General features: G+C 43.6%; 2 protein-coding genes across 2 annotated transcripts; both read left to right on the top strand.

Annotated features, from left to right (window-relative positions):
- The first annotated feature begins 20875 nt into the window (after positions 1–20875).
- Positions 20876–25458, top strand: LOC308459238 (uncharacterized protein). Its single transcript, XM_080974344.1, has 3 exons — positions 20876–21371; positions 21684–21731; positions 23706–25458. The coding sequence occupies exons 1-3, from the start codon at positions 21317–21319 to the stop codon at positions 24029–24031; spliced, it is 429 nt and encodes a 142-aa protein (XP_080830470.1). The 5' UTR covers positions 20876–21316; the 3' UTR covers positions 24032–25458.
- A 740-nt stretch (positions 25459–26198) lies between these two features.
- TMC2 (transmembrane channel like 2) lies at positions 26199–82883 on the top strand (the record flags this gene model as incomplete). The annotated part of the gene is made up of 19 exons (XM_080976115.1): positions 26199–26252; positions 26449–26669; positions 28361–28451; positions 30120–30201; positions 32727–32833; positions 35846–35944; positions 39601–39746; positions 44661–44808; positions 46121–46309; positions 51870–52049; positions 53325–53477; positions 63805–63933; positions 69522–69589; positions 72777–73016; positions 75117–75242; positions 75959–76037; positions 77403–77523; positions 79893–80757; positions 81897–82883. 18 exons carry the CDS (start codon positions 26199–26201, stop codon positions 80126–80128), a joined length of 2469 nt encoding a protein of 822 aa, XP_080832241.1. The 3' UTR covers positions 80129–80757; positions 81897–82883.
- Positions 82884–143241: the final 60358 nt, after the last annotated feature.

A 143241-nucleotide genomic window follows, 5' to 3' on the forward strand; every position in this document is an offset into this window, starting at 1 on the left:
CGGAAATTGCACAGTGGTGGCACAGCGGCAGTGGGAGGCCCCATTAGCGAAAGCACACCTCAGGTTAAGAACGATTTCGGGTTAAAACAGACCTCTGGAACAAAGGTTGTAACCTGAGGTACCACTGTATTTGATATCCAAGTCCCAGATCTCATTAATTCTATTCAAAATGTACTCCCACAGGACTTATTTCCACTCTTACTTACTTACTTCTAGGTAAATAGGTTTAAAATTGGGGCCTTCCGTCTATGAATAAAACCAGACTTCCCAGAAATGCTAATGTAAGTTACATTGTATCATGCAAACTTAGGGTCATTGTCTTTTTATAACATATGAACCTGCTGCTAAGACATAATCACATTTTCTTTATCTAAAAATAATAAAAACGCACAATTAACCATTCTATTTGGAAAGTGTTATAATCTAGGGGAAATCATGTGGCCCCGAAATTTCAAAAATGTATTATTTATTGCTCTCCTATACAGCACTTGAACCTATATTTAAAATAGGAGGCATCTCACTAGATTAAAACTCAAAAACCTAAAACAGCTTTTAGCAGGTTTTAGGCAATTATTGATTTTGCTATTGAAGTAGAAAGGATTGTTACCATAGCAACTAGCTCAGGACTCGGTATGTACAGCACTGCTTGCTCTAAAAGGCTTAGTCCTCATTTTTGAAGAAATATGCAGTCACTCTCAAAGCAAGGCCATGAAGAAATGAAAGGATGCGAGTTCCTTTCACTGCCCACTGACTGCAGCCCAGTTCAGAGATGTACACGGCACACACATCTAATACAAAGTTGCGCCCTTATTAAAAAGCATTTCAAGTTCACTCTGTGCATACAAAACTTATCCATAAGGAAAATGGCTACAGAGCATCAGATTCCTGGTTCGGATTATATGTTATTTCTAATTTTTCAGCTTTTCATACAGCAAATGCTGTCACTATCAGAGAACAAAAGGTTAAGTCACTAGCAAGCTGCCAAGATGGGACGAGGAAGACATCTGAGAACTCCTTTCACAATTCAAGGAGGCTCCCGGCTCACCCATAGAGGTTTTCTATTCTGGTTCAGTAATTCTTATATAACCCTGCCACAAAAAAATTAATTCTGGTGCAGCAGAACTCTTCTGAGAGTCAAACCCAGACCAGATCTGGCCACCAGAGCTACAGTACTAAATGTAATTGGTTTTAAATGCATCACAGCTACTCCCGTGGAAGCTGGAATACATTTTTTAAATTGCAAAACACATGGGAATATTAAAGGGCCACAACAAAATACAATTTTCTACCATCCCTCTTGTACATGAATGCTTATACTGTATCCGCATTTCCACCAGTTACGCAGTAAATAATGTTCTAAGCTACAGCATCACATATTCCATTCCGAACCTGTTGTGGTATATTAGTGGGCTCCAACTATTTCAAATTTCTCTAGATTTACTTTGATTGTTTAACATCACAATTAATTTAATGAATCCTAAATATTCCTATATTTTCCTAACACTAACCCCACTTACTAACCCTATTTACCTCACAAAAATCCTGCTGAATTCAATAGGACTTAATTGGTCAGGATCACAGAGTAATTCTATTTTACTAGGCTTCTCATCATATTACATCTGCTTCTGGGCAAACACTGAAATATAATACCATATTTTTCGCTCCATGGGGCGCACCAGACCATAGGGTGCACCTAGTTTTTAGGGGGGGTAATAAAGGGGGGAATTATTTCCCCCCCCCAGCCCCAAAGAGCAAAGAAGCCAAGACAGCGAGCGGGATCCATCCCGCTGGCTGTCTTGGCTTCCTCTTTAGCCACGCGCAACCTCTCCAGCTGGGAGAGGCTGCGCGCAGCTTTGGCAGAAGCCAAGACATAGCTTCTGCGGATATGTCCGCAGATTGTGGATAGCTGCCTGAAGCCCGGGGAGCGCAGCGTGAGTTTGCGCTGCGCTCCCCGGGCTGCAGGCTTTGGGCTGCTATCCGCAAGCCTTCGGAGCCCAGCGGGCACTCCCGCCGGGCTCTGAAGGCTTGCGGATAGCTGCCCAAAGCCTGGAGAGCGAGAGGAGTCGGTGCGCACTGACCCCTCTCGCTCTCCAGGCTTCAGTGAAAGCCGGCATTCGCTCCATAGGACGCACACACATTTCCCCTTCATTTTTGGAGGGGAAAAAGTGCGTTCTATAGAGCGGGGGGGGGGGGAATACAGTAGTTTAGTAAACCTAAATCTGTCGAAACCCTACCTCTTTGCTCAGTCATTTCCTCATTGTTAATATTGAGTTGCATAGCCTATTTTTTCTAATATTTTGATACCTGTTTTCTTTTGATGTATGCCTGATTATCGTCTTCCAAAGCAACTACTCTATTCCGAACTTAAAAATGGAAAGCGTAATGCTGGTGGTCAACAAAAGAGGTTTAAAGACTCTCTGAAGAAAAATCTTTTAAAAAATGTAGTATAAACACCAACAACTGGGAAACACCGGCCTGCGAGTGCTCCAGTTGGACAACAGCCTTTACCAAAGGTGTCATGGAATTTGAAGATGCTCAAACTCAGGACAAAAGGAAGAAACGTGCTAAGAGGAAGGCAAGCTTGGCAAACCCTCACCGTGATCAACTCCCACCCAGAAACCTATGTCCCCACTGTGGAAGGATGTGTGGATCCAGAACTGGCCTCCACAGTCACTTACGGACTCATTATTAAAACTGTGTTTATGGAAGACAATCTTACTCGGCTACGAGTGATCGCCAAAGAAGAAGAAGAATTTTAAGTATTATAATTTTTGTTCCTATAAACCACTACTTCCAGGGTTCCTTGGTGGCAAAAACATTAGAAACATGTGTCTCTTTTCTACAGGGCATCATGGTACACCTTGCTGCAATAAAATTGCAGTCATGTTGAAAAGTGGCAGTTTCTCTTACACCACCAAGTACAGAAGATATCTTTACCATATCCTTGATTCCCTAGATTCCACTGGTTAGCCAAGACTGTTATTGAAAGATTCGCTGTTCTTGGATTGTGGAAAACACCTTTGGAGAGGTGACTGAGAGAAATTATTTTGAGACAGTTGTAGTTCTTGTTGTTCTCTTTCTTTCCTCATTATTACTCCTGTTGATAGATAATATATCTATAGATACATATTTGGGGAGTCAATGTTTTTCAGCTCCATGTTCCTTTCACTATTCTGATGCCACAATTTTAAGGAACTCCCAGGGCGGAGATTAAAACAAATGCTTATTAGCATGGAGATTACCAGATGCACCTAGGGTACGTATGTTCAACTCTCAAAGGCACAACACATTTGGTTTGCCGTCGTTTGTGAAGGAATGCCACAACCCACATCACAGCTGACACACTGCATTTGAGATACAGCTTTATCTCCACCCAGAGGCCTGTGACGTTCCAAAAATGATATGCTACAGGCCACACAGAACAGTGTGGTGATATGTGCACCTGCTGATAAGCAGTATCAGCAGCCTTCTGATAATGCCGTAGGAGGATCAAAGATCCAGCAGAACAAATGACAAGCGAACATATTTTCATAGTCAAATAAGAAGGATAAAAACCAGTCTTGCCAAAATGAGCTTAACTCTGGCCCCGAAACAAACACAGATATTTTCAACATAAGATGTATTTGTGAGAGAATTTAATATAGCAACAATTCTTGGCAGTTAAACATGCGAAGGAAAGCTAAGAGTTCGTGAGCTTATTCAATGCTTTTAGGGAATAGAGCTTCAAAGCATTTGATTCCAGTTACTATTATGCAGTTCCCTAAAATCTATCAATGCTAATGAACTGATGGATATTTACAAATGTTCCTGTTCACTTTGGTCCCTTAATAAGAACTAAATGTCTTTGGAAAACCCTCACCGAATTTTAAATAAAGGGAAGTTACCAGAATCTCACCAATTTTCAGATAAAGAGAAGTTACAAATAATGTCATCATAGTGTTAGTTTCTAGAGCAGGGATGACCAGCAGGTCTATGAAGCAATTTTATCTTGCCATCTTGTGGTTCTGTCTAATTTTATCTAAACTATGGCTAAAAAGTGTCACCCATCAGTTCACTTATGATGAAAATAATATTGCTTTCACAAGTTGCACATCTGAAAAAGAATCCAAACATTAATGTTTCTTCTCTGCCTGGGTTTTTGATATAATGCCCTGGCTATATGGAAGCTTGTATACTTTAAAACTTAATGCAATGAAGTACCACCTTTATTATAAATCCTGATCACATATGAACAGTGATGTGCTATGCAATAAAATCCACTTCTGGCTTCTGGAATGTTGTCTGTTCAATAAAGTTTTCCCCTCCCCAACTGCTGAAGTGGCCCCTCTCTCTGCTACATGGGCAGAAGGTTTCTAAGTGCATAATATACAGGTATATAGAAGACAAAGAAATTTATAGACAAACCCAGATCAGAAATTGAAAAGTCAGTGGAGGTAACAGAGTCATAAATTCAGTAATGAGAGCCAAGGCAAATGTTCTAACAGATGAAATCCGAGCTAACAGCAAATAGCAAAGCTATTGCTGGGTAGAAGCCAAAACAAGAAACCTAAAAGGCAAAAGAAAAGATTGATACTAAGAAAGGTGGAACAGCAGACAAACCAAGATCCAAAAACCCCAATTGTATATCCTTACTGTTGCTTGTTCAGCCCATGGAACTTTTTGTAGTGGGCAGCTCTGGTTAAATCAAGAATTGTGTTGGGTGGGGTGCTATAGTTTTCACTTACTTTTGCAGCACTGTGGACAGCTCCCTGGTTACATAATAGTCATTAGCTCTTAGTACTTCTAAAGAGTGTTTTAAAAAGTAGTGTGGGCTTGGCTTGTTTACCATCCATAGAGCAGGCTTGGGAGTGATCCTGAAGTTTGCCTGTCCTGCTTCACTGTTCTTAAAGCCTTTGCTATGAACTAAACCCTATGAATTATGCCTCACTCATCTTTGTTCACTCAATTTTTTAAAAAAATGCAGTGCACAGGTTGTTCCAGCAGGGCTGACTCGCACAGCATTTACATGTGAGTTCTAGTTCATTTTAAAGGTTTCCTCTACATTGGGCAGGATGCATGAATCCAGGGCTTATTCTTGGATGTACACATGCCACACACCGGGGCTGTGTGTGGGCCAGCTGTCGTTTCGTAATTCTGAAGCTCTGCAAAACCCACAGGCATGCAATTCCACCCCATGTAAAAGCAGTCTATGAGCTGTAATCTGGCATGTTTTCCATGGAGTATATCCATCAGGTTCCAGAGAGTCACATGTGGTTTTCACATGTGCACATGGACTTTTCCAGTTCCCATATTCCCATGGCAACCCTGCCTCCAAAAGCTGTTCCTAAAGGCTGGAGGGGTGACATTCAACACAGCTGGAGGTGGGGGAATAGAAGCTCCTCCTTACAGACTTTTTTGCTTTTGCAAGGAATTCCTTGGGTCCTGTCTTCTGAGAATAAATCCTGCATTTCCCTAAAACAGTATTTAGTGGTAGGAGAGCCTACCTGATTATAAAGGAGAAGTCATATTCCTGGCTTCTTTGAACCCCCTGCTAACTCTTCAAACACCTCCTATTTCATTGAAATTGGAATGGATGTACAATTAATATAGTTCTCTAGGAATGCATTTATAAAGTAAGAGTGCTTGAGCCAACAGGGATGGGGAACCTGTTTAGGATCTTAATCAGAACACAGCCTTCTGCTGGCTAGTGTCATGGAAACAAAGCTGTGCAAGACATCCACTTGCTAGAATGTTGTCATAAATTTGATGCAGGAACTTTCATGTGGCTAATACAAATTCTCTGCCTTGGAATATGATTGCTATATTGTTTACAGAAGAATAGCTTCAGAGGAGAGCTTTATTTTTAACTTCATCAATGAATAAAAGTCAAATGCAATAAAAGCAATGGCCCGATGGGCAAGCACGTACAAGGCAATATCATCTATGGAAACTCTCTTGCTTGGAGAGCCCATCAGTTTGCTCCTTCTTCCTCAGTGGAGGAGCAAGAAACATTTTTAACTTATTCATCCATCTTGCGCTACTGTAAAACCCCCACAATGATGGGTGGAAGAAATTAACTAGAAGTTGCTGGAGGTTGTTATAAAAAATAAATAAAGGCAGAGGGAGACAAAATGCCCATTTAGCTAACATGTTATTTATTTGTGGGCTTATTTAATTGATGACCCTGGGGTCGTAGCACATAGCTCGACAAAGATGTCGACCCGGTGTGCAGCAGCTGTGAAAAAGGCGAATTCCATGCTAGGGACAATTAGGAAAAGAAGTGAAAATAAAACTGCTGGTATCCTAATGCCATTACAGTGGTACCTCGGGTTAAGAACTTAATTTGTTCTGGAGGTCCGTTCTTAACCTGAAACTGTTCTTAACCCGAAGTACCACTTTAGCTAATGGGGCTTCCTGATACTGCCGCGCCGCCGGAGCTAGATTTCTGTTCTCATCCTGAAGCAAAGTTCTTAACCCGAGGTACTATTTCTGGGTTAGCAGAGTCTGTAACCTGAAGCGTATGTAACCTGAAGCATCTGTAACCCGAGGTACCACTGTATACAAATCTATGGTGTGGCCATATTTGAACTACTATGTACAGCTCTGGTCATCTAAACTCAAAAAGGATATTGTAGAGTTGGAAAACCCAAGCAATCAAGGGAGTGCCTTGTGAGGAAAGATGGCAGTATTGGGGAGTTTTTATTTTAAGGGGGGACGACGACAAGTAAGAAGTGGCATGATAAAAGTTTATAAAATAATACATGGCACGGAGAAAGTGGAAATAGAAAAACTTTTCTCCCTCTCTCACAGCAGTAGAATTCACGGATATGCCAAGAAGCTTAATGATGAAAATTCAGGACAGATAAAAGAAAGTACATCTTCACACAGTTAAACTATGGAACTCACTGCCACAAGAGGCAGTGATGGCCACCAATCTGGATGGCTTTAAAAGAGACTAAGACAAATTCATGGAGGATAAGGCTAACACTGTCTGTTAGCTATGGTGGCTATGCTCTGCCTTCATGGTCAGAGGCAGTAATGTTGCTGAATATCTGTTGTTGAAGAAGAAGAAGAAGAAGACGAGGAGGAGGAGGAGGAGGAGTTTGGATTTGATATCCCGCTTTACCTGAAGGAGTCTCAAGGCAGCTAACATTCTCCTTTCCCTTCCTCCCCCACAACAAACACTCTGTGAGGTGAGTGAGGCTGAGAGACTTCAAAGAAGTGTAACTAGCCCAAGGTCACCCAGCAGCTGCATGTGGAGGAGCAGGGAAGCGAACCCGGTTCACCAGATTACGAGTATCGCTCTTAACCACTACACCACGCTGGCTCTCCAGCATGTTGAAAACCAGCTCTCCAGCGTGTTGGAAACCGCAGGAGGGGAGTGTGCTGTCATGCTCAGGTCCCGCTTACGAGTTTCCCGCAGGTGTCTGGGTGTGAAAACAGGGTGCTGAATAAATTTACAGCCTGTAATGCTTTGAAAGAGAATATGATGAAAATGATGTCTAGATGGTATATTACACCAGTGAAATTAGCTAAAACGTATAAAATAATAAATGTTGGAAATGTAAAGAAAAAGAAGGAACATTTTCTCATATGTGGTGGGAATGTAAGAAAGTAAAGAACTTCTAGGAAATGATATATAATGAGATGAAAAAGATGTTGAAATATACATTCTTAAAAAAAAACCAGAAGCATTTTTACTTGGTATTATAGGCCAAAACATTAATAGGCAAAATGTTAAATGGTTCTTATGTGCAACAACAGCGGCAAGAGTACTGTTAGCCCAGAAATGGAAGCTATTGACTACGCAGCATTGGACAAAATGACAGGAAGGATTCGAAACCTGAGGAACCAGAGATTTACAGAAGATTGGAAGAAGTATATGAATTATTTGAAGAGCAACTGTAATCAACAAATTACGCTAGTAGGACTACAAGAAGTTTTGTAAGGAGAAATATACAAAGTGTTACAAAGTAGAAAAAGATAGAGATATTGGTTATGAGTTTGAAATGTAATAGGGAAGCTAAGAAATGCATACTAAGAGATTAGATTAGAAAATTTTCAGACAGGACTGATGGAAGTCCAAAAAAATTGAATAAGATGTACAAGTATGTTTAATTACTGTTGAAAATGGTATGTTAAAAAACTAATAAAATTTATATATATATAAATAAATAAAAGAAAATAGGTTGCTGATCCAGCAGGCTCTTTTTATGTTCTTACCTTCCTAATAACTTTAGACATTTCTATACCACGGCTGATTTCTATACCACTCTTCAGTCAATGGATGAAGTTAAAAACAATGTTGTTGCTTGTTAACATGCTCTTATGTCACCCACATAATTGCAGGCAAGTCCTTAAAAATGGATTCGTTTCCAGCACTTCTACTATGGCCGTTTGAGGCCCTGGAAGGCCACACTGTCACTTGCATCTTTGGATTCGGATGGGAGAAGTGGAGACAGGTTGCTTTGGGCATTGTATTCCAACAGGAATTCTCCCTCTGCTTCCAAAATGCCTCCCATTATTTCCCTCCACACCTTGTGCTGCCCATTTCTTTCACCAGTCCATCTTTTTAAATACACAGCCTACCCTTTCCCTATCGGTAACACACATAATTCACTCTCTATGGCAGCCAGCTACCCTCCCTTCTTGTGGTATGGGCCTGTCTGGGGTCTGTTTTCCTGAAGAACATCAATGCACAATCTCAAAGAGTATGTGCATTTCCCTTCTAGTGTATCTCCTTTGCTTCCTACGTCTGAAAGCTGTTGATTTTTTAAATCAAAATTGGCAACTGTACAGCTGGAAGGTGGGGGAGGAGAAAAAGTTAAAAACTGGAATGGTTATCTGCTCTCGGAATATGAAGTATGTTATGTGAAAAAGTAATTGGACTTGCTGCCACCTAATGGCTTTGACTTAGCAGTGCTGATACATGCAGGGACTTGCTCTAAACTCATAGTGGAGAATCCCTTTGCGCCCTCAAGACCTCTCCTTTCCAAGAATGTCTTTCCGCAAGGGCCAACATTGATGCCGAAATCCAGCATCGCCTGAGCTCTGCGAGTGAGGCTTTCTCCCAATTGAAGTGCAGAGTGTTTGAGGACCAGGACATTCACAGGGAAACCAAAATGCTTGTTTACAAAGCTATTGTACTACCAACCTTACTGTATACTTGTGAAACATGGACCACTTATAAACACCATCTCCAACTCCTCGAAAGATTCCATCAACGGTGTCTCCAAAAAATTTTACACATCACTTGGGAAGACAGGCAAACTAATACCAGTGTACTGGAAGAAGCAAAGATCACAGGTGTTGAAGCAATGATTCTTCAACATCAACTTTGCTGGACTGGTCATGTTGTGCAGATGCCTGATGATCATCTTCCGAAGCAACTACTCTACTCCGAACTTAAAAATGGAAAGCGTAATGCTGGTGGTCAACAAAAAGAGGTTTAAAGACTCTCTCAAGGAAAATCTTTAAAAATGTAGTATAAACACCAACAATTGGGAAACACTTGCCTGCAAGCACTCCAATTGGAGAACAGCCTTTACCAAAGGTGTCATGGGCTTTGAAGACACTCGAAACTCAGGACGCAAGGAAGAAAAGTGCTAAGAGGACGTCATGCTTGGCAAATCCATACCATGATCAACTCCCACCCAGAAACCAATGTCCACACTGTGGAATGACGTGTGGATCCAGAATTGGCCTCCACAGTCACTTACGGACTCATTGTTAAAACCATGTTTATGGAAGACAATCTTACTCAGCTACGAGTGATCGACAAAGAAGAGAAAGCAGAAGAAGCTGCTCTTTGGAGGAGGCAACTGTTAGAATCACAGCTGTTGTAAATGCATGAATTGGCCACTTTGCTTCTGTGTAAGGCCTCTGCATACTTTTCTGGATAAGCAGCTTTTATATATTTACCCTGGCTTGATGAATGAAAATACTTCAATTTTGGACTACAGTGCTTGCAGTTGTAACCTTCTTGGTTGCTTTTACGTGCATAGGGGCATGCGATAGGGTGGAACAGGGCTCACAGCAATGATGTTCACTTGGGAAGAAAAAAAGCAAAATCCAGAAAGAAAGAAAAATTGAGTCATTAAGGGATTAATAGCTGCCACCCATGCATATTCTTTTTTTGCTGAAGAAGTACAAAATGAGTTCCAGTCCTGGAGATCTCATCCTGTATTGTTTGGAGGTTTTTTTAATTTTAAATTTTAAATTTTATTTTGTATACATGTGCTATATTGTTTGTGAAGTTGCAGTTTTGTTCATACAGTGAGTGAGCATAACCAGTTTGCCAGTCCCCGTGTGCAGGTCAAGTACAAATCAGAGTTTGTACAACAAACCTTTGTGTGCCACAAATCAGGAAATGACGAGGAATTGTCGTGCACAAGAGAAGAAGTCTGTGCCTGCGAGTCTTTCAAGGTTTATTTGCAAAATATTAAAAATGTGGCTTGCCAATACATCTAAACCACCACACACATTTATCAAGATGAGGGGGTAACATAAAAGCAAATTTCTTTGGTAACAGAGAGAGATGAAATATATGTCAATAGAATAAAAGAACTATCCTTATTTTTTTTAATTATTCCCCCCGCCCCCGTGCTGTTATTGAGCCTCTGAATGGGCAACAGATAAATTCGCTTGCATAGACCTGGGGCAAGAGCCCAAATCTGAAGTGGAGGGGCAGTCCATATGCATAAAAATCAATGAAAGGTTTTATTTACCATTTGACTTCAATAGGATGTAGCTCATTCATCAGAATGACTATGAATGGGAAATGATTACATGGAATAATTCTAAGTATTCTCTAAAGTTTGCTTAGCACAGCTGCTGCTGCTGCTTCTCAGATGATTGCAGGAACTCTAAATTATATCCTTACAATTGTCCGTAATGAGCCTGTTGCCCTGGTTCATGATAAATACAGAACAGGTTTTTGGGCTGCCTCTTAATGTAAAACTATGAATCAGTAGATAGTCGTTGCCATATCAGTTCCAAAGCATAGGAGATGCAAAGCAGTTGGAAATGTATATCTCATTCATTGACCCAAGGATATGCCAGCTTTCATCGGGACGTGAGTGGCGCTGTGGGTAAAAGCCTCAGCGCCTAGGGCTTGCCGATCGAAAGGTTGGCGGTTCGAATCCCCGCGGCGGGGTGCGCTCCCGTTGCTCGGTCCCAGCGCCTGCCAACCTAGCAGTTCGAAAGCACCCCCGGGTGCAAGTAGATAAATAGGGACCGCTTACTAGCGGGAAGGTAAACGGCGTTTCCGTGTGCTGCGCTGGCTCGCCAGATGCAGCTTATCATGCTGGCCACATGACCCGGAAGTGTCTCCGGACAGCGCTGGCCCCCGGCCTCTTGAGTGAGATGGGCGCACAACCCTAGAGTCTGTCAAGACTGGCCCGTACGGGTAGGGGTACCTTTACCTTTATGCCAGCTTTCAAGTTTCACCAACATCCTCACCAAGCAGTATTGCCTTATATTGGAATCAATTTGAAATATCAATCAAGATGGAAGGCAGATCGGTGAGGCTTCCAACCTCAGATAGGCTTCCAACTTCTAACTATGAACTAATTCTATATGATCCTTACTCAGCCTCCAAATCGACATCTGCATTTATAACTCCAAACACGGAGCCCAAAGGAAATTGCATCATTTTATTCTTTGTAATCATAACCCAGAAACTAGCGGGTAGTATTATCTGCATTTGCTGAGAGCAGTGGAGAGAACACTTGCATAAGTACAAGTAGCAGGGATATTATTATTATTATTATTATAATTATTATTATTATTATTATTATTTTGTAAAATAGTGCTATTTCCTGATGTCCAGGAGATGCTTTATTCCTTATTTACTTCCTTGCTACACTAAGCTAAGCCAAGGTTCCCTATACCTGCCTCAGAGCTTGTAATATCCTGAAAGAGGACTTGGCTGGCTGGCTGGAACCCTGAACAGGAGCATTCCTTTTGGAGAATGAGGATGCACTGCAACACTGGTTTTTCCCCTCAAGTTCTATATTTCAAGGTACTATTTTTGTTGGGTAGAAATGCAAAATTTCCCTGGTGCTGTTTGTTCAGATACGTCGTTTAATACATTTTTAAGAAGGCAGTTTCCAATGTCAGGGTAAAGATAAAAATAGGCCAAAGCTGCGGTCTACAAAAGGGATAAACGGGGACTGTGAAGCCGATAAGCAATTCCTTTCGGCATTCCATTGTGTGTAAGCAGACGCTGAAATGCCTATTTTTGCACATGAAATACTGAAAGTCCCCTCCTAGTACAGCTTGGCAGAGTATCAAATTTGATTTCTTTGTCTGATGATTGACTGGAATCTGATTGCTAACATGTCATTTTGTTTTTTGTCTGCGGCAAAAAGCCTTTTCCTCTTGGTTTCCATTTTCAGTCTGCATCTTTTAATTCAGTGTAACCCCCATTTCCACAAGTTCTGAATGGGTGCAAGGAAGGCTGTGATTACTGGGGGTAGGGTTCACTTTTATTTATGCATTGGAGTCTGTACTCCTCCAAACACAAAATCTGGTAAGACTGGTGACGCAAAGATGCCCTTTGGTTAACCCAAGTCCTCTCCTGTCTCTCTAATAACCTGATATAAGATGGTGACAAAGCAGTCCTTATTGATGGGCACGAGTATCTGCTCCAAGCTTTGGGGAATGTAATGCAGATTTTGATATGCAAAACACATGTCTCCTGACATAGATACAAAAATGGGCTATAGTTAGAAGGTTCATGGGTAGCCTCATTACGGAATCTTCCTTGTGATGAGAATGTACTATGGCGTCTTTTACCTTTTTGTGATATATATATATATATATATATATATATATATATATATTTCCAACATATCATTTTCAACATTGTAAAACATACTTTTATATCTTATACAATTTTTTTTTTACTTCCATCAGTCACATCTGAAAATTTTCTAATTTTTTCCACTTTATTTACATTTCTTACTTCACTATTACTTTTAAATATCATAACTAATGTCTCTCTTCTTTATCTTCTTTGCAATATTTCATATATTCCTCCTTACAAAACATCTTGTAGTCCTACTAGCGTAATTTGTTGATTACAATTGTTCTTCAAATAGTTCGCATATTTATTCCAATCTTCTGTGAATCTCTGGTACCGCAGGTTTCGAATCCTTCCTATCATCTTATCCAATTCTGCGTCTTTATCTTTTTCTTCACACACACACACACACACACACACACACACACACACGCGCGCGCACACACACACACACACACACACACAAAATGAATGATTTTGGAAGCAAGCAGACTCCTAAAGAAAACAGCATAACCACTAATCATCATTAGATTGCTGGGGCAACTGTGTCAGGTGGATGGGGAACAAATAATACATTATTATTATTATTATTATTATTATTAATTTTCAATTAAGCCAAGCCCAACTAGACTCTCCTATCTCCTCCTCTTTCTTCTGGACTCTGTCTGCAGTCAAACTTCAAGTGCTATTTTTCTGCCCCGCCCAGTAGCTGAAGACTGAGAAAAGATTTCCAGTCAATAAAAAAATTAAGCCCCTTTGTTAAGCCCCTGATCACCCATCCATTGCCAGATGGTACACAATTATAACAATTAGTCAAAATTAAATACATATATATGCCTCCTAAATACATATATATGCCTCCTACTGAATGCATTTAGAAAGCAGAGAATGTTTTCTTATTCAGGGACAATAATCTATCTTTATATTTGTTTGTTTCTCCGTTTACAATACATAGTGATCTAACAACTTTTTTTTTTACTAGATCTTTGAGAGTGGAATCCTTGATTATTTCATCAGTTCTTCTGTCACTCTCCACAGGAACCTGTGGGTAATTTGCTTAGTAAATTCTTCTCTACCCAGGAGGCCTAGTAAATCTTCCTCTGTATATGATTTTGAAGTTTCTACACAAAAGATGTTAATCCCAAGGTATTATTAATAACATTGTGGTGTTCTAATTATATATATATATGAAGAAGGAGTGAAGGGCAATGAGCACATTTTAAGATAATTCTGGGTTTTGTATGTGGAGAACAGGGGAGGATTTTGATAATCCAGTCACATCGGCGATACTCTGCAGGCCATGCAAAAACTCATACTGCTTATATCACAACATCTCCACAGGCATTTCTGGCTCATATATTCACAGAATGAAAAGTCTTCTTTTAAAAAAAAAAAAAACCAAACGGGAGTATGCTTTACTTGGTAAGAAACGCTTTCTCATCCTGTCATTTCATACATATTTGATTGGCTGGTAAAAAGAAAGCAACATTTCCCTCAGTGAATTGGATTAACTACAGAGGGGAAGAGATTCTGATGCTTCTCTCAATGAGATTAGCAATAAGAGCACTCGGTTGGGCTGGTCAGTTTGAGAACTGCGTAACTCAATAAAGCAATAAACAAATGGCAGAGGGAGAATGAAATGCAAGAACAGAAACATTCCCAGTTGTAAGTGCTTTGGAGGAAATGAACCCTGGGTAGAACACCATGACAAAACATTTCAACCAGTCTCATTGCAACTTTTCATAATATCAGAGTTATTTTTGTTTATCGAGATTCACCTTAATTACAGATTTAGGGTTTAATTTGTGTCTACCTCTTGAGTCACATATGGGACAAAGGTGGTGCTGTGGGTTAAACCACAGAGCCTAGGACTTGCCAATCAGAAGGTCGGCGGTTCGAATCCCCGCGACGGGGTGAGCTCCTGTTGCTCGGTCCCTGCTCCTGCCCACCTAGCAGTTCGAAAGCAAGTCAAAGTGCAAGTAGATAAATAGGTACCGCTCCAGCGGGAAGGTAAACGGCATTTCCGTGCACTGCTCTAGTTCGCCAGAAGCGGCTTACTCATGCTGGCCACATGACCTGGAAGCTGTACACCGGCTCCCTCGGCCAGTAAAGCGAGATGAGCACCGCAACCCCAGAGTCGGCCACGACTGGACCTAATGGTCAGGGGTCCCTTTACCTTTACCAGTCAAAGCAACGGGGACGTGGGTGGCGCTGTGGGTTAAACCACAGAGCCTAGGACTTGCCGATCAGAAGGTCGGCGGTTCGAATCCCCACGACGGGGTGAGCTCCCGTTGCTCGGTCTCTGCTCCTGCCAACCTAGCAGTTCGAAAGCAAGTCAAAGTGCAAGTAGATAAATAGGTACCGCTCCAGCGGGAAGTTAAATGGCATTTCCGTGCACTGCTCTGGTTCGCCAGAAGCGGTTTAGTCATGCTGGCCACATGACCCGGAAGCTGTACGCCGGCTCCCACGGCCAATAAAGCGAGATGAGCGCCGCAACCCCAGAGTCAGCCACAACTGGACCTAATGGTCAGGGGTCCCTTTACCTTTACCGTTACCTTGAGTCACATATCCAAGAATTGACTTCTATATACAATAGGCAAATTTCCCTTCTAATGAAGGGATGTGGCTCAGTAATACATCACATGCTTAGCCAGAAAGTGGTCCCCAGTAAGCATCTCTAGCATTCCCAGTTGGAAAGACCAGGTGGCAAGTGATGTGAGAGCTCTTTACTTGAGATTTTGGGGAGCCACTGCAAGTCAAAGCAGGCAATACTGCCCTTATATATATAATTGTGTCTGAGCAAAGATGCTAACTCTGGAGTGGCGAAGAGAAATTGACTAGGGCAGCTTACCTGTGATTAATGTGTAGAATGGATAGTAAAACTACTGGGTAAAATTACATGACCTTGGACTTAAGCATCACAAAAACATGATCCATGCGCAGAATTCAGAATCTAGCTAAGCATCGGATTATGGTCAGGACGACAATATATAACATATTTTTAGACCTCACAGTATTTGTAGCAGTTATTGGAAGAAAAAACTCTTGTGGGACCCTAAGTTGTGAGGTTTTCTTTATTTGTTATTTGAGATATATACAGTGGTACATCGGGTTAAGAACTTAATTCGTTCTGGAGGTCTGTTCTTAACCTGAAACTGTTCTGAACCTGAGGTACCACTTTAGGTAATGGGGCCTCCTGCTGCCTCTGCGCTGCCGCCATGTGATTTCTGTTCTCATCCTGAAGCAAAGTTCTTAACCCGAGGTACTGTTTCTGGGTTAGAGGAGTCTGTAACCTGAAGTGTATGTAACCTGAAGCGTATGTAACCCGAGGTACCACTGTAATTTAAAACCTCCAAGTGAGGTTATATTACACACACACACACACACACAGCATTATTACAGATCCATACTTGTGCTTGGAGAAATAAGAAAATACTAGAGTCTCTGTTTCCGTGTAAAAAAATAGAATTCTCTCTCTCCTTAAGATAGGGAATGAATGCTTGAAGGCACATACTGAATATATGGCCAGGAAGTGACATCTGTCTCAGTCTGTGATCAAAATTCCCAGCTCTTGAAGTTTCTATTTATATTGGGAGAAAAATAAGACAGCTTGCCTAACTCTTCCCTTCAAACACATAATCCAGAATTTTTAAACCTGTTAACTGTAAATTCTGAGACTATAAACAACTGAAAAGTCCCCATCTATTTTCTTCTTTCTCCTCCCCTCCCCCCAGATTCTAACTTCACTTCCATTACGGATTCCCACCTCAAATATGTTAATTCATAAAATGGGTCCACACTGTGAAAAGGGCAGTGGAGTCAAAGAGTTGGCCATACCTTTAAGGTTACATGGGTCCGGTGTGGACGGTTGAACTGGGGGGGGGGGGGGGGCTGTCTACACACGGGCTTCCAGTGAGCTGAACCCCAATTCATGGAGAAGTCTATGTATGCAAACTTTTCTAGCTCAGATATCAACGCTCGACATGTGGATGTTCGAAACTGAGGCAGGTGAGCTCTGCCAGCAGCTTTCAATGCATGAATAGGGCTTAACTGATTCTCCCAGCTGCTCAAAACACTTTCTCCCCTAGGCTGTCCCGCTGTCAATCACCTAAAGAGCCCCACCAACTTTCTAACATACCCAGTAGGTGTCCTGATAGGAGAGTAACACCTTGCTCTGCAAGAAGAGGGGGCAAATCCAGGATTATCATCGCAGAACACAGGGTTCTTTGCAAGCAGGTCTTTGCTATGTAAATTTGCCATCACAAGAGGGAGCTCTTAATTGCTTTCTTAGTGAAGTCATTCTATTCAGTGCCTGAATCACAGAATCATAGAAGTGTAGAGCTGGAATGGACCACAAGGACCATCTAGTCCAGTGTTTCTCAACCTTGGGTCCCCAGACGTTATTGGACTACAACTCCCATCATCCCTGAGCTCTGGCCTTGATAGGTAGGGATGATGGGAGTTGTAGTTCAACAACATCTGGGGACCCAAGATTGAGAAAGGCTGATCTAGTCCAATCCCCTGCAATGCAGGATTTTTTTTGCCCAGTGTGGGTGATTTAGATCATATGGAAAGTTTTCTAAGGGCCCCCAAAATTCTGGGGACTGTAGTTTAAAGCTGTTGAGTGTTGTTAGGGAACACCCCCCAAAATTCACTTTACAGAGTGGGCATATGTTCAGTGTGTGCCTTCAAGTATTCCTTCCCTATGTTAAGGAGGGGAAATGTTTTGTTTTTTACATAGAAACTGATACTCTAGTGTTCTCTCATTTCTCCAGCTGAACATAAGTATGGGTCTATAACAATGGTATAGCCATATTCTGTCTTTCTGGGGGGGGGGGGGGGAGACATGCACCTGAATGCCTTTGTATTTAAGTCAGAAAAAGCTACCTCTGAAGATACAAGCTACATGTCCAGCACCTATCCTCCAACATTTCTCTGATGAAAATAGGGACATCCTATTCCGGGGACGCGGGTGGCGCTGTGGGTTAAACCACAGAGCCTAGGACTTGCTGATCAGAAGGTCAGCAGTTCGAACCCCGCGACAGGGTGAGCTCCCGTTGCTCAGTCCCTGCTCCTGCCAACCTAAATCAATTTAAAGATTTATGGACAGTCAGGCAAAGCTTCCAGGATGATCGATCAAAGCAAGCTTTTTACCGTAAATATGTGTGTGTGTGTGTGTGTGTGTGTGTAATATTTATTGAAAAGGTAGCAATGGTGGTGCCACAAAGGTGCCTCTAGGGAGGAAATTCAAAAATGAGGTGCCACCACTGAGAAGGCTCTCTGTCTCAAATTACCTCAGGGACGTAGAAGACAACCTCCCACTCTAACCTCTGGTACATAGCTCTTAAGCCTTGTAGGGCTTTCAAGGCAAACACCTACACTTCAGATTGCGTACTTGGAACACATAACCACCATCAACCACTGAAAGTCTAATGAGCGAAAGGGAAAAAAAGGAGCTGCATATTTCTGTGAATATGCAGGAACCAAGTATTAGCACTGGGAAACCTGCTCAGCTAGGGATTATTTATAGACAAGCTGAATGTTGAATAAACGTAACCCAAGGATTAATTAGCTAAAGCCTTATGTTAACCAAAAACGAAGAAAGAAAGGCAACACTATCTGGTTAAATATTAAGGAGTCTGTTGTGTGTGCTTTCAGGATCCAGTTGCAGTTTCTCTGCTAACACAACGTAAAGGGGAGGGGGTACAAAGTTGTCAGAAAACCCTTATGTCTGAAGTTTATTAAAAATCATAAGGTAACTTGGAAAGTGCTGGTGTCCACTAAAAAAGAGAGGTGGTTTCTTGCCACCCTCCGATCCACCCACTGTGTAATCCAGTCCAGTCATCCCCAATGCCTTGCTACAGCCCTGCAAATTGTTCATGCTCTGCGCACTAGTCTGACATTTACATAAGTAATTGTTTAGGTTCGCAGTTGCACATTACTAATTTATATCTTGCACAGAGCAAGCTCTGGAGGCAAAAAAAGCAATCTGTTAAGTTATCAGCCCATAACTCTGAGGAAGAAAGAAAGGCAGCAAGACATTTTATCCTCCTAGGAAAACTAATCCCATATGCTGAGTGGAAAAAACAGAAGATGTAAATGCTCGCCGCTTAACAAACGGGTGAGTAAAATTATGAGCCACACTGAAGGCATAAATCTGTACCAACTATCTGTGGAAGGTTTCGGGCAGGGTCTCCTTCTGAGCAGGGGAATAAATGGGGAACCGTTTCACAAAGCCACGTTCAGCTTTGGACGGTGTGTGAGGCAATAAAAACAAAGGTGAGAGACCTCATGGACACCTGTGGTTTAGGAGATCGATCTTCTAGGTCTCCTTTGACAAACAACCACTAGTCCTCACTACTGCAGACATGGCCTCTTCTCTGTCATGTGGGTCTGCATAGACCCCAAGGTCTGTACTTGATGAGGGGAGAGGGAGAAAAAATTGTTCATTGAATTCTAATTAAGCAATCCCTAGCGTGTATGTCCCATCTTCTAATGCAGATTCTCTGTCTTGCCTTATTTTTTGCTTCAGTGGCCCCTGGCTAAATCATGCCCCTTTCTTTCTCCTGCTCTCACGCACCATCATGTCTTCTATCGTGCCTGGACAGATTCTACAGAATATTTACATTCCCATTTATCTGTGCCATGGAGGAAGGACTACCATACAAAGGGGGCATCATTTAAAGCATGGGTAGGCAACCTAAGGCCCGGGGGTGGGATCTGGCCCAATCGCCTTCTAAATCTGGCCTGCAGATGGTCCAGGAATCAGCGTGTTTTTACATGAGTAGAATGTGTGCTTTTATTTAAAATGCATCTCTGGCTTATTTGTGGGACATAGGAATTCATTCATTTTATTTATTTTTTTCAAAATACAGTCCGGCTCCCCACAAGGTCTGAGGGATAGTGGACCGGCCCCCTGCTGAAGAGAGCCAGTGTGGTGTAGTGGTTAAGAGCGGTAGTCTTGTAATCTGGGGAACCGGGTTCGCGTCTCCGCTCCTCCACATGCAGCTGCTGGGTGACCTTGGGCCAGTCACACTTCTTTGAAGTCTCTCAGCCCCACTCACCTCACAGAGTGTTTGTTGTGGGGGAGGAAGGGAAAGGAGAATGTTAGCCACTTTGAGACTCCTGAAGGGGAGTGAAAGGCGGGATATCAAATCCAAACTCCTCTTCTTCTTCTTCTTCTGAAAAAGTTTGCTGTCCTGATTTAAAGGATATAAGAAGATTCCTGCCTGCTCCATCAGTTCAAAAATCCATCTGCCTCACAGCAATATGTTTCCAATAGAGGCCAGCCAGAGCCAGTTGCTTCCAGAAGGCCACACAAGGATGGTGTAACAGAGGGTGGTCCAACCCACAGCCTTTGGGCCGCACGAGGCCTGTTTTTTAGCAGTCCTCAGCAACAACGTAAACTATTAGAAAAAATGTAAGTATGGTCATCTTTGGGTACCTTGAGTACGGTATCAGAAGCAATAGCTTTCAGTGCCAACAGATGGCACTGAAACATGGCATGACTACCAGGGATGCCAACTTCAATAAAATATGGGGGGGCAGGTAAGCCCCATCCCACATAATTGCTCCCAAGATGTGGTGCACACACACCATTTGAATGGCAATGCCCATCAACTTGGGGGGCAGCCCCCTCAAATATTTTATTGGGGGAGCCAAAGGGACCTCAGCAGCTAGGAGGTGGCTCCTATGATGGCTACATATGCGTATGACATCACTTGAGTCTTCACCTGCTTTCATATTTTGTAATTAATTATATATATTCAATTAAATATATTGTGTATATTCAGTATTAACTATATTACAAAAACTTTAATTTATGATACAGAAATTTAATTCAGTGTGTGGGCCAAGGGTTCTGTGTTGAAGTACTCTTGCGGTCCACTAAGTTCTTCTTTTAATCTGAATGCCACCCAGATCACCCCAAATCTGTTCATTTGCTCCCAATTTTCCAACAGATTCTGCTCTGGAACAATTCCATTATGCTCATTTAATACCCTCCATATGCTCTGTTTCTTCATAATTCACCCAGGAATATTGGAAACCCTTAGATAAAAAGATCTGGGGCCTGTGCATCATGGGCCCGGCCCCTCCAGGAACACCTCAAGTTTCGCAAAGGGTTTGGCAAACATTTCTGCCATGAATGAGAACCTCAAGCCATCACAGTGCTGTGTACACTAGAATTTGCATTGCTCTCCAAAGACATCGCAGAGCATTCTCCAAAGGGCTTTCCTTCATGTTTAAGTAATGTTGTGCAATGTAATGCCAACAGGTGCTTTCCGTGTCGAAAAAAGATCAGAGCTGAAAGTGGCTGGATAGGATTGGTACCGCGAATCTCCTCTCAGCCGGCAGTCTGTAAGCTGAAGCGGCTGTGTAACAGAAGAACAATGTCTGGGAGAACTAGTAGTTGCAAGTTGACTTGACGGCAGTGCTTTGTGAACAGCAGTAGGTAGCCGAAGAAGGCAGCCTAGCGCGCAACTGCATATATATAACTGGTGGCCATAATATCCTCGAGCAAGAGAGAAAAAGATGCCGAAGAAGAAGAAGAAGGAGAAATGTGAATTAGAGGTCATTATGGAAGATGGTTTGTATGGAATCACCTGTATTTGGTCACCATTTCTTGGACCTTGTGGGAAATAACTTGGCTTTAAATTCTTACCCAATGCTCAATGAATATGTATTTGAGATTCCTTTGCAAGAAAAAGCAAATCAGTAATTTGCACACTGTTAAGAATAGCAAAGCAGGAAAAAATAGAATTGTGCATGGTTTTAAACTTACTTTTCTCTGGCCCAAAGTTAGGAGATGTTTTCCCCACCCCATTTTATGAGTTATCTACTGTTATGCTGAAGTACCAACAATAAACATGATCATTCTACTGTATTTGCTGTTTTGCAGTCGGGATGGAGATAGATGGCCAACTGGAGAGTGACTCAGAAAGTGAAGGTAAATGATAGATTAATAGCAGCTGCCTTTAATGGTGTTAAAGAATTTATTTTCCCAATAATTACATGCAGTGTGTATAAACTGATGCATACAGGCAGTGACATAAGCAATTGTTCAGTGATTGCCGGCCGTCGGGGTGTGTGTGTGTGTGTATGTGTGTGTGTGTGTGTGTGTGTGCTTGCCTTAAAATGGGTGGCTAATCCTTTTCAGGCTGACGGTTTGGGCCAAAAGAGAGACCAAAAGAAACTGGGGGTGGCGGTGGGGTGCGTCCAAAAATGCTCTGGTTTCTCTTCAGATCGTATAAATCTTTCGCCTTCCATGAAAATGTTTTGGCGTCACACAATTGCAGCTGGGAACTCATGGGGTGGTCAGTATATGTTATCAGGGGGCAAATAAGAATTGTAAAATATGGACAAATTTGGGGGTTCCTTGGGAGCCCACAAAACAATTTTTTGGCATCATGGCATGATAATGGAAGACCCATAGGAGCAATCATACATACATACATACAGGTTTTTTTGTTTTTTGTCTAAATGGAAATGGTTTTTAAACTAAAAACTGGGGTGCAGGGTTCTTGGAAGGCTACAAAAAACGCACCCTTTTGACAAAGCACCGTTGTGTGCAGGTGCATTTCGCAGCACCATGTTTCTGCGCATGTGCAGACAACGGCAGCCGCTTCTGCGTGTGCACAAACAGCAGAAGCCGCTTATGCACGTGCGCAAATCGCAGCAAACCCGGTATTTACTTTCGGGTTTGCCGTGGTCACAACTTGGATCAGGCCCAAGTAGAGGCGGCCATAAGTAGAGGGTCTACTGTACTTCATCCCAAAAGAAGAATCAAAGTGTGCTGGACCTGAAGCATCCTATCAGATGCATGCCTACCCATCCACCTGAGAGCAAGGAGATTCCATCACCACTCAAAGGCAGCTGATTCCAATGAACTCCACTTACAGTTAGGGAGTTCTTTGTAATGCTGCATCGAAACTTTTGTGCTGTGGCACTGGTGAACTACTAAATCCATACTGGTGAGCTAAGCATGGAAGTGGAGCTGCAATGGAGTACTAAATTCACAAATTTATAGTTTTGGCAAGACTTACGGCAGTGATAAGAGTATAAACAGACCAAAAAGTGATAGAGTGGGATTGTGTAAAGGAGTATATGAAAAAATATGGATGTGAGGGCGATCTGGCTGAGACATCTGTCACCCCATTGATCGCCATGGTTGATTCAGCTGATCTGGCTGGCTAGATCCCCTTCCTCCCTCACCGCTCCATGTGCGTCCCTCCCGAAGCTCCATGCTCGGTGGAAGAGGATGACCATCCCAGATAGAAGGAGTGTACCGTTCTTCGGTCAAGGGTATACGATATGAATATTGTTCTGGTATAAATATATTGATATGCAATGAATGAAGTTTGCAGGGTAAAGATAAGGAGGAATTGGTTATAAGAGGTATAAAGGTAAAATAATATTAATAACACAACAATCAAACTTAAAATGAGAGAAGAAAGTCATATACGGGTGGAGGGAAGTCAAGATTATATGTAATTTTGTTTGGACTTTTATATTATGGATTGATATTTTTCCTTTTTCATTTGTGGCTGTTTTTTTATTTGTTTGTTTTGTTGATGTTGTCTATTCTATCTGTTTTCAGTTATTGTAATTAGCAATTTAAAAAAATAATCCACAAATTTCCTATAAGGGACTCACCCATGGTATTGCCTACTATGTGAATGTCTTAAAAGTCTCTCCTAACATACTTGAAATAATAGTATTATTAACCTTTAGGGCACTTGACTGACTGTTACGATAGATACACAAGTTTGTTATAGTGGTGTGATACAAAAACCAGGCTGATCCAGAGACCACGACAGTCATTGAGGATGTATATTCGTGTATCTGATTACTTGTCTGTACTAGTAGGCTATTCCGTATTAACTGATGGGAGTTTTATTGAAAACAAGCATTTCTCCCTTAGATACAGATGAGGAAGAGGATGAAACGATAGTCAGAAGGAGGAATACAAAGGAAACTGCTAAGGCAACAAAAAAAGAAAATGAGAGGGATGCTGATGATGAAAGTGATGAGGATGATGGAGAGAGTTCCAGGAGGAAGAAAACAAATAAAAAGAAAAATCAGAAAGCGGGGGGTGATGTTGATGGAGATGAAGAAAGTGAAATGGAAGAAACAGCAAAAGGCAAGAATAAGGGAGGAAAAACTGTTTCCAGCAAAGAGCAAAAAGATGCTGCAAACAAGAAAACAAAAGGGAAGAAGAAGAAAAAGAAAAATGCAGATGAGAGGTAAAGATCACAAAATATGCTTAAGGACTTTGATATTTGGGCCTTGGGTACAGATAACTATTTACAAAATGTCTATGCTTTTCTATCAGTTCTGAGTGGCACACAAACATTTAAATCACTGCTTTTCTTAGCAAAATAAACATCTGTGGAGTCCATTGCTTTCCCAGCACCACTTCTGTGTACTCCACGAAGATAAATTGAGATTTAATGATGTGTGCCTTTCAGGAGTAATGCAAATACAGTGGTACCTTGGTTCTCAAACTTAATCTGTTCTGGAATTCCATTCCAAAACCAAAGCATTTCAAAACGAAGGTGTGCTTTTCCATAGAAAGTAATGCAAAACGGATTAATCCGTTCCAGACTTTTAAAAACAACCCCTAAAACAGCAATTTAACATGAATTTTACTATCTAACGAGACCATTGGTCCATAAAATGAATGCAATAATCAATGTACTGTACTATAAAATAAATAAGACAGTATTGTAGATGATTAAAAAAAAAATTAAAAAATTCTTACCTGCACTGATGATAGTCATTGCTTGGATGGGGGGGCTTTTATCCATTTCCGCAGTCACACAATCAATCAATCAATCAATCAATCAATCAATCAGTAGCTGAACTGGGTTCCACACAATCACAAAAACAAATTAACCGGAAAAGCCTCAAAGACTAAAACGCAAAATAAATAGCAAAAACAAAAGTGCCAAACTTAATCCGTTCCGGAAATCTGTTTGACTTCTGAAATGTTCAAAAACCAAGGCGCGGCTTCTGATTGGCACTGGGGCCCCTGAAACGATAGCCGATAACTGCATTGGATGGTGCCCTTCAGCTCTCTATATTGGACAAACAGGCCAAACCCTACATCAAAGGATAAATGGACATAAATCTGACATCAGGAATCACAAGACAGAGAAACCAGTAGGAGAACACTTCAGTCCCCCAGGACATTCTATACAAGATCTCAAAGTAGCTGTCTTATTACAAAAGAATTTCAGAAATAGACTGGAAAGAGAAGTTGCTGGATTGCAACTTATTACCAAACTTAAAACCATGGAGAGACCTGGTCTGAATAGAGACATTGGATTCTTATCTCATTATTGAAGTTGAAATACTTTATTGTCACTTGTACAACTTGTATACAGTGAGATTACACGAGCACCTCCCACTCAGCTCTTAGTCTTAATTTCCCTTGTTTACTGACGCACACCCACCAAACCCGAAAGTCAGTTGCCCTGTTGTTATCTTTTCATTCAGCAGCCTAACAGCCCATGGATAGAAGCTGTTCTTTACCCTGTTGGTGCGACTAATCATGCTTCTGTATCTCCTGCCCGAGGGCAGGAGATCAAGAAAGTGCTGGCCAGGGTGTGAATCATCCCTGAGAATTTTCCTCACTCTCCTGAGGCAACGTTCTTCTGCTATTTCATCCAGCGGATTCACGGGGCAGCCCATAATAATTTGTGGTGTATTCACCACCCTCTGTAGGCACTTTCTATCAGTTGACATCAAACCAGTGTACCACACCGTGATGCAGTATGAAAGGACACTTTCTATTGTGGACCAGTAGAAGATCATCAAATATTGATTGACATCTTTCTTTCGCAATACTCTGAAGAGATGAAGTCTCTGTTGGGCTTTCTTAACCACTAAAAAGCTATTTTTAGCCATCTCACCCCTTGCTTTTTCCTGTAAGACCAACTACAGTCATTAACAGTCATCAAAACAATCTTACCTGCACTGATGATAGTCATTGTTTGGATGGGAAGCTTTTATGCATTTCCGCAGTCACTCAATCAATCAATCAATCAGTAGCTGAACTGGGTTCCACACAGTCACAAAAACAAACTAACTGAAAAAGCCTCAAAAACAAAAACACAAAATAAATAGCAAAAACAAAAGCACCAGACTTAATCCGTTCCAGAAGTCCGTTTGACTTCCAAAATGTTCGAAAACCAAGGTGCACCTTCTGATTGGTGTAGGCGCCCCGGAAACAATAGCTGAGAGCTGCATTGGACGTTCAGCTTCCGAAAAACGTTCAAAAACCAGAACACTTACTTCTGGATTTTTGGCGTTTTGGAACTAAGGTGTTTGAGAACCAAGGTACCACTGTAGTCTGTTGTGTATTCAGGCATCAGTGTCCACATTTCATCCTTCTTTCCATCCTTTATCAGTAATGGATAATATTGACCAAATCACCCAGTATCTTACATCTACCATTACATCACATGTTTACTGAACACACAATAGCCACGAAGTATGTGACACATGCCAAGCTATCCATGGTCAACACCTGTCATCAAATGCAGAGTGTTTTTGCACGTGTTACTCCTGTTTTTGCAATGGAACACAAAACACTGGACCCTGTGCATAGCAGTGACTGCACATGGTGAGCTGAACGCATTTGATGAGCTGATACATGCAAGGTTTCAAAGCACTCACCACATGAACAAAGGAATGAACTGTCCCTGGTCTGGTCCTGTCTTTTTGCTCCTAGTTCTTCCTCATCTCCCAACTCCTCAGACGATGAGTCTCTATGCGAAGAGGAACTGGCCAAGCTAAAGGAGCAAGTGGAGGAGAAGAAGAAACTCATTTCGATCATGAGAAACAAACCCTGGCGGATGGCAAAGAAATTAGCTGTGCTGAGGTAACCTGCAACACTCCCCCCAGTGATGTCCATTTTCACAAGGGATAGGTATGTGTTTAGGCTTCTCTTTCAAAACGGCAGAAACTGCCCTGCAGCCACTATATCACTTTGGGAAAGCAACCAGTGTTTGCCATATCGGTTGCCTTAACAAGAAGAACACTGAAAGCAGGAATCTGTTATCGGTCTTTGTAACTGAAGGCCAGATGATGAGTAGAAATCTCTTCGACTGATACCCAGCTTTGGCTCATTTTATTGCTTCAATTAAAACACACAGGCCTAAATGCCTGGCTTTCAGAAACCTTGTTGAAGTAAGCTCTCTGCTCTTCTTTGATTATTTATGCTTTTTGCTATATATACGAATCACAGTGATCCTTTCCCAAGAGCTTTCAGGTGTTAGACATTTGGAAGCAGTTAGGAGAAACATAATGCACCAATTACTTATTTGTGGAGTACAGCTGCCAGGCTCTCCAGTGAATGACGCAACGTGCCCTCAGCTAATAATGTTTACTGGCCAGCATCAGGGAGTGGCTAAAGCTCAATGGTACAGCATACAGCAAGGTCTCAAGTTCAGCCCTTGGCATCTCAGCAGGTGAGAGGAGAGCATTCTGTCTGGGACAGCTGCTGCCACTCAGACCAGACAACTGAGCCAATTGTCTGGTTCAGTATAAGGCTTCATGTGTACATTAACTGTTTTGAAACCTAATGGTTCATTATGGCTGTTTAAGAAGGCCCTTGGCTGAATATTTTCTCTTTTTGGCATATTGATGTTTATCTAATAGTCATTTTGTTTTATTATAGTCTTGATTTTTCTGCTGATATTTTGATTTATGATTCAGTTGAACTGTGGGTTATTTTATATTCACCATCAATTTCAACTGAAAAATGGGCAGCATGTTTTTAATAATAATAATAATAATAATATAATATAGTGCAAAATGATGTCCAAATTATTTCATACAAAGACCCACATGTACAGCTAGAAGAGAAAGCAGGGCAAGTTACTAGATGCTAAAGTATCAAGGAAACACAACATAAGGAATTAGGGTTGTGGTTAATTATGCCCTACTCAGAGTAAACCAACTGAAATTAGTGAACTCAAGTGAGTCATTTCCAGTAACTTCAATGCCCCCACCAATTCAAGGCACCACAGAGAACCATGTAGATCAGTAACCCCTCATGAAAAAATGTAGGTTTTGTGGTGAAGATACATCCTTTAGTACTCACTGAAAGCTCCAAATCTGAGTAAACTGGTCAGCTGACATTTGGAGTTTGTCAGTTGACGTAACTAGGGAGGGAGACACAGAGAGGACTACCTCAACATAATGTGGCTTGCCATCTTACTAAGAAAGTTGTTCATGGACAATGATGCAACAATGACCAAGTCACAATGTTGAGAGAGAAGAAACCATAGCAATTAAACCAGTTTACATTTATAGTGTAAATATCATCACAGAGGAGAAATGTTGGATAAGAACCCCTTTGTATAACATGACAGCAGACATGATTTCAGATTCCTTCATGATGAAACTCAGACCTTGGCACTGTTTTAGAACTCAAGCACTGTGACTTCAGTGGTTATACTGCATTTGTGGTCAACACAACGGTAAGTGTTAAAGCTTCTGCCAACTTCCAGAGATGCATTATTATTGCTGTTGTCGTTAATATAACCGCCTTTTCAAACTTTAAATTAGGGAGGCTCAAGCTTTTGTTGAAAAGTTTGAAGGTGCCTTGGGGAAAGGCAAAGGAAAAAAGTTGTATGCTTACAAAATGATGATGGCAAAGGTAAGCGACATGAGGAACTCTGGTGAATGTAAGGTTTTCCTGTAATTTAATTGGTGTGTTTTTGCTGCTGCACTGCATGAAAATGTTTTTTAGATGGTACTTGACACTATCAAAATTATCTAAAATTTACAAATTAAAATCCAACCTATGTTGGAAGTGTCAAGAATTGGAAGGGATGATGTACCATGTCTGGTGGGGCTGCAAAAAGGTAAAATGTTTCTGGGATATTATACATGAAGAAATAAAAAAAGATGCTTAGGAGCCCCATAGAAAAGAAACCTGAGGCTTACCTACTGGGCCTTTTGGGGAAAGATATTCCACAAGAAAAGAAAGTAATTTTCCTGCATGCTACAGCAGCTGCCAGAACAGTATTAGCCAGTAAATGGAAAAGTGAAATAATTCCCTCCAAAGCGTATGTAAAATGAGTCATTATATACAACTGGCAAAATTTACAGCAGCCATAAGGTTACTGTAATCAAAAGTTAAGATTACAATGGAAATGCTTTGAAGATTATATAGATAAACACTGTTCACAAAACAGTATGTTGAAATGTACAGATTAAGACTGTAGAGTTTACAAGAAGAATGATGTTTGAAATGAAATATGAAAGATAATTCAGATAAGGAATGTAATGTAAAGATTTAATATAATAGATAACAGAAATCGGGATGTGGTGAAGGGGAGTCAAGGGTGGGTGGTGGATTATATATGTAATTTTATTTATATTATCTTTTTGGTTTTGGTTTGGTTTTGTGCCCCCTTTGTATTCTTGTGTATTCTTGTATTGTTTGTATTGTTTTAAAGAAAGAAAGAAAGAAAGAAAACAGGAATTCAAAATGTTGAAGTTGAGTTTTTAAAGCCATACAGTGGTACCTCGGGTTACAGACGCTTCAGGTTACAGACGCTTCAGGTTACAGACTCCGCTAATCCAGAAATAGTACCTCAAGTTAAGAACTTTGCTTCAGGATGAGAACAGAAATCGTGCTCCGGCGGCACGGCGGCAGCAGGAGGCCCCATTAGCTAAAGTGGTGCTTCAGGTTAAGAACAGTTTCAGGTTAAGAACGGACCTCCGGAACAAATTAAGTTCTTAACCCGAGGTACCACTGTACTTGAAATACATATTTCAATCACAGTCAATGTTGAAATAAATGGAAGAACCAAACCGCTGCTAAATAGGGAAGGCTGTATGAACAAGGATACCTTACAGTACTTAGGTGTGTCTTCACTTTAAACAGGACTTCCCAACATATTTTGTTGCCAAAGGCAAAGAAGCAAATGGCCTCTTTCAGGTCAAGGTGCAGAGTATCCAAGGCCAGTTAAGTTATTCTGGCACTTCTGACAAAAAAGACAACAACCCACATACACCTCTCCTTGGGAGTAATAGTAATAATAATCAATTTGCTGCCCTTTCATGGCACTCAGAAATCAGCTGCCTCACTCTGCCTAATGGTAAAGTATACTGCTGGAAAGAAGAGTCAAAGTAAAGTCCACTTGTTCTCCCTGTCATTGATCAAAAGAGCTCAATGTCACTGTCTAGTTGAAATCCAGCAGTTTTAGATGAGGGGCTCGTCTTTAGTTTTTCAGGACAGCAATAAATAATTTTAACAATTCCACAATTCTGCCTGCAGCGCCGGAGCAACGTTACCTTCTACTGTGTTTATTTCCAGAAATGGGTCAAGTTCAAGAGAGATTTTGACAATTTTAAGACACAATGTATACCATGGGAAATGAAGATAAAAGAAGTGGAAAGTAAGCTAACATTTCTACTTATTTAATAGAATGCTTGTCGATACTGTTTGGAAATCCCTAAAAAGAATCTTCATAGACCAACCTTAACATCACAACCCAAACATAATGACCTTTCCCTCATTTGAAACATCCCATGCTCGCTGTTTCACAAAACACTTCTTTTGTTTACTAAGTTTAAGCACTGCTTTTCAACTTCTGTTTCCAGTGTACAGATAAAGAAGATTTCATTAAAAGAGCAAGCCTCAAAGCTACATTGCATGCTTTATTTTGGAGAACTTCAAGATAACAGAGTTAATAATTTTGTTCTCAGTGTGGAGGGAGAATGCTAGTTATTGACCACTTAAAAACTTGTTGTCTACATCCAATCACTATGCAACAAGGATTTCAGCATATGCTAATTTCCTTGCTTGTCCAGTACAAACAGGGGTAAATGAAGATGTGCAGGAAATAATATTTTAATATTAGTCCTAAGGTGTTGTTTTTTTTAAAATCACTTCAATTTTAGTTTTTTATTGTTCTATGGGAATAACTACAACCCTCGTCAGGTTGATTCCCTGATATTTCTCCAGTTTTTCACATGCTGGCTGCTTATTCCTCATCAATGGTTTGCATTTATTCACTGAAGCCAACACGGGCAGTTGTCCCATGTGCTAAAAAACATGAGTATGGTGTGTGCTTGCCTGAGGAGATGTTTTTTGAGAAATTTTGTGGTGCTGATAACACCAAGGTTGCAGGTTTGATTCCTGTGTGGTTCAGTTGCAAATTCCTGCATTTCAGGGAGTTGGACTAGATCAACCTCAGCCCTCCAGATGTTTTGAGACTACAATTCCCATCATCCCTGACCACTGGTCCTGCTAGCTAGGGATCATGGGAGTTGTAGGCCAAAAACATCTGGAGTGCTGAGCTTGAGGAAGCCTGGACTAGATGACCCTCGGGGTCCCTTCCAACTCTATGATTCATTTCTTGCATTATTGTCACCATTGTCTCTTCTCCATCTGAACCATAGGTGCCAACTCCCTGGGGCCCTGGGTGCCTGAACACCCACAAAATTCCCCACGAAGGGGCTGGGCACCCACAAATTATGGTGCCAGGGCATGACACCCATGGCCCCTGGCACCCTCGGTCACAGGGCCACGTTGGCACTCCTGATCTGGACTGCATCTGTATGCAGTCACAATGGCCAGTCAGTTTCCTTTGAGGCATCAGCAGGGATCAGCCAGTTTCTCTCATTGACACAGGCAGCAGAAGCAGAAAGTGTGTGGGCACAACCTTTCCCTCTGAAGCAGGTAGAACCATGTGGGCACAGTTTCATTCTCTCTTATAGGCACAGCTCTAGGCAGAGAAGCATCAGGCAAGGAGAATGTTAAGTGGCAGGTGCCTCCATTGTTATAGGGCTTTACTTACAGTTTAGAAAGCTACCTGGCACCAAAGGCAGAATGACAGAATGAAGGTTGACAAGGGAGTGTCGATAGTTCACCAGCGATAAGAGGATGGCCACCTGCTCAGTGTGTCAGAGCCAGGCATGGTTTGTGAGATAAATTGGTAAGCTGCCAGCAGGCTGAAGAAAAGGCAGCCAGTAGCAGGACATGGCAGAGGGACACAGTTATGGGGGGAGCAGAGGCAAGGTTTTGCCTCCAGTGGCAAAGCATCCTGGGCCAGCCCTGTGTGTGTGTTACGATATAGAAGCAATGCAGCCACGAGCTGCTAGCTTGAAAACAGCACATGATGGAATGTTAGGACTGTTCCGTGGGAAACAGAGGGACAGTCAATTCACAGGGCAATGCACCGGAATTAGCTCAGAGTGTAATATGAGCTCTTCCTTTTGCTCTTGTACAGGAAGTACAGGTTTTGTTTCCCTCTCGACTGCTGGAGTTTGAAGAGAGCAGTCATGTTTTTTGTAATGCTGCAAAGACAGAAATAAAGGCATGTAAATACGTTTCTGTCTATCTCTTTCCCCTGCCCGGGGGGGCAGGAAAGAGGGGGGGGGTGTTCTTCTCACGCTAAGAAGGATCGCCTATCGCGACCTAGCCTGTATCCTGCTGGGGAATGCAGACAGGGAGGTCAACAGGAGATCAAGCCGGGTGCCTGGAGAGTGGCCAGTTTCTCCTAATAAAGGCTTGATTCCCGACAGTGTGATCATAATAATAATAATAATTTATTATTTATTCCCCGCCCATCTGGCTGAGTTTCCCCAGCCACTCTGGGCGGCTTCCAATCAAGTGTTAAAAACAATACAGCATTAAATATTAAAAACTTCCCTAAACAGGGCTGCCTTCAGATGTCTTTTAAAGAGAAGATAGCTGCTTATTTCCTTCACATCTGAAGGGAGGGCATTCCACAGGGCGGGTGCCACCACCGAGAAGGCCCTCTGTCTGGTTCCCTGTAACCTCACTTCTCGCAATGAGGGAACCGCCAGAAGGCCCTCGGTGCTGGATCTCAGTGTCCGGGCTAAATGATGTACCTGTACCACAGAAAATTCTGTCTGAACTCAGCACTTTTCTAATGACGCCTTCTCATTATTAAAGGTCATTTTGGTTCTTCAGTGGCCTCCTATTTCATATTTCTACGTTGGATGTATGGAGTGAACTTGGTCCTGTTTGGCTTGATATTTGGATTAGTTATAATTCCAGAGGTAAGTATGGAAATAATAATCCTCAATAAAAAATTGGGTTTGGACCCAGAAGACATTGAGTTGCATCAGCTCATGTTGCAATAAGCCATACCATCTAAACGGGATCTTTAATACATGGCATATAGAACGCCGGGGCAGACCTCTAGGGAAAGGCTGTCGCTCAGGGGCAGAAAGCATCTGCTTTGCATTCAGAAGGTTCTAGGTTCACTCTTCATGTATGTTGAGAGACCCCAGTCTGAAAGCTGGGACAGCTGCTACCACACTGTTTAGACAATATTGAAAAAGACTGGCCAGTGGCCTAGAGCCAGCTTTTTATGTGCATGGGGACCCTCAAAAGCAGGCTTTTAGAGTGCCCAGGAAGAGGAGAGGAAAGCAGAACTCTGCTCTCACAGCACTGGATACAAACAGGGGTGGCACTGTGGTCTAAACCACTGAGCCTCTTGGGCTTGCCAATCAGAAGGTCGGTGGTTTGAATACCCATGACGGGGTGAGCTCCCGTTGCTCTGTCCCAGCTCCTGCCAACCTAGCAGTACGAAAGCATGCCAGTGCAAGTAGATAAATAGGTACCTCTGCGACGGGAAGGTAAACGGCATTTCCATGCACTCTGGTTTCCGTCACGGTTTTCCATTGTGCCAGAAGTGGTTTAGTCATGCTGGCCACATGACCTGGAAAAATGTCTATGGACAAACGCCAGCTCCTTTGTCCTGAAAGCGAAATGAGTGCCGCAACTCCATAGTCGTCTCTGACTGGACTTAACCGTCCAGGGGTCCCTTACAAACCTTAGTCTGGACCCTGGACCCCACCTTACATTGCTTCCTAATTTTAATATGTGCAGGCAGCAACAGCACATTTCTCTGCATGGAGCTATCAAATTCACCCTAGCCTCTTGCTGCTATCATCTATCAGCCCCATCATCCTGAATTCTTGCATGCAAACACACACACACACACACACACAGAGAGAGAGAGAGAGAGAGAGAGAGAGAGAGAGAGAGCACAGCACAAACAAACAAAGATTACTTCACAATCTTTGGGATGTTGTACTACAAAGCCTCTCTCCAGGCATGAACAATGCCTCCAACCTGATCCAGCTTTTTGTAGAGGAATGTGTGCTGCATAGAGAGATAAACATAATCCTTTTACGGCATTCAGGGGAAATATAACCCATGACATCCCCCAAAAATTCTGCCATCAGCCGAAAATGAGCAGAATTCAGATTACTGCTATGTAAAATATGATCTTCACACATTAGTTGTGAAAGGAGAATGTTTAAGTGTATGGGTGACTGGGGTTTTATTCTGAATTTTCTTAGTTTCAATATTTTATTTTATTTCCAAGCCGGAAGGACAGTACAAATACAAGCCATGCGAGGCAACAGATCAGTGTTAACTATATGAAATGGGAGACCATTGTAAAATCACAAGATTTCTTAACTAATAGGAAACATCATTCTCATTCTCTGGTTCCTAGTCTAATATACTGCAAAGAACTCCATGTAAAAATTAGCCGTTGGATTTTTACCCACCCTTATTCTAATAGATTTTGTTAATTTGCACATGGCATCCAATACCATTCTGGTGTGTAACTGGTTTTAAACGATGTTGTAAAATGTTTTGTTGCTAAAAAAATCAGAAGAAATCTGTTCATAAAATAATGGTTATCAGTTCCCTTAATGTATTCAAGTAAAATTCCATATTTATATGGATTACAGTGCCCAGATATAATTTTGCCACTGTGAATATTTCACAACTAAGCCTGCTTAAAACAGGGGAAGGGTAAGAAGCATAATTTAAGAGGCAGCTGTGTTAGTCAGTTGCAGCAAAAACTACAGTCTTGTGACACCAAAGCAGTGGTTCTCAAAGGAGGATGTGGCATGCCACACTGGTGTGGCAAGAGAGGTTGGCAAATGTGGCAGGAATATTCAAGGACTATCAAAGAAACATTTGAACATTTCTGTGTAGAATGGATATACAACCAGAAACAGTATCCATGCCTCACTCCCAGAGCTTTGTGTATTCTTTGACCGTTCTCCATGACAAATTGTTGTGAACAGGGATTTTCAACTCTGACAAATATGAAAGATTAGAAAAGAGAAAGGCTTCTTTGTGTTGATGAGGAGATGAGAGTTTGTTTGTCTCAAATTAGACTTGATATAAATGAGATTAGCCAACGAAAGCAAGCTCACACCTCTCATTGAGTTATATATACGTACTTAAGATACGTATGCAAGAGGCTCATTATAATTATATTTTGGGAACGGATTGTGTTCTTATGTATTTGCATTGTTTTATATTTTATGGAGGTCCCACGATCATATTATAAAGTAGTTGCGCTCTGTGTTATAAATCAAGCACTGCTAGCTGTTTCCTCTTTGTTTTCCAATGTATTTCTTACCAATAGAAAAGTTGGTGTGGTGCAAGCAAAGGTTTATTCTGAAAGTGTGGCCCAGAGGGGGAAAAGTTTGAGGACCACTGGACTAACACAATTACTTTGGCATAGGTGGGTCTAGAGAAAACTGTAAAAAGTAGGGTCTAATGACGACAAAATGCAAAAAAGCACAGCCCCTCACAATTCAGTAAAGAGACTATTCACACCAACAGTAATTGGTGATACCATTGAGGATAACACTGGCGTAGAATGACTCTCTACATTTTGCCTCAAAACTTCCTTTCTAGGAGGGCTAGAGACTTTCTTTTAAAAAAATGACTAGGGGCTGCCACCCCAAGCTTGCCAGCTCCACCTTTAGACCTTCTCGATCTCCCACCTCTTATCACTAGCCCCAAACCCACCTTCCTCATCCATTACAGCTGGAGTGCAGACTATTTTCTGGATAGAGGGACAGATATTTCTTTTCATATAAATCAGCCCATTTGTCTCACATTTTAAAAACAACACACCTTATCAACAGGAAAGGCAAGTTGCTGTGTTGTTATTGATGGGTCGGGAAATGAAAGGACATTTTCAATGCTTCACAAATTATCTTTTTTAAGAAAATATGATTAACTTGTTCCAGATATTAATGGGAGCACCATATGGAAGCATACCAAGAAAAATTGTACCCAGGGCTGAGCAAAAAACTGCCATGGATTTCTCTGTTCTTTGGGATTTTGAGGTAGGTGTCTTCAGATTTGTCTCATTTATTTACTTCATTTGTATACCACCCATAGAACTGATTTTCTGGGTGATTCGCAGGCCATTAAATATACAAAATACAATGCAATACTTAAATGATACAAAAACAATCTAAAACCAGCATATAAAACTAGAGAGGGGAATAACGTAGTGCAAAGATCTGAAAGCACTAAAATAAATGTGCCTACTATAATTGAAAGTCCAAGGACAAAAATGTCTTCACCTAGCTCCAAGAAGACCAAAGTGTTGGGCATCAGCCAAACCTCTCTAGGAGGGCATATCTCTAGATACTAGGGAGGGTCTGGAGGATCAATTGAAGATCTTAAGGTTGGGGCAAGTACTTAAGGGAGAAGGCAATCCTTCAAGTCTCATGGCCTCAAGCTGTTTAGGCATCACTGCCAAGAAGGCCCCTCTGCCTGCTTCCCTGAAACTTCACTCTTCTCAGTGAGGGAACCGCCAGAAGACCTTTGGAGCTGCATCTCAGTGCCTGGGCTGAAATTAAATCAAGCAATGTAGATATATGTGTGAACCAGTCCCAAGAATCCTCCCTATGTGTATGGGTGGACTAAACATTAGCCTTCCCCTTAGTAGGGATCCATACACCATATTACTGCCTCAAAGGTCCACAGAGCCAATCTGTCTGCAAAGGCACTGAAGCTCAGCACAAACTGCACCATAAGCATAATATCTGGGAAACGCTGAGATGAGATTTAAGCATGGAAGTAGATGAACAGTCAGCAGCGCTGATCCCGGCAGACCCTGCTTTTGAAAGTGCGTATTGGAGAGAGACTGTAAGACTTTCTCAACAAATGGGTTACATAAAAGAGGACAGAGGAGGAAAAAGAATAGGCTTCATTTGAGCTCAAGACACCATTTCTGACAGAGTGTTCTGGAGGCTATAATCTTCATTTTATTCTTGCAGTGGGGAAAACCAGCAAAATAAAATGTAAGCACAGAGCGAGACCCCCAAGCTGGAAATAAACTTTCTAATGAACACCGAAACAGAACTCGTTTGTGTTTGACTTTCCGTTGTGCTTTTTGCCTTTAGCTGTCCCAACAATGTACACAATAGATTCTGACCGTGTATCCACAGGGCTGCATAGTGCCCCTTATTTGCCTTCTTCCCACGGCCTCAGTCTCAGCAGCAACTCTGCTGAGGCAGAGAAGAACAAAAAGAGCCTTTTGTACACAGCAAGAGTACATTCAGACATCATGCTAGGTCAACAAACTATGGTCCACACGGCTCCTGCTCTGCTCCTCCCTTAGCTGGGGGGCGGGGAACAAACCATAGACCAGCTGACTTTTGTATTATGTGAGGTTATCATGGTTCGTTTCCTCTCCAAACAAAGCACAAACTGAAGCCAATGTTTATTTTTTGCTTCCCAGTGATGGTTTGCTTGATTGGGAGAAACCAACCACAAGTGCTGGTTCAGATGTAACACTAAGCCAGCCATTCCATCGTAAAGTGCGAAAGCTCAAGCACACACCAGCAAGCAGCTTATAGTTCAACAAGCAATGCTTTGTAGATCAGTGTTAGGTCTGAATGCAGCCACTGGTAGATATCATACTGAAATGGTTGTATATTCCAAACAATTTACGCAAAAACAAAAGAGGCTTTGGCTGATATATCCTATGCCCTTTTAAAATGTGGTTCTTTTGGGGTGGGTATTGGGTTGTTGTTTTTATTTTGACTATATATATTGTGGTTTTATATTTTGATTTTGTTCTGTGAACTGCCCTCAGACCTCCGGGTATAGGGTTGTATACAAATTCAATACTAAAATAAAATAAAATAAATATATCAAGTTAGGGCTTATCCACACTTTTGCCCCACTTTTTTCAGGCACAGGTCTGTGCTTAAATGCTCTGTGTCCAAGCGGGGGTCTTTTATTTGGGTGGGGGTAGGTTTGCCCCTGACCTTTCCCTGTGAAAAACTGCTCTTTAGCAAATGCCAATATGTGTCCTGAATCCCTGACCTACCTGGCAGCGAGTCCAGGGGTGAAGTCACACGAGCAAAGTCAGGAAATGCAATCCAGGGTCAATCCAAGTAGCCAAGTCTGAAGTCCAGCAGTCAGGACACAGCCCAGAGTCAAACCCAAAACATAGTCTTGGAGCATCCAAGCCAAAGTTCATCAACATAGGCAGTTGAGCAGACACAAGACGTCAGCTCTACTTCCAGTTTGTTCTTGGCTTGCTGATTGCAGCATCTGGGCTTGATGAGGCCTGTGACCCTCACCTGTTGTGAGCCTACTCCAGCTGAGGAATCACACCCATCTTCCCAGAGCTAGCAGGCCCTACCTGGCCAGCTAGGGAGATGGTCTGTGGGCCCTTGTCTGCTCAGCCTCCTGGAGCACCCCTTCCGCTGTTCCCTTCTCTTCAGAGCCCATCACATGCACGCAGACATGGGGCCCTCTGGCCCATGATGGGTCCTGCTGCTCTGGTTCCTGTTCACTGACCCCCCCACCCCCTCATCATCCTCTGTCACCCTGTGAGTACTTCCTTCCCTGTCCCCTGCTTGCCCCTGTGTGTCCTAGTCCTGGCAACATCCCTTGCCAGGATCCTCTTCCTCCTTCTCACCATCATCCTGCCAGTTCATGGGAATTTGGGTTTTCCATGAATTGATGTTTGCTCCAATTGAGCTTTAAAGAGTGGGCTTTGTGGGGAAAGCTCTGTGGCCAAAAAAAAAAAAAAAAAGGACACCCGGACCCAGAATTTTAAAGCATAGACCATGCCTGGAAAGAACGAAGGAAAAATAAATGTGGATACGCCCTTGGACTCAGAGCAGACCCACTGAAATCAGTGAACTTAAGCCCAGTGATTTTAGTGAGTCTACTCTGTGTATCACCCTTTGACTAAATGTGGAGGGGGGAGATTAGAGTCTCTTCTAATATTGTTTCAGAAGACAGACATGTCACACTCAGAGATATGAAGGCATAACTTGGGAAAGGAAATCTATCTGTCTGTCTCGGGGACAATGGAGCTGACCTGGAGATTGTACGAGAATTCTGTCTCACATAGTAACGTCTATGAAATAGCAATCTGTGACCTCTCTGCTTGACTTCTATTTTTGCTTCTTTTCTCGCACACACAGCAGAGGTAGCAGCACACAGATAACTTGCAAAGGGATAATGAAAATTAATTTTAGCAGCCTTTCCTGGATGCTGCTTCACTGGGGCTGTACGCAGGAGTGAAAAATTGATCCCTGCAAGAGGGAGGTGCAATGCAATACATTTCATGTCCTAATGCCGAGGAGTTGCTCATCAGACTAGGACTGTTGCCACCCTAAGCACAATTCCTGGGGTGTAAGACGCACTGAACTCAGTGGGAAGTTTGAATAAGCAATGGGCTGAAAAATTGCTTAGCACAGCCCAAAAGGAAATGCAACTAAAGCTTCTGCTTATATGATCTCTTGTGCCCAATCAAAAGCGCCTGCCACAATGGTAGGCGTCAATCAGCACACCAGCAAGTCATAAATGGGCATCTCATTCCGCAATGAGGAGTAAACTGAATTCAGGTTGTCGCCCTCACTAGGCTTGCATCCAATACTGATTACGAAGTTATGTTTCGATCTGATATGCATAAAAACGAACATCTAATATGCTCAAACTGATTTAGGCTGTTTTGTTCCCCTTCTAGGGCTACATTAAGTATTCTGCTGTTTTCTATGGCTACTACAACAACCAAAGGACAATTGGCTGGCTAAAGTACAGGCTACCAATGGCATATTTCATGGTTGGCGTTGTCGGTGTATATGGATACAGTATAATCGTTGTCATAAGATCGTAAGTCCAGCTCTTACTTTAGCATGGCTTTTCTGACAAACTGGTAGTGTTAGCCTATGGTGCATTCTTGCCTTGTGTGCTGAACAGGTTATGCTCAGAAAAGCCTGTCGCCCACCTTCCTTGCCCTAACACTCCCAGTTGAGTTTTCTCTGGTATTTGCTGCCACCGCCCTCCTAATCTTGCAGCCCTGCTGGAGGGGACCTGGAATGCACCAAAGCAATTACTTTTTTACAAACAAAGGGTCTGAGCCAGAGCTCTTTGCACTCCTTGGCCCACAACTCACTAGGGAACACAGGTAGAACTTCCAGCTGCCGTATCGTACACCTAGAGGCGGTTTTAGGGCAGTGCCAGCGGTTCACCCACATAGGGTACGGAGTCAGAGAGGGCACCTTCTTAAAGCCTGTTAAGTGCTTGCCCAGATTCAGGAAGGAGGCGTGAGGGCTCTGACAGGGTCCTAGAGCCCTCCTTCCTCCTTCCCAAAGCCTGGCACCTCTTACCTGACTTTGGGAAGGCAGGGCGAGGGCTGCAGAGGGTGTCAAATGTTGGCCTCGCGCAAGGCTGAATATTATTTCGGTCGCAGACCAGTTCCAGCCCACATACAACATCAAGGAAGTCATAAAACACGATAGGGATACATTTGAATTGGCAATTAGGTATAACAGGGACAATACAGATATAGCAACAGTTAAAAATATATAAATTAAAACTTAGTCACTAACATATAGCCTAAAATTATCATTTAAAATCTTAATCATTATGATAGCACAGCTTGTTCCCTAAGTTTTATGGCTATCGCACAGAATTTGGCTACCCTTAACGTGATCTCAGGATCCTTGTCCTCTACCAGGGATTTTAGACACTGAAGTTCGGATTCATTTGGAGATTTTTGCATGGCAGGGGTAACAAATACCGAGCGTATATCCCTGTAGAAACAGCAGCGTAACAAGGCATGAGAGACAGTTTCTAGCTCCATCAAGCCGCAGGGGCAGACTCGTTCCGTGTATGGTTTACCCTCAAATCTGCCCTGCAATAAGGCAGATGGCAGCACATTGAATCTAGCAAGGGTCAGTGACCATCTGTATTTAGGTATTTGTAATTTTGACAAATAATTTGCTGGGGTAAATCGTCTCCCATTATCTTTTATTGCTGGGTGTTTATTCATCTCGCTCACATGGCATTGCAGTTCCACATCCCAGATTCGTTGGCGGATTATTGCTCTCGCTTTCTCATAACCTACAGCTATCAGGGCCTGTGAGGAAAACCCCAAGCCTATTAGCTTTTCATGCAGTGTAGCTTTCCATTTGGATTGGTAGGAATCCAGTAGCGTTAAGGGTGCCAACCCAACAGGGAAAAAGATAAGTTTTAACCTATAATGGATCTTCATCATCCATATCTGAGAGCTAACAGGTGACATAGCAACAAAGTCTGCCCCTGCTACTCTGAGACCAAATCAGTTTGCTTGTTTACATGGCAGACCCCCTCCTCTAAACTTCGTAAAACCCAGGAACTCTTAAGGCCAACACACCCAGACTGTTTCCCAGACAGTCCCTTATAAATTACTCAGAGCAGGGGCAAAACTAGGCTTTATTTCACCCGGTTCAAAGACCCAGCTTGGCACCCACCCCACCCCATGAATTGTTCATTACACGCAAATGCTGCGCTTCATTGCACCACTGGGTAACCCATGTTATGAAAATATGCGGTTGCACCTTAGTTAAAAGCAACATCTTCAAATGCATGCAAGGACAGGCCCACATTAAAGCCCCCTAATTTCAATTCCCACAAAAGAATCGTTGTTTCTAAGCAGTGCTTTCTGTCCTGGCACAAATTGCTTATTGTTATCCATAATTCTCTCCAATTCTGTCCCCGAGAAGCTTCTTGAAACAGGGCAAGTCGCTGCTCTCATCCATTCAGTTCTTTTCTTGGAGTGCTAACAAAGCAGTTCCATTGTCACTCGATGTAATAATTTTTTTAACGGCATCATTTTAGCGAGCAGGAAAGTGCACTGAAACCCCTAGCAGTTTATAAAGCTGATGTACTTCTATTTTAACCGCACCAGGTACACGGCGTGAAGAAACGCTCCTAAGAACAAGCTGCTTTAAAAAGTGGATGTAGGGAGGAAAACACAAGGTAGACCCCCAGACTCACAACCCTGAACTCTCCCCTCCAGATTTTCCATTTGGTTGGGACCTGCTGAGAAATCCTACATTAAGGTTGTGAAAGCAGGCCCTGATCAGCACCCCTACTATTTTGATAAGACAGTCCCGCACAAATGCTGCAAAAAGGGTACTTAAGTTGCCTACCTGAAAGAAGACCTGGCCAACTGGCTTTGGTGCCCCACTGGTCAGAGGTCACTCTCTCAAAGGCAGGGGAGAGAGCCTTTCAAATGCTGAGCTGTCTTGCCTCTAGGTCCCTCCTATCATCAGGGTCCAGACTGCGATGATTGCCGTATCACCAGGAAGCTGACTATCCTTGCTGCCTAACAACTAGAATTATCATATTGTAGCAGCTAGGGTTAGGGCTAGTCCAGTGTTAGAGCCAAAATGCTCTGCTTTATTTTGTATTCTGTTCTGACTTCCTACCTTTCCCCCCGACGTTTCATTTCAAATACAGCTTCACAGTTTGACCGCTGAACTGTGTGCAACTGCCAACATCAGGATTCTAGAATCCCCCTGTGTCTAGCTAGGCACTTGGAATTAATACGACTTAAAGTTTAGAATTAGAGTCATAAGAGACCAGCACATTCTTTGAGTTCCCTTCCAACTCTTCAATTGGATTTTGAGCTCTGAGAGAGATTTGGGAAGTGTGGAGTGCCTTTGCACTCTGAGACAGCACTATCACATATTTTCATAATATGGGTTAGCCTGTGGTGCATTGAAGTGCGGCATTTGCATGTAATGAACGATTCAGACATGTGGGTACTTCTCTGGCAAAGCAGTTCAGTTTTTTCTTGCAGTTTTCCCCTCAGCCAGGTACAGGACTGGAACTAAGCCCAGCAGGGAGGGAAAATGCATTTTAGGAGGGATTATAGGAAAGGGTTAAGGGATGCGGGTGGCACTGTGGGTTAAACCACAGAGCCTAGGACTTGCCGATCAGAAGGTCGGTGGTTCGAATCCCCGCGACGGGGTGAGCTCCCATTGCTCGGTCCCAGCTCCTGCCAACCTAGCAGTTCGAAAGCACATCAAAGTGCAAGTAGATAAATAGGTGCCACTCCTGTGGGAAGGTAAACGGCGTTTCCATGTGCTGCTCTGGTTCGCCAGAAGCGGCTTAGTCATGCTGGCCACATGACCGGAAGCTGTACGCTGGCTCCCTCGGCCAATAAAGTGAGATGAGCGCCGCAACCCCAGAGTCGGTCACGACTGGACCTAATGGTCAGGGGTCCCTTTACCTTTACCTTTATAGGAAAGAGTTAAGCATCTCCTGCCCCATCCCCCCGCAGCCCTCCACAACTGCCTCCTCATCCTTTACAGTTAAGCTGCAAACACAAGTTTGAAAACTCCAAGTTTGTCAAGGAAACAGAAAGTGTCACTGTGGTGCTCCAAAACATGGTGCATAGATAGTCCCCTCCATGTGCAAATAGCAGCTCCGGAGGGAAAGTTTTTGTGGAAGCCCCAGCAGGAAATCTTTAAATTCCCCGCTCCCTTACCATTGCAGTCCTGGTTAGGGGCTCCAGCGGCTGCTATTAGGCGGGATGAAATGGCAGCCTCAGACAGCAGGTGCTTGCGGATGGGGAGCAACAGGAAAATGTTGGAGGACAGGCCTGGATGTGTCACACACCCTGCCCTATACTCCCTAAGCAAGCATGCTGCCTTCAGGTGTGCTAGCCTAGTATTGGCGTTGACATAAAATTCATCGGCCAGTCTAGTTCAAACAGGGAGGTGCCCTCTTGTCGTTGCCTCAGGCAGCAAAACATCTTGGACTGACCCTCTTTGAACTTCTGAAAAGATGTGTGCAGTATGAAACCACATGCTTAATGTCCTGTGGGAGTTTAGCCTTGAGTGACTTACGCCCACCCCCTGTGGGTTCTTTTACCTTCTGTGCAAAGAGGGAACTTAGTCCCAACAAAGTGGAAAATCAAGATGCACATTCATGCTTATCACTGTGGCGAAGGGGCACACATTTTCTCTTTGGCCATCACACTGGAATTCTGAACAAAGCATGCCTGGGTCACTTACACATCCTTTTTCTTTTTTTAATGCTTCTACATAACATGTGAAGATGCCCTCAGCACACTATGGGAACATTTTTCCTGGCTTGCAAGTTCATTGAAGGCTATCAGAAAGCTAAAAAAAGGCACACCAAACATTTAAAGTGAGCTTCATGAGCCATATACAAAGCCAGGAATGGATTCTTTATCTTACAACTCTCATTTCAATCCTTAATCCCACAAATCTAGTATTCGAAACTCCCATTGTTCTAGGCGCATTTTGTGACAGGGGATTTCATTAGCACGAGCAGTTTCTGAGCTTTGGGCGCAGTATTGTGCATAAGATTTCAGATTAAAACTGCAGAGTGGAAGGAAAGGAGGGCCTTTTTCTGCCTCCCCACTTCCAGCCACTCTCTGAAGAATGGAGAAGAGACCCTCTTAAGAATATGAAACATGAAATTGTGATAAAAAACAGTTTAACCAAAGTTGTTTTACTGGTAGCAGCCTGAAATGGAATCTTCACATTCAGAGGCAAAACCAAATGACAGTTTTGTGGCATCATAAATGCACACATGTAGGACTCCTGAATCAGCTCGCCCTGATGTGTATTCACAATTATATATATTTGCTGCCTGAAATGCCCACATAGAAGTCTCAAAGAGCTGTGCTGCTCTGGATAACACAGACCTCTCTGCTCACAGAAGAGAGGCATCTAGTGGCTGAATAGCAGATTGTAAGCAACCGTATATGACTTTGTTGATCTGCAGAATGGCCCGGAATGCCCATGAAGACACGGGCGATGGGGATGATGAGAGCTTCATTTTTAGCTGGAAAATGTTCACTAGTTGGGACTACCTCATAGGCAACCCAGAGACAGCCGACAACAAGTTTGCATCCATTACAACTAGTTTCAAGGTAATCACCACCTCAACTTTCCTCTCTGCAGCAAGATCCCTGTCTCTCGAGATGCTACTGCATTGCACCTTTGGCAGAATTTCAATGAGGGCAGAATACTCATTTTATATAGCTAGGGAGTCACGTTTAGACACACTTTTGTGATTGTATCGAAAGCTTAATGGTGTTTTTTCTTTTCACGTCCCAGCTACTGGCATCATCCATCAGTCTCTTCTTTTGCACTTTCTAGTTATCCCATTTCACAAAGGAAAGCTTGACAGTATTGTTGCATTGTACAGTGGAGGCTGAAAACCCAAAAGATGCATTAGAAACATCCTAAATTCTTTGTGGGTTTAAAAAAAAAATCAGTTTATGATTCTTGAACTGAACACAACCCATATAATAATGCAGTTGATTCAGATATTTCCTGCTTTCTCAGGGACAATGCCCAACACTACTAAACTTTAGCTTCTCCTTAACAAGCTTCAGTCTTTCTAAAGTTTAACTTTATTATAAAATATTTATAGGGCTGCTTTTCAGAGTAAAACTCTCTCAAGGTGGCTTACATAATAAACCGGCAATACTAAAAAAACCCACACAACCTGCCCAGAATATATAATATGGTGTTAGCTAAAAGGAATGCCATAACAGGTTGAAAATATCGCTCACGCATGCATTGGTTACCCAAAACAAATAGATCGTCAAAGCCTTCCTGAAAGACCAGAGTGAGGAAGCTTTTTTAAAAAAAGTGATGGAAAATGCACTGAAAAGTGTGGGATTAAAAAAAATGTATTAATGGGACAGCGTATAACCACAGTGCAAGCAAATCGGGATGAAAACGCAAGCTTCACATAGCCTCTTCACAAACAAAGCAGAACAAATCCTCATTAAGGACCAGTTATTGTCCAGTGTCCACATCAGATTTGTGCAAAAATCAAGATGAATGCTCAATAAAGAGGTTGTCCTGAGGAGCCTCCAAAGCCATTGGGCCACCATGAAACAGTCCCTTTCTCCATTGTGCCCACCAATTTTACCAGTCATTGCAGCAGGCAACCATCACTGATCTCAAAGTGTGGGTTGGTTGATTTGGATGTGAACAGTCCTTCAAATAACAAAGACCCAAACCATTCCGGACTTTAAAGGTTAAATCCAACACTTCAGTGCATCTTTGGGGCATATGGAATGCTTTGTTTAGAAACCACCAATGCATTTGTCCCACAAGCGGCTCCACAATCCAAAACACACTAACGGGTGGGGATTTATGTCCAAGCAAGCATATATATATGATCGGGCTGCAAATCATCTCTCCCTGTGGTTTATTGCATTTCTTAAGGAGTCAATTGTGGATGAGCAAGAAAGCAACAAAGATGAGAACATCCACCTGAGAAGATTCCTGAGGGTTCTGGCCAACGTACTTATTATATGTTGCTTATGTGGAAGTGGCTATCTTATTTACTTTGTCGTTAAGCGGTCCCAGGCCTTTTCAAAAATGGAAAACATTGGCTGGTATGAAAGAAATGAGGTAAGAAGAGTGCAAGCATTTTAAAACTGCCTCAGCTGAGTCAAAGTCAATGTTCTGCTGCATTTCCCTGTTGTTGATCCCCACCTCTGGTATTCAGCAATATACTGCCTCTGAATGTGGAGGTATTTAGCTATCATGGCTCACAGACATTGGTAGAATCTGGATCAGGCCAAAGGCCTATCTGGTCCAGCATTCTGCTCTCCCAGTGGCCAACCACATATGAATTTGCTTAGCCTTTTTTTTTTTTTACATTTATAGCAATACACGCAAAGATAAAAACATGCCTCTTGTGTGCCCTTGGTTGCCACGATGGACACATGGGTCAACTCACAGCTGATTGCAGTCTATAGGCTTACCTTCTTTCTCCCAGAATTGTTCTTGGATCTGGCAAATCAGTTAGTGAAACCCTCAGATGGACAACCTGCAATGATGCAAAATAATTATAAGAGGTGGGGATTTAAAAGTTGTAGAACCGAGTATTTTTCTTTGCTCCTAAAACCTTTCTGCTATAAAGCCCATGGCGTCATTCTGAAAGCAAAGTTATCAAGCTTCCTTCTCGATCCCATTCTTCAGAAACACATATTCAGCAGCAGTGCACGGTCACCACAAAGAGAATAGTGGGAGCTTTGACCAATTTGCTCTGTATGCTCACTATGCTTTTAAAGCACATTTGAAACACATTTCCCCCCTTCAAAGTGTTATGTACTGAAGTTCTCACCCTGGGCCAGCAGGGGGATACTGTAGATAGTTTTCACTCAGGTCCGCATATGCAAATAAGGGATTGAAAGTGACGTTCAGTGATTGGATAGTTACAGAAAGTGGTTCCTGTTACGTTCTAGTAGAGCTCTATATAAGCAGGCTGGCTGAACCCTTCAGTTCAGTCCTGTTCTGGCCTGTGAATAAACAAGAGCTGTTTGAAGAATCGCTGTGTTGTCTGATATGTTCACCTACAACTTAACACAAAGAATTCTGGGCATTGTAGTTTACCCCTCACACAGTTGCAATTCCCAGCAAACCTTAACAAACTACAGTGCCAAGAATTATTTGAGGGGAAAGAATGTGCTTTGAATGTACTTTATAGTGGGCACACGGCCTATGATAAGCAGCCTTCTTCCAACACTGGGCCCCATATGTTGTTGGACTACAACTCCCATCATTCCCAGCCAACTGAGCCATTCACCAGGGATGGTGGGAGTTGTAGTCCCACAACGCCTGAAGACCCAAGGTTGAAGAACTCTGGTCTGTAGTAACCTGACAAACGGAAAAGTACTCCCCTGCTAACTATCATTTATATCCTCTGTCGCTTCATGTAACGGGTCAAGTCAGTATGGGGCAACCAGTACTGTAATTATTCAGTAACACCCTTTATCCGTTTGAAATCTCCCAGACCCTCACTACAGACCTCATGATTCCCTAGTTTCTGGGAAGCCATCGCCACAATTCAGACATGACACCACACCATGGTCAAGGCACATGATGACTTAAGGTGCCCATTTCAAGAGGAAAAAACTAATTTTCTTTAACACAGCTTATGGCTAGGCTTTTTGTACTGCAAAATTTATTGGCCTATTAAAAATAAGATTGGTGCATCACAAGCCAGACCCAAGATTTAGAGTTCTCTAAATAGAAACCTAGTTTAGCATCTGCTCATCCTGGTTCTCTGGTCTCTCCTCCAGCTCTGTTCTGTTGATAATGATCAGCCTATATCCTGATCTGACCTAGAAGGAAATAAGCACGTTGTGGTTTAGGGTTGCTAGGCAACCCTGGGAAAGCTCTCATCACACACACACACACACACACACACACACACACACCCTCCTAGTCAAACAATCAAAAATTACTCGGAATTGTCCTGTGTGTATTTAAGCAAAGCCAAAGTACTTTTTTTCCATTTTCCTGCCGCCACCCGCCAAACTGACCAAGCCATGATAGGAGTTCAGTACACAGGTAGAATAACAGAACTGTCGAGCTGGAAAAGACCATCAGGGTCATCTAGTCGAACCCCCTACAAAGCAGGAATCTTTTTGCTCAACATGGGGCTCGAACCTGCAACCCTAAGATTAAGAGTCTCTTGCTCTGCCAACTGAGCTAAGCCAGGGATTGCCCCACTTGCCTTATAAAAGGTATACAACTTTATTCCCTGAGTCAATAATTTCATTTGAAGATACAGATATTTGTGACGTTTGTGTTCTTACGCTCTCACACAGAAATCCCTACTGTCAGTTTCATCCCTTGCCATCTCAGCAAAATTAAGCTGTGTATCCACTTGGCGTAAGAAGTGATTTCACATTGTTCCTACAGCAGGCTTCACACTTTCATTTTAAGGAGCGTACATGCCCCTGCGCAATTCAAACATGTGGATTGTCTCCAACTTAGTCCTACTCAGAGTAGACCCACTGAATTTAATAGGACAAGGTTAGTCAGGCCCATTAATTTCGGTGGTCCTGCTTTGAGTAGGACTCACATTGGATACTACTCTGTATTTTTATTTAAGTCATACTACTGTACTGGTCTCCTTTGAAGGCACCAGACCCTCAAACCTGATAATATTCTACTTTGTTGGTTCACTTTTTTGTTGTTCCTATTAAATTTACACCTTGCCTTTCTGCAAAGGGATACAGATGCTTTCAGAGCAGCATTGCAACTATTAATATCTCCCACATTGTATTCACGAAAAGCTTAGCCCAAGTGTTGAGGCGCATTTTGTTTGTTTAGAAAATGTATAAACTGCTTGATAAAAAAATTAAAAAGCTCTCCAAGCAGGTTACAAATAAAGTAACCCAGCAAAATCCACAAACACTGGTGGTTTTCTCCAGGTTAAAAACTCAACACAACTTTAAATGTAGACAAGTAAATCAGGTGCCTGGGCAGAAACATTTTCAGCAAGCGTCCAAAACAATATAGATATTGGATACTATTCCTAAGATACCATTTTTAAATATATTCAAAAGGTTCTGGTGCAGATTCCCTTTTCCCTATGTTCACCTGAGGGAGAGAAAGCTGAAGCAGAATAATCCATCCTGTCAATGCCCGGCAGCATGGGAGTGAAACTGCTCCCCTCCCGAATCTCTTGAGAGAAAATATTGGGCCTGAAGACAAGGCCCAAGACATTTTGCTGACTGAGGTGAAGCAGGTTATAGCGCTTCACCAGCACACAAGGCAAGGTGCATACTAAATAATAATAATAATAATAATAATAATAATAATAATAATAAATTTTATTTATATCCCGCCCTCCCCAGCCGAAGCCGGGCTCAGGGCGGCTAACAACAATAAAACAGTACAAAAGCACAGCACACTCTAAAATCATTCATTATAAAATTAATTCAAATCAAGCCACTGGCAACCATTGGGCCAGAGCTCTGCAAAGATTGCCGAGGGAGGGAGTCAGGCTGTGCCCTGGCCAAAGGCCTGGTGGAACAGCTCTGTCTTGCAGGCCCTGCGGAAAGATGTCAAGTCCCACAGGGCCCTGGTCTCTTGTGACAGAGCGTTCCACCAGATTGGAGCCACAGCCGAAAAAGCCCTGGCTCTAGTTGAGGCCAGCCTAACTTCTCTGTGGCCTGGGACCTTCAAGATGTTTTTATTTGAAGACCGTAAGTTCCTCTGTGGGGCATACCAGGAGAGGCGGTCCCGTAGGTACGAGGGTCCTAGGCCGTATAGGGCTTTAAAGGTTAAAACCAGCACCTTAAACCTGATCCTGCACTCCACCGGGAGCCAGTGCAGCTGGTATAGCACCGGGTGAATGTGATCTTGCAGCGAAGACCCCGTAAGGAGTCTCGCCGCGGCATTCTGCACCCGCTGGAGTTTCTGGGTCAGTCTCAAGGGCAGCCCCACGTAGAGCAAGTTACAATAATCCAGTCTGGAGGTGACCATTGCGTGGATCACAGTGGCTAGGTCAGGGTGAGAGAGGTAAGGAGCCAACTGCTTAGCTTGGCGCAGATGGAAAAATGCCGCCTTTGTTATAGCTGCAATCTGCGCCTCCATGGAAAGGGAGGTGTCGAAGATTACACCCAAACTCTTAACGGACGGTGCTGGCACTAATTGCGCCCCCGCAAGAGATGGGAGTTGCCCACTAGTCACCTCAAGGCCAGCTAAGTTATTTTCTGTACCTGAGGCAGAAAATCCAGCAAGGATTACTCCTCCTCTCTGGCATCAAAAATGTAACAATAATAAATTTGCTCTGACTAGTAATTTCTACCCTTCCATAACACTCAAAAACACCAGCCTAAAGTGGCCATCTCGCTATTGCTTTGTTACCGGAATTTTTATAATGGTTTGTTTCCAGTTAAATGGGACACTGCACCCCCAGACCATCCCCCAAACCAACACCATTCAATTTTGTAAATACATTGGTACCTCAGTTTAAGAACAGCCCTGTTTATGAACTATTCGGTTCACGAACTCCACAAAACTGGAAGTAGTGTCCCGGTTTGCGAACTTTACCTCAGTCTGAGAAAGGAAGCTGAACGGTGGAAGGGCACTGACGGAGGGAGGCCTCATTAGGGAAAGCACGCCTCGGTTTAAGAACGGTTTCGGTTTAAGAACACACTTCCAGAATGGATTAAGTTTGTAAACTGAGGTACCACTGTACCCCCATAAAAACTCACCACAGTTTTGCTGCGTTGTATCTTGTTCAAGGTCGCACAGCCTTCACCTGTCCCAGGTGCAGCAAAAACCTTCAAATATTCATATAAAATCAGCCCCACGTCCGGATCGACACCGTTCCAACTTCATTTTACTCAGGGAACAAAGGACTACCGAAGCGGAGAGCTTGGGACATGAGTGAGGGCAGCCATAATCCCTGAAGCCTGTGACAACTACACAGCAGCCTCTTGCACAAGAGATAATCACTGGCATCCTGGCAAATGTGTGCCAGACAGGTAGTCATCACATGGACAACAGGAAACCATCCAGGAAAGGATTGGGTTCTCAGTCAGGACAAAGAAGTGTGAAACCCAGGAGCTTGTAAATATTTCCTTTGATGGGTGTGAGGTGGAAGGCAAGGGAGAGATGGGGGCAAACCTGATGAACCGGTTCTTTGTGACATATGTATGATGTATCTGTGATGTATGCATGATGCTTCAACAAAGCTGTTTATGGGAAAAGGGGAAACTTATAAAAGAGGAAACATCCCTTTATTCAAGGCCTCTTCCTGCTTCTTCCATGTGGTGGGTGGAAGTCCTGTTGCAACAGTCTTTGAATAAAGATCAGGCCTACCGGCTGCTGTTTTGCGCCTTATACTCCTGGCTTGTGTCTTTGTTTGGCAAACCAAGTGAGCCCAAGGATTTTCCTATAACAGCTTGGTAGTGTGAGAGATCTATCCTGCTTTGCCCACAGAAGGACAAAGGCAGCCTTTGCCCTGCCTCCATCCCCGCAAATCGGAACAGCCAAAGGAGATGCACAGGGCCGGCCCTACCATTTGGCAAAGGGAGGCAGCCACCTCAGGCAGGAGATGCTGGAGGCTGGGGACGGGTGTCGAGGGGCGGAACTGGTGCCAAGGGTGGGCGTCAGCTCATTAATAACATTGCAAAATAACAAAGCTCTCTTTTCGGTGTGACAGGTTGAAATTGTTATGTCCTTGCTAGGAATGTTTTGCCCTCCGCTGTTTGAAACCATTGCAAACTTGGAGGAGTATCATCCTCGGATTGGACTGAAATGGCAACTTGGACGCATTTTTGCACTCTTCCTTGGGAACCTTTATACTTTCTTGCTGGCCTTAATGGATGATGTCAAAGAAAAGGTGGGAATCTAAAAAGAATATCCATACATTAATTCCCAGAGGGGTAGCTGCGTTAGTTTGCTGTGGCAAAAACAGAAGAGTCTTGTGGCATCTAAGTAAAGCCAATATTGCCCCTGCTAGTGAGTTTATTATGGTTGTGGTGAGATTCAAACCAGTCTCTTCCCACTATATTATATCGACTCTTACTCTGTGGTTTGGATTCCCTGAGGAGAAAAGATCCAGACAGATCTATCTGCTCTGGAGCAGAAAGTGCAGCCAGACTCACTGGAGGAGATGAAATCAGTCAGTTAGAAATAAAGAGTCTTTGCTGAATCAGCAATTACAAAAAATTGTAGGCTGGTGTGGAGGTCTAGCTGCAGAGGAGTCAGGGACATCTGGAAGTGGCTGACAGGGCTGAGCCACAGAAAAGACTGAGTGTATTGGAAAATCAGATCTATTCATGAGTCAGAGTCCATCAAGCAAGGCAGGGGGTGTATGAGAGGCAAATAAACCCTCGAGCAAAACCAAGGCCTTGTCAAGACGACTCCTCTGTAGAAATATTAGCCAGTGTGCCCATCAGGCCCAAATGGAAGTGTACTGCATTTGACTAAAAGATTCCCTAGAAGGTCTGTCTGTCCCCGTTCAACATGACATGTCAAAGAAATGGTTGGAGACAAGGAAGGAGACTTCTTGACAGCTATTCTACATGGCCTAGCTCTTAGGCTTCTTACACAATCTACCCCAAAGAGGGAGAATTATTCAGACCCCCGTGGCTGTGAGTCAGGTTTAGCACCATTCAAAACTGGTTAATTCTCCATACACCCTTACCGAGATTCAAAATGATGTATGACTTCAGTCTTGCTATAGGAGATGAAACAAGTGATTTAAAACAAAACAGACCAGGGCTTTGGAGGAAGAAGCCCTACAGAGCTGCAATATGTTTGGAATATGAATACTTGTTTGCACATCTTGACAACCACATTTGACCCCTTTTCTCAGCCACACTCACAGTCCAAGTGTGCACTGTAATGTAGCCAGCTGATTTTCATTCTCAACCAGTGCCTTTGGACTGCCTTGTCCATTCTGGCATATCTTCAATAGATAGTTCTTGGAAAATGCTTTCCAGGTGCTTATCCTGGATAGTACAGCTTCTCTGTTGTTGTTAACAACGTTTAACTGCTTCCATTTAAAGTTTAGATCATTTATGTCGCCATTATGAGGATACACGTTTACCCAGCATACATTTTATGAGAATTAAATATGATTATTTTAATACAAATATGTTTTCTGTTGTAGCTGGTTGAAGAAGTCAGCATCAGGAACATAACACATTGGACCCTCCTAAATTATCATAATTCGTCTGTGGCGAATGGAAGTGCTGTTTCTCTACCGTCCATGGATCCAGCCGATGTCCCTCGAGGACCTTGCTGGGAAACCACTGTGGGAATAGTAAGTCCTTCCATGAAACTCTTATCTTAGCATGCCTCAGACAGGGCCTGGTAGTGTGAGCCCTGTTTAACCGAGATCAGAGCTACACAATCCATCAAACTGAATTGTGTTGTGCACCCATGGGACTTCTGTACAATTTTGTAGCCTGAACTCATAGTGTAGGTGTTGGGAGTTATAGTTCAGCAGCATCTGCAGGGCCAAAGATTCCTGAAATATACTCAGAGTCGAGAGTGGATTTCATGCTCTTTGTTCAGCTCATAGTGGTGAGGAGGAATGGAAGTTCCCCCACAATATCTGCTTTATATACATTATTTACACAATGGGCCCCACGTGATTGGCTAATTACGGGATTCTCCTGTAGGCCAATCAGGTTGTGAATTCACTTCCACCTGGAGCTGGATTGGGTGGCTCCTGCGGACCAATTATACTGCTGCATTGTTCTAGGACCAATCAGACTGCTGCATTCTGAATCCTATTGTTCTAGGACCAATCAGACTGCTGCATTTTGGATCCTATTTAACTTAGCACATAACAGTTCCCATCATCCCTGGTCACTGGCCATGTTTGTTGGGACTGATGAGAATTGTAGTTCAGCAACATCTTGAGGACCAAATGTTCTGCCATAGAGCCAGGTGCACTTCCTCAAAAGACGGAGGTTTCCAAATACAGTCAAACCTTGGCTCCCGAATGCCTCCATTCTGGAACGTTTTGTCTCCCGAACACCGAAAACCCGGAAGTAAATGCTCCGGTTTTCAAATGTTTCTCAGAAGCCAAACCTCTGACGCGACTTTCGCTTGAGTGCAGGAAACTCCTGCAACCAATCAGAAGCCTCGCCTCGGTTGTCAAACATTTCGGAATTGAATACGTTCGACAACCAAGGTTTGACGGTACATAAAAAAAGTGTCAGCAGTAGTATTTTTTTCTGCTTTATTTATACGATTCCAAAACAGAAATGCACAAGGAAACATAAGGTTTGTACAACATGGTAAGCCAAACTGTGACTCACTGGAACCACCCAAATGTAGAGGTCCTAGAGGAGATCTCACAGTTACTTTGCTCCTCCCCAATTTTATTTAATCCCATGCCACACAGAGCTAAACCAAGGTTAGCATAACATTTGGACCCAGGCTCATGGTTCAGCTCTCTCCTCACTAACCACAGGCTGCAGTTAAGAGCAATAACCAGACCGCTGTCACCAGCTTCTTAAGTTAGAATACTGTCCGAGCTAAACTGATCCTTCTCCTGTTCAGAGCTATCTCTTTCAAGGACCTCGTAGTCTCAGCAGTTGCACGAAGGTTCTTTATTTACCCGGTCAAGTGTTCAGTGCGCAAAGGTTATCCTAACCTGTCCAACACAATCAATAATTCAAATAGTCCAAGAATCAAAAATCAAACTTCATGACTCACCTTTCACAACAGATGAAATCTATATCACGGTCTTCGGCAGGAGCAAAACAGTAACTTCCTTGTGGGTACTCTTTCTTCTTATGCTTCAGGGTACCTAACATCCAGCCTTTCTTTAATAGGGCATTTAGGGCCCATGGTTTTCTAGATAGCAACCCTATGACTACTCTAAAGTAAGAACTCTCCTCCCACAGGACTGGCACAAGTTGTTTTGGTGCCTGAGGAGAAGTAATAAAACCTTCTCACCCTTCTCAAAGTGCATATACTAAGGCTGGCCAATTTATTTTGGAAAATACCTGTGCTGGTCCCGGGGGTAAGGTACCTTGGGTGTAGCAGAGTCCACACGAAGAGGGGCAAGGTCCGAGGCAGAGAGCCGGGCGGGGAACAGGAGCGCTGGAACAGGAGGCTGTGCAGGGAACAGGAACACCGGATGGTCGGGAACAGGAGGCCGAGCAGGGAACAGGAGTACCGGATAGTCAGGAACAGGAAGCCGAGCAGGGAACAGGAGTACCGGAGAGTCAGGAACAGGAGGCCGAGCAGGGATCAGGAACACAGGAAGGTCCGAAGCCAACAACGACGTTGCTCCCGCAACCTGGGGCCGGGCTGACTGGGCTTTTATCCTCTTCTAAGGCCAGGGGCGGTCCCGGTCCCCAGGAGCCCCGCCTCCTCTGGCCTTAAGGCGAGCACTCCTCCTGGGGGCAACCAGTTCCCTTCGCCTCTCTGCCCTAAGCCTCTGCAGATCAGGAGAGGCCGAAGGGTTACTGGGCCCTGGAGGAGGCTCACCTGTGGCCACTGAGTCGTCAAGCCCCTCTGGGGCCAGAAGGGCTTCACCTGGGGCCAGCTCCTGATGCACTGCCACAGGTGCAGGCTCTTCAGCATCTAGGCCTTGCCCCAGTTCAGCCGGCCCTGGAGGCGGGGACTCCTGTGCAGGCTGGGATTCCTCTGTTTCATCCTCCGAATCGGAATCCCAGGCCATCACACCATCCCCCCTCCCAGGCCCCCCCCTCAACCGAGGGTCCGGACCCGGCTTGCCGGGGTACGTCGCGTGGAACTCTCGGAGGCAGGCAGGTGCGTGGACATTGGCCGCTGGTTCCCAGGAACGGTCCTCCGGTCCGTACCCCTTCCAGTCAATGAGATACTGCAGCTTTCCCCTGCGGTATCGGGAGTCCAGGATGCGTTCCACCTCGTACTCAGGCTCTCCCCGAACCAACACTGGCTGCGGTCGGGGACGGTTCGGGTGGAACTCGTCGGGTGGGGCCACCGGACTCAAAAGGGACCTGTGGAAGACCGGGTGAACCTTCAGGGTTGCGGGTAACCGGAGACGGAATGCCACAGGAGAGATTTGGTCTACGATAGGGAACGGGCCGGTGAAGCGGGCGTCCAACTTCCGCGAAGGTCGAGAGGGGTGGAGGTGGCGAGTGGAGAGCCAAACCAGGTCACCGACGCGAAGTTCCGGCCCCACCTGGCGGTGGCGGTCGGCCTGGGCTTTGTACGCTTCCTTGGCCTGGTGCAGTTGCTCCACCAAAAGCTGTTGCTGGGACTGGAGCTCTTGAAGCCACTCCGTCACCGCCGGGACCGCGGATGCCGGCAGCACCTCTGGAAACAGCCGTGGATGATAACCATAACTGGCCTGGAACGGGGTCTGCTGGGTGGACGCATTCACCGCGTTGTTATAGGCGAACTCCGCCAATGCCAGGTGGTCGACCCAGTAATCCTGCTGGTAGCTGCAGTAACACCGGAGGTACTGCTCCAGCACCGCGTTCGCCCGTTCCGTCTGGCCATCGGTCTGTGGGTGGTAGGCTGACGAGAGGCAGACCTCTGTCCCGAGGGTCTGGTGTAATGCTCGCCAGAACCGGGATGTGAACTGAACGCCCCGGTCGGACACCACGCGCTCAGGTAGTCCATGCAGGCGGAAGACATGCTGAAGGTACAGCTGAGCAGTTTCCTTGGCTGTGGGTACAGATGGACAGGGAGCGCAGTGCACCATCTTGGTGAAATGGTCGGAGAAAACCAGAAGGCAGGTACAGCCACGAGACGAGGGTAAGTCCACTACAAAGTCCAACGAAACTGTGTGCCAAGGGCGCGGTGGAACTGGCAATGGCTGAAGTAGGCCGGGGGGTCGCCCGGTAGGTCCCTTGGCGCGCCGGCAGACATCACAACCAGCAACGTAGCGAGCCACGTCAGCCTTCAGGCGGGGCCACCAAAACTCACGACTGACCAGATGGGTGGTCCGATACCGTCCAAAGTGCCCCGCTGCTGGGGCATCATGGGCCATCCGGAGAACCTCCAGCCGCAGTGGCCCTGGCGGGATGTACAGACGACCGTGGTGCAGCAGGAGGCCCTGATGCAGGACCAGCCCCGGATACTGTGGGCTGGACCCTTCAGCCAGCTCCCGGAGTCGTTCCTGGGCCCAAGCGTCGACCCGCTGCTGTTCCCGCACCCGAACCTGCAGTGGCTGCGCCTCCTGGGTGGCCAGGAATGCAGCCGGAGGTAGGATCGTGGTGGGTTCTGCTTGCTGTACCGTGTCTGTGTTGTCTTCAGGTTTCCGGGACAGGGCATCCGCCTTCTGATTCTGAGAGCTAGGGATGTAGCGGATCCGGAACTGGAACCGGGAAAAGAACAACGCCCACCGGATCTGTCTTTGGTTCAGCTTGCGGGTGGTCTGGAGGTACTCCAGGTTCCGGTGGTCGGTTCTCACCTCCACCGGATGTCGTGCCCCCTCAAGATGGTGGCGCCAGACCTCAAAGGCTACCTTGATGGCCAGTAGTTCCCGCTCCCACACAGTATAGTTACGCTCCGCTGGTAGGAGCTGGCGAGAATAGAAGGCACAGGGTAAGAGTGGCGCTTCAGGACCAATCTGTTGAGACAAGACGGCACCGAGAGCCGTACTGGAAGCGTCGGTCTCCACCACAAAGGGTCGAGAGGGGTCAGGATGTTGTAAGATTGGTGCCCTCTGGAAACAGGCCTTCAACCCCTGAAACGCCTCCTCTGCCTCCTTGTCCCAGGAAAACGGCGTCTTTGGGCGCAGTAGCCGGGTCAACGGGGTGGTGCGATGAGCATAATCAGCGATGAAGGTCCGGTAGTAATTGGCGAACCCCAGGAAACGCTGCAGGTCCTTGCGGTTCCGGGGTGCCGCCCATTCTTGAACCGCTGTCACCTTCCCCGGGTCCATTTGCACCCCATCTGGAGAGAGCCGGTGACCAAGGAAGTCCACAGTCCGCTGATGGAACTCGCACTTGCTGAGCTTTGCGTACAAACGGTGCTCACGCAAGCGCTGCAGCACGGTCCGGACATGTCCCTCATGGCAAGCCGGGTCACGGGAGTAAATCAGTATGTCATCCAAATACACCACCACGTACTTGTCTAACAAGTCCTGAAACACGTGGTTGATGTAGCGTTGGAACACAGCAGGCGCGTTGCACAAACCGAAAGGCATAACCAAATATTCGAACTGCCCGTACCGGGTCCCAAACGCTGTCTTCCACTCATCCCCGGCTCGGATCCGAATCAAGTTGTAGGCCCCCCGGAGGTCCAGCTTGGTGAACACCTGTGCCCCTTGCACCCGCTCCAGCAGCTCCGAGATAAGGGGCAAGGGGTATCGGTCTGGGACGGTAATTTTGTTCAGGGCTCGGTAATCATGGCAAGGGCGGAGTTCCCCACATTTCTTCTTAACGAAAAGCACTGGTGCCGCGGTAGGCGAGGTGGAAGGCCTAATGAACCCACGCTCCAGGTTCTTGCGCAAGAAGTCCTGCAAAGCCTCGCGCTCTGGCTCTGTTAGGGAATATAAGCGACTCACTGGTAAAGGCGCTCCGGGTTGGAGGTCTATGCCGCAGTCAAAAGGCCGATGCGGCGGCAGCTGGTCTGCCCCCCGTTCCTCGAACACGTCCTGGTAGTCCTGGTACACGGCTGGGAGCGTGGGTGCTGCCTCCTCTGAGGGCGCGGCCGCCAGCGTTCCGGATTGAGCATGGGAACATGGGTCTGGGAAGTGCACGGTCCGTTTGACCCAGTCAATCTGCACGTTGTGGGCTTCCAGCCAGTCCATCCCGAGCACCAGGGGGAAGCGGGGCATAGAGGCAATGTCCAAAGTTCGCAACTCCCGGTGCTGCTGGAGACACAGGACCAGGGGCTGGGTCTCCTGAGTAACGGCACCTGAACGCAGAAGTCGTCCGTCAATCGCTTCCACCTGGACCGGTACCGGCTTGTTCCGAAGTGGCACCTGATGATGGGCGGCAAAAGCAGCGTCCATATAGGAGCGGGTTGCCCCTGAATCTACCAAAGCATGGGTCCACCTGGAGGGTATAAACGTACCGAAACCATAAGATGTTGCAAGTCCATTGGTGCGGGCCCATTCTGTACGGTTTGGGACCCCCGGTAGCTAGGGCCATCAGCTACTGGGGTTGGCGGTTTCCCTGCAGCTGGCGTTTCTCAGGGCAGGACAGAGCGAAGTGTCCACTTCCGCCACAGTAAAGACAGAGATTTCCCTCCCGACGCCGCGCCTTCTCTGCGGGGGAAAGGCGTGGCCGCACTGCCCCGAGCTGCATAGGCTCCTCCGTTAAATCAGTTGTGACCGTGGGGCTGCCGGAAAAAGCTGGTGCCGTGAACTGGAAGTGTCGGCGACCCCGGGCCTGACGACGATCCTCCAACCGGTCGTCTATTTGTAGACTCCGTTGAATGAGAGTGTCCAGCGTGGTGGGGCGTTCCATTGTGGCCAACTGGTCCAGTACCTCGTCCGAAAGCCCTTCGAGATACTGGTCCCGCAGTGCCGAGTCATTCCAGGTCAAGTCCTGTGCCAACAGCCGAAACTCCGTGGTATATGTGGCCACCGTGGACTTGCCCTGTTTCAAACGCCGAATCGCCCGGTTGGCTTGACTCTCTTTCTGGGGGTTGCCGAACGCGGCCTCCAAACGATTGCAAAACCCCGTATAGTCTGCCAGCAAGGGGGAGTCTTGCCTGAGTAGCGGCAACGCCCACTTGGCCGCCTGGTCCTTTAACAAACTAATCAAAAAGTGCACCTTGGTGCGGTCGTCAGGAAAGTTCCGGGCTCGCCCCTGAATATACAGCTTGGCCTGGGCCAGGAACATGGGAAAGCTGGCCGGGGCTCCATCAAATTTCTCAGGCAAAGCCACTGGGTACTTGCCAGGAGCCGGGGCGTCGGCCCCAGGAGCCGGTAGGGCTTCCAAGCGTTGCTGAAGTGCCACAACCGCGTCGCTGAGCTGCTGCACGGTGTGAGTCAAGGCCTGGTTCTCCTGGGCCAAAGACACCAGTGCAGCCGCCTGTTCAGCCATGGCCTCTGGCTCTTCCCGAACGCACCCCTACGAAGGGGAAGTGCGGGTGTGGCGGGAGCAAACTGTGCTGGTCCCGGGGGTAAGGTACCTTGGGTGTAGCAGAGTCCACACGAAGAGGGGCAAGGTCCGAGGCAGAGAGCCGGGCGGGGAACAGGAGCGCTGGAACAGGAGGCTGTGCAGGGAACAGGAACACCGGATGGTCGGGAACAGGAGGCCGAGCAGGGAACAGGAGTACCGGATAGTCAGGAACAGGAAGCCGAGCAGGGAACAGGAGTACCGGAGAGTCAGGAACAGGAGGCCGAGCAGGGATCAGGAACACAGGAAGGTCCGAAGCCAACAACGACGTTGCTCCCGCAACCTGGGGCCGGGCTGACTGGGCTTTTATCCTCTTCTAAGGCCAGGGGCGGTCCCGGTCCCCAGGAGCCCCGCCTCCTCTGGCCTTAAGGCGAGCACTCCTCCTGGGGGCAACCAGTTCCCTTCGCCTCTCTGCCCTAAGCCTCTGCAGATCAGGAGAGGCCGAAGGGTTACTGGGCCCTGGAGGAGGCTCACCTGTGGCCACTGAGTCGTCAAGCCCCTCTGGGGCCAGAAGGGCTTCACCTGGGGCCAGCTCCTGATGCACTGCCACAGGTGCAGGCTCTTCAGCATCTAGGCCTTGCCCCAGTTCAGCCGGCCCTGGAGGCGGGGACTCCTGTGCAGGCTGGGATTCCTCTGTTTCATCCTCCGAATCGGAATCCCAGGCCATCACAATACCACAGACAAGGCCTCTCCATAGGAATAAAACACAATAATAACAAATAACCCCTCAAGACAGCCTAAAGTAGCAGCCTCACTTTGTAGACCTGGGACTCAGCTATACAGCTGCAAATAAAACATTTTAAATGCAATATACAAATGTGGCACTAGACGGCAACAGTGAGCTATGCCAAATTCAATGTATTTTTTAAAACGTTTCTGAAAAAAGCATTTTCATCCCAACCACGGCTTTTATCCGATGCAAAGAGCACTAGGAAGCACAAAAAATGGAGATTCTCTTCTTGAACCAACTGACCACTTCGGACTTTTATATCAACAGCAGATCTGGAATGTTCTGGAATCCCATCTCCAACGGTGGAGCGCTTCTTTCAGTGGCCAACCAAATACCTAGAGCATAGCTGTCAACTTTTCCCTTTTCTTGTAAGGAATCCTATTCGGAATAAGGGAATTTCCCTTAAAAAAGGGGGAAAGTTGACAGCTATGATCTAGGGGAAGCCAGCAAAGAGGACAAACAGAAAAACTTATAAGACTGATACCTTTGCATTCTCCTGGTCACATAACTAAAGACATTGGATACAGATGTGCTTTTCCACAGAAATTAACACCACAGAGATATAGCGGTTTGGGTATGTGTAAGAAAATAACATAGCACCCCAGCTATTACCTTTGTGTGTGTGTCTTTTGTTTTCAGCTTGCACCATCTCCCACTGTATTTCAACCACCAACAGGCAAAGTCTGCAGGCTCCATTAGGAATTCCTCCTTTAAATTAAAAGCTTCCCCCCTGCAGCTTCAACCCATTTTATTGCTTCCTTGGAACAGTGCAGGTGGAAGATTAGTGCCAAAGTGCCCCTGATTGGGTCAGTTTTCGTTCCTCATTTGGGGGCCGGAGGGAGGAAGATGTTTATAAAATTACTTCCCTTCAATTATGTATATTTTTTCTCCATAAGAACAAAGGAGTGGCAGGAGATACACTGCAGCTTTCTGAATCTAAAGTACAGGAGACATCTAGTGGTCACAACAGAAATGAGAAGTAGGTTCCTGCAATGGAATCTTTCTTTGCCTGACCAATAAGAGAGCAGGTTTGAAGCAGAAGAAGTTAAGAACTTTGGGGATTTGAAAAAGAAAAGAACACTTGAAAAGACAGTTGGAGAAGGGAGAAGGAGCAGGAGGAAGAGGGCTAAGGGATTATGAAACAAACATGGGTTCTTAGTCTCCTGTTTGCCTCATGGTGGTCAGAGGAGCCAACTCCTGGGGGCCGAGGTCCCTTTGGCTCCGCCCAGTAAAATATTTGAGGGCCTTCCCCCCAAAACCATTGACAGACATTCAAATGGTGACATCATGTGATTGATTATGAGGGGTGGGGCTTGCCGACCCCCCAATATTTTATTCAAGTGGGTCCCCCCTGCTCATGGTGCTCATATTTCAGGGAGACGCCAAAAAGACACACACACCACTGTCCTGCTACTTTATAGTCCTGTCACCAGCAGACAGATGCTTTGCTTGAGAAACACCAAATGTGTCCTAACCTAAAGGAAAGACATGGGAGTCTACAAGAGAAGAGGAAAAGATGGAAGCAGTAGACTCAAGGCTCTTTCTGAGGCGACAAGCCTGCATCTGGGCTGCGCCAGTTCAGGCAGCAAGAGGGAGCTTGTCATGGAGAAGTCTCTCATGGCATCAAAAGAAAAACTCTGTACTTGCAGCAGTCAGTCAAATGAATCCTCATCTACAGACTGAAGTGCTACAGCATGGGTAGGCAAACTAAGGCCCGGGGGCCGGATCCAGCCCAATCACCTTCTAAATCAGGCCCGAGGACGGTCCAGGAATCAGCATGTTTTTACATGAGTAGAATGTGCCCTTTTATTTATTTATTTGTGGGGCATAGGTTCATTTTTTCCCAAAAATATAGTCTGGCCCCCCACAAGGTCTGAGGGGCAGTGGACCGGCCTCCTGCTGAAAAAGTTTGCTGACCCCTGTGCTACAACATGCACAAGGGTTTACTGCCTCAGTTAGAACTAGGCAGGTGTTTTGAACAACACAAAAGCTGGCCAGCTCCCTTGGCCAGGAAAACAGGAGGAACATTGGAAAGCCAGCACAGTCTTGGTCCAGCTCTATTTCTTTATGCATTTATATTTATTTATTAGATTTATATAGTGCCCTTCGTCATAAGATCTCAAGGCAATTTCAAATTTTGCTTCTGCTGTAAAACCCTCCAGTGCCATAGTCCTCACACCCTAGGCCAACCCCAACCTCTCTCACCACCAAAGGAACACAAGTGAACAACACAAGCAACGCTGACACCAAACTCTACATACATTAAACATAATAGAAACACCGCCACCCGACCCCACCCCCATCCATCTTCCCTCTCTCCACCCCCCTTTCTTTTTTCTTTCTTTTTTTTCTTCTCCCCCTAATGCCTCAACAAATGAAACGGATTTGTAAAAATGCTACATTAAAAAAAAATACGAGGCACTACACTTCTGTAAAACAAGAAAATCCTTAATAAAATATTTTTTTTTAAAAAAAAACCTCTGCCTGAGGAGTGTTGCTAGGCCTTTGGGGACTTGAATAACCAGTTGGCCGGGCTGCAACTTCGACAAATTCAATCGAGGCAAAGGAGTTCTGAGGTAAAAAGTGAGCTTGGTTCAGCACCAGGTATAACCGGACACTTAGATTGGCCTACAAGTCCCAACACAGTCTTTCTAAGGAAGATTATACGGGAAATTTGGTGGCTCCTGAATTAGTGACTTCTGAAAGACAATTTTCTGTTTTAATGTTTATTTCCTCTTAAAATAATATATATGGCAGTTGGGGGAGTCTTAGAATACAAACTGGAGAACATGCTAGCTAAATGCTTATCACTTTTTGTCGTCCCCCCCCCCCAGGAATTTGTGAGGCTCACTGTGTCTGATATACTTGTGACATTTGTAACCATACTTGTGGGAGATTTCCTCCGTGCTTGCTTTGTCAGATTTGTCAACTATTGCTGGTGCTGGGACCTGGAGGCTGGATTCGTAAGTAAATGAACTGTAGATGAAGCAAAGTTCTTGTCTTATAATAGAGTTTAACCAATGCTTTGAGCCACATTTTAATTCTGGTTTCCCCCCCACTGAAATGTAGATTTAGAATCCCCGCACTGCAGATAAGGCTAGTGTAACTGCTCAGGCAGGCTGGGGCATGTTATGACTTATAAATGTGTCATAACACTTCATTTTGCAACAACTGCAGCATCTGAACTGGCCTTAAGGGCAGTGGCATACAGAACAAATGACGGTAACCTAGCCTTGAGATTGCCAATGCATTGATCGCTATAGCCAGGCTCTTGTCTGTCCAGCAGCAGTTGAAGTTGGCAAAAGGCTTTGTCTTGTCTGCAGCAATCTATCCTGCATGGATTTAAAAGCCAGGAAGGTAAAGATATGCTAGAAAAACTTAAAAGTCCCAAAATCTCAGATTATCAATAGTCCAGGACTCACCAGAACATCAGGCTGTGCAGTGCATGGTACCGTCATGTGGAACCATTAATGCGCATATATAAGAAAGACAAGATTATTCTCAGCGCCCTACCCCACCCCGTTCAGAGATGGAACTTGCAGGGATACGGAGGAAACTGAACTCTACCAACTGCCCGAGTTGATTTGATGTCAAATGCATCACGATAAACCATGCCAACAGTTTTTAAAATTTAATGGCAGAAGTGTGGGGAGGCAATTTTAACTGGGAGCCCAGCCCATGGAGAAGTTTAACCGTTCCCTCCACAATCATGATCTAAAGAGCGGGGGGGACCCTTTTCCTGCTATAAGTCTTATGGGGGACGACTCCCAGTGCTGTCAATGGGAACATTTTCCCCTAAGGCTCATAACCACAGCAGGGCTGGGGGATTTTCATTGGGATCACAGTGATCTTGGGCAAAGTCATGAAGGCTGACCTACCTGTTATGTACTGAAGTTCTCACCCTGGGCCAGCAGGGGGATACTGTAGATAGTTATGCAAATGAAGGATCGAAAGTGACGTTCAGTGATTGGATAGTTTGTATGCAAATGAAGGATCGAAAGTGATGTTCAGTGATTGGCTAGTTACAGAAAATGGTTACTGTTGCATTCCAGTGGAGCTCTATATAAGCAGGCTGACTGTGATGGCCTGGGAACCCCCGGCTCCTGGCTCCAGTCCTTCCCAGCAGGTCCACGCCCACAGCCGAGTTAACGGACCTTCATTGCAGATTATGCTGATCGCACCACCCCGTTGACCCGGCTACTGCGCCCCAAGACGCCGTTTTCCTGGGACAAGGAGGCAGAGGAGGCGTTTCAGGGATTGAAGGCCTGTTTCCAGAGAGCGCCGATCTTGCAACATCCTGATCCCTCTCGACCCTTTGTAGTAGAGACCGACGCCTCCAGTACGGCTCTCGGTGCCGTCTTGTCTCAGCAGTACGGACCCTGCGCCTTCTATTCCTGCCAGCTCCTTCCAGCGGAGCGTAACTATACCGTGTGGGAGCGGGAACTACTGGCCATCAAGGTGGCCTTTGAGGTCTGGCGCCACCATCTTGAGGGGGCACGACACCCGGTGGAGGTGAGAACCGACTACCGGAACCTGGAGTACCTCCAGACCACCCACAAGCTGAACCAAAGGCAGATCCGGTGGGTGTTGTTCTTTTCCCGGTTCCAGTTCCGGATCCGCTACATCCCTAGCTCCCAAAGCCAGAAGGCAGGTGCCCTGTCCCGGAAACCTGAAGACAATGCAGACACGGTACAGCAAGCAGTACCCACCACGATCCTACCACCGGCTGCATTCCTGGCCACCCAGGAGGCTGAGCCACTGCAGGCTCGGGTGCGGGAACAGCAGCGGGTTGACGCTTGGGCCCAGGAACGACTCCGGGAACTGGCCAAAGGGTCGTGCCCTCAGTATCCGGGGCTGGTCTTGCATCAGGGCCTCTGCTGCACCACGGTCGCCTGTACATCCCGCCAGGGCCACTGCGGGCTGAGGTTCTCCGGATGACCCATGATGCCCCAGCAGTGGGAAACTTTGGGCGGTATCGGATCACCCATCTGGTAAGCCGTGAGTTTTGGTGGCCCCGCCTGAAGGCTGACGTGGCTCGCTACGTCGCTGGTTGTGATGTCTGCCGGCAGGCCAAGGGCCCTACCAGGCAACCCCCCGGCCTACTTCAGCCGTTGCCAGTCCCACCACGTCCTTGGCACACGGTTTCGCTGGACTTTGTAGTGGGCTTACCCCCGTCTCGTGGCTGTACCTGCCTTCTAGTTTTCTCCGACCATTTCACTAAGATGGTGCACTGTGCCCCCTGCCCATCCGTACCCACAGCTAAGGAAACCGCTCAGCTGTACCTTCAGCATGTCTTCCGCCTGCATGGCCTACCTGAGCGTGTGGTGTCTGACCGGGGCGTTCAGTTCACAGCCCGGTTCTGGCGAGCATTGCACCAGACCCTCGGGACAGAGGTCTGTCTCTCATCAGCCTACCACCCACAGACCGATGGCCAGACGGAACGGGCGAACGCGGTGCTGGAGCAGTACCTCCGGTGTTACTGCAGCTACCAGCAGGATGACTGGGTCGACCACCTAGCATTGGCGGAGTTTGCCTACAACAACGCGGTGAATGAGTCCCCCCAGCAGACCCCGTTCCAGGCCAGTTACGGTTATCATCCACGGCTGTTTCCGGATGTGCTGCCGGTATCCGCAGTCCCTGCGGTGACGGAGTGGCTTCAGGAGCTCCAGTCCCAGCAACAGCTATTGATGGAGCAACTGCGCCAGGCCAAGGAGGCGTACAAGGCCCAGACCGACTGCCACCGCCAGGTGGGGCCGGAACTCCACGTTGGTGACGTGGTATGGCTCTCCACTCACCACCTCCACCCCTCTCGACCTTCGCGGAAGCTGGACACCCGTTTCACTGGCTCGTTTCCTATCGTGGACCAGGTCTCGCCTGTGGCATTCCGTCTCCGGTTGCCTGCAACCCTGAAGGTTCACCCGGTATTCCACAGGTCCCTTCTGAGTCCGGTGGCCCCACCTGACGAGTTCCACCCGAACCTTCCCCGACCGCAGCCAGTTTTGGTTCAGGGGGAGCCTGAGTACGAGGTGGAACACATTCTGGACTCCCGATACCGCAGGGGAACGCTGCAGTATCTCATAGACTGGAAGGGGTATGGACCGGAGGACCGTTCCTGGGAACCAGCAGCCAACGTCCATGCGCCTGCCTGCCTCCAAGATTTCCATGTGGCGTACCCCGGCAAGCCGGGTCCAGACCCTCAATTGAGGGGGGGGCCTGGGAGGAGGGATGGTGTGATGGCCTGGGAATCCGATTCAGAGGCTGAACCGCAGGAATCCCAGCCTGCACAGGAGTCCCCGCCTCCAGGGCTGGCTGAACTGGGGCAGGGCCTTGATTCTGAAGCGCCTGCACCTGTGCCGGATCCTCAGGAGCAGGCACCAGGTGAATCCACTCTGGCTCCGGAGGTGGTTGAGGACTCAGTGCCTACAGGTGAGTCTCCCCCTGGGTCCAGTAACCCTTCAGCCTCTCCTGAACTGCAGAGGCTCAGGGCAGAGAGGCGAAGGGAACTGGTTTCTCCCAGGAGGAGTGCTTGCCTTAAGGCCAGGAGAGGCGGGTCTCCTGGGGGCCGGGACCGCCCCTGGCCTCAGAGAAGATAAAGGCCAGTCAGCCCGGTCCCAGGTTGCGGGAGCAACGTCGTTGAAGAGCTGTTTCGGCCAGCACCCAGTCCTGTTCCCCCAGCGTTCCTGTCCTTGCCCGGCTTCTCGCTGTGGACCCCGCTTCGCCCGTGGAGGACTGTCTGCCAACCCTCAACTCAGGTCCTGGACCTCACCCCACGGTAACCTCCCCCCTGGACCAGCACACTGACTGAGCTCCTCAGTTCAGTTCTGCTCCAGCTTACAAATAAAGAGCTGCTTTGGAAGAATCGCTATGTCGTCTGATATGTTCGCCCACAACTTAACACTACCCTCCCTGGGTTATTATGAAGATAAGTGTGTGTGCCACCAAGCTCCCTGATGAAAAAGTGGGATGTAAATGTGACAATAATAATAATAATATTAAATAATAAAATTCAGCCTTCCAACATCTGCTGTTTAAAAAACAAAACACTGATGTGGCTTCTAATTACATCTTTCGCATCCCACTAACAACATTTGGACATGGCATTCCCACCCCCAAGGCAAAAACTGAGACAACAACAAACAGAAGCAGCAGCTTCCAAAGAATGAAAGTTGTCCCCCGTAAATAAGTACACAGATGGAATATATGAGAGCTGATGCTAGTCACATTAGGCTAGAGAGAGAAAACTGAGTCATTATTAGACAGCTCATTATATCTCCCAATTTTTACACAGCATCTGTAATTCTTCTTTCCTGACAACCCCAACATTATGTAATTCTCCATCTATGGGGTCACATTGTTCCCGCTTGTCATTCCAGCGGAAGACAGGCAGTCTTGAGTCACGCATATTGTTTCAGCAATCCTATTATTGTACTCCCAATTTGCTGCTTTCCACCCACTCCCCAGTTTTGGCGCTGCCATCAGTTTCTCTAACAAGGTGGAGGCTTGGTTCAGCAGGAGGATGCATAAAACCCTACCAACAGATAGGAATGGAGGGTTGTGTGTCTTTATGTACTTATTTGCAGAAATACACGTAGAATTCATTTTACCTGAGATGCAGAAATAAGGGATCCGACAAACGTAGCATATGCTGCATCCAACCAGCATTTCACTAGGTCACTATTTGAAGGAATTATTTTTTTTAATCCACTTTAAAAACAAATGATTGAAAATGCAGAATCTGGGAGACAAGGGAATGGTCTGGTGCATATCTATACAGACCATAATGTTGGTGATAGAAAATGACTACTGTGTGTTCGTTGCCACCCTACAGGTATTAGTTTCAAAGAGGATAAATGTACAGGAAGCTTTTTACAGCCATTCAGTGATAATTTTATATCTAATGCAACAATAGTTGAATTAGGGTACTGTCAGGGAACTGACATCGGAGCTAGAGGAGGAGGGGAGGCTCTCAAATGATGCTGGAGAAGGGCCCAGCAGGGAGAGAGGCAGCTCAGCAGATGGGGAAGCAAATCAGCGCAACACCAGAGATAAAGGGGGGCAGATGGGGGAATCGGCGAGAGGGCTCCAGGACTCTTCACCGGACACCAGCGGGGAGAGCACGGGTCCTCCGCTACCCACGCCCTCCCTGCGCAGAAGGCTTCCGCGCAGGGAGAGTAGGAGGAGACTTGGCGTCAAACAACTTTTATGTTGGAAAAGGTTTAAGAAACGCCCACTGACGGATTCTGCTAGCGACTGAGGCAGCCACGAAGTGAAGGGCTGTCCAGACAGAAAGGTTTAAACAAGGCAACATAGCCAGGAGAGGCGGCAACTTACGCACGAGCAACCCATACTCATTACAGGTACTCCTTTTTGAAATGAGATATCAGCGATCTCTAGGCCCCTTTTATATTTATTCAAATAATCCAAAGGGTAAAAGTGAATGGAAACCAATGTTTTATTTCAGGTGAGAATCCTTTATTTTCCCCTTGATATTTCTGTAGTCCTCCAATACCAAAATTTAGCATTCAGTCATATTTCCTCTTTTTCATTACAGCCTTCATATGCTGAGTTCGATATTAGTGGCAATGTGCTCGGTTTGATCTTCAACCAAGGAATGATCTGGTGAGATATTCTTGTCTACTGTAGCCCTTTGCTAGAGAAAATGCTAAATTAAAACTTAAGAAATGCACCAGACTGAGGTCTGCTGTGCATTTTTGAAGGCCCAACAGAGACACCATTTCCTTAGGGTCTTGCGTAAGAGCAGTGTCAAACAAAAACTCATGATCTCCTTCTACCGGGCCACAATAGAAAGTGTCCTTTCATACTGTATAACAGTGTGGTAAGCTGGTTTGACAGCCACGGACAGAGGGTGGCGAATACAGCACATGACATAATGGGTTGTCCTTGGAGTTCGCTAGATGACATCACAGGAGACCGCTACTTCAGGACAGCGAGGAAAATTCTTAGGGACGACTCACATCCTGGCTAACACTTCTTTAATCTTCTACCTTCGGGCAGGAGATACAGAAGTATAGTCAACCGTACCAGCAGGTTAAAGAACAGTTTTTATCTGTGGGCTGTTGGGCTGCTGAATGGGGAAAAAATAGTGGTGTAATTGACTTACGACAAGCACACAGAGTGTGAACAAGACTGAGTATATGGGGGGGGGGCTCGTTTAATTTCACTGCACACGGGTGGTGTAGTGACAATAAAGGGTTTTTTTAAATTATTATTATTATGGCTCTTCTAATCACTCAGAAGTGCATGCTAGACACATCACATTTTGGTAACTTTTACTCAGAACGGTGGTTTTAGAACAAACACCTACCTATTTAAAAAGGTTCTAGGATAATCCCACAGGACCATAGGATGCAGTGTCAACTTACGCAAGCTGAGAATCCGTCAAAGAACAGGGGCGAGGAAGAACAGCCTGTTCAGTTTGTCACTAAAACAGAAATGTGGAGCCCATTATCATGGGGTTCATTTTATATATGAATGATGACCAAGATCCTACATTTTTCCATATTCTGCAGTCCAGGGAAGGTCCATAGCTCATTGATGGAGCATCTGCTTTGCATGCAGAACACCCCAGATTCAATCTCCATTATCTACAGGCAGGGCTGGAAGAGACCCCCATCTCTCCATTATCTACAGGCAGGGCTGGAAGAGGCCCACGAGAGCTGCTGCCAGTGACTAGAGAGCTAAACTGATCAGTGGTCTACAAGGCAGCTTTCCATCATCCTATGTTCCTTGATACTCACTGAATACTCCTTCCCTCTTTTCCCCATTCACGTATGCTCCTTAAACTTTTTTAGCCTGTGCACCTGAAATTGAGCAAGTGATATAGATTCTTCTTTCTCAGTCCAGTGGGAGGGAGAGATGGATCATGGGACATGGCTTGGGTGACTTGAGCAGGCTCCGCACTGTTTTTTCTCCTGCCTCACCCAAGTGATAGCTCCACTCTCTGTCCTACTTTCTGTTATTTCAAAAATGAAAAAGGAGTTCTCATACCTTGAATTTAGCTGTTCAATCTCCCTCTCTCCCCTGCTCAGTCATGAGACTGGGAATTACAAAAGAAAAAAGAAGTCAAAAGTCAGGCTTGGCGCAAAGGACAAGAAGGCAATGTTTTCTTCTCAAATAAGGAAGAGAGGAGCCAGCCTCATAAAGAGCCCCTTATTTTTCTTCATATAGGCCCTTTTTTAGAGACCCCAGGGCTTTAGTTTCACAGACCCCCATGTGCCTGCCCCAGATATACCAGTGAAAGTCTGTGAAATCCTACAAGTCCAGTAAGCCCACTAAACAACCACATTGCCTCTTGTAAGAGACTGTCTGGGGCAGCTACTCCATCAAGTTCTCCTTAAAGCCCAGACAAATTCCACAGCTGGGGAACCTCCTGAACCAGTCTCTGTTTATTCTCAAAGCAAGGGCAGGTGCAGGGCAACCCAGTCAGATGGGGAGGGTACAAATAATAAATTATGGTTATTATTAAGCCAGAGGTCCTTCCAGCTCACAGTTATGCAATAATAATAACAATAATAGTAATAATAATAATTTATTTATATCCCGCCCTCCCCAGCCGAAGCTGGGCTCAGAGCAGCTAACAACAGTAAAAATAACACAGTTTACATAAAATCACAATCAATTAATTGAAATACATTCTAAAATCAATTCAGAGTCAAATTAATGGCAACATTGGGCTAGAGTTCTATGAGGAGTACAGAAGAAGGGGGTCAGACTGTGTCTTGGCCAAAGGCCTGGTGGAGCAGCTCTGTCTTGCAGGTGCTGCAGAAGGATGTCAAGTCCTGCAGGGCCCTAGTCTCTTGTGACAGAGAGCTCCACCAGATCGGGGCCACGGCCGAAAAAGCCCTGGCTCTGGTTGAGGCCAGCCTAACCTCCCTGTGGCCCGGGATCTCCAAGATGTTTTTATTTGAAGACCGTAAGGTCCTCCGTGGGACATACCAGGAGAGGCGGTCCCATAGGTACGATCCAAAGGCCACTTGCAGCCCACTTTGTCACTCCAACACCAGGGAGTTCATTTAGAAACAGACAGGGGTGTGGAAACCTTATCAGGCTTGGTTCCATGCCCACACCTTCTATAAGCTCCTGTTGGTGTTCCAACATGTCCTCCACCCATCCAAAACACATGGCTACCTTCCTTCATCTCACCCACCAAGGCAATTTTATTGGTGCACATTCCACCTAGATGTTTCTCTCATCCTGGGACACTGAATGGGGCATTGGCTACCTACTGTGAAAGTCAGTTCTGGTCCAGCATGAAGGAGACACCCAGTCCCACTGCAGTAGGTGGCTGCTGATGTGATAGAGCTCAAGATGTCTGGTTCTGCCATGCTATCTCAGAGGAGGCTATCCGTATGCTGACCTTATTTTCGCTTCAGCATCCAACCTTTCTACTGTCTTATGCATTACAAAGGAACTAAGCTGGAGCCTCTTCTGTCTGCTCAAGTCACCCAAGCTATCTCACATTATTATCCTGTCTGATCTGGGTAGTGGGTGGAGACAGCTCATCTGGATGTATCCCTAATGCTGAAACCGAAGGGACTGTCATAATAAGTAGCTATGGTTCCATTTTGCAAGCCAGGCAGGGGAAAGCTCTATTTTTAAAGAGTTTGCTTTATAGTACGATCACATTGTTGTCGCTAACTACTTCCTTCCTGGCAGAACTTGCTCTGAGTCCATCCTTAATACCAGGCTCCTATGCTCTTCTATAGTTCGCTGTTTCTGAAGTGGATGCAGCTAAAGCCTTCCTGAAAAGCTTTCTATATTTCTCTCTTTTCTTCCTTCCTTACAGGATGGGATCCTTTTATGCACCAGGACTAGTTGGCATAAATGTGCTACGTCTATTAACCTCCATGTATTACCAGAGCTGGGCTGTTATGAGTAGCAATGTTCCCCATGAGCGCGTGTTCAAGGCGTCCAAATCCAATAATTTTTATATGGGGCTCTTGCTGTTGATCCTGTTCCTAAGCCTATTGCCGGTTGCCTACACCATAATGTCCCTGCCTCCCTCCTTCGACTGTGGACCATTCAGGTATTGGGGGATCCTGGTGGAGAACACCTCCTTAGCATGAGACCAGACTCCTGCTCATTTGTCCTACCATGCACACTAGACCCGATCCTATGCACATTTACTGCTGTGTTTAATGGGCCTTATTTCCATGGAAGAACATACATAATAAAGAATTTCTCTTAATCTTCAGGGTGACGGCCAACAATGCCGTGCTGCTTCCACAATGGGGCTTTCCTTGTCCTCCTCTCCCCTGCGGCATGCCTTCTTCCTAAATCTTCTCCAGACCTTTGCAGACCCTCTGGAGCAGACCTTGCGTGTGTGCAGTGGACTACAGAGGGGAGTCCTATCAAATGTGCTGGTGCAATGTTAGCTATTGCCCTAGATTTTCTTATCAGCCCCATAACTGCATATTTAATAGGTAGAGGAACGTCAATTGTTGTGTAACTTTAAAGAGTTTTAAAGAAAGTGTACTCTGTTACTCCAACTACTGCTAGCTCATTGGACACTTGCTGTCTCTCCTGACTTTCTTGACCAGTGTTTTCTTTCTTTCCTTTCCCTGCTTTACCTCTATGAAAAGAGATGAGCTGTTGAAGAGTAGGACAGCATCCAGGGTGAGCAATTGACATATTCAAGGAGAAGCCATGGACAGTGAGCAGTCTGGTGTTCCCTAGGAGTCTTGATATTCCCTTGTCGCAGAGGGAACAGCCCTATGGGGAACTATATAACATACACACCAACATTTCTCCAATGAAAATAGGGGCATCCCATTCCATAATGATAATTTTACTATTTATACCCCACAGATCTGACTGGGTTGCCCCAGCCACTCTGGGCAGCTTCCAACATATATGAAAACATAATAAAACATTAAACATTAGGAAAACTTCCCTGTACAGGATTGCCTTCAGATGGCTCAGCAGTCAGATATCTCCAAACCCTCCAACTTTTCTCCAGTGAAAATAGGGACATCCTATGGGAAAGTGGAATATTCCGGGATGAAATCAGAAACTGGGACCAGCTTCTCTAAATCAGGGATGTCCCTGGAAAATAGGGACACTTGGAGGGTCTGTATATAAGACTGTGCACTTAACCTGGAAGATGGAAATGTAATGGATCAATACATAGACTAAAACTCAAAGTACCAGAGAAGTCAGACAAGCTTCAGAAATAAAGCCCTGCTTTCCAAAGCAACTTTTTCCATTGCCTCCCCATCCAAAATCTGCAATGTAATATGACCGTAGATGGTAAAAGTAAAACAGAAACTGACTTCTTCAGAATATGCTCCACTATCACTGTATTAATAAGCATTTCTTACTGCCATTCTGCATCGGCTCTACACAAATTGCTCCACAGACTGGATTAACATGTCAATGAGCCCTAATTTGATTTAATAACTGTTTCTCGCTGCACTGCTGGCTCTGACTCAGCGTGGAGCCAGTTCAGAACAAATTGTTCCTTTTGCTCCACTGTCCGGACCATTCTTTTGTTAATAAGCGGTGTCAGTAGCAATCTCTTCTCAGACTTTTGAGGGAAGAAAGAACGTACACAGTTTCTTTAGATTATTTTAGACAAGTCTCTTTGCATGTAGCTGTTCTACCCTTTAAGACTGCATCACAGCACACTGGTCTGTGGGCCACTTGACCTTGCACATATGAAGAATATGGTACTGTATAATGTCTGCTATCCTGAAGTAACTAGATGCCCTCATTAAATCCCAGCTGGTAAATAACCTGCCACACTCTTGATAGCTGTGAAATGGTTTAGGTTGATAAAAAGACATTCTTGATCCAGCTCCTGCTGAACATAACACAGTGTACAAAAGTTTCCAAAGATGAGGATTGCTTGTCATGCTCCCTTTAGAAAAGAAAATTGAATGCTGCCCCCCCTAAGTCTATGTAAGTGGACTTTTCACTACCTTTTATGTAACTGAAAACAAATTTCAATTAAATATTATGTTTGGGAAAAAGACAAAATGGATGCATGCACCTGCGTCTTGACATACTCAAAAAGAACTACACAATCTTGGAATTCCTCTGAATGGTGCGTTTCCGAAAGAAGTTGATAATGGCCTCTAATGAGTACTGAAAACTGTCATTTATATGTACCTGTTTACCATTCCAGTGGGAAAAAGAAAATGTACGATGTAATCCAAGAGACCATCCAACACGATTTCCCACCCTTTGTGGCCAAGATCTTCGGTTATGTGGCAAATCCAGGACTAATTATACCCGCCATTCTACTTATGATGTAAGTTGTTCCAATAGCCTGGGGACCTGAGAGCGAAGAAGAGTTTTATTTTAGCAAGAGGTATCCTTAGGTTATTGGTTTAAAATTTGCTAGGATTTAAAATGTCGTGCTGTGTGTGTAGCCTGAAATCAAACCAACCATTAATGGATTATGCAGAATCTGTCAAAAATGTCTTCTCACCCTAATTCATCTCCACTCCTTATATCCATAATACAGATTATTTTTCCACCGCAGCAAAAACAACAATACTTTTTTGTAAGCCACTTTGATATTTTTAATGATATGCTTATATATAGTTTATAAATATTCTGTTTTAACCTTTAAACGCCTGCTGAAAACTTTTCTATGCTGCCAAACCTATCCAGGCAATTAAGACAGTGTCTTTCTTTAACAGTTGATGGCCTCTGATTTTAATTTTTTCTGTGGTTTTCATTATATATAGATTCTCGTAAACTGCTTTGATATTTTTTGCTAGAGTTGTAAAAGAAAGAGGTTTTTTTGTTTGTTTTTTGTTAATAGCTGATAGGAAATGTGGATATTAACAAAAACACTCATGAAAGTGTTTAACTGATATTGTATTTCTTAGATCAGTATTGAGAGAATGCATGAATTAGGCAATGTGTTTTGGTCTCCCAAATAATTAAACCTGCCTCTTTTGTCTACTTTTAAGCCATTGTAAGGTGTCACAGAAGTTTAACTGATATTTGATTTTGTAGCCTTGCTATATATTACCTGAATGCTGTGGCTGAAGCTTATCAACATGCCAATGCGGAGCTGAAGAAGAAAATGCAAATGGTATGTTTGTATTTTATCAAATTAACTTACAAATGAAAACACCACAGGTGTTTGGGTCCATTGTTGAACTACATGGTTCAAAAATCCATGTTCATGTGCTGATTGCTACATTCCTAGCATTCCTTAAGTACATATTAGCTCATCCTGAATAACCTGCTCCTTCTTTATATATTAAAACCACATAATAAATTCTCATATTCCCAACTTTTTAAGATGCACTTAACACTGATATAAAAAATGCTACAACATTTTTATAATATGGAATATACCCGTGTGCTGCTCTATCTAGGGGCAAGCATTTGAAAATATATGATGTATCCAGCCCCCCAGCCCCACTCCACTGGCATAAATACACTCTCCAAATGAATGTCTCACCCCACCTGAAGAACTCCATTCTGAGAGTACACAGAGGCTTTGTGGTTTTTTAGAAAACAAACAAACCAGTTTTAACAAGGAAAAGTGTTGGGTACAACACAGACACTAACACAACACAAAGCCTTTTCAAATTCCCTTCGCTCGGTACTCAGATCTTGTTTTAAACTGCGAGTCCTCCCCCAGTGTCATCCCTGCTCACTCTCCTCAAAACTCTGACACTGTTTAAAATTGCCACCTTTCTCTCTCTCCACGATCCTCTATTCCTGCTTAATTCAAACCTCTGCTGCTGTTTAAACCACAATTTCCCTCTCAGTAGCTCTCTTACCACAGCAGAAGTTTAAGTAAAGCAGGGAGAAAGAAACTCTGAGAGGAAAATGACAGTTTTAAACACTGGCAGGACACTGAGAGGTCGTTTTTTAAAAAGAACAAATCGGTTTTTAAAAGGAGAAATATCAGAGATGAGCACAACACAGAAACTGACACCAAAAAGCTAGCACAACAGAGCTTTTTCAAACACCCTTCTCGCTATTCCCAAACCTTGTTTTAAACTGCCAATGTCCCATCCTGCTCATTGTATTTATCCTGGTATTGTTTTAAATTGTCACTTCCCTCCCCTCAATGTTTCTCCATCCCTGCTTTACTCAAACCTGGGCTGTTGTTTTAAACCATTTTTCCTGCCCTGTTTCTCCATTCTCATATGTATGTGTATTTATAAATAAATAATATTGCTGCATTTCAGGTAATTTTCCAGTTTCAAAACATCCGGTTTATATTGAGTACACTCAAGTCTCAGCCTCTGTTTTAGTTCTCCCTTAATTTGTAGCTTTTACCATAATTATTTTTAAAAAATGATGATGATCATGCCTGAGAGCTGTGTCCAACGCTAGTCCTACTCGGCGTAGGCCAACTGAAATTAATCATCAGGACGAGCTTAGGTCCATTAATTGCAAAGGATATGACCCTAACGTGTTTACGTGCAATGCTCTGTAGCAACGTGAAGATGAGAAAAACAAGAAGAACAACAAAGCTTCCACCAATCCCGCAATGCAAGATTTGGAAGACTTGCTTGTTCCACGTGCAAAGGCCATGGATGGACCCAAACCAACAGAAGGTAAAAACAGCCCAACCCACTGGCCTTCCATCAATGCTTGTCAATGTAATTCTTTTGGTAAATCCCTGGGCTCACTTCAAGGTTTTGGTATTGGTATACAAAGGTTTAAACAACTTGGGAATCAGTAACCTGAAAAAATGACTAAGATTTACTGAGGATGCCCTGGTTGTTATTCCAGTTTTAGTTTCTGTTGGACAGGTGACTGCATGAGACAGGGTGTTCTCAGTGCCCCCCACATTATGGAACCCCCCTCCCTAAATGACACCAAACTGGGAGGGGTGGCTAACACCCCAGAGGACAGGATCACACTTCAAAACCACCTTGACAGATTAGAGCACTGGGCCAAAACAAACAAGATGAACTTTAACAGGGAGAAATGTAAAGTATTGTACTTGGGCAAAAAAAAATGAGAGGCACAAATACAAGATGGGTGACACCTGGCTTGAGAGCAGTACATGTGAAAAGGATCTAGGAGTCTTGGTTGACATGAGCCAACAGTGTGACACGGCAGCTAAAAAAGCCAATGCAATTCTGGGCTGCATCAATAGGAGTATAGCATCTAGATCAAGGGAAGTAATAGTGCCACTGTATTCTGCTCTGGTCAGACCTCACCTGGAGTACTGTGTCCAGTTCTGGGCACCACAGTTCAAGAAGGACACTGACAAACTGGAATGTGTCCAGAGGAGGGCAACCAAAATAGTCAAAGGCCTGGAAACGATGCCTTATGAGGAATGGCTAAGGGAGCTGGGCATGTTTAGCCTGGAGAAGAGGAGGTTAAGGGGTGATATGATAGCCATGTTCAAATATATAAAAGGATGTCACATAGAGGAGGGAGAAAGGTTGTTTTCTGCTGCTCCAGAGAAGCGGACACGGAGCAATGGATCCAAACTACAAGAAAGAAGATTCCACCTAAACATTAGAAAGAACTTCCTGACAGTAAGAGCTGTTTGACAGTGGAATTTGCTGCCAAGGAGTGTGGTGGAGTCTCCTTCTTTGGAGGTCTTTAAGCAGAGGCTTGACAACCATATGTCAGGAGTGCTCTGATGGTGTTTCCTGCTTGGCAGGGGGTTGGACTCGATGGCCCTTGTGGTCTCTTCCAACTCTATGATTCTATGATTCTATGAAATGACATCAGGTTGTCCCATGTTGGCCTCATTCAGGCACTATGTGAAAACTAGGTTAACCCAGGAATATAATCAACATTCTTGATGACACTATATATATCTCTCTCAAAGGTGCAAAACCCTTTTTTGCGCAATGACTGGATTATAGTCTGGCTCACTTTACATAGACCATTTTAAACATCATTATGCCATCAGGTGACAACTTCAGTGCTATAATTTCTGGCCTAAACAGAGACAAAGGATTTTTAGCATTGTATTAATTAGCTGACCAGTGCCAGGATGTCCGTTACACCTGATTATGTAAAATACCACTGTTAATTATGTAATTCTCAGATTTTACACTTAGCCAAATCCTGTGTATTCATGAGAATACACCTGCATGGGACGTGAGTGGTGCTGTGGTGTAAACCATTGAGCCTCTTGGACTTGCTGATCAGTAGGTTGACAGTTCGAATCCCCGCAATGGAGTGAGCTCCATTGCTCTGTCCCAGCTCCTGCAAACCTAGCAGTTCGAAAGCACGCCAGTGCAAGTAGATCAATAGGCATCGCTGAGGTGGGAAGGTAAACGGTGTTTCCATGCGCTCTGACTTCCGTCACGGTCCTCCATGTGCCAGTAGCGGTTTAGTCCTGCTGGCCACATGACCCAGAAAGCTGCCCGCGGACAAACGCTGGCTCCCTCGGCATGAAAAGCAAGAATAGCACTGCAAACTGCCGACTTTGACTGGACTTAACCCTCCAGGTGTCCTTTACCCTTTTTACCTTATAGTCTGGCTCACTTGACATAGATCATTTTAAACATCATTATGACATCAGGTGACAACTTCAATGCTATCATTTCTGGACTAAACAAAGGATTTTTAGCATTGTATTAGCTACCAGTGCCAGGCTGTCTGTTACGCCCACCAATTATGTAAAATATCACAGTTAATTATGTAATTCTCAGGTGTTACTTGTTAGCATTTCATTGCCCTCTGACCTCACTGATACTTAGCCAAATCCTGTATTTCATGAGGATGTCCCTCCATGCATCTGGTAAGGTGGACTGCAGTCCCTCTGGAGGTTGATGTTGAACTATTATAGAAGTTTAGCTAATGCAACAACTAATAGAGATATCAAGGGGAATCTAACTGCTTGCCTCAGTGGCTTTGCTGTGCACAAAAATAACAGCTAAATGAGATCTGAAGGATGCATGGATGGGTTGGTTAATATGCGAAAAAGCACTGAATGTTCCTTTCCTTTTACAAGATAACAAGCCTGAGTCTGCCAACATTAAAAACACTCCTGCAATGAAGGAAGAAGCAAGCACCACCAGAAACAGTAATCCTGAGAACCCTGCAAGAGGAGCCACACTCCAGCCTGCTGTTGTAGTGACTCGGCCACCAAGCCCAAGAGGCGGGCTGCCTAACCAACCAAGACCAAATCCAAAGATGCCACAGCCAAGGGGACCACCCCCTGGAATGGGAAGGGGTAAGACTCATTGACTACCATTAAAATACAATTCATCTACGTGCACTGGAAATGTATGCTGCACATCAATTCCTGCAAGTAGAAATTTTACACATCCACATTTGAGGTCTAAAGTACGTCACTGTCAAAAGTCCATCATATAAAAACAGCCTTCTGTGGTCACTTCTCCAAACCCTTTTCCTTTTGAGCATATGCAGTGCTTAAACCATCAGGAACATGTCTTTTTTGAGGTGGGTTCAGAATGAGCAATGCTAAGACAACAAGTGCCCCATTTATTCTTTTATTCCCCTTCCTTCCCCCCCTCCCCCTTTTTATGAAGATTACCCGCTCTGGGATCCCACAGCTAATTCTCCCCTGGTCTCCTCGCTGGCCCAAATAGGACTAATTTAGCCAGCTAGCCCTGGTGATTATCTAATGCTTATTGGATGGATTTCCCCCCTAAATTGATTTTTGAATTCTGAATTGTTATTCACGTTTTATATTGTATTTTATGCTGTTTTTTGTTGCATCAATTGTTTTAAATTTGTTGTTAGCTGCCCTGAGCCGTTTTCTGAACTGGGAAGGGTGGGGTATAAATAAAAATTTATTATTATTATTTGAAAATATAGACCTAGGAATGAAGGCAAGAAGCATGAAAAATAAGGTTGCAAATGGGAGGGGCCACTAGGGGCGCATCAGAAGATGGCTGATAATAACATCTCTCTGACCCACACAAGGTAATTTGGAGGCTGTGATGGGAGTAAATAGCCTCCGTACCCCCCCAGGATTGCGGGGTGGGACTGCCCTTGCCTGCTGTGCCCTATACCACCCCCAAATTTGTGGGGATGGGGGCACTAGGCACAATGCCCTCCTGTGGGATTTCGGCGCTCCTGGACGCCGTCTCTGATCCGCGCCACTAGCTGCAAGAACTTCAAAAGAAACAATTTGGATGACGCGAATGCACATATTTCAAGGAAGAAGGGGGAGTAAAGACTGCTAACAGAAGAGATCTCTGATAAAACAAGAAGAGTCGAAGGAGCAAGTATAAATCACGAGAAGATACACCAAGACTCGGTATGGCAAAGGGACTGATGGGGGAGGGGGAAAAACCCTTCCTTTCTTTCTTTTATGTGATTAAACAAGAACCCCCCCCCCCACAAGTCAGAAATGTCGTTTTAAGGACTTAAGCTGTGGATTTAAGGCTGTGTGGAGATAAACTTTCGAACCAAAGCATGTTTTGCGAAGAGCGTGGAATGTATAAGGGCTTTGGAATGACGCAGTTAAAAGTGCCGTCGCCATATTGGGAAGTTCTGTCGGAGGACTTAAGTCTGGGAGGAGAAATAGAGCTGTTTTTATATTGTGGGTGAAACTCCTCAGAGGGACTTAAGAACAACAGTTCTGTAATTAAAGATGGGAAAAGTGATGTTATCTATGAAGGCGATGATATATGGAAACCATCTCGATTTGAGGATTGGAAGAATGGAAAAATTCACACAGGATTATTATTGGTGTTTATCGGCTTAAGGAGACTATCAGAAGAGATCATAAAGAAAAAAGAGAAAATATATGAACAAGAGGTGATGTGGAAACAGCAAGATAAGACTGGATAGAATTATGAACTTTGTTTGGACTGATTTGGACATTAAAGCAGTAGCAAGATGATCAGAATCCCCCTTCGGATCTTGAAATATGGGTCCCCTCAACAAAATTTAAAATTCGGCTTTGTAATTCGGAATTTATGTGATGTGATTTGATTGGCCGGTTAATAAAAATTATTTTTAAAAAAGAAAAAAGAAAAATAAGGTTGCAAATGATAACGTTTTCATTCACTTCCTGGCTTTTAAGAGGTTATCTTTAGATGCATTTACAGGAGAAACCCTGAATGTCTCTTTAAAGGTTATAAAAATTTTCCAATGCAAAAGCAGCTACATTTTAAGAACTGTTAAGAGCAAAAGAAGTGACGTAAAAGCCACTGCTTCAAAACTTCTTACTCCCAGCTCAAAGGATCCCACTCCCTGCATTCTCACCATGATCTATCTGCAATATGAGAACATTACTTCTAACCTACCTTTCATGGTGGGTTCAAATGCTAGCAAAATATGTGAATTGATGCAACTCTCCCCTCCCTGTGCACTTGAAGCCCTCTCCAGCAAAAATGCCCCCACATATTTTGGCTTGAAAAAAAGCATCCTGCTGGCTCCCATAGGATTTCCACCCCCCCCCCCCAAACCTCACTGTGGCAGGTTTGATTAAGAACAGGTGTGTTTTGTGGCCTTTGACTTTTATTGCTTATGACTTTTGTTGTATTTTGTAAATCTTTTCACATCGTAAGCCGCCTTCAGCATGGCTTAACCATGAAAAGGTGGCATACAAATAAACAATGATGTTGTAGTAACAGATCCTTGGAATTTGTATATTACAGTATGTCCTTGCGTTTATTTTCCAAACCACGGCTGACATTTAGCTATTGCTTGGACTCAGATTATCCCATTAGTGAAAGTATGTGTGAATTATATGCATATTTGTGTAAAAGAAGTGGCATAGAGCGATAATTAACTTTAGAAAAAACCCTGAAGTTTTGCCAAATATTGATGAAAGACATTCCTAGTAAAGGGAGAGCTTGGGTTGGGTCTTTTGCCTCCATACCATGGGGAAGAATCATTCGTCTAGCCAGACCAACCCTGCCTGAACCTCTAGATAGCATTACTTGTCAAAAAGTCAACAGAAAGCCTAATAAAGGTCTTATCTAGTATGGATCAGGCAGGGTCCCAGCTTCTTGCCTCCTCTCCAATGGCAGTCGAAACAGAAGGCTTTTTATCACAGGACAAGAAATCAGCTCTCGATAACTTAACCGGCAGAAAATATTTTTGGTGAGCAACGGTTGCAAATGCTTTTGAGTGAATTGCTGAAAGTCAGATTTTTTCTGAAACTGTGACCCCGGGGCTTAGGGATTTTTTGAAAAAAAAAAATTTCTGCCGGTTAAGTTTTCCAGGTCTGATTTCTTGTCCTGTGATAAAAAGCCTTCTGTTTCGACCACCAAACCTTTCAGGGGAGCATTTGCAACCGTTGCTCACCAGTTTTGAGTGCATTGCCGAAAGTCAGATTTTTTCTGAAACTGTGACTCCGGGGCTTAGGGATTTTTAAAAAAAAAAAAAAAATTCTGCCGGTTAAGTTGTCGAGGTCTGATTTCTTGTCCTGTGATAAAAAGCCTTCTGTTTCGACCGCCAAAACTTTCAAGGGAGCATTTGCAACCATTGGGCACCATTTTTGAGTGAATTGCCGAAAGTCAGAATTTTTAATGAAATTGTGACTCCGGGGCTTAGGGATTTTTTCAAAAAAAAAATTCTTCTACCGGTTAAGTTGTCGAGGTCTGATTTCTTGTCCTGTGATTGGATTGGATTGATCTTTATTACGGCCATTGGCCCGTCACACGGCAGTTTCCCATACCAACATAGTGTACTTAAACCTCCAAATTTAAAACCGCCAAAACTTACAAAAAAAAGGCAAGAACCAAAACAAAACAAAAACAAAAGACCAACATCATACATTACAATAAAATTGTAACATAAACATCGCCCTCTGCTCATAAATTAATAGAAGACATCAATGGTGATATCACCTAATTACATCCTAAAACATAGATCATGGTTTGAAGGGATTATCTGAGCCGCACAGGAGTCCGTTTCTCTTCTTTAGGGATAGGACGCTGATCAAGAATCTGGCAACCGTGAGTGATCTTAGGGGGTCATCATCATTTAATAGATATCTCAGTTTGGCTTCAATCGTATCATCGGCAATTTCCTTTAGATATTGAGCAAGAAACTTGCTCCTGGCCGATGAGTGAAAAGCACAATCAAGAATTATGTGATGCAACGATTCCGGTGCCCCACAATTACAATCACATAAGAGCGATATCTGTCCATTGGAGAATCTATTTCTCAGCACGTTCGATGGGAAGGTGTTGAATCTTGCCTTTACAAAGGCATATCTATGAGCCGAAGAAGTTAAAGAATTCAAATAGTTTGGGAGCCTTAAGAGGGGTAATAAACCAAGGTTTAGAGGTGAGCAGTTACCATTGCCCAAGACCATTTTCTGCTGCAAGTCCATCTCCTCTAGTTTACAGGTTACTGTTCTTTTAGCTGGAACTAAGTCCTGCTCTAGTAATTTGGATGGGGAGATTCCCATTGCCGTAATTTTCAGCTGTAAATTTTTTACCCATGGGCTCTGGAAATCATCTCTCCACATACATTGTATCAAGTACAAGTTTGGGAGATTGTGCCATAGAGATAACCAGTGACAAAGTATGTGCTTCCACAGAGCATTTTCCAGGGATACAGTATTATGTTCCATGCGTAACGCTGTATTACTTACACAGTCCTTGTCCTGTGATAAAAAGCCTTCTGTTTCGACTGCCAAAACTTTCAGGGGAGCATTTGCAACCATTGGGCACCAGTTTTGAGTGAATTGCCGAAAGTCAGATTTTTTTCTGAAATTGTGACCCCGGGGCTTAGGGATTTTTTTTTTAAAAAAAAAAAAAATTCTGCTGGTTAAGTTGTCGAGGGCTCATTTCTTGTCCTGTGACAAAACCCCTTCTGTTTCGACCGCCAAACCTTTCAGGGGAGCATTTGCAACCATTGGGCCCCAGTTTTGAGTGAATTGCCTAAAGTCAGATTTTTTCTGAAACTGTGACCCCGGGGCTTAGGGATTTTTTGAAAAAATTTTTTTTCTGCCGGTTAAGTTGTCGAGGTCTGACTTCTTGTCCTGTGATAAAAAGCCTTCTGTTTCGACCGCCAAACCTTTCAGGGGAGCATTTGCAACCGTTGGGCACCATTTTTGTGTGCATTGCCGAAAGTCAGATTTTTTCTGAAACTGTGACGACGGGGCTTAGGGATTTTTTCAAAAAAAAAATTATTCTGCTGGTTAAGTTGTCAAGGGCTGATTTCTTGTCCTGTGATAAAAAGCCTTCTGTTTCCACCGCCAAACCTTTCAGGGGAGCATTTGCAACCGTTGGGCACTATTTTTGATTGAATTGCCGAAAGTCAGATTTTTTCTGCAATTGTGACCCTGGGGCATAGGGATTTTTTCAAAAAAATCTTCTTCCGCCGGTTAAGTTGTTGAGGTCTGATTTCTTGTCCTGTGATAAAAAGCCTTCTGTTTCAACCGCCAAACCTTTCAGGGGAGCATTTGCAACCGTTGGGTACCATTTTTGAGTGAATTGCCGAAAGTCAGATTTTTTTCAGAAATTGTGACCCCGGGGATTAGGGATTCTTTAGGGAAAAAAAAATTATGTCGGTTAAGTTGTCGAGTTCTGATTTATTGTCCTATAATAAAAAGCCTTCTGTTTCCACCGCCAAACCTTTCAGGGGAGCATTTGCAACCATTGGGCCCCAGTTTTGAGTGAATTGCCGAAAGTCAGATTTCTTCTGAAACTGTGACTCCGGGGCTTAGGGATTTTTTTAAAAAAAAAAATTTCTGCCGGTTAAGTTGTCAAGGGCTGATTTCTTGTCCTCTGAAAGAAAGCCTTCTGTTTCGACCGCCAAAACTTTTAGGGGAGCATTTCCAACCGTTGGGCACCAGTTTTGAGTGAATTGCCGAAAGTCAGATTTTTTCTGAAACTGTGACCATGGGGCTTAGGGATTTTTTGGGGAAAAGAATATTTCTGCCAGTTAAGTTGTCGAGGTCTGATTTCTTGTCCTGTGATAAAAACCCTTCTGTTTCGACCGCCAAACCTTTCAGGGGAGCATTTGCAACCGTTGGGCACCATTTTTGTGTGCATTGCCGAAAGTCAGATTTTTTCTGAAATTGTGACCCCGGGGCTTAGGGATTTTTTGAAAAGAATTTTTTTTCTGCCAGTTAAGTTGTCGAGGGCTGATTTCTTGTCCTGTGAAAGAAAGCCTTCTGTTTCCACCGCCAAACCTTTCAGGGGAGCATTTGCAACCGTTGGGCACTATTTTTGAGTGAATTGCCGAAAGTCCTATTTTTTCTGAAATTGTGACCCCGGGGCTTACGGATTTTTTCAAAAAAATATTTTTCTGCTGCTTAAGTTGTCGAGGTCTGATTTCTTGTCCTGTGATAAAAAGCCCTCTGTTTCGACCGCCAAACCTTTCAGGGGAGCATTTGCAACCATTGGGCCCCAGTTTTGAGTGAATTGCCGAAAGTCAGATTTTTTCTGAAACTGTGACTCCGGGGCTTAGGGATTTTTTCAAAAAAATATTTTTCTGCTGCTTAAGTTGTCGAGGTCTGATTTCTTGTCCTGTGATAAAAAGCCTTCTGTTTCGACCGCCAAACCTTTCAGGGGAGCATTTGCAACTGTTGGGCACCATTTTTGAGTGAATTGCCGAAAGTCAGAATTTTTCTGAAATTGTAACCCCGGGGCTTAGGGATTTTTTCAAAAAAAAATTATTCTGCTGGTTAAGTTGTGGAGGGCTGATTTCTTGTCCTGTGATAAAAAGCCTTCTGTTTCGACTGCCAAACCTTTCAGGGGAGCATTTGTAACCGGTTGGGACCATTTTTGAGTGAATTGCCAAAAGTCAGATTTTTGCTGAAATTGTGACCCCGGGGCTTAGGGAGTTTTTTTAAAAAATATTTTCCGCCGATAAAGTTGTTGAGGGCTGATTTCTTGTCCTGTGATAAAAAGCCTTCTGTTTCGACTGCCAAATCTTTCAGGGCAGCATTTGCAACCGGTTGGCACCATTTTTGATTGAATTTCCAAAAGTCAGATTTTTGCTGAAATTGTGACCCCGGGGCTTAGGGATTTTTTCAAAAAATATTTTCCGCCGGTTAAGTTGTTGAGGGCTGATTTCTTGTCCTGTGATAAAAAGCCTTCTGTTTCCATCGACAACGTTTTCAGGGGAGCATTTCCAACCGGTTGGCACCATTTTTGAGTGAATTGCCAAAAGTCAGATTTTTGCTGAAATTGTGACCCCGGGGCTTAGGGAGTTTTTTAAAAAACTATTTTCCGCGGATAAAGTTGTTGAGGGTTGATTTCTTGTCCTGTGATAAAAAGCCTTCTGTTTCGACTCCCAAACCTTTCAAGGGAGCATTTGCAAGCTTCTTGCATCAATTTTGAGTGAATCGCCAAAAGTCAGATTTTTGCTGAAATTGTGACCCCGGGGCTTAGGGATTTTTTCAAAAAAATATTTTCCGCCGGTTAAGTTGTTGAGCGCTGATTTCTTGTCCTGTGATAAAAAGCCTTCTGTTTCAACTGCCAAAGCTTTCAGGGCAGCATTTGCAACCGGTTGGCACCATTTTTGAGTGAATTGCCAAAAGTCAGATTTTAGCTGAAATTGTGACCCCGGGGCTTAGGGAGTTTTTCAAAAAAATATTTTCCGCCGGTTAAGTTGTTGAGGGCTGATTTCTTGTCCTGTGATAAAAAGCCTTCTGTTTCCATCCTCAAAGTTTTCAGGGGAGCATTTGCAAGCTTCTGGCATCATTTTTGGGTGAATCGCCAAAAGTCAGATTTTTGCTGAAATTCTGACCCCGGGGCTTAGGGATTTTTTCAAAAAAATATTTTCCGCCGGTTAAGTTGTCGAGAGCTGACTTCTTGTCCTGTGATAAAAAGCCTTCTGTTTCAATCGCCAAAGCTTTCAGGGGAGCATTTGCAAGCTTCTGGCATCATTTTTGGGTGAAGCGCCAAAAGTTAGATTTTTGCTGAAATTGTGACCCCGGGGCTTAGGGAGTTTTTTAAAAAAATATTTTCCGCGGATAAAGTTGTTGAGGGTTGATTTCTTGTCCTGTGACAAAAAGCCTTCTGTTTCCATCGCCAAAGCTATCACGGGAGCATTTGCAAGCTTCTGACATCATTTTTGAGCGAGTAGCCAAAAGTCAGATTTTTGCTGAAATTCTGACTCCGGGGCTTAGGGATTTTTTCAAAAAAATATTTTCCGCCGGTTAAGTTGTTGAAGGCTGATTTCTTGTGCTGTGATAAAAAGCCTTCCGTTTCCATCGCCAAAGCTTTCAGGGGAGCATTTACAAGCTTCTGGCATCATTTTTGGGTGAATCGCGAAAAGTCAGATTTTTGCTGAAATTGTGACCCGGGGCTTACGGATTATTTCAAAAAAATATTTTGCACCGGTTAAGTTGTTGCGGGCTTATTTCTTGTCCTGTGATAAAAAGCCTTCTGTTTCGACTGCCAAAGCTTTCAGGGGAGGATTTGCAAGCTTCTGGCACCATTTTTGAGTGAATTGCCAAAAGTCAGATTTTTGCTGAAATTGTGACCCCGGGGCTTAGGGATTTTTTCAAAAAATATTTTCCGCCGGTTAAGTTGTTGAGGGCTGATTTCTTGTCCTGTGATAAAAAGCCTTCTGTTTCCAACGACAACGATTTCAGGGGAGTATTTGCAACCGGTTGGCACCATTTTTGAGTGAATTTCCAAAAGTCAGATTTTTGCTGAAATTGTGACCCCGGGGCTTAGGGATTTTTTCAAAAAAATATTTTCCGCCGGTTAAGTTGTCGAGAGCGGACTTCTTGTCCTGTGATAAAAAGCCTTCTGTTTCAATCACCAAAGCTTTCAGGGGAGCATTTGCAACCGGTTGCCACCATTTTTGAGTGAATTGCCAAAAGTCAGATTTATTCTGAAATTGTGACCCCCGGGGCTTAGGGATTGTTTCAAAAAAATATTTTCCGCCGGTTAAGTTGTTGAGGGCTGAATTCTTGTCCTGCGATAAAAAGCCTTCTGTTTCAATCGCCAAAGCTTTCAGGGGAGCATTTGCAAGTTTCTGGCATCATTTTTGGGTGAATCGCCAAAAGTCAGATTTTTGCTGAAATTGTGACCCCGCGGGTTAGGGATTTTTTCAAAAAATATTTTCCGCCGGTTAAGTTGTTGAGGGCTGATTTCTTGTCCTGTGATAAAAAGCCTTCTGTTTTGACTGCCAAACCTTTCAGGGGAGCATTTGCAACTGGTTGGCACCATTTTTGAGTGAGTAGCCAAAAGTCATATTTTTGCTGAAATTCTGACCCCGGGGCTAAGGGATATTATCAAAAAAAAATTTTCCTCCGGTCAAGTTGTTGAAAGCTGATTTGTTGTCCTGTGATAAAAAGCCTTCTGTTTCCATCGCCAAAGCTTTCAGGGGAGCATTTGCAAGCTTCTGACATCATTTTTGAGCGAATAGCCAAAAGTCAGATTTTTGCTGAAACTCTGACCCCGGGAATTAGGGATTTTTTCAAAAAATATTTTCCGCCGGTTAAGTTTTTGAAGGCTGATTTCTTGTCCTATGATAAAAAGCCTTCTGTTTCCAACGACAACGATTTCAGGGGAGTATTTGCAACCGGTTGGCACCATTTTTGAGTGAATTACCAAAAGTCAGATTTTTGTTGAAATTGTGACCCCGGGGCTTAGGGATTTTTTCAAAAAAAAATTTCTGCCGGTTAAGTTGTCGAGAGCTGACTTCTTGTCCTGTGATAAAAAGCCTTCTGTTTCAATCGCCAAAGCTTTCAGGGGAGCATTTGCAAGCTTCTGGCATCATTTTTGGGTGAATCGCCAAAAGTCAGATTTTTGCTGAAATTGTGACCCCGGGGCTTAGGGATTTTTTCAAAAAAACATTTTCCGCCGGTTGTCGAGAGCTGACTTCTTGTCCTGTGATAAAAAGCCTTCTGTTTCAATCACCAAAGCTTTCAGGGGAGCATTTGCAAGCTTCTGGCATCATTTTTGGGTGAATCGCCAAAAGTCAGATTTTTGCTGAAATTGTGACCCCGGGGCTAAGGGATTATTTCAAAAAAATATTTTCCGCCGGTTAAGTTGTTGAAGGCTGATTTCTTGTCCTGCGATAAAAAGCCTTCTGTTTCGACTGCCAAAGCTTTCAGGGGATAGGATTGGCAAGCTTCTGGCATCATTTTTGGCTGAATCGCCAAAAGTCACATTTTTGCTGAAATTCTGACCCCGGGGCTTAGGGATTTTTTCAAAAAAATATTTTCCGCCGGTTAAGTTGTCGAGGGCTGACTTCTTGTCCTGTGATAAAACGCCTTCTGTTTCCATCCTCAAAGTTTTCAGGGGAGCATTTGCAAGCTTCTGGCATCATTTTTGGCTGAATCGCCAAAAGTCAGATTTTTGCTGAAATTGTGACCCCGGTGCTTAGGGATTTTTTCAAAAAAATATTTTCCGCCGGTTATGTTGTTGAGGGCTGATTTCTTGTCTTGTGATAAAAAGCCTTCTGTTTCCAACGACAACGATTTCAGGGGAGTATTTGCAACCGGTTGGCACCATTTTTGTGTGAATTGCCAAAAGTCAGATTTTTGCTGAAATTGTGACCCCGGTGCTTAGGGATTTTTTCAAAAAAATATTTTCCGCCGGTTAAGTTGTCGAGAGCGGACTTCTTGTCCTGTGATAAAAAGCCTTCTGTTTCCAACGACAACGATTTCAGGGGAGCATTTGCAACCGGTTGCCACCATTTTTGAGTGAATTGCCAAAAGTCAGATTTATTCTGAAATTGTGACCCCCGGGGCTTAGGGATTGTTTCAAAAAAATATTTTCTGCCGGTTAAGTTGTTGAGGGCTGAATTCTTGTCCTGTCATAAAAAGCCTTCTGTTTCCATCGCCGGAGCTTTCAGGGGAGCATTTGCAACCGGTTGGCACCATTTTTGAGTGAATTGCCAAAAGTCAGATTTTTGCTGAAATTGTGACCCCGGGGCTTAGGGATTATTTGCAAAAAAAAAATTCCGCGGGTTAAGATGTTGAGGGCGGATTTCTTCTCCTGTGATAAAAAGCCTTCTGTTTCCATCGCCAAAGCTTTCAGGGGAGCATTTGCAACCGGTTGGCACCATTTTTGAGTGAATTGCCAAAAGTCAGATTTTTGCTGAAATTGTGACCCCGGGGATTAGGGATGTTTTCAAAAAAATATTTTCCGCCGGTTAAGTTGTTGAAGCCTGATTTCTTGTCCTGTGATAAAAAGCCTTCAGTTTCCATCCTCAAAGTTTTCAGGGGAGCATTTGCAAGCTTCTGGCATCATTTTTGGCTGAATCGCCAAAAGTCAGATTTTTGCTGAAATTGTGACCCCGGGGCTTAGGGATTTTTTCAAAAAAATATTTTCCGCTGGTTAAGTTGTCGAGCGCTGATTTCTTCTCCTGTGATAAAACGCCTTCTGTTTCGACTCCCAAACCTTTCAGGGGAGCATTTGCAAGCTTCTGGGATCATTTTTGAGTGAATCGCCAAAAGTCAGATTTTTGCTGAAATTGTGACCCCGGGGCTTAGGGATTTTTTCAAAAAAATATTTTCCGCCGGTTAAGTTGTTGAGGGCTGATTTCTTGTCCTGTCATAAAAAGCCTTCTGTTTCCATCGCCAAAGCTTTCAGGGGAGCATTTGCAACCGGTTGGCACCATTTTTCAGTGAATTGCCAAAAGTCAGATTTTTGCTGAAATTGTGACCCCGGGGCTTAGGGATTTTTTCAAAAAAATATTTTCCGCCGGTTAAGTTGTTGAGGGCTGATTTCTTGTCCTGTGATAAAAAGCCTTCCGTTTCCATCGCCAAAGCTTTCAGGGGAGCATTTGCAACCGGTTGGCACCATATTTAAGTGAATTGCCAAAAGTGAGATTTATGCTGAAATTCTGACTCCGGGGCTTAGGGATTTTTTCAAAAAATATTTTCGGCCGGTTAAGTTGTTGAGGGCTGATTTCTTGTCCTATGATGAAAAGCCTTCTGTTTCGACTGCCAAACCTTTCAGGGGAGCATTTGTAACCGGTTGGCACCATTTTGAGTGAATTGCCAAAAGTCAGATTTTTGTTGAAATTGTGACCCCGGGGCTTAGGGATTTTTTCAAAAAAATATTTTCCGCCGGTTAAGTTGTTGCGGGCTTATTTATTGTCCTGTGATAAAAAGCCTTCTGTTTCGACTGCCAAAGCTTTCAGGGGAGGATTTGCAAGCTTCTGTTACCATTTTTGAGTGAATTGCCAAAAGTCAGATTTTTGCTGAAATTGTGACCCCGGGGCTTAGGGATTTTTTCAAAAAATATTTTCCGCCGGTTAAGTTGTTGAGGGCTGATTTGTTGTCCTGTGATAAAAAGCCTTCTGTTTCCAACGACAACGATTTCAGGGGAGTATTTGCAACCGGTTGGCACCATTTTTGAGTGAATTTCCAAAAGTCAGATTTTTGCTGAAATTGTGACCCCGGGGCTTAGGGATTTTTTCAAAAAAATACTTTCCGCCGATTAAGTTGTCGTGAGCTGACTTCTTGTCCTGCGATAAAAAGCCTTCTGTTTCCATCGCCAAAGCTTTCAGGGGAGCATTTGCAAGCTTCTGGCATCATTTTTGGGTGAACCGCCAAAAGTCAGATTTTTGCTGAAATTGTGACCCCGGGGGTTAGGGATTTTTTCAAAAAATATTTTCCGCCGGTTAAGTTGTTGAGGGCTGATTTCTTGTCCTATGATGAAAAGCCTTCTGTTTCGACTGCCAAACCTTTCAGGGGAGCATTTGCAACTGGTTGGCACCATTTTTGACTGAATAGCCAAAAGTCAGATTTTTGCTGAAATTCTCACCCCAGGGCTAAGGGACATTTTCAAAAAAATATTTTCCGCCGGTCAAGTTGTTGAAAGCTGATTTGTTGTCCTGTGATAAAAAGCCTTCTGTTTCCATCGCCAAAGCTTTCAGGGGAGCATTTGCAAGCTTCTGACATCATTTTTGAGCGAATAGCCAAAAGTCAGATTTTTGCTGAAACTCTGACCCCGGGGCTTAGGGATTTTTTCAAAAAATATTTTCCGCCGGTTAACTTTTTGAGGGCTGATTTCTTGTCCTGTGATAAAAAGCCTTCTGTTTCCAACGACAACGATTTCAGGGGAGTATTTGCAACCGGTTGGCACCATTTTTGAGTGAATTGCCAAAAGTCAGATTTTTGCTGAAATTGTGACCCCGGGGCTTAGGGATTTTTTCAAAAAAATATTTTCCGCCGGTTAAGTTGTTGAAGGCTGATTTCTTGTCCTGTTATAAAAAGCCTTCTGTTTCCAACGACAACGATTTCAGGGGAGTATTTGCAACCGGTTGGCACCATTTTTGAGTGAATTGCCAAAAGTCAGATTTTTGCTGAAATTGTGACCCCGGGGCTTAGGGATTTTTTCAAAAAATATTTTCCGCCGGTTAAGTTTTTGAGGGCTGATTTCTTGTCCTGTGATAAAAAGCCTTCTGTTTCCAACGACAACGATTTCAGGGGAGTATTTGCAACCGGTTGGCACCATTTTTGAGTGAATTTCCAAAAGTCAGATTTTTGCTGAAATTGTGACCCCGGGGCTTAGGGATTTTTTTTAAAAAAATATTTTCCGCCGGTTAAGTTGTTGCGGGCTTATTTCTTGTCCTGTGATAAAAAGCCTTCTTTTTCCATCCTCAAAATTTTCAGGGGAGCATTTGCAAGCTTCTGGCATCATTTTTGGGTGAATCGCCAAAAGTCAGATTTTTGCTGAAATTGTGACCCCGGGGCATAGGGATGTTTTCAAAAAAATATTTTCCGCCGGTTAAGTTGTTGAAGGCTGATTTCTTGTCCTGTGATAAAAAGCCTTCTGTTTCCACCCTCAAAGTTTTCAGGGGAGCATTTGCAAGCTTCTGGCATCATTTTTGGCTGAATCGCCAAAAGTCACATTTTTGCTGAAATTCTGACCCTGGGGCTTAGGGATTTTTTCAAAAAAATATTTTCCGTCGGTTAAGTTGTTCAGGGCTGATTTCTTGTCCTGTGGTAAAAAGCCTTCTGTTTCCATCCTCAAAGTTTTCAGGGGAGGATTTGCAAGCTTCTGGCACCATTTTTGAGTGAATTGCCAAAAGTCAGATTTTTGCTGAAATTCTGACTCCGGGGCTTAGGGATTTTTTCAAAAAATATTTTCGGCCGGTTAAGTTGTTGAGGGCTGATTTCTTGTCCTATGATGAAAAGCCTTCTGTTTCGACTGCCAAAGCTTTCAGGGGAGCATTTGTAACCGGTTGGCACCATTTTGAGTGAATTGCCAAAAGTCAGATTTTTGCTGAAATTGTGACCCCGGGGCTTAGGGATTTTTTCAAAAAATATTTTCCGCCGGTTAAGTTTTTGAGGGCTGATTTCTTGTCCTGTGATAAAAAGCCTTCTGTTTCCAACGACAACGATTTCACGGGAGTATTTGCAACCGGTTGGCACCATTTTTGAGTGAATTTCCAAAAGTCAGATTTTTGCTGAAATTGTGACCCCGGGGCTTAGGGATTTTTTCAAAAAAATATTTTCCTCCGGTTAAGTTGTTGAAGGCTGATTTCTTGTCCTGTGATAAAAAGCCTTCTGTTTCCATCCTCAAAGTTTTCAGGGGAGCATTTGCAAGCTTCTGGCATCATTTTTGGCTGAATCGCCAAAAGTCACATTTTTGCTGAAATTCTGACCCTGGGGCTTAGGGATTTTTTCAAAAAAATATTTTCCGCCGGTTAAGTTGTCGAGGGCAGATTTCTTGTCCTGTGATAAAACGCCTTCTGTTTCCATCCTCAAAGTTTTCAGGGGAGCATTTGCAAGCTTCTGGCATCATTTTTGGCTGAATCGCCAAAAGTCAGATTTTTGCTGAAATTGTGACCCCGGGGCTTAGGGATTTTTTCAAAAAAATATTTTCCGTCGGTTAAATTGTTGAGGGCTGATTTCTTGTCCTGTGGTAAAAAGCCTTCTGTTTCAATCGCCAAAGCTTTCAGGTGAGCATTTGCAAGCTTCTGGCACCATATTTGAGTGAATTGCCAAAAGTCAGATTTATGCTGAAATTCTGACTCCGGGGCTTAGGGATTTTTTCAAAAAATATTTTCGGCCGGTTAAGTTGTTGAGGGCTGATTTCTTGTCCTGTGATAAAAAGCCTTCTGTTTCCATCGCCAAAGCTTTCAGGGGAGCATTTACAAACGGTTGGCACCATTTTTGAGTGAATTGCGAAAAGTCAGATTTTTGCTGAAATTGTGACCCCGGGGCTTAGGGATTTTTTCAAAAAAATATTTTCCGCCGGTTAAGTTGTTGCGGGCTTATTTCTTGTCCTGTGATAAAAAGCCTTCTGTTTCGACTTCCAAAGCTTTCAGGGTAGGATTTGCAAGCTTCTGGCACCATTTTTGAGTGAATTGCCAAAAGTCAGATTTTTGCTGAAATTGTGACCCCGGGGTTTAGCGATTTTTTCAAAAAAATATTTTCCGCCGGTCAAGTTGTTGAGGACTGATTTCTTGTCCTGTGATAAAAAGCCTTCTGTTTCCATCGCCAAAGCTTTCAGGGGAGCATTTACAAACGGTTGGCACCATTTTTGAGTGAATTGCGAAAAGTAAGATTTTTGCTGAAATTTTTTTGCGTAGGGATTTTTTCAAAAAAATATTTTCCGTCGGTTAAATTGTTGAGGGCTGATTTCTTGTCCTCTGATAAAAAGCCTTCTTTTTCGACTCCCAAACCTTTCAAGGGAGCATTTGCAAGCTTCTGGCACCATATTTGAGTGAATTGCCAAAAGTCAGATTTATGCTGAAATTCTGACTCCGGGGCTTAGGGATTTTTTCAAAAAATATTTTCGGCCGGTTAAGTTGTTGCGGGCTTATTTCTTGTGCTGTGATAAAAAGCCTTCTTTTTCCATCCTCAAAATTTTCAGGGGAGCATTTGCAAGCTTCTGGCATCATTTTTGGGTGAATCGCCAAAAGTCAGATTTTGGCTGAAATTGTGACCCCGGGGCATAGGGATGTTTTCAAAAAAATATTTTCCGCCGGTTAAGTTGTTGAAGGCTGATTTCTTGTCCTGTGATAAAAAGCCTTCTGTTTCCATCCTCAAAGTTTTCAGGGGAGCATTTGCAAGCTTCTGGCATCATTTTTGGCTGAATCGCCAAAAGTCACATTTTTGCTGAAATTCTGACCCTGGGGCTTAGGGATTTTTTCAAAAAAATATTTTCCGTCGGTTAAGTTGTTGAGGGCTGATTTCTTGTCCTGTGGTAAAAAGCCTTCTGTTTCCATCCTCAAAGTTTTCAGGGGAGGATTTGCAAGCTTCTGGCACCATTTTTGAGTGAATTGCCAAAAGTCAGATTTATGCTGAAATTCTGACTCCGGGGCTTAGGGATTTTTTCAAAAAATATTTTCGGCCGGTTAAGTTGTTGCGGGCTTATTTCTTGTGCTGTGATAAAAAGCCTTCTTTTTCCATCCTCAAAATTTTCAGGGGAGCATTTGCAAGCTTCTGGCATCATTTTTGGGTGAATCGCCAAAAGTCAGATTTTGGCTGAAATTGTGACCCCGGGGCATAGGGATGTTTTCAAAAAAATATTTTCCGCCGGTTAAGTTGTTGAAGGCTGATTTCTTGTCCTGTGATAAAAAGCCTTCTGTTTCCATCCTCAAAGTTTTCAGGGGAGCATTTGCAAGCTTCTGGCATCATTTTTGGCTGAATCGCCAAAAGTCACATTTTTGCTGAAATTCTGACCCTGGGGCTTAGGGATTTTTTCAAAAAAATATTTTCCGTCGGTTAAGTTGTTGAGGGCTGATTTCTTGTCCTGTGGTAAAAAGCCTTCTGTTTCCATCCTCAAAGTTTTCAGGGGAGGATTTGCAAGCTTCTGGCACCATTTTTGAGTGAATTGCCAAAAGTCAGATTTATGCTGAAATTCTGACTCCGGGGCTTAGGGATTTTTTCAAAAAAATATTTTCCGTCGGTTAAATTGTTGAGGGCTGATTTCTTGTCCTCTGATAAAAAGCCTTCTTTTTCGACTCCCAAACCTTTCAAGGGAGCATTTGCAAGCTTCTGGCACCATATTTGAGTGAATTGCCAAAAGTCAGATTTATGCTGAAATTCTGACTCCGGGGCTTAGGGATTTTTTCAAAAAATATTTTCGACCGGTTAAGTTGTTGAGGGCTGATTTCTTGTCCTATGATGAAAAGCCTTCTGTTTCGACTGCCAAACCTTTCAGGGGAGCATTTGTAACCGGTTGGCACCATTTTGAGTGAATTGCCAAAAGTCAGATTTTTGCTGAAATTGTGACCCCGGGGCTTAGGGATTTTTTAAAAAAATATTTTCCGCCGGTTAAGTTTTTGAGGGCTGATTTCTTGTCCTGTGATAAAAAGCCTTCTGTTTCCAACGACAACGATTTCAGGGGAGTATTTGCAACCGGTTGGCACCATTTTTTAGTGAATTTCCAAAAGTCAGATTTTTGCTGAAATTGTGACCCCGGGGCATAGGGATGTTTTCAAAAAAATATTTTCCGCCGGTTAAGTTGTTGAAGGCTGATTTCTTGTCCTGTGATAAAAAGCCTTCTGTTTCCATCCTCAAAGTTTTCAGGGGAGCATTTGCAAGCTTCTGGCATCATTTTTGGCTGAATCGCCAAAAGTCACATTTTTGCTGAAATTCTGACCCTGGGGCTTAGGGATTTTTTCAAAAAAATATTTTCCGCCGGTTAAGTTGTCGAGGGCAGATTTCTTGTCCTGTGATAAAACGCCTTCTGTTTCCATCCTCAAAGTTTTCAGGGGAGCATTTGCAAGCTTTTGGCATCATTTTTGGCTGAATCGCCAAAAGTCAGATTTTTGCTGAAATTGTGACCCCGGGGCTTAGGGATTTTTTCAAAAAATATTTTCGGCCGGTTAAGTTGTTGAGGGCTGATTTCTTGTCCTGTGATAAAAAGCCTTCTGTTTCCATCGCCAAAGCTTTCAGGGGAGCATTTACAAACGGTTGGCACCATTTTTGAGTGAATTGCGAAAAGTCAGATTTTTGCTGAAATTGTGACCCCGGGGCTTAGGGATTTTTTCAAAAAAATATTTTCCGCCGGTTAAGTTGTTGCGGGCTTATTTCTTGTCCTGTGATAAAAATCCTTCTGTTTCGACTTCCAAAGCTTTCAGGGGAGGATTTGCAAGCTTCTGGCACCATTTTTGAGTGAATTGCCAAAAGTTAGATTTTTGCTGAAATTGTGACCCCGGGGTTTAGGGATTTTTTCAAAAAAATATTTTCCGCCGGTCAAGTTGTTGAGGACTGATTTCTTGTCCTGTGATAAAAAGCCTTCTGTTTCCATCGCCAAAGCTTTCAGGGGAGCATTTACAAACGGTTGGCACCATTTTTGAGTGAATTGCGAAAAGTAAGATTTTTGCTGAAATTGTGACACCGGGGCGTAGGGATTTTTTCAAAAAAATATTTTCCGTCGGTTAAATTGTTGAGGGCTGATTTCTTGTCCTCTGATAAAAAGCCTTCTTTTTCGTCTCCCAAACCTTTCAAGGGAGCATTTGCAAGCTTCTGGCACCATATTTGAGTGAATTGCCAAAAGTCAGATTTATGCTGAAATTCTGACTCCGGGGCTTAGGGATTTTTTCAAAAAATATTTTCGGCCGGTTAAGTTGTTGAGGACTGATTTCTTGTCCTATGATGAAAAGCCTTCTGTTTCGACTGCCAAACCTTTCAGGGGAGCATTTGTAACCGGTTGGCACCATTTTGAGTGAATTGCCAAAAGTCAGATTTTTGTTGAAATTGTGACCCCGGGGCTTAGGGATTTTTTCAAAAAATATTTTCCGCCGGTTAAGTTGTTGAGGGCTGATTTGTTGTCCTGTGATAAAAAGCCTTCTGTTTCCAACGACAACGATTTCAGGGGAGTATTTGCAACCGGTTGGCACCATTTTTGAGTGACTTTCCAAAAGTCAGATTTTTGCTGAAATTGTGACCCCGGGGCTTAGGGATTTTTTCAAAAAAATATTTTCCGCCGGTTCAGTCCTTGTGGTCTGATTTCTTGTCCTGTGATAAAAAGCCTTCTGTTTCGACTACAAAACCTTTTAGTGGAGTATTTGCAACCGGTTGGCACCATTTTTGAGTGAATTGCCAAAAGTCTGATTTTTGCTGAAATTGTGACCCCGGGGTTTAGGGATTTTTTTCAAAAAAATATTTTCCGCCGGTCAAGTTGTTGAGGACTGATTTCTTGTCCTGTGATAAAAAGCCTTCTGTTTCCATCGCCAAACCTTTCACGGGAGCATTTGTAACCGGTTGGTACCATTTTTGAGTGAATTGCGAAAAGTCAGATTTTTGCTGAAATTGTGACCCCGGGGCTTAGGGATTTTTTCAAAAAAATATTTTCCGCTGGTTCAGTTCTTGAGGGCTGATTTCTTGTCCTGTGATAAAAAGCCTTCTCTTTCGACTGCCAAACCTTTCAGGGGAGCATTTGCAACCGGTTGGCTCCATTTTTGAGTGAATTGTGAAAAGTCAGATTTTTGCTGAAATTATGACCCCGGGGCTTAGGGATTTTTTCAAAAAAAATTTTTCCGTCGGTTAAATTGTTAAGGGCTGATTTCCTGTCCTGTGATAAAAAGCCTTCTGTTTCCATCCCCAAAGCTTTCAGGGGAGCATTTGCAACCGGTTGGCACCATTTTTGAGTGAATCGCCAAAAGTCAGATTTTTGCTGAAATTCCGACCCCGGGGCTTAGGGATTTTTTCAAAAAAATATTTTCCGCCGGTTAAGTTGTTGAGGGCTGATTTCTTGTCCTGTGATAAAAAGCCTTCTGTTTCCATCGCCAAAGCTTTCAGGGGAGCATTTTCAACCGGTTGGCACCATTTTTGAGTGATTTGCCAAAAGGCAGATTTTTGCTTAAATTGTGACCCCGGGGTTTAGTTATTTTTTCAAAAAAATATTTTCCGTCGGTTAAGTTGTTGAGGGCTGATTTCTTGTCCTGTAATAAAAAGCCTTCTGTTTCCATCGCCAAAGCTTTCAGGGGAGCATTTACAAGCTTCTGCCATCATTTTTGAGTGAATCGCCAAAAGTCAGATTTTTGCTGAAATTGTGACCCCGGGGCTTAGGTATTTTTTCAAAAAAATATTTTCCGCCGGTTCAGTTCTTGAGGGCTGATTTCTTGTCCAGTGATAAAAAGCCTTCTGTTTCCATCGCCAAACCTTTCAGGGGAGCATTTGCAACCGGTTGGCACCATTTTTGAGTGAATCGAAAAAAGTCAGATTTTTGCTGAAATTCGGACCCCGGGGCTTAGGGATTTTTTCAAAAAAATATTTTCCGCCGGTTAAGTTGTTGAGGCTGATTTCTTGTCCTGTGATAAAAAGCCTTCTGTTTCCATCGCCAAAGCTTTCAGGGGAGTATTTACAAACGGTTGGCACCATTTTTGAGTGAATTGCGAAAAGTCAGATTTTTGCTGAAATTGTGACCCCGGGGCTTAGGGATTTTTTCAAAAAAATATTTTCCGTCGGTTAAATTGTTGAGGGCTGATTTCTTGTCCTGTGATAAAAAGCCTTCTTTTTCGACTCCCAAACCTTTCAAGGGAGCATTTGCAAGCTTCTGGCACCATTTTTGAGTGAATTGCCAAAAGTCAGATTTTTGCTGAAATTGTGACCCTGGGGCTTAGGGATTTTTTCAAAAAAATATTTTCCGCCGGTTCAGTCCTTGTGGGCTGATTTCTTGTCCTGTGATAAAAAGCCTTCTGTTTCGACTACAAAACCTTTTAGGGGAGCATTTGCAACCGGTTGGCACCATTTTTGAGTGAATTGCCAAAAGTCAGATTTTTGCTGAAATTGTGACCCCGGGGCTTAGGGATTTTTTCAAAAAAATGTTTTCCGCCGTTTCAGTCCTTGTGGGCTGATTTCTTGTCCTGTGATAAAAAGCCTTCTGTTTCGACTACAAAACCTTTTAGGGGAGAATTTGCAACCGGTTGGCACCATTTTTGAGTGAATTGCCAAAAGTCTGATTTTTGCTGAAATTGTGACCCCGGGGTTTAGGGATTTTTTCAAAGAAATATTTTCCGCCGGTCAAGTTGTTGAGGGCTGATTTCTTGTCCTGTGATAAAAAGCCTTCTGTTTCCATCGCCAAAGCTTTCAGGGGAGCATTTGCAACCGGTTGGCACCATTTTTGAGTGAATCGCCAAAAGTCAGATTTTTTCTGAAATTCCGACCCCGGGGCTTAGGGATTTTTTCAAAAAAATATTTTCCGCCGGTTAAGTTGTTGAGGGCTGATTTCTTGTCCTGTGATAAAAAGCCTTCTGTTTCCATCGCCAAAGCTTTCAGGGAGCATTTGCAACCGGTTGGAACCATTTTTGAGTGATTTGCCAAAAGGCAGATTTTTGCTTAAATTGTGACCCCGGGGTTTAGTTATTTTTTCAAAAAAATAGTTTCCGTCGGTTAAGTTGTTGAGGGCTGATTTCTTGTCCTGTAATAAAAAGCCTTCTGTTTCCATCGCCAAAGCTTTCAGGGGAGCATTTACAAGCTTCTGGCATCATTTTTGGGTGAATCGCCAAAAGTCAGATTTTTGCTGAAATTGTGACCCGGGGCTTAGGGATTATTTCAAAAAAATATTTTGCACCGGTTAAGTTGTTGAGTGTTGATTTCTTGTCCTGTGATAAAAAGCCATCTGTTTTGACTCCCAAACCTTTCAGTGGAGCATTTGCAAGATTCTGGCATCATTTTTGAGTGAATCGCCAAAAGTCAGATTTTTGCTGAAATTGTGACCCCGGGGCTTAGGGATTTTTTCAAAAAAATATTTTCCACCGGTTAAGTTGTTGAAGGCTGATTTCTTGTCCTGTGATAAAAGGCCTTCTGTTTCCATCCTCAAAGTTTTCAGGGGAGCATTTGCAAGCTTCTGGTATCATTGTTGAGTGGATTGCCAAAAGTCAGATTTTTGCTGAAATTGTGACCCCGGGGCTTAGGGATTTTTTCAAAGAAATATTTTCCGCCGGTTAAGTTGTTGAGGCTGATTTCTTGTCCTGTGATAAAAAGCCTTCTGTTTCGACTGCCAAACCTTTCAGGGGAGCATTTGTAACCGGTTGGCACCATTTTTGAGTGAATTGCCAAAAGTCAGATTTTTGCTGAAATTGTGACCCCGGGGCTTAGGGATTTTTTCAAAAAAATATTTTCCGTCGGTTAAATTGTTGAGGGCTGATTTCTTGTCCTGTGATAAAAAGCCTTCTTTTTCGACTCCCAAACCTTTCAGTGGAGCATTTGCAAGCTTCTGGCATCATTTTTGAGTGAATTTCCAAAAGTCAGATTTTTGCTGAAATTGTGACCCCGGGGCTTAGGGATTTTGACAAAAAAATATTTTCCGCCGGTTCAGTCCTTTTGGGCTGATTTCTTGTCCTGTGATAAAAAGCCTTTTGTTTCGACTACAAAACCTTTTAGGGGAGCATTTGCAACCGGTTGGCACCATTTTTGAGTGAATTGCGAAAAGTCAGATTTTTGCTGAAATTGTGACCCCGGGGCTTAGGGATTTTTTCAAAAAAATATTTTCCGCCAGTCAAGTTGTTGAGGGCTGATTTCTTGTCCTGTGATAAAAAGCCTTCTGTTTCCATCGCCAAACCTTTCAGGGGAGCATTTGTAACCGGTTGGCACCATTTTTGAGTGAATTGCGAAAAGTCAGATTTTTGCTGAAATTGTGACCCCGGGGCTTAGGGATTTTTTCAAAAAAATATTTTCCGCCGGTTCAGTTCTTGAGGGCTGATTTCTTGTCCTGTGATAAAAAGCCTTCTGTTTCCATCGCCAAAGCTTTCAGGGGAGCATTTGCAACCGGTTGGCACCATTTTTGAGTGAATCGCCAAAAGTCAGATTTTTTCTGAAATTCCGACCCCGGGGCTTAGGGATTTTTTCAAAAAAATATTTTCCACCGGTTAAGTTGTTGAAGGCTGATTTCTTGTCCTGTGATAAAAGGCCTTCTGTTTCCATCCTCAAAGTTTTCAGGGGAGCATTTGCAAGCTTCTGGTATCATTGTTGAGTGGATTGCCAAAAGTCAGATTTTTGCTGAAATTGTGACCCCGGGGCTTAGGGATTTTTTCAAAGAAATATTTTCCGCCGGTTAAGTTGTTGAGGCTGATTTCTTGTCCTGTGATAAAAAGCCTTCTGTTTCGACTACAAAACCTTTTAGGGGAGTATTTGCAACCGGTTGGCACCATTTTTGAGTGAATTGCCAAAAGTCTGATTTTTGCTGAAATTGTGACCCCGGGGTTTAGGGATTTTTTCAAAAAAATATTTTCCGCCGGTCAAGTTGTTGAGGGCTGATTTCTTGTCCTGTGATAAAAAGCCTTCTGTTTCCATTGCCAAACCTTTCAGGGGAGCATTTGTAACCGGTTGGTACCATTTTTGAGTGGATTGCCAAAAGTCAGATTTTTGCTGAAATTGTGACCCCGGGGCTTAGGGATTTTTTCAAAAAAATATTTTCCGCCGGTTCAGTCCTTGTGGGCTGATTTCTTGTCCTGTGATAAAAAGCCTTCTGTTTCGACTACAAAACCTTTTAGGGGAGCATTTGCAACCGGTTGGCACCATTTTTGAGTGAATTGCCGAAAGTCAGATTTTTGCTGAAATTGTGACCCCGGGGCTTAGGGATTTTTTCAAAAAAATGTTTTCCGCCGTTTCAGTCCTTGTGGGCTGATTTCTTGTCCTGTGATAAAAAGCCTTCTGTTTCGACTACAAAACCTTTTAGGGGAGAATTTGCAACCGGTTGGCACCATTTTTGAGTGAATTGCCAAAAGTCTGATTTTTGCTGAAATTGTGACCCCGGGGTTTAGGGATTTTTTCAAAAAAATATTTTCCGCCGGTCAAGTTGTTGAGGGCTGATTTCTTGTCCTGTGATAAAAAGCCTTCTGTTTCCATCGCCAAAGCTTTCAGGGGAGCATTCGCAACCGGTTGGCACCATTTTTGAGTGAATCGCCAAAAGTCAGATTTTTTCTGAAATTCCGACCCCGGGGCTTAGGGATTTTTTCAAAAAAATATTTTCCGCCGGTTAAGTTGTTGAGGGCTGATTTCTTGTCCTGTGATAAAAAGCCTTCTGTTTCCATCGCCAAACCTTTCAGGGGAGCATTTGTAACCGGTTGGCACCATTTTTGAGTGAATTGCGAAAAGTCAGATTTTTGCTGAAATTGTGACCCCGGGGCTTAGGGATTTTTTCAAAAAAATATTTTCCGCCGGTTCAGTTCTTGAGGGCTGATTTCTTGTCCTGTGATAAAAAGCCTTCTGTTTCCATCGCCAAAGCTTTCAGGGGAGCATTTGCAACCGGTTGGCACCATTTTTGAGTGAATCGCCAAAAGTCAGATTTTTTCTGAAATTCCGACCCCGGGGCTTAGGGATTTTTTCAAAAAAATATTTTCCACCGGTTAAGTTGTTGAAGGCTGATTTCTTGTCCTGTGATAAAAGGCCTTCTGTTTCCCTCCTCAAAGTTTTCAGGGGAGCATTTGCAAGCTTCTGGTATCATTGTTGAGTGTATTGCCAAAAGTCAGATTTTTGCTGAAATTGTGACCCCGGGGCTTAGGGATTTTTTCAAAGAAATATTTTCCGCCGGTTAAGTTGTTGAGGCTGATTTCTTGTCCTGTGATAAAAAGCCTTCTGTTTCGACTACAAAACCTTTTAGGGGAGTATTTGCAACCGGTTGGCACCATTTTTGAGTGAATTGCCAAAAGTCTGATTTTTGCTGAAATTGTGACCCCGGGGTTTAGGGATTTTTTCAAAAAAATATTTTCCGCCGGTCAAGTTGTTGAGGGCTGATTTCTTGTCCTGTGATAAAAAGCCTTCTGTTTCCATTGCCAAACCTTTCAGGGGAGCATTTGTAACCGGTTGGTACCATTTTTGAGTGGATTGCCAAAAGTCAGATTTTTGCTGAAATTGTGACCCCGGGGCTTAGGGATGTTGACAAAAAAATATTTTCCGCCGGTTCAGTCCTTGTGGGCTGATTTCTTGTCCTGTGATAAAAAGCCTTCTGTTTCGACTACAAAACCTTTTAGGGGAGCATTTGCAACCGGTTGGCACCATTTTTGAGTGAATTGCCAAAAGTCAGATTTTTGCTGAAATTGTGACCCCGGGGCTTAGGGATTTTTTCAAAAAAATGTTTTCCGCCGTTTCAGTCCTTGTGGGCTGATTTCTTGTCCTGTGATAAAAAGCCTTCTGTTTCGACTACAAAACCTTTTAGGGGAGAATTTGCAACCGGTTGGCACCATTTTTGAGTGAATTGCCAAAAGTCTGATTTTTGCTGAAATTGTGACCCCGGGGTTTAGGGATTTTTTCAAAAAAATATTTTCCGCCGGTCAAGTTGTTGAGGGCTGATTTCTTGTCCTGTGATAAAAAGCCTTCTGTTTCCATCGCCAAAGCTTTCAGGGGAGCATTTGCAACCGGTTGGCACCATTTTTGAGTGAATCGCCAAAAGTCAGATTTTTTCTGAAATTCCGACCCCGGGGCTTAGGGATTTTTTCAAAAAAATATTTTCCGCCGGTTAAGTTGTTGAGGGCTGATTTCTTGTCCTGTGATAAAAAGCCTTCTGTTTCCATCGCCAAAGCTTTCAGGGAGCATTTGCAACCGGTTGGAACCATTTTTGAGTGATTTGCCAAAAGGCAGATTTTTGCTTAAATTGTGACCCCGGGGTTTAGTTATTTTTTCAAAAAAATAGTTTCCGTCGGTTAAGTTGTTGAGGGCTGATTTCTTGTCGTGTAATAAAAAGCCTTCTGTTTCCATCGCCAAAGCTTTCAGGGGAGCATTTACAAGCTTCTGGCATCATTTTTGGGTGAATCGCCAAAAGTCAGATTTTTGCTGAAATTGTGACCCGGGGCTTAGGGATTATTTCAAAAAAATATTTTGCACCGGTTAAGTTGTTGAGTGTTGATTTCTTGTCCTGTGATAAAAAGCCATCTGTTTTGACACCCAAACCTTTCAGTGGAGCATTTGCAAGATTCTGGCATCATTTTTGAGTGAATCGCCAAAAGTCAGATTTTTGCTGAAATTGTGACCCCGGGGCTTAGGGATTTTTTCAAAAAAATATTTTCCACCGGTTAAGTTGTTGAAGGCTGATTTCTTGTCCTGTGATAAAAGGCCTTCTGTTTCCATCCTCAAAGTTTTCAGGGGAGCATTTGCAAGCTTCTGGTATCATTGTTGAGTGGATTGCCAAAAGTCAGATTTTTGCTGAAATTGTGACCCCGGGGCTTAGGGATTTTTTCAAAGAAATATTTTCCGCCGGTTAAGTTGTTGAGGCTGATTTCTTGTCCTGTGATAAAAAGCCTTCTGTTTCGACTGCCAAACCTTTCAGGGGAGCATTTGTAACCGGTTGGCACCATTTTTGAGTGAATTGCCAAAAGTCAGATTTTTGCTGAAATTGTGACCCCGGGGCTTAGGGATTTTTTCAAAAAAATATTTTCCGTCGGTTAAATTGTTGAGGGCTGATTTCTTGTCCTGTGATAAAAAGCCTTCTTTTTCGACTCCCAAACCTTTCAGTGGAGCATTTGCAAGCTTCTGGCATCATTTTTGAGTGAATTTCCAAAAGTCAGATTTTTGCTGAAATTGTGACCCCGGGGCTTAGGGATTTTGACAAAAAAATATTTTCCGCCGGTTCAGTCCTTTTGGGCTGATTTTTTGTCCTGTGATAAAAAGCCTTTTGTTTCGACTACAAAACCTTTTAGGGGAGCATTTGCAACCGGTTGGCACCATTTTTGAGTGAATTGCGAAAAGTCAGATTTTTGCTGAAATTGTGACCCCGGGGCTTAGGGATTTTTTCAAAAAAATATTTTCCGCCGGTTCAGTTCTTGAGGGCTGATTTCTTGTCCTGTGATAAAAAGCCTTCTGTTTCCATTGCCAAAGCTTTCAGGGGAGCATTTGCAACCGGTTGGCACCATTTTTGAGTGAATCGCCAAAAGTCAGATTTTTTCTGAAATTCCGACCCCGGGGCTTAGGGATTTTTTCAAAAAAATATTTTCCACCGGTTAAGTTGTTGAAGGCTGATTTCTTGTCCTGTGATAAAAGGCCTTCTGTTTCCATCCTCAAAGTTTTCAGGGGAGCATTTGCAAGCTTCTGGTATCATTGTTGAGTGGATTGCCAAAAGTCAGATTTTTGCTGAAATTGTGACCCCGGGGCTTAGGGATTTTTTCAAAGAAATATTTTCCGCCGGTTAAGTTGTTGAGGCTGATTTCTTGTCCTGTGATAAAAAGCCTTCTGTTTCGACTACAAAACCTTTTAGGGGAGTATTTGCAACCGGTTGGCACCATTTTTGAGTGAATTGCCAAAAGTCTGATTTTTGCTGAAATTGTGACCCCGGGGTTTAGGGATTTTTTCAAAAAAATATTTTCCGCCGGTCAAGTTGTTGAGGGCTGATTTCTTGTCCTGTGATAAAAAGCCTTCTGTTTCCATCGCCAAACCTTTCAGGGGAGCATTTGTAACCGGTTGGTACCATTTTTGAGTGGATTGCCAAAAGTCAGATTTTTGCTGAAATTGTGACCCCGGGGCTTAGGGATTCTTTCAAAAAAATATTTTCCGCCGGTCAAGTTGTTGAGGGCTGATTTCTTGTCCTGTGATAAAAAGCCTTCTGTTTCCATCGCCAAAGCTTTCAGGGGAGCATTTACAAACGGTTGGCACCATTTTTGAGTGAATTGGCAAAAGTCAGATTTTTGCTGAAATTGTGACCCCGGGGCTTAGGGATTTTTTCAAAAAAATATTTTCCGTCGGTTAAATTGTTGAGGGCTGATTTCTTGTCCTGTGATAAAAAGCCTTCTTTTTCGACTCCCAAACCTTTCAGTGGAGCATTTGCAAGCTTCTGGCATCATTTTTGAGTGAATTTCCAAAAGTCAGATTTTTGCTGAAATTGTGACCCCGGGGCTTAGGGATTTTGACAAAAAAATATTTTCCGCCGGTTCAGTCCTTTTGGGCTGATTTTTTGTCCTGTGATAAAAAGCCTTTTGTTTCGACTACAAAACCTTTTAGGGGAGCATTTGCAACCGGTTGGCACCATTTTTGAGTGAATTGCGAAAAGTCAGATTTTTGCTGAAATTGTGACCCCGGGGCTTAGGGATTTTTTCAAAAAAAAATTTCCGCCAGTCAAGTTGTTGAGGGCTGATTTCTTGTCCTGTGATAAAAAGCCTTCTGTTTCCATCGCCAAACCTTTCAGGGGAGCATTTGTAACCGGTTGGCACCATTTTTGAGTGAATTGCGAAAAGTCAGATTTTTGCTGAAATTGTGACCCCGGGGCTTAGGGATTTTTTCAAAAAAATATTTTCCGCCGGTTCAGTTCTTGAGGGTGATTTCTTGTCCTGTGATAAAAAGCCTTCTGTTTCCATCGCCAAAGCTTTCAGGGGAGCATTTGCAACCGGTTGGCACCATTTTTGAGTGAATCGCCAAAAGTCAGATTTTTTCTGAAATTCCGACCCCGGGGCTTAGGGATTTTTTCAAAAAAATATTTTCCACCGGTTAAGTTGTTGAAGGCTGATTTCTTGTCCTGTGATAAAAGGCCTTCTGTTTCCATCCTCAAAGTTTTCAGGGGAGCATTTGCAAGCTTCTGGTATCATTGTTGAGTGGATTGCCAAAAGTCAGATTTTTGCTGAAATTGTGACCCCGGGGCTTAGGGATTTTTTCAAAGAAATATTTTCCGCCGGTTAAGTTGTTGAGGCTGATTTCTTGTCCTGTGATAAAAAGCCTTCTGTTTCGACTACAAAACCTTTTAGGGGAGTATTTGCAACCGGTTGGCACCATTTTTGAGTGAATTGCCAAAAGTCTGATTTTTGCTGAAATTGTGACCCCGGGGTTTAGGGATTTTTTCAAAAAAATATTTTCCGCCGGTCAAGTTGTTGAGGGCTGATTTCTTGTCCTGTGATAAAAAGCCTTCTGTTTCCATTGCCAAAACTTTCAGGGGAGCATTTGTAACCGGTTGGTACCATTTTTGAGTGGATTGCCAAAAGTCAGATTTTTGCTGAAATTGTGACCCCGGGGCTTAGGGATTTTTTCAAAAAAATATTTTCCACCGGTTAAGTTGTTGAGGCTGATTTCTTGTGCTGTGATAAAAAGCCTTCTGTTTCGACTGCCAAACCTTTCAGGGGAGCATTTGTAACCGGTTGGCACCATTTTTGAGTGATTTGCCAAAAGTCAGATTTTTGCTGAAATTGTGACGCCGGGGCTTAGGGATTCTTTCAAAAAAATATTTTGCGCCGGTCAAGTTGGTGAGGGCTGATTTCTTGTCCTGTGATAAAAAGCCTTCTGTTTCCATCGCCAAAGCTTTCAGGGGAGCATTTACAAACGGTTGGCACCATTTTTGAGTGAATTGGCAAAAGTCAGATTTTTGCTGAAATTGTGACCCCGGGGCTTAGGGATTTTGACAAAAAAATATTTTCCGCCGGTTCAGTCCTTTTGGGCTGATTTCTTGTCCTGTGATAAAAAGCCTTTTGTTTCGACTACAAAACCTTTTAGGGGAGCATTTGCAACCGGTTGGCACCATTTTTGAGTGAATTGCGAAAAGTCAGATTTTTGCTGAAATTGTGACCCCGGGGCTTAGGGATTTTTTCAAAAAAATATTTTCCGCCAGTCAAGTTGTTGAGGGCTGATTTCTTGTCCTGTGATAAAAAGCCTTCTGTTTCCATCGCCAAACCTTTCAGGGGAGCATTTGTAACCGGTTGGCACCATTTTTGAGTGAATTGCGAAAAGTCAGATTTTTGCTGAAATTGTGACCCCGGGGCTTAGGGATTTTTTCAAAAAAATATTTTCCGCCGGTTCAGTTCTGGAGGGCTGATTTCTTGTCCTGTGATAAAAAGCCTTCTGTTTCCATCGCCAAAGCTTTCAGGGGAGCATTTGCAACCGGTTGGCACCATTTTTGAGTGAATCGCCAAAAGTCAGATTTTTTCTGAAATTCCGACCCCGGGGCTTAGGGATTTTTTCAAAAAAATATTTTCCACCGGTTAAGTTGTTGAAGGCTGATTTCTTGTCCTGTGATAAAAGGCCTTCTGTTTCCATCCTCAAAGTTTTCAGGGGAGCATTTGCAAGCTTCTGGTATCATTGTTGAGTGGATTGCCAAAAGTCAGATTTTTGCTGAAATTGTGACCCCGAGGCTTAGGGATTTTTTCAAAGAAATATTTTCCGCCGGTTAAGTTGTTGAGGCTGATTTCTTGTCCTGTGATAAAAAGCCTTCTGTTTCGACTACAAAACCTTTTAGGGGAGTATTTGCAACCGGTTGGCACCATTTTTGAGTGAATTGCCAAAAGTCTGATTTTTGCTGAAATTGTGACCCCGGGGTTTAGGGATTTTTTCAAAAAAATATTTTCCGCCGGTCAAGTTGTTGAGGGCTGATTTCTTGTCCTGTGATAAAAAGCCTTCTGTTTCCATTGCCAAACCTTTCAGGGGAGCATTTGTAACCGGTTGGTACCATTTTTGAGTGGATTGCCAAAAGTCAGATTTTTGCTGAAATTGTGACCCCGGGGCTTAGGGATTTTTTCAAAAAAATATTTTCCACCGGTTAAGTTGTTGAGGCTGATTTCTTGTCCTGTGATAAAAAGCCTTCTGTTTCGACTGCCAAACCTTTCAGGGGAGCATTTGTAACCGGTTGGCACCATTTTTGAGTGAATTGCCAAAAGTCAGATTTTTGCTGAAATTGTGACGCCGGGGCTTAGGGATTCTTTCAAAAAAATATTTTCCGCCGGTCAAGTTGTTGAGGGCTGATTTCTTGTCCTGTGACAAAAAGCCTTCTGTTTCCATCGCCAAAGCTTTCAGGGGAGCATTTACAAACGGTTGGCACCATTTTTGAGTGAATTGCCAAAAGTCAGATTTTTGCTGAAATTGTGACCCCGGGGCTTAGGGATTTTTTCAAAAAAATATTTTCCGTCGGTTAAATTGTTGAGGGCTGATTTCTTGTCCTGTGATAAAAAGCCTTCTGTTTCCATCGCCAAACCTTTCAGTGGAGCATTTGTAACCGGTTGGCACCATTTTTGAGTGAATTGCGAAAAGTCAGATTTTTGCTGAAATTGTGACCCCGGGGCTTAGGGATTTTTTCAAAAAAATATTTTCCGCCGGTTCAGTTCTGGAGGGCTGATTTCTTGTCCTGTGATAAAAAGCCTTCTGTTTCCATCGCCAAAGCTTTCAGGGGAGCATTTGCAACCGGTTGGCACCATTTTTGAGTGAATCGCCAAAAGTCAGATTTTTTCTGAAATTCCGACCCCGGGGCTTAGGGATTTTTTCAAAAAAATATTTTCCACCGGTTAAGTTGTTGAAGGCTGATTTCTTGTCCTGTGATAAAAGGCCTTCTGTTTCCATCCTCAAAGTTTTCAGGGGAGCATTTGCAAGCTTCTGGTATCATTGTTGAGTGGATTGCCAAAAGTCAGATTTTTGCTGAAATTGTGACCCCGGGGCTTAGGGATTTTTTCAAAGAAATATTTTCCGCCGGTTAAGTTGTTGAGGCTGATTTCTTGTCCTGTGATAAAAAGCCTTCTGTTTCCATCGCCAAAGCTTTCAGGGAGCATTTGCAACCGGTTGGAACCATTTTTGAGTGATTTGCCAAAAGGCAGATTTTTGCTGAAATTGTGACCCCGGGGTTTAGGGATTTTTTCAAAAAAATATTTTCCGCCGGTCAAGTTGTTGAGGGCTGATTTCTTGTCCTGTGATAAAAAGCCTTCTGTTTCCATTGCCAAACCTTTCAGGGGAGCATTTGTAACCGGTTGGTACCATTTTTGAGTGGATTGCCAAAAGTCAGATTTTTGCTGAAATTGTGACCCCGGGGCTTAGGGATTTTTTCAAAAAAATATTTTCCACCGGTTAAGTTGTTGAGGCTGATTTCTTGTCCTGTGATAAAAAGCCTTCTGTTTCGACTGCCAAACCTTTCAGGGGAGCATTTGTAACCGGTTGGCACCATTTTTGAGTGAATTGCCAAAAGTCAGATTTTTGCTGAAATTGTGACGCCGGGGCTTAGGGATTCTTTCAAAAAAATATTTTCCGCCGGTCAAGTTGTTGAGGGCTGATTTCTTGTCCTGTGACAAAAAGCCTTCTGTTTCCATCGCCAAAGCTTTCAGGGGAGCATTTACAAACGGTTGGCACCATTTTTGAGTGAATTGCCAAAAGTCAGATTTTTGCTGAAATTGTGACCCCGGGGCTTAGGGATTTTTTCAAAAAAATATTTTCCGTCGGTTAAATTGTTGACGGCTGATTTCTTGTCCTGTGATAAAAAGCCTTCTTTTTCGACTCCCAAACCTTTCAGTGGAGCATTTGCAAGCTTCTGGCATCATTTTTGAGTGAATTTCCAAAAGTCAGATTTCTGCTGAAATTGTGACCCCGGGGCTTAGGGATTTTTTCAAAAAAATATTTTCCGCCGGTTCAGTCCTTGTGGGCTGATTTCTTGTCCTGTGATAAAAAGCCTTCTGTTTCCATCGCCAAACCTTTCAGTGGAGCATTTGTAACCGGTTGGCACCATTTTTGAGTGAATTGCGAAAAGTCAGATTTTTGCTGAAATTGTGACCCCGGGGCTTAGGGATTTTTTCAAAAAAATATTTTCCGCCGGTTCAGTTCTTGAGGGCTGATTTCTTGTCCTGTGATAAAAAGCCTTCTGTTTCCATCGCCAAAGCTTTCAGGGGAGCATTTGCAACCGGTTGGCACCATTTTTGAGTGAATCGCCAAAAGTCAGATTTTTTCTGAAATTCCGACCCCTGGGCTTAGGGATTTTTTCAAAAAAATATTTTCCACCGGTTAAGTTGTTGAAGGCTGATTTCTTGTCCTGTGATAAAAGGCCTTCTGTTTCCATCCTCAAAGTTTTCAGGGGAGCATTTGCAAGCTTCTGGTATCATTGTTGAGTGGATTGCCAAAAGTCAGATTTTTGCTGAAATTGTGACCCCGGGGCTTAGGGATTTTTTCAAAGAAATATTTTCCGCCGGTTAAGTTGTTGAGGCTGATTTCTTGTCCTGTGATAAAAAGCCTTCTGTTTCGACTACAAAACCTTTTAGGGGAGTATTTGCAACCGGTTGGCACCATTTTTGAGTGAATTGCCAAAAGTCTGATTTTTGCTGAAATTGTGACCCCGGGGTTTAGGGATTTTTTCAAAAAAATATTTTCCGCCGGTCAAGTTGTTGAGGGCTGATTTCTTGTCCTGTGATAAAAAGCCTTCTTTTTCGACTGCCAAACCTTTCAGGGGAGCATTTGTAACCGGTTGGCACCATTTTTGAGTGGATTGCCAAAAGTCAGATTTTTGCTGAAATTGTGACGCCGGGGCTTAGGGATTTTTTCAAAAAAATATTTTCCACCGGTTAAGTTGTTGAGGCTGATTTCTTGTCCTGTGATAAAAAGCCTTCTGTTTCGACTGCCAAACCTTTCAGGGGAGCATTTGTAACCGGTTGGCACCATTTTTGAGTGAATTGCCAAAAGTCAGATTTTTGCTGAAATTGTGACGCCGGGGCTTAGGGATTCTTTCAAAAAAATATTTTCCGCCGGTCAAGTTGTTGAGGGCTGATTTCTTGTCCTGTGATAAAAAGCCTTCTGTTTCCATCGCCAAAGCTTTCAGGGGAGCATTTGCAACCGGTTGGCACCATTTTTGAGTGAATCGCCAAAAGTCAGATTTTTTCTGAAATTCCGACCCCGGGGCTTAGGGATTTTTTCAAAAAAATATTTTCCACCGGTTAAGTTGTTGAAGGCTGATTTCTTGTCCTGTGATAAAAGGCCTTCTGTTTCCATCCTCAAAGTTTTCAGGGGAGCATTTGCAAGCTTCTGGTATCATTGTTGAGTGGATTGCCAAAAGTCAGATTTTTGCTGAAATTGTGACCCCGGGGCTTAGGGATTTTTTCAAAGAAATATTTTCCGCCGGTTAAGTTGTTGAGGCTGATTTCTTGTCCTGTGATAAAAAGCCTTCTGTTTCGACTACAAAACCTTTTAGGGGAGTATTTGCAACCGGTTGGCACCATTTTTGAGTGAATTGCCAAAAGTCTGATTTTTGCTGAAATTGTGACCCCGGGGTTTAGGGATTTTTTCAAAAAAATATTTTCCGCCGGTCAAGTTGTTGAGGGCTGATTTCTTGTCCTGTGATAAAAAGCCTTCTGTTTCCATTGCCAAACCTTTCAGGGGAGCATTTGTAACCGGTTGGTACCATTTTTGAGTGGATTGCCAAAAGTCAGATTTTTGCTGAAATTGTGACCCCGGGGCTTAGGGATTTTTTCAAAAAAATATTTTCCACCGGTTAAGTTGTTGAGGCTGATTTCTTGTCCTGTGATAAAAAGCCTTCTGTTTCGACTGCCAAACCTTTGAGGGGAGCATTTGTAACCGGTTGGCACCATTTTTGAGTGAATTGCCAAAAGTCAGATTTTTGCTGAAATTGTGACCCCGGGGCTTAGGGATTTTTTCAAAAAAATATTTTCCGTCGGTTAAATTGTTGAGGGCTGATTTCTTGTCCTGTGATAAAAAGCCTTCTTTTTCGACTGCCAAACCTTTCAGGGGAGCATTTGTAACCGGTTGGCACCATTTTTGAGTGAATTGCCAAAAGTCAGATTTTTGCTGAAATTGTGACGCCGGGGCTTAGGGATTTTTTCAAAAAAATATTTTCCACCGGTTAAGTTGTTGAGGCTGATTTCTTGTCCTGTGATAAAAAGCCTTCTGTTTCGACTGCCAAACCTTTCAGGGGAGCATTTGTAACCGGTTGGCACCATTTTTGAGTGAATTGCCAAAAGTCAGATTTTTGCTGAAATTGTGACGCCGGGGCTTAGGGATTCTTTCAAAAAAATATTTTCCGCCGGTCAAGTTGTTGAGGGCTGATTTCTTGTCCTGTGATAAAAAGCCTTCTGTTTCCATCGCCAAAGCTTTCAGGGGAGCATTTGCAACCGGTTGGCACCATTTTTGAGTGAATCGCCAAAAGTCAGATTTTTTCTGAAATTCCGACCCCGGGGCTTAGGGATTTTTTCAAAAAAATATTTTCCACCGGTTAAGTTGTTGAAGGCTGATTTCTTGTCCTGTGATAAAAGGCCTTCTGTTTCCATCCTCAAAGTTTTCAGGGGAGCATTTGCAAGCTTCTGGTATCATTGTTGAGTGGATTGCCAAAAGTCAGATTTTTGCTGAAATTGTGACCCCGGGGCTTAGGGATTTTTTCAAAGAAATATTTTCCGCCGGTTAAGTTGTTGAGGCTGATTTCTTGTCCTGTGATAAAAAGCCTTCTGTTTCGACTACAAAACCTTTTAGGGGAGTATTTGCAACCGGTTGGCACCATTTTTGAGTGAATTGCCAAAAGTCTGATTTTTGCTGAAATTGTGACCCCGGGGTTTAGGGATTTTTTCAAAAAAATATTTTCCGCCGGTCAAGTTGTTGAGGGCTGATTTCTTGTCCTGTGATAAAAAGCCTTCTGTTTCCATTGCCAAACCTTTCAGGGGAGCATTTGTAACCGGTTGGTACCATTTTTGAGTGGATTGCCAAAAGTCAGATTTTTGCTGAAATTGTGACCCCGGGGCTTAGGGATTTTTTCAAAAAAATATTTTCCACCGGTTAAGTTGTTGAGGCTGATTTCTTGTCCTGTGATAAAAAGCCTTCTGTTTCGACTGCCAAACCTTTGAGGGGAGCATTTGTAACCGGTTGGCACCATTTTTGAGTGAATTGCCAAAAGTCAGATTTTTGCTGAAATTGTGACGCCGGGGCTTAGGGATTCTTTCAAAAAAATATTTTCCGCCGGTCAAGTTGTTGAGGGCTGATTTCTTGTCCTGTGATAAAAAGCCTTCTGTTTCCATCGCCAAAGCTTTCAGGGGAGCATTTACAAACGGTTGGCACCATTTTTGAGTGAATTGCCAAAAGTCAGATTTTTGCTGAAATTGTGACCCCGGGGCTTAGGGATTTTTTCAAAAAAATATTTTCCGTCGGTTAAATTGTTGAGGGCTGATTTCTTGTCCTGTGATAAAAAGCCTTCTTTTTCGACTGCCAAACCTTTCAGGGGAGCATTTGTAACCGGTTGGCACCATTTTTGAGTGAATTGCCAAAAGTCAGATTTTTGCTGAAATTGTGACGCCGGGGCTTAGGGATTTTTTCAAAAAAATATTTTCCACCGGTTAAGTTGTTGAGGCTGATTTCTTGTCCTGTGATAAAAAGCCTTCTGTTTCGACTGCCAAACCTTTCAGGGGAGCATTTGTAACCGGTTGGCACCATTTTTGAGTGAATTGCCAAAAGTCAGATTTTTGCTGAAATTGTGACGCCGGGGCTTAGGGATTCTTTCAAAAAAATATTTTCCGCCGGTCAAGTTGTTGAGGGCTGATTTCTTGTCCTGTGATAAAAAGCCTTCTGTTTCCATCGCCAAAGCTTTCAGGGGAGCATTTGCAACCGGTTGGCACCATTTTTGAGTGAATCGCCAAAAGTCAGATTTTTTCTGAAATTCCGACCCCGGGGCTTAGGGATTTTTTCAAAAAAATATTTTCCACCGGTTAAGTTGTTGAAGGCTGATTTCTTGTCCTGTGATAAAAGGCCTTCTGTTTCCATCCTCAAAGTTTTCAGGGGAGCATTTGCAAGCTTCTGGTATCATTGTTGAGTGGATTGCCAAAAGTCAGATTTTTGCTGAAATTGTGACCCCGGGGCTTAGGGATTTTTTCAAAGAAATATTTTCCGCCGGTTAAGTTGTTGAGGCTGATTTCTTGTCCTGTGATAAAAAGCCTTCTGTTTCGACTACAAAACCTTTTAGGGGAGTATTTGCAACCGGTTGGCACCATTTTTGAGTGAATTGCCAAAAGTCTGATTTTTGCTGAAATTGTGACCCCGGGGTTTAGGGATTTTTTCAAAAAAATATTTTCCGCCGGTCAAGTTGTTGAGGGCTGATTTCTTGTCCTGTGATAAAAAGCCTTCTGTTTCCATTGCCAAACCTTTCAGGGGAGCATTTGTAACCGGTTGGTACCATTTTTGAGTGAATTGCCAAAAGTCAGATTTTTGCTGAAATTGTGACCCCGGGGCTTAGGGATTTTTTCAAAAAAATATTTTCCGTCGGTTAAATTGTTGAGGGCTGATTTCTTGTCCTGTGATAAAAAGCCTTCTTTTTCGACTCCCAAACCTTTCAGTGGAGCATTTGCAAGCTTCTGGCATCATTTTTGAGTGAATTTCCAAAAGTCAGATTTTTGCTGAAATTGTGACCCCGGGGCTTAGGGATTTTTTCAAAAAAATATTTTCCGCCGGTTCAGTCCTTGTGGGCTGATTTCTTGTCCTGTGATAAAAAGCCTTCTGTTTCCATCGCCAAACCTTTCAGGGGAGCATTTGTAACCGGTTGGCACCATTTTTGAGTGAATTGCGAAAAGTCAGATTTTTGCTGAAATTGTGACCCCGGGGCTTAGGGATTTTTTCAAAAAAATATTTTCCGCCGGTTCAGTTCTTGAGGGCTGATTTCTTGTCCTGTGATAAAAAACCTTCTGTTTCCATCGCCAAAGCTTTCAGGGGAGCATTTGCAACCGGTTGGCACCATTTTTGAGTGAATCGCCAAAAGTCAGATTTTTTCTGAAATTCCGACCCCGGGGCTTAGGGATTTTTTCAAAAAAATATTTTCCACCGGTTAAGTTGTTGAAGGCTGATTTCTTGTCCTGTGATAAAAGGCCTTCTGTTTCCATCCTCAAAGTTTTCAGGGGAGCATTTGCAAGCTTCTGGTATCATTGTTGAGTGGTTTGCCAAAAGTCAGATTTTTGCTGAAATTGTGACCCCGGGGCTTAGGGATTTTTTCAAAGAAATATTTTCCGCCGGTTAAGTTGTTGAGGCTGATTTCTTGTCCTGTGATAAAAAGCCTTCTCTTTCGACTACAAAACCTTTTAGGGGAGTATTTGCAACCGGTTGGCACCATTTTTGAGTGAATTGCCAAAAGTCTGATTTTTGCTGAAATTGTGACCCCGGGGTTTAGGGATTTTTTCAAAAAAATATTTTCCGCCGGTCAAGTTGTTGAGGGCTGATTTCTTGTCCTGTGATAAAAAGCCTTCTGTTTCCATTGCCAAACCTTTCAGGGGAGCATTTGTAACCGGTTGGTACCATTTTTGAGTGGATTGCCAAAAGTCAGATTTTTGCTGAAATTGTGACCCCGGGGCTTAGGGATTTTTTCAAAAAAATATTTTCCACCGGTTAAGTTGTTGAGGCTGATTTCTTGTCCTGTGATAAAAAGCCTTCTGTTTCGACTGCCAAACCTTTCAGGGGAGCATTTGTAACCGGTTGGCACCATTTTTGAGTGAATTGCCAAAAGTCAGATTTTTGCTGAAATTGTGACGCCGGGGCTTAGGGATTCTTTCAAAAAAATATTTTCCGCCGGTCAAGTTGTTGAGGGCTGATTTCTTGTCCTGTGATAAAAAGCCTTCTGTTTCCATCGCCAAAGCTTTCAGGGGAGCATTTACAAACGGTTGGCACCATTTTTGAGTGAATTGCCAAAAGTCAGATTTTTGCTGAAATTGTGACCCCGGGGCTTAGGGATTTTTTCAAAAAAATATTTTCCGTCGGTTAAATTGTTGAGGGCTGATTTCTTGTCCTGTGATAAAAAGCCTTCTTTTTCGACTCCCAAACCTTTCAGTGGAGCATTTGCAAGCTTCTGGCATCATTTTTGAGTGAATTTCCAAAAGTCAGATTTTTGCTGAAATTGTGACCCCGGGGCTTAGGGATTTTTTCAAAAAAATATTTTCCGCCGGTTCAGTCCTTGTGGGCTGATTTCTTGTCCTGTGATAAAAAGCCTTCTGTTTCCATCGCCAAACCTTTCAGGGGAGCATTTGTAACCGGTTGGCACCATTTTTGAGTGAATTGCGAAAAGTCAGATTTTTGCTGAAATTGTGACCCCGGGGCTTAGGGATTTTTTCAAAAAAATATTTTCCGCCGGTTCAGTTCTTGAGGGCTGATTTCTTGTCCTGTGATAAAAAGCCTTCTGTTTCCATCGCCAAAGCTTTCAGGGGAGCATTTGCAACCGGTTGGCACCATTTTTGAGTGAATCGCCAAAAGTCAGATTTTTTCTGAAATTCCGACCCCGGGGCTTAGGGATTTTTTCAAAAAAATATTTTCCGCCGGTTAAGTTGTTGAGGGCTGATTTCTTGTCCTGTGATAAAAAACCTTCTGTTTCCATCGCCAAAGCTTTCAGGGAGCATTTGCAACCGGTTGGCACCATTTTTGAGTGATTTGCCAAAAGTCAGATTTTTGCTTAAATTGTGACCCCGGGGTTTAGTTATTTTTTCAAAAAAAATAGTTTCCGTCGGTTAAGTTGTTGAGAGCTGATTTCTTGTCCTGTAATAAAAAGCCTTCTGTTTCCATCGCCAAAGCTTTCAGGGGAGCATTTGCAAGCTTCTGGCATCATTTTTGGGTGAATCGCCAAAAGTCAGATTTTTGCTGAAATTGTGACCCCGGGGCTTAGGGATTTTTTCAAAAAGATATTTTCCGCCGGTTCAGTTGTTGAGGGCTTATTTCTTGTCCTGTGATAAAAAGCCTTCTGTTTCGACTGCCAAACCTTTCAGGGGAGCATTTGCAAGCTTCTGGCATCATTTTAGAGTGAATTGCCAAAAGTCAGATTTTTGCTGAAATTGTGACCCCGGAGCTTAGGGATTTTTTCGAAAAATATTTTCTGCCGGTTAGGTTGTTGAAGGCTGATTTCTTGTCCTGTGATAAAACGTCTTCTGTTTCCTTCGACAACGCTTTCAGGGGAGCATTTGCAACCGGTTGGCACCATTTTTGAGTGAATTGCCAAAAGTCAGATTTTTGCTGAAATTGTGACCCCGGGGCTTAGGGATTTTTTCAAAAAGATATTTTCCGCCGGTTAAGTTGTTGAGGGCTGATTTCTTGTCCTGTGAAAAAAGCCTTCTATTTCGACTGCCAAACCTTTCAGGGGAGCATTTGCAAGCTTCTGGCATCATTTTTGAGTGAATTGCCAAAAGTCAGATTTTTGCTGAAATTGTGACCCCGGGGCTTAGGGATTTTTTCAAAAAAATATTTTCCGCCGGTTAAGTTGTTGAAGGCTGATTTCTTGTCCTGTGATAAAAAACCTTCTGTTTCCATCGACAACGCTTTCAGGGGAGCATTTGCAACGGGTTGGCACCATTCTTGAGTCAATCGCCAAAAGTCAGATTTTTGCTGAAATTGTGACCCCGGGGTTTAGGAATTTTTTCAAAAAAATATTTTCCGCCGGTTCAGTTCTTGAAGGCTGATTTCTTGTCCTGTGATAAAAAGCCTTCTGTTTTCACTCCCAAACCTTTCAGGGGAGCATTTGCAACCGGTTGGCACCATTTTTGAGTGAATTGCCAAAAGTCAGATTTTTGCTGAAATTGTGACCCCGGGGCTTAGGGATTTTTTCAAAAAGATATTTTCCGCCGGTTAAGTTGTTGAAGGCTGATTTCTTGTCCTGTGATAAAAAGCCTTCTGTTTCCATCGACAACGCTTTCAGGGGAGCATTTGCAACCGGTTGGCACCATTTTTGAGTGAATCGCCAAAATCAGATTTTTGCTGAAATTGTGTCCCCGGGGTTTAGGGATTTTTTCAAAAAAATATTTTCCGCCGGTTCAGTTCTTGAAGGCTGATTTCTTGTCCTGTGATAAAAAGCCTTCTGTTTCGACTGCCAAACCTTTCAGGGGAGCATTTGCAAGCATCTGGCATCATTTTTGAGTGAACCGCCAAAAGTCAGATTTTTGCTGAAATTGTGACACCGGGGCTTAGGGATTTTTTCAAAAAAATATTTTCCGCCGGTTCAGTAGTTGAGAGCTGATTTCTTGTCCTGTGATAAAAAGCCTTCTGTTTCCATCGCCAAAGCTTTCAGGGGAGCATTTGCAACCCGTTGGCACCATTTTTGAGTGAATTGCCAAAAGTCAGATTTTTGCTGAAATTGTGACCCCGGGGCTTAGGGATTTTTTCAAAAAAATATTTTCCGCCGGTTAAGTTGTTGAGGACTGATTTCTTGTCCTGTGATAAAAAGCCTTCTGTTTCCATCGCCAAAGCTTTCAGGGGAGCATTTGCAACCGGTTGGCACCATTTTTCAGTGAATTGCCAAAAGTCAGATTTTTGCTGAAATTGTGACCCCGGGGCTTAGGGATTTTATCGAAAAAATATTTCCCGCCGGCTACGTTGTTGAAGGCTGATTTCCTGTCCTGTGATAAAAAGCCTTCTGTTTCCATCGCCAAAGCTTTCAGGGGAGCATTTTCAACCGGTTGGCACCATTTTTGAGTGAATTGCCAAAAGTCAGATTTTTGCTGAAATTGTGACCCCGGGGTTTAGGAATTTTTTCAAAAAAATATTTTCCGCCGGTTCAGTTCTTGAAGGCTGATTTCTTGTCCTGTGATAAAAAGCCTTCTGTTTCGACTGCCAAACATTTCAGGGGAGCATTTGCAAGCATCTGGCATCATTTTTGAGTGAATCGCCAAAAGTCAGATTTTTGCTGCAATTGTGACCCCGGGGCTTAGGGATTTTTTCAAAAAAATATTTTCCGCCGGTTAAGTTGTTGAGAGCTGATTTCTTGTCCTGTGATAAAAAGCCTTCTGTTTCCATCGCCAAAGCTTTCAGGGGAGCATTTGCAAGCTTCTGGCATCATTTTTGGGTGAATCGCCAAAAGTCAGATTTTTGCTGAAATTGTGACCCCGGGGCTTAGGGATTTTTTCAAAAAAATATTTTCCGCCGGTTCAGTTTTTGAGAGCTGATTTCTTGTCCTGTGATAAAAAGCCTTCTGTTTCGACTCCCAAATCTTTCAGGGGAGCATTTGCAAGCTTCTGGCATCATTTTTGAGTGAATTGCCAAAAGTCAGATTTTTGCTGAAATTGTGACCCCGGGGCTTAGGGATTTTTTCAAAAAGATATTTTCCGCCGGTTAAGTTGTTGAAGGCTGATTTCTTGTCCTGTGATAAAAAGCCTTCTGTTTCCATCGACAACGCTTTCAGGGGAGCATTTGCAACCGGTTGGCACCATTTTTGAGTGAATCGCCAAAATCAGATTTTTGCTGAAATTGTTACCCCGGGGTTTAGGGATTTTTTCAAAAAAATATTTTCCGCCGGTTCAGTTCTTAAAGGCTGATTTCTTGTCCTGTGATAAAAAGCCTTCTGTTTCGACTGCCAAACCTTTCAGGGGAGCATTTGCAAGCTTTTGGCATCATTTTTGAGTGAACCGCCAAAAGTCAGATTTTTGCTGAAATTGTGACCCCGGGGCTTAGGGATTTTTTCAAAAAAATATTTTCCGCCGGTTCAGTTGTTGAGAGCTGATTTCTTGTCCTGTGATAAAAAGCCTTCTGTTTCCATCGCCAAAGCTTTCAGGGGAGCATTTGCAACCGGTTGGCACCATTTTTGAGTGAATTGCCAAAATCAGATTTTTGCTGAAATTGTTACCCCGGGGTTTAGGGATTTTTTCAAAAAAATATTTTCCGCCGGTTCAGTTCTTGAAGGCTGATTTCTTGTCCTGTGATAAAAAGCCTTCTGTTTCGACTGCCAAACATTTGAGGGGAGCATTTGCAAGCTTCTGGCATCATTTTTGAGTGAATCGCCAAAAGTCAGATTTTTGCTGCAATTGTGACCCCGGGGCTTAGGGATTTTTTCAAAAAAATATTTTCCGCCGGTTAAGTTGTTGAGAGCTGATTTCTTGTCCTGTGATAAAAAGCCTTCTGTTTCCATCGCCAAAGCTTTCAGGGGAGCATTTGCAAGCTTCTGGCATCATTTTTGGGTGAATCGCCAAAAGTCAGATTTTTGCTGAAATTGTGACCCCGGGGCTTAGGGATTTTTTCAAAAAGATATTTTCCGCCGGTTCAGTTCTTGAAGGCTGATTTCTTGTCCTGTGATAAAAAGCCTTCTGTTTCCATCGCCAAAGCTTTCAGGGGAGCATTTGCAAGCTTCTGGCATCATTTTTGGGTGAATCGCCAAAAGTCAGATTTTTGCTGAAATTGTGACCCCGGGTCTTAGGGATTTTTTCAAAAAAATATTTTCCGCCGGTTCAGTTGTTGAGAGCTGATTTCTTGTCCTGTGATAAAAAGCCTTCTGTTTCGACTCCCAAATCTTTCAGGGGAGCATTTGCAAGCTTCTGGCATCATTTTTGAGTGAATTGCCAAAAGTCAGATTTTTGCTGAAATTGTGACCCCGGGGCTTAGGGATTTTTTCAAAAAAATATTTTCCGCCGGTTCAGTTGTTGAGAGCTGATTTCTTGTCCTGTGATAAAAAGCCTTCTGTTTCCATCGCCAAAGCTTTCAGAGGAGCATTTGCAACCGGTTGGCACCATTTTTGAGTGAATTGCCAAAAGTCAGATTTTTGCTGAAATTGTGACCCCGGGGTTTAGGAATTTTTTCGAAAAAATATTTCCGGCCGGTTACGTTGTTGAAGGCTGATTTCCTGTCCTGTGATAAAAAGCCATCTGTTTCGACTGCCAAACCTTTCAGGGGAGCATTTGCAAGCTTCTGTCATCATTTTTGAGTGAATTGCCAAAAGTCAGATTTTTGCTGAAATTGTGACCCCGGGGCTTAGGGATTTTTTCAAAAAAATATTTTCCGTCGGTTAAGTTGTCGAGAGCTGATTTCTTGTCCTGTCATAAAAAGCCTTCTGTTTCCTTCGACAACGCTTTCAGGGGAGCATTTGCAACCGGTTGGCACCATTTTTGAATGAATCGCCAAAAGTCAGATTTTTGCTGAAATTGTGACCCCGGGGCTTAGGAATTTTTTCAAAAAGATATTTTCCGCCGGTTAAGTTGTTGAGGGCTGATTTCTTGTCCTTTAAAAAAAGCCTTCTGTTTCGACTGCCAAACCTTTCAGGGGAGCATTTGCAAGCTTCTGGCATCATTTTTGAGTGAATTGCCAAAAGTCAGATTTTTTCTGAAATTGTGACCCCGGGGCTTAGGGATTTTTTCAAAAAAATATTTTCCGTCGGTTAAGTTGTCGACAGCTGATTTCTTGTCCTTTAAAAAAAGCCTTCTGTTTCGACTGCCAAACCTTTCAGGGGAGCATTTCCAAAATTCTGGCATCATTTTTGAGTGAATTGCCAAAAGTCAGATTTTTTCTGAAATTGTGACCCCGGGGCTTAGGGATTTTTTCAAAAAAATATTTTCCGTCGGTTAAGTTGTCGACAGCTGATTTCTTGTCCTGTGATAAAAAGCCTTCTGTTTCGACTGCCAAACCTTTCAGGGGAGCATTTGAAACCGGTTGGCACCGTTTTTGAGTGAATTGCCAAAAGTCAGATTTTTTGCTGAAATTGTGACCCCGGGGCTAAGGGATTTTTTCCAAAAAATATTTTCCGCCGGTTAAGTTGTTGAGAGCTGATTTCTTGTCCTGTGATAAAAAGCCTTCTGTTTCCATCGCCAAAGCTTTCAGGGTAGCATTTGCAAGCTTCTGGCATCATTTTTGGGTGAATCGCCGAAAATCAGATTTTTGCTGAAATTGTGACCCCGGGGCTTAGGGATTTTTTCAAAAAAATATTTTCCGCCGGTTCAGTTCTTGAAGGCTGATTTCTTGTCCTGTGATAAAAAGCCTTCTGTTTCGACTGCCAAACCTTTCAGGGGAGCATTTGCAAGCTTTTGGCATCATATTTGAGTGAACCGCCAAAAGTCAGATTTTTCTGAAATTGTGACCCCGGGGCTTAGGGATTTTTTCAAAAAAATATTTTCCGCCGGTTCAGTTGTTGAGAGCTGATTTCTTGTCCTGTGATAGAAAGCCTTCTGTTTCCATCGCCAAAGCTTTCAGGGGAGCATTTGCAACCCGTTGGCACCATTTTTGAGTGAATTGCCAAAAGTCAGATTTTTGCTGAAATTGTGACCCCGGGGCTTAGGGATTTTTTCAAAAAGATATTTTCCGCCGGTTAAGTTGTTGAAGGCTGATTTCTTGTCCTGTGATAAAAAGCCTTCTGTTTCCATCGACAACGCTTTCAGGGGAGCATTTGCAACGGGTTGGCACCATTCTTGAGTGAATCGCCAAAAGTCAGATTTTTGCTGCAATTGTGACCCCGGGGCTTAGGCATTTATTCAAAAAAATATTTTCCGCCGGTAAAGCTGTTGAGAGCTGATTTCTTGTCCTGTGATAAAAAGCCTTCTGTTTCCATCGCCAAAGCTTTCAGGGGAGCATTTGCAAGCTTCTGGAATCATTTTTGGGTGAATCCCCAAAAGTCAGATTTTTGCTGAAATTGTGACCCCGGGGCTTAGGGATTTTTTCAAAAAAATATTTTCCGCCGGTTCAGTTGTTGAGAGCTGATTTCTTGTCCTGTGATAGAAAGCCTTCTGTTTCCATCGCCAAAGCTTTCAGGGGAGCATTTGCAACCCGTTGGCACCATTTTTGAGTGAATTGCCAAAAGTCAGATTTTTGCTGAAATTGTGACCCCGGGGCTTAGGGATTTTTTCAAAAAGATATTTTCCGCCGGTTCAGTTGTTGAGGGCTTATTTCTTGTCCTGTGATAAAAAGCCTTCTGTTTCGACTGCCAAACCTTTCAGGGGAGCATTTGCAAGCTTCTGGCATCATTTTAGAGTGAATTGCCAAAAGTCAGATTTTTGCTGAAATTGTGACCCCGGAGCTTAGGGATTTTTTCGAAAAATATTTTCTGCCGGTTAGGTTGTTGAAGGCTGATTTCTTGTCCTGTGATAAAACGTTTTCTGTTTCCTTCGACAACGCTTTCAGGGGAGCATTTGCAACCGGTTGGCACCATTTTTGAGTGAATTGCCAAAAGTCAGATTTTTGCTGAAATTGTGACCCCGGGGCTTAGGGATTTTTTCAAAAAGATATTTTCCGCCGGTTAAGTTGTTGAGGGCTGATTTCTTGTCCTGTGAAAAAAGCCTTCTATTTCGACTGCCAAACCTTTCAGGGGAGCATTTGCAAGCTTCTGGCATCATTTTTGAGTGAATTGCCAAAAGTCAGATTTTTGCTGAAATTGTGACCCCGGGGCTTAGGGATTTTTTCAAAAAAATATTTTCCGCCGGTTAAGTTGTTGAAGGCTGATTTCTTGTCCTGTGATAAAAAACCTTCTGTTTCCATCGACAACGCTTTCAGGGGAGCATTTGCAACGGGTTGGCACCATTCTTGAGTCAATCGCCAAAAGTCAGATTTTTGCTGAAATTGTGACCCCGGGGTTTAGGAATTTTTTCAAAAAAATATTTTCCGCCGGTTCAGTTCTTGAAGGCTGATTTCTTGTCCTGTGATAAAAAGCCTTCTGTTTCCACTCCCAAACCTTTCAGGGGAGCATTTGCAACCGGTTGGCACCATTTTTGAGTGAATTGCCAAAAGTCAGATTTTTGCTGAAATTGTGACCCCGGGGCTTAGGGATTTTTTCAAAAAGATATTTTCCGCCGGTTAAGTTGTTGAAGGCTGATTTCTTGTCCTGTGATAAAAAGCCTTCTGTTTCCATCGACAACGCTTTCAGGGGAGCATTTGCAACCGGTTGGCACCATTTTTGAGTGAATCGCCAAAATCAGATTTTTGCTGAAATTGTGTCCCCGGGGCTTAGGGATTTTTTCAAAAAAATATTTTCCGCCGGTTCAGTTGTTGAGAGCTGATTTCTTGTCCTGTGATAAAAAGCCTTCTGTTTCCACTCCCAAACCTTTCAGGGGAGCATTTGCAAGCTTCTGGCATCATTTTTGAGTGAATTGCCAAAAGTCAGATTTTTGCTGAAATCGTGACCCCGGGGCTTAGGGATTTCTTCAAAAAGATATTTTCCGCCGGTTCAGTTCTTGAAGGCTGATTTCTTGTCCTGTGATAAAAAGCCTTCTGTTTCCATCGCCAAAGCTTTCAGGGGAGCATTTGCAAGCTTCTGGCATCATTTTTGGGTGAATCGCCAAAAGTCAGATTTTTGCTGAAATTGTGACCCCGGGGCTTAGGGATTTTTTCAAAAAAATATTTTCCGCCGGTTCAGTTGTTGAGAGCTGATTTCTTGTCCTGTGATAAAAAGCGTTCTGTTTCCACTCCCAAACCTTTCAGCGGAGCATTTGCAAGCTTCTGGCACCATTCTTGAGTGAATCGCCAAAAGTCAGATTTTTGCTGCAATTGTGACCCCGGGGTTTAGGGATTTTTTCAAAAAAATATTTTCCGCCGGTTCAGTTCTTGAAGGCTGATTACTTGTCCTGTGATAAAAAGCCTTCTGTTTCGACTGCCAAACCTTTCAGGGGAGCATTTGCAAGCTTTTGGCATCATATTTGAGTGAACCGCCAAAAGTCAGATTTTTCTGAAATTGTGACCCCGGGGCTTAGGGATTTTTTCAAAAAAATATTTTCCGCCGGTTCAGTTGTTGAGAGCTGATTTCTTGTCCTGTGATAGAAAGCCTTCTGTTTCCATCGCCAAAGCTTTCAGGGGAGCATTTGCAACCCGTTGGCACCATTTTTGAGTGAATTGCCAAAAGTCAGATTTTTGCTGAAATTGTGACCCCGGGGCTTAGGGATTTTTTCAAAAAGATATTTTCCGCCGGTTAAGTTGTTGAAGGCTGATTTCTTGTCCTGTGATAAAAAGCCTTCTGTTTCCATCGACAACGCTTTCAGGGGAGCATTTGCAACGGGTTGGCACCATTCTTGAGTGAATCGCCAAAAGTCAGATTTTTGCTGCAATTGTGACCCCGGGGCTTAGGCATTTATTCAAAAAAATATTTTCCGCCGGTAAAGCTGTTGAGAGCTGATTTCTTGTCCTGTGATAAAAAGCCTTCTGTTTCCATCGCCAAAGCTTTCAGGGGAGCATTTGCAAGCTTCTGGCATCATTTTTGGGTGAATCGCCAAAAGTCAGATTTTTGCTGAAATTGTGACCCCGGGGCTTAGGGATTTTTTCAAAAAAATATTTTCCGCCGGTTCAGTTGTTGAGAGCTGATTTCTTGTCCTGTGATAGAAAGCCTTCTGTTTCCATCGCCAAAGCTTTCAGGGGAGCATTTGCAACCCGTTGGCACCATTTTTGAGTGAATTGCCAAAAGTCAGATTTTTGCTGAAATTGTGACCCCGGGGCTTAGGGATTTTTTCAAAAAGATATTTTCCGCCGGTTCAGTTGTTGAGGGCTTATTTCTTGTCCTGTGATAAAAAGCCTTCTGTTTCGACTGCCAAACCTTTCAGGGGAGCATTTGCAAGCATCTGGCATCATTTTTGAGTGAACCGCCAAAAGTCAGATTTTTGCTGAAATTGTGACACCGGGGCTTAGGGATTTTTTCAAAAAAATATTTTCCGCCGGTTCAGTAGTTGAGAGCTGATTTCTTGTCCTGTGATAAAAAGCCTTCTGTTTCCATCGCCAAAGCTTTCAGGGGAGCATTTGCAACCCGTTGGCACCATTTTTGAGTGAATTGCCAAAAGTCAGATTTTTGCTGAAATTGTGACCCCGGGGCTTAGGGATTTTTTCAAAAAAATATTTTCCGCCGGTTAAGTTGTTGAGGACTGATTTCTTGTCCTGTGATAAAAAGCCTTCTGTTTCCATCGCCAAAGCTTTCAGGGGAGCATTTGCAACCGGTTGGCACCATTTTTCAGTGAATTGCCAAAAGTCAGATTTTTGCTGAAATTGTGACCCCGGGGCTTAGGGATTTTATCGAAAAAATATTTCCCGCCGGCTACGTTGTTGAAGGCTGATTTCCTGTCCTGTGATAAAAAGCCTTCTGTTTCCATCGCCAAAGCTTTCAGGGGAGCATTTTCAACCGGTTGGCACCATTTTTGAGTGAATTGCCAAAAGTCAGATTTTTGCTGAAATTGTGACCCCGGGGTTTAGGAATTTTTTCAAAAAAATATTTTCCGCCGGTTCAGTTCTTGAAGGCTGATTTCTTGTCCTGTGATAAAAAGCCTTCTGTTTCGACTGCCAAACATTTCAGGGGAGCATTTGCAAGCATCTGGCATCATTTTTGAGTGAATCGCCAAAAGTCAGATTTTTGCTGCAATTGTGACCCCGGGGCTTAGGGATTTTTTCAAAAAAATATTTTCCGCCGGTTAAGTTGTTGAGAGCTGATTTCTTGTCCTGTGATAAAAAGCCTTCTGTTTCCATCGCCAAAGCTTTCAGGGGAGCATTTGCAAGCTTCTGGCATCATTTTTGGGTGAATCGCCAAAAGTCAGATTTTTGCTGAAATTGTGACCCCGGGGCTTAGGGATTTTTTCAAAAAAATATTTTCCGCCGGTTCAGTTTTTGAGAGCTGATTTCTTGTCCTGTGATAAAAAGCCTTCTGTTTCGACTCCCAAATCTTTCAGGGGAGCATTTGCAAGCTTCTGGCATCATTTTTGAGTGAATTGCCAAAAGTCAGATTTTTGCTGAAATTGTGACCCCGGGGCTTAGGGATTTTTTCAAAAAGATATTTTCCGCCGGTTAAGTTGTTGAAGGCTGATTTCTTGTCCTGTGATAAAAAGCCTTCTGTTTCCATCGACAACGCTTTCAGGGGAGCATTTGCAACCGGTTGGCACCATTTTTGAGTGAATCGCCAAAATCAGATTTTTGCTGAAATTGTTACCCCGGGGTTTAGGGATTTTTTCAAAAAAATATTTTCCGCCGGTTCAGTTCTTAAAGGCTGATTTCTTGTCCTGTGATAAAAAGCCTTCTGTTTCGACTGCCAAACCTTTCAGGGGAGCATTTGCAAGCTTTTGGCATCATTTTTGAGTGAACCGCCAAAAGTCAGATTTTTGCTGAAATTGTGACCCCGGGGCTTAGGGATTTTTTCAAAAAAATATTTTCCGCCGGTTCAGTTGTTGAGAGCTGATTTCTTGTCCTGTGATAAAAAGCCTTCTGTTTCCATCGCCAAAGCTTTCAGGGGAGCATTTGCAACCGGTTGGCACCATTTTTGAGTGAATTGCCAAAATCAGATTTTTGCTGAAATTGTTACCCCGGGGTTTAGGGATTTTTTCAAAAAAATATTTTCCGCCGGTTCAGTTCTTGAAGGCTGATTTCTTGTCCTGTGATAAAAAGCCTTCTGTTTCGACTGCCAAACATTTGAGGGGAGCATTTGCAAGCTTCTGGCATCATTTTTGAGTGAATCGCCAAAAGTCAGATTTTTGCTGCAATTGTGACCCCGGGGCTTAGGGATTTTTTCAAAAAAATATTTTCCGCCGGTTAAGTTGTTGAGAGCTGATTTCTTGTCCTGTGATAAAAAGCCTTCTGTTTCCATCGCCAAAGCTTTCAGGGGAGCATTTGCAAGCTTCTGGCATCATTTTTGGGTGAATCGCCAAAAGTCAGATTTTTGCTGAAATTGTGACCCCGGGGCTTAGGGATTTTTTCAAAAAGATATTTTCCGCCGGTTCAGTTCTTGAAGGCTGATTTCTTGTCCTGTGATAAAAAGCCTTCTGTTTCCATCGCCAAAGCTTTCAGGGGAGCATTTGCAAGCTTCTGGCATCATTTTTGGGTGAATCGCCAAAAGTCAGATTTTTGCTGAAATTGTGACCCCGGGTCTTAGGGATTTTTTCAAAAAAATATTTTCCGCCGGTTCAGTTGTTGAGAGCTGATTTCTTGTCCTGTGATAAAAAGCCTTCTGTTTCGACTCCCAAATCTTTCAGGGGAGCATTTGCAAGCTTCTGGCATCATTTTTGAGTGAATTGCCAAAAGTCAGATTTTTGCTGAAATTGTGACCCCGGGGCTTAGGGATTTTTTCAAAAAAATATTTTCCGCCGGTTCAGTTGTTGAGAGCTGATTTCTTGTCCTGTGATAAAAAGCCTTCTGTTTCCATCGCCAAAGCTTTCAGAGGAGCATTTGCAACCGGTTGGCACCATTTTTGAGTGAATTGCCAAAAGTCAGATTTTTGCTGAAATTGTGACCCCGGGGTTTAGGAATTTTTTCGAAAAAATATTTCCGGCCGGTTACGTTGTTGAAGGCTGATTTCCTGTCCTGTGATAAAAAGCCATCTGTTTCGACTGCCAAACCTTTCAGGGGAGCATTTGCAAGCTTCTGTCATCATTTTTGAGTGAATTGCCAAAAGTCAGATTTTTGCTGAAATTGTGACCCCGGGGCTTAGGGATTTTTTCAAAAAAATATTTTCCGTCGGTTAAGTTGTCGAGAGCTGATTTCTTGTCCTGTCATAAAAAGCCTTCTGTTTCCTTCGACAACGCTTTCAGGGGAGCATTTGCAACCGGTTGGCACCATTTTTGAATGAATCGCCAAAAGTCAGATTTTTGCTGAAATTGTGACCCCGGGGCTTAGGAATTTTTTCAAAAAGATATTTTCCGCCGGTTAAGTTGTTGAGGGCTGATTTCTTGTCCTTTAAAAAAGCCTTCTGTTTCGACTGCCAAACCTTTCAGGGGAGCATTTGCAAGCTTCTGGCATCATTTTTGAGTGAATTGCCAAAAGTCAGATTTTTTCTGAAATTGTGACCCCGGGGCTTAGGGATTTTTTCAAAAAATATTTTCCGTCGGTTAAGTTGTCGACAGCTGATTTCTTGTCCTTTAAAAAAAGCCTTCTGTTTCGACTGCCAAACCTTTCAGGGGAGCATTTCCAAAATTCTGGCATCATTTTTGAGTGAATTGCCAAAAGTCAGATTTTTTCTGAAATTGTGACCCCGGGGCTTAGGGATTTTTTCAAAAAAATATTTTCCGTCGGTTAAGTTGTCGACAGCTGATTTCTTGTCCTGTGATAAAAAGCCTTCTGTTTCGACTGCCAAACCTTTCAGGGGAGCATTTGAAACCGGTTGGCACCGTTTTTGAGTGAATTGCCAAAAGTCAGATTTTTTGCTGAAATTGTGACCCCGGGGCTAAGGGATTTTTTCCAAAAAATATTTTCCGCCGGTTAAGTTGTTGAGAGCTGATTTCTTGTCCTGTGATAAAAAGCCTTCTGTTTCCATCGCCAAAGCTTTCAGGGTAGCATTTGCAAGCTTCTGGCATCATTTTTGGGTGAATCGCCGAAAATCAGATTTTTGCTGAAATTGTGACCCCGGGGCTTAGGGATTTTTTCAAAAAAATATTTTCCGCCGGTTCAGTTCTTGAAGGCTGATTTCTTGTCCTGTGATAAAAAGCCTTCTGTTTCGACTGCCAAACCTTTCAGGGGAGCATTTGCAAGCTTTTGGCATCATATTTGAGTGAACCGCCAAAAGTCAGATTTTTCTGAAATTGTGACCCCGGGGCTTAGGGATTTTTTCAAAAAAATATTTTCCGCCGGTTCAGTTGTTGAGAGCTGATTTCTTGTCCTGTGATAGAAAGCCTTCTGTTTCCATCGCCAAAGCTTTCAGGGGAGCATTTGCAACCCGTTGGCACCATTTTTGAGTGAATTGCCAAAAGTCAGATTTTTGCTGAAATTGTGACCCCGGGGCTTAGGGATTTTTTCAAAAAGATATTTTCCGCCGGTTAAGTTGTTGAAGGCTGATTTCTTGTCCTGTGATAAAAAGCCTTCTGTTTCCATCGACAACGCTTTCAGGGGAGCATTTGCAACGGGTTGGCACCATTCTTGAGTGAATCGCCAAAAGTCAGATTTTTGCTGCAATTGTGACCCCGGGGCTTAGGCATTTATTCAAAAAAATATTTTCCGCCGGTAAAGCTGTTGAGAGCTGATTTCTTGTCCTGTGATAAAAAGCCTTCTGTTTCCATCGCCAAAGCTTTCAGGGGAGCATTTGCAAGCTTCTGGAATCATTTTTGGGTGAATCCCCAAAAGTCAGATTTTTGCTGAAATTGTGACCCCGGGGCTTAGGGATTTTTTCAAAAAAATATTTTCCGCCGGTTCAGTTGTTGAGAGCTGATTTCTTGTCCTGTGATAGAAAGCCTTCTGTTTCCATCGCCAAAGCTTTCAGGGGAGCATTTGCAACCCGTTGGCACCATTTTTGAGTGAATTGCCAAAAGTCAGATTTTTGCTGAAATTGTGACCCCGGGGCTTAGGGATTTTTTCAAAAAGATATTTTCCGCCGGTTCAGTTGTTGAGGGCTTATTTCTTGTCCTGTGATAAAAAGCCTTCTGTTTCGACTGCCAAACCTTTCAGGGGAGCATTTGCAAGCTTCTGGCATCATTTTAGAGTGAATTGCCAAAAGTCAGATTTTTGCTGAAATTGTGACCCCGGAGCTTAGGGATTTTTTCGAAAAATATTTTCTGCCGGTTAGGTTGTTGAAGGCTGATTTCTTGTCCTGTGATAAAACGTTTTCTGTTTCCTTCGACAACGCTTTCAGGGGAGCATTTGCAACCGGTTGGCACCATTTTTGAGTGAATTGCCAAAAGTCAGATTTTTGCTGAAATTGTGACCCCGGGGCTTAGGGATTTTTTCAAAAAGATATTTTCCGCCGGTTAAGTTGTTGAGGGCTGATTTCTTGTCCTGTGATAAAAAGCCTTCTGTTTCCATCGCCAAAGCTTTCAGGGGAGCATTTGCAAGCTTTTGGCATCATTTTTGAGTGAACCGCCAAAAGTCAGATTTTTGCTGAAATTGTGACCCCGGGGCTTAGGGATTTTTTCAAAAAAATATTTTCCGCCGGTTCAGTTGTTGAGAGCTGATTTCTTGTCCTGTGATAAAAAGCCTTCTGTTTCCATCGCCAAAGCTTTCAGGGGAGCATTTGCAACCGGTTGGCACCATTTTTGAGTGAATTGCCAAAATCAGATTTTTGCTGAAATTGTTACCCCGGGGTTTAGGGATTTTTTCAAAAAAATATTTTCCGCCGGTTCAGTTCTTGAAGGCTGATTTCTTGTCCTGTGATAAAAAGCCTTCTGTTTCGACTGCCAAACATTTGAGGGGAGCATTTGCAAGCTTCTGGCATCATTTTTGAGTGAATCGCCAAAAGTCAGATTTTTGCTGCAATTGTGACCCCGGGGCTTAGGGATTTTTTCAAAAAAATATTTTCCGCCGGTTAAGTTGTTGAGAGCTGATTTCTTGTCCTGTGATAAAAAGCCTTCTGTTTCCATCGCCAAAGCTTTCAGGGGAGCATTTGCAAGCTTCTGGCATCATTTTTGGGTGAATCGCCAAAAGTCAGATTTTTGCTGAAATTGTGACCCCGGGGCTTAGGGATTTTTTCAAAAAGATATTTTCCGCCGGTTCAGTTCTTGAAGGCTGATTTCTTGTCCTGTGATAAAAAGCCTTCTGTTTCCATCGCCAAAGCTTTCAGGGGAGCATTTGCAAGCTTCTGGCATCATTTTTGGGTGAATCGCCAAAAGTCAGATTTTTGCTGAAATTGTGACCCCGGGTCTTAGGGATTTTTTCAAAAAAATATTTTCCGCCGGTTCAGTTGTTGAGAGCTGATTTCTTGTCCTGTGATAAAAAGCCTTCTGTTTCGACTCCCAAATCTTTCAGGGGAGCATTTGCAACCGGTTGGCACCATTTTTGAGTGAATCGCCAAAATCAGATTTTTGCTGAAATTGTGACCCCGGGGCTTAGGGATTTTTTCAAAAAAATATTTTCCGCCGGTTCAGTTGTTGAGAGCTGATTTCTTGTCCTGTGATAAAAAGCCTTCTGTTTCCATCGCCAAAGCTTTCAGAGGAGCATTTGCAACCGGTTGGCACCATTTTTGAGTGAATTGCCAAAAGTCAGATTTTTGCTGAAATTGTGACCCCGGGGTTTAGGAATTTTTTCGAAAAAATATTTCCGGCCGGTTACGTTGTTGAAGGCTGATTTCCTGTCCTGTGATAAAAAGCCATCTGTTTCGACTGCCAAACCTTTCAGGGGAGCATTTGCAAGCTTCTGTCATCATTTTTGAGTGAATTGCCAAAAGTCAGATTTTTGCTGAAATTGTGACCCCGGGGCTTAGGGATTTTTTCAAAAAAATATTTTCCGTCGGTTAAGTTGTCGAGAGCTGATTTCTTGTCCTGTCATAAAAAGCCTTCTGTTTCCTTCGACAACGCTTTCAGGGGAGCATTTGCAACCGGTTGGCACCATTTTTGAATGAATCGCCAAAAGTCAGATTTTTGCTGAAATTGTGACCCCGGGGCTTAGGAATTTTTTCAAAAAGATATTTTCCGCCGGTTAAGTTGTTGAGGGCTGATTTCTTGTCCTTTAAAAAAAGCCTTCTGTTTCGACTGCCAAACCTTTCAGGGGAGCATTTGCAAGCTTCTGGCATCATTTTTGAGTGAATTGCCAAAAGTCAGATTTTTTCTGAAATTGTGACCCCGGGGCTTAGGGATTTTTTCAAAAAAATATTTTCCGTCGGTTAAGTTGTCGACAGCTGATTTCTTGTCCTTTAAAAAAAGCCTTCTGTTTCGACTGCCAAACCTTTCAGGGGAGCATTTCCAAAATTCTGGCATCATTTTTGAGTGAATTGCCAAAAGTCAGATTTTTTCTGAAATTGTGACCCCGGGGCTTAGGGATTTTTTCAAAAAAATATTTTCCGTCGGTTAAGTTGTCGACAGCTGATTTCTTGTCCTGTGATAAAAAGCCTTCTGTTTCGACTGCCAAACCTTTCAGGGGAGCATTTGAAACCGGTTGGCACCGTTTTTGAGTGAATTGCCAAAAGTCAGATTTTTTGCTGAAATTGTGACCCCGGGGCTAAGGGATTTTTTCCAAAAAATATTTTCCGCCGGTTAAGTTGTTGAGAGCTGATTTCTTGTCCTGTGATAAAAAGCCTTCTGTTTCCATCGCCAAAGCTTTCAGGGTAGCATTTGCAAGCTTCTGGCATCATTTTTGGGTGAATCGCCGAAAATCAGATTTTTGCTGAAATTGTGACCCCGGGGCTTAGGGATTTTTTCAAAAAAATATTTTCCGCCGGTTCAGTTCTTGAAGGCTGATTTCTTGTCCTGTGATAAAAAGCCTTCTGTTTCGACTGCCAAACCTTTCAGGGGAGCATTTGCAAGCTTTTGGCATCATATTTGAGTGAACCGCCAAAAGTCAGATTTTTCTGAAATTGTGACCCCGGGGCTTAGGGATTTTTTCAAAAAAATATTTTCCGCCGGTTCAGTTGTTGAGAGCTGATTTCTTGTCCTGTGATAGAAAGCCTTCTGTTTCCATCGCCAAAGCTTTCAGGGGAGCATTTGCAACCCGTTGGCACCATTTTTGAGTGAATTGCCAAAAGTCAGATTTTTGCTGAAATTGTGACCCCGGGGCTTAGGGATTTTTTCAAAAAGATATTTTCCGCCGGTTAAGTTGTTGAAGGCTGATTTCTTGTCCTGTGATAAAAAGCCTTCTGTTTCCATCGACAACGCTTTCAGGGGAGCATTTGCAACGGGTTGGCACCATTCTTGAGTGAATCGCCAAAAGTCAGATTTTTGCTGCAATTGTGACCCCGGGGCTTAGGCATTTATTCAAAAAAATATTTTCCGCCGGTAAAGCTGTTGAGAGCTGATTTCTTGTCCTGTGATAAAAAGCCTTCTGTTTCCATCGCCAAAGCTTTCAGGGGAGCATTTGCAAGCTTCTGGAATCATTTTTGGGTGAATCCCCAAAAGTCAGATTTTTGCTGAAATTGTGACCCCGGGGCTTAGGGATTTTTTCAAAAAAATATTTTCCGCCGGTTCAGTTGTTGAGAGCTGATTTCTTGTCCTGTGATAGAAAGCCTTCTGTTTCCATCGCCAAAGCTTTCAGGGGAGCATTTGCAACCCGTTGGCACCATTTTTGAGTGAATTGCCAAAAGTCAGATTTTTGCTGAAATTGTGACCCCGGGGCTTAGGGATTTTTTCAAAAAGATATTTTCCGCCGGTTCAGTTGTTGAGGGCTTATTTCTTGTCCTGTGATAAAAAGCCTTCTGTTTCGACTGCCAAACCTTTCAGGGGAGCATTTGCAAGCTTCTGGCATCATTTTAGAGTGAATTGCCAAAAGTCAGATTTTTGCTGAAATTGTGACCCCGGAGCTTAGGGATTTTTTCGAAAAATATTTTCTGCCGGTTAGGTTGTTGAAGGCTGATTTCTTGTCCTGTGATAAAACGTTTTCTGTTTCCTTCGACAACGCTTTCAGGGGAGCATTTGCAACCGGTTGGCACCATTTTTGAGTGAATTGCCAAAAGTCAGATTTTTGCTGAAATTGTGACCCCGGGGCTTAGGGATTTTTTCAAAAAGATATTTTCCGCCGGTTAAGTTGTTGAGGGCTGATTTCTTGTCCTGTGAAAAAAGCCTTCTATTTCGACTGCCAAACCTTTCAGGGGAGCATTTGCAAGCTTCTGGCATCATTTTTGAGTGAATTGCCAAAAGTCAGATTTTTGCTGAAATTGTGACCCCGGGGCTTAGGGATTTTTTCAAAAAAATATTTTCCGCCGGTTAAGTTGTTGAAGGCTGATTTCTTGTCCTGTGATAAAAAACCTTCTGTTTCCATCGACAACGCTTTCAGGGGAGCATTTGCAACGGGTTGGCACCATTCTTGAGTCAATCGCCAAAAGTCAGATTTTTGCTGAAATTGTGACCCCGGGGTTTAGGAATTTTTTCAAAAAAATATTTTCCGCCGGTTCAGTTCTTGAAGGCTGATTTCTTGTCCTGTGATAAAAAGCCTTCTGTTTCCACTCCCAAACCTTTCAGGGGAGCATTTGCAACCGGTTGGCACCATTTTTGAGTGAATTGCCAAAAGTCAGATTTTTGCTGAAATTGTGACCCCGGGGCTTAGGGATTTTTTCAAAAAGATATTTTCCGCCGGTTAAGTTGTTGAAGGCTGATTTCTTGTCCTGTGATAAAAAGCCTTCTGTTTCCATCGACAACGCTTTCAGGGGAGCATTTGCAACCGGTTGGCACCATTTTTGAGTGAATCGCCAAAATCAGATTTTTGCTGAAATTGTGTCCCCGGGGCTTAGGGATTTTTTCAAAAAAATATTTTCCGCCGGTTCAGTTGTTGAGAGCTGATTTCTTGTCCTGTGATAAAAAGCCTTCTGTTTCCACTCCCAAACCTTTCAGGGGAGCATTTGCAAGCTTCTGGCATCATTTTTGAGTGAATTGCCAAAAGTCAGATTTTTGCTGAAATCGTGACCCCGGGGCTTAGGGATTTTTTCAAAAAGATATTTTCCGCCGGTTCAGTTCTTGAAGGCTGATTTCTTGTCCTGTGATAAAAAGCCTTCTGTTTCCATCGCCAAAGCTTTCAGGGGAGCATTTGCAAGCTTCTGGCATCATTTTTGGGTGAATCGCCAAAAGTCAGATTTTTGCTGAAATTGTGACCCCGGGGCTTAGGGATTTTTTCAAAAAAATATTTTCCGCCGGTTCAGTTGTTGAGAGCTGATTTCTTGTCCTGTGATAGAAAGCCTTCTGTTTCCATCGCCAAAGCTTTCAGGGGAGCATTTGCAACCCGTTGGCACCATTTTTGAGTGAATTGCCAAAAGTCAGATTTTTGCTGAAATTGTGACCCCGGAGCTTAGGGATTTTTTCGAAAAATATTTTCTGCCGGTTAGGTTGTTGAAGGCTGATTTCTTGTCCTGTGATAAAACGTCTTCTGTTTCCTTCGACAACGCTTTCAGGGGAGCATTTGCAACTGGTTGGCACCATTTTTGAGTGAATTGCCAAAAGTCAGATTTTTGCTGAAATTGTGACCCCGGGGCTTAGGGATTTTTTCAAAAAGATATTTTCCGCCGGTTAAGTTGTTGAGGGCTGATTTCTTGTCCTGTGAAAAAAGCCTTCTATTTCGACTGCCAAACCTTTCAGGGGAGCATTTGCAAGCTTCTGGCATCATTTTTGAGTGAATTGCCAAAAGTCAGATTTTTGCTGAAATTGTGACCCCGGGGCTTAGGGATTTTTTCAAAAAAATATTTTCCGCCGGTTAAGTTGTTGAAGGCTGATTTCTTGTCCTGTGATAAAAAACCTTCTGTTTCCATCGACAACGCTTTCAGGGGAGCATTTGCAACGGGTTGGCACCATTCTTGAGTCAATCGCCAAAAGTCAGATTTTTGCTGAAATTGTGACCCCGGGGTTTAGGAATTTTTTCAAAAAAATATTTTCCGCCGGTTCAGTTCTTGAAGGCTGATTTCTTGTCCTGTGATAAAAAGCCTTCTGTTTCCACTCCCAAACCTTTCAGGGGAGCATTTGCAACCGGTTGGCACCATTTTTGAGTGAATTGCCAAAAGTCAGATTTTTGCTGAAATTGTGACCCCGGGGCTTAGGGATTTTTTCAAAAAGATATTTTCCGCCGGTTAAGTTGTTGAAGGCTGATTTCTTGTCCTGTGATAAAAAGCCTTCTGTTTCCATCGACAACGCTTTCAGGGGAGCATTTGCAACCGGTTGGCACCATTTTTGAGTGAATCGCCAAAATCAGATTTTTGCTGAAATTGTGTCCCCGGGGCTTAGGGATTTTTTCAAAAAAATATTTTCCGCCGGTTCAGTTGTTGAGAGCTGATTTCCTGTCCTGTGATAAAAAGCCTTCTGTTTCCACTCCCAAACCTTTCAGGGGAGCATTTGCAAGCTTCTGGCATCATTTTTGAGTGAATTGCCAAAAGTCAGATTTTTGCTGAAATCGTGACCCCGGGGCTTAGGGATTTTTTCAAAAAGATATTTTCCGCCGGTTAAGTTGTTGAAGGCTGATTTCTTGTCCTGTGATAAAAAGCCTTCTGTTTCCATCGACAACGCTTTCAGGGGAGCATTTGCAACGGGTTGGCACCATTCTTGAGTGAATCGCCAAAAGTCAGATTTTTGCTGAAATTGTGACTCCGGGGTTTAGGAATTTTTTCAAAAAAATATTTTCCGCCGGTTCAGTTCTTGAAGGCTGATTTCTTGTCCTGTGATAAAAAGCCTTCTGTTTCCATCGCCAAAGCTTTCAGGGGAGCATTTGCAAGCTTCTGGCATCATTTTTGGGTGAATCGCCAAAAGTCAGATTTTTGCTGAAATTGTGACCCCGGGGCTTAGGGATTTTTTCAAAAAAATATTTTCCGCCGGTTCAGTTGTTGAGAGCTGATTTCTTGTCCTGTGATAAAAAGCGTTCTGTTTCCACTCCCAAACCTTTCAGCGGAGCATTTGCAAGCTTCTGGCATCATTTTTGAGTGAATTACCAAAAGTCAGATTTTTGCTGAAATCGTGACCCCGGGGCTTAGGGATTTTTTCAAAAAGATATTTTCCGCCGGTTAAGTTGTTGAAGGCTGATTTCTTGTTCTGTGATAAAAAGCCTTCTGTTTCCATCGACAACGCTTTCAGGGGAGCATTTGCAACGAGTTGGCACCATTCTTGAGTGAATCGCCAAAAGTCAGATTTTTGCTGCAATTGTGACCCCGGGGTTTAGGGATTTTTTCAAAAAAATATTTTCCGCCGGTTCAGTTCTTGAAGGCTGATTACTTGTCCTGTGATAAAAAGCCTTCTGTTTCGACTGCCAAACCTTTCAGGGGAGCATTTGCAAGCTTTTGGCATCATATTTGAGTGAACCGCCAAAAGTCAGATTTTTCTGAAATTGTGACCCCGGGGCTTAGGGATTTTTTCAAAAAAATATTTTCCGCCGGTTCAGTTGTTGAGAGCTGATTTTTTGTCCTGTGATAGAAAGCCTTCTGTTTCCATCGCCAAAGCTTTCAGGGGAGCATTTGCAACCCGTTGGCACCATTTTTGGGTGAATCGCCAAAAGTCAGATTTTTGCTGAAATTGTGACCCCGGGGCTTAGGGATTTTTTCAAAAAAATATTTTCCGCCGGTTAAGTTGTTGAGAGCTAATTTCTTGTCCTGTGATAAAAAGCCTTCTGTTTCCATCGCCAAAGCTTTCAGGGGAGCATTTGCAAGCTTCTGACATCATTTTTGGGTGAATCGCCAAAAGTCAGATTTTTGCTGAAATTGTGACCCCGGGGCTTAGGGATTTTTTCAAAAAAATATTTTCCGCCGGTTAAGTTGTTGAGGGCTTATTTCTTGTCCTGTGATAAAAAGCCTTCTGTTTCGACTCCCAAACCATTCAAGGGAGCATTTGCAAGGTTCTGGCATCATTTTTGAGTGAATTGCCAAAAGTCAGATTTTTGCTGAAATTCTGACCCCGGGGCTTAGGGATTTTTTCAAAAAAATATTTTCCGCCGGTTAAGTTGTTGAAGGCTGATTTCTTGTCCTGTGATAAAAAGCCTTCTGTTTCCATCGACAATGCTTTCAGGGGAGCATTTGCAAGCGGTTGGCACCATTTTTGAGTGAATTGCCAAATGTCAGATTTTTGCTGAAATCGTGACCCCGGGGCTTAGGGATTTTTTTGAAAAATATTTTCAGCCGGTTACGTTGTTGAAGGCTGATTTCTTGTCCTGTGATAAAAAGCCTTCTGTTTCCATCGCCAAAGCTTTCAGGGGAGCATTTGCAACCGGTTGGCACCATTTTTGAGTGAATTGCCAAAAGTCAGATTTTTGCTGAAATTCTGACCCCAGGGCTTAGGGATTTTTTCAAAAAAATATTTTCCGCCGGTTAGGTTGTTGAGGGCTGATTTCTTGTCCTGTGATAAAAAGCCTTCTGTTTCGACTGCCAAACCTTTCAGGGGAGCAGTTGCAAGCTTCTGGCTTCATTTTTGAGTGAATTGCCAAAAGTCAGATTTTTGCTGAAATTGTGACCCCGGGGCTTAGGGATTTTTTTAAAAAATATTTTCCGCCGGTTACGTTGTTGAAGGCTGATTTCCTGTCCTGTGATAAAAAGCCTTCTGTTTCGACTCCCAAACCTTTCAGGGGAGCATGTGCAAGCTTCTGGCATTATTTTTTAGTGAATTGCCAAAAGTCAGATTTTTACTGAAATTGTGACCCCGGCTTAGGGATATTTTCAAAAAAATATTTTCCACCAGTTAAGTTGTTGAGGACTGATTTCTTGTCCTGTAATAAAAATCCTTCAGTTTCCATCGCCAAAGCTTTCAGGGGAGCATTTGCAAGCTTCTGACATCATTTTTGGGTGAATTGCCAAAAGTCAGATTTTTGCTGAAATTGTGAACCCGGGTGTGATGGGACGATGAGCTGCTTGTGTGTAAAATCCAAGTCCCTCAGAGTTTGGTCAAGTTTGCAAACCTCTGTCTGTAACGGAGCCCCTTAAACATGGCTCCGTCAGTCGCTGGCAGATTCCGACAGTGGTTGCTTTCGGAATCGCTTCCAACATAAAAGCTCCTTAACGGAAACACGTCTTCTGGACTCTCTGCGTGACAGTTTCCGGCGAGGAGTGGGTGTCCCTACAGGAGGTCCTGAAACCTCCCCACTGTTTTCGCTGGAAGTGTCTCTGAGCCATCCCTCCAGCTCACTTTCCCTCAGCTCACCTCCTCTCCCCCTACTGGTTCCCTCTTCAGCTGCTGAGTCTCTCCCAACCTGTGTGAGCCCTTTCACCTCCCTTCCTTCCGATGGCAGTTCCCTGACATCCACCTCCCCTCCAGGGCCCCCTTCACCCCCTCCCGCCCCATCCTCTACGGGCGGTGAGGAGGCAAAACCCCGGAATGAACTTCCTTCATCTTCCGATGTCTCGAACACTTCTCTCCACCTGTTGCGGTTCCTGGTCTCGAAGTACTCCTCCTCCTCAGAGTCCATCTCCCCTTCCCCTTCCGAGTCCGGGAATCCTTCCAACTCCTCCTCCTCATCGGTGGTCCCAAAGTATTCCCTCCGGAACCTCTCCACAGGCTGAGGTTTCCTTGGGAACCTTTGATGGAACGTTTCTATCAATACCTCATCTTTGATATCTTCTGCCATTACCCAAGTGTTTTCTGACTCCGGTTCTCCTTCCCACGCTACCAAATACTCCACCTGATCCCCCTTCCACCTGGCGTCGAGGATTTCTGCCACATGGCTGCTGCATTCCCTTTCTTCTATGACCGGTCCCCGAGTGGCCATCCCTTCTCGTCCCCCCTCATACGGTGACAGTAACGACCTGTGAAATACTGGGTGCAGTTTCATGTGGTTGGGTAACCGGAGCCTGAAAGCCCCTGGGTTGACCTGTTGAATGACCTCAAAGGGACCCAATCTCCTGGGTCTTAATTTCTTACAACCTCCTTTGAACGGCAACCCTTGGGTTGACAGCCACACCCTATCTCCCACCCTTATGGTTTCACCTTCCCTTCGGTTCTTGTCTGCCTGCCTCTTGTATTCTTCCTTCGCCCTTTCTAAGTTGAGTTGGAGCTGATGATGGATTGCTTCCATTTCTTCTACAAAATGCTCGGCTGCCGGGACGCTCCATCTCTCCCCTTCTCCCCCTGGGAAAGCCCTGGGATGACACCCATAATTAGCCAAGAAGGGGCTCATTCCTGTGGACACATTCTCGGCATTGTTGTAGGCAAATTCCGCCAGCGCCAACTTTTCTACCCAGTCATTCTCTCTGTCATTGACATAACACCTCAGGTATTGCTGGAGGACACCGTTTGCTCTTTCCGCCTGCCCGTTGGTTTCAGGGTGCCGGGCAGTCGAAAAGTTGACCTCCACCTGCAGTAAGCTCATGAGCTTCCTCCAGAACCTGGAAGTAAATTGTTTTCCTCTGTCTGAGACCACCCTCAATGGCTCCCGTGCAACCTAAAAATGTGTTCTACAAATAACTTCGCTGTCTCTTCTGCCGTGACTGCATGCAAGCAGGCTACAAAGTGGCACATCTTTGTTAGTAGGTCTACCACCACCATGATGGCTGTTTTCCCCTTGGACTTCGGCAGATCAGTCATAAAATCTATCGACACTGCCTCCCAAGGTCGTTCTGGGGTTGGTAAGGGTTCTAATAGCCCCGCCGGCGCCCGCCTCTCCCCTTTGGCTCGCTGGCATTGCTCGCACCCTCTTACATACTCCCGTACATCTTCCCTCACCTTAGGCCACCAAAATTCCCTGGTGACCAACCACATGGTTTTGTGTTGTCCAAAATGCCCCGCCGTGGGGCTGTCGTGCAACTGCTTGAGTACCCTCCGCCTTAAGTCTCCTTCAGGGATATACAGTGCCCCTTTGTAATACAAAGCTCCATTTCTTTCCTCGAAACCCCCTGGTTCCTCTCCCTCACCCCTAAGACCTCTGAGCTTATTCTGGGCGTATTCATCATTCTCTGTTTCCTCTACCAGTTCTCTTTGCCCCACCAATGCCGCCCCACACA

Source organism: Podarcis pityusensis, assembly GCF_964106645.2.
Source record: "Podarcis pityusensis genome assembly, chromosome: 12".
Taxonomy (NCBI): Eukaryota; Metazoa; Chordata; class Lepidosauria; order Squamata; family Lacertidae; genus Podarcis; species Podarcis pityusensis.

Coding starts and splice junctions, on each gene's coding strand:
- LOC308459238 (XM_080974344.1), top strand. CDS start 21,317: ATGCCGAAGAAGAAGAAGAAGGAGAAATGTGAATTAGAGGTCATTATG. Junction 21,372..21,683: donor AGAGGTCATTATGGAAGATG/GTTTGTATGGAA, acceptor GCTGTTTTGCAG/TCGGGATGGAGATAGATGGC. Junction 21,732..23,705: donor GAGTGACTCAGAAAGTGAAG/GTAAATGATAGA, acceptor TTTCTCCCTTAG/ATACAGATGAGGAAGAGGAT.